Here is a 115,685-nt window from a genome sequence, read left to right as displayed (position 1 = left end):
TACACCCCTGGTCCCCCCCTTTAGCACACAGGCTGTACACCCCTGGTCCCCCCCTTTAGCACACAGGCTATACACCCCCTGAGCCCCCCCTTTAGCACACAGGCTGTACACCCCTGGTCCCCTCCTCATTCTCAGCCATCTCTAGACCCTCGCAGCATTCCCCTCTCCCTCCATAGAGTTCCATGAGAAGAGAGCCCCGCCCCTTCCTGTGCAGTCACGTGAGCAGCGTCCCCCGCCTGTGTGTGTTGAATGTGTTCCTGCATCCTGGTATCTCGGAGCCTCCATCCTGCTCGCTAAGTGCCCGGACTGAAAACAGGAAGTGAGTATGAGGCCCGGCCCTATGACAGCAGTGATCTGAGCGTGTCCGGGCACAGTGCGGGCAGTGTGCCGCCATGTGCAGGTAGTGGCGCAGCTCCGAGGAGCCCGCTGCCGGCTCACCTGTGCCGCACAGCTACCTGCCACTGTATATGCGGCCATGAGAAACGAAAGCTGCTACCTGCCACGGAGGGAAGGCGGCAGCTACGTGTAGTGTGTGTGTGTCCCAGATAGTAACACCCAGTTGTCAATTGGCTGTGGTAACAGGAAATACACAAGAGTTCTGTCGGGCAGCATCGGAAGTGTCAGGAGACGGTTGACCTGCCATGTAGCGGTCTCGTCTCCCTAACATTTGCTGTAGGGGGCCTCATCTCCCTAACATTTGCTGCAGGGTGCCTCGAATCCCTAACATTTGCTGTAGGGGGCCTAGTTTCCCTAACATTTGCTGTAGGGGGTCTCGTCTCCCTAACATTTGCTGCAGGGGGCCTCGTCTCCCTAACATTTGCTGTAGGGGGCCTCGTCTCCCTAACATTTGCTGTAGGGGGCCTCATCTCCCTAACATTTGCTGCAGGGTGCCTCGAATCCCTAACATTTGCTGTAGGGGGCCTAGTTTCCCTAACATTTGCTGTAGGGGGGTCTCGTCTCCCTAACATTTGCTGTAGGGGCCTCGTCTCCCTAACATTTGCTGCAGGGGGCCTCGTCTCCCTAACATTTGCTGCAGGGGGCCTCGTCTCCCTAACATTTGCTGCAGGGGGCCACGTCTCCCTAACATTTGCTGCAGGGGGCCTCGTCTCCCTAACATTTGCTGCAGGGGGCCTCGTCTCCCTAACATTTTCTGGAGGGGGCCTCGTCTCCCTAACATTTGCTGTAGGGGGCCTCGTCTCCCTAACATTTGCTGTAGGGGCCTCGTCTCCCTAACATTTGCTGCAGGGGGCCTCGTCTCCCTAACATTTGCTGCAGGGGGCCTCGTCTCCCTAACATTTGCTGCAGGGGGCCTCGTCTCCCTAACATTTGCTGCAGGGGGCCTCGTCTCCCTAACATTTGCTGCAGGGGGCCTCGTCTCCCTAACATTTGCTGTAGGGGGCCTCGTCTCCCTAACATTTGCTGTAGGGGGCCTCGTCTCCCTAACATTTGCTGTAGGGCAGAGGTGTCAAACTGCATTCCTCGAGGGCCGCCAACAGGTCATGTTTTCAGGATTTCCTTGTATTGCACAGGTGATAATTTAATCACCTGCACAGTGATTCCAGCACCTTGTGGAATGCTAAGGAAATCCTGAAAACATGACCTGTTGGCGGCCCTCGAGGAATGCAGTTTGACACCTCTGCTGTAGGGGCCTCGTCTCCCTAACATTTGCAGCAGGGGCACTCCCTTATACACGTATGGCTGGGTTCCCCCATTATGTGATGGTGCCCTGTCATCAGAGCTTGGTACTAGGGCTGTGGGGTTGGTGAGCCAAAGCGCCGACTCCTCAATTTCCCTGACTAGCTGTTTAAAGCCGGTTTCACAGTCCGTATATTTCCGGTATCTGAAAAAACAGTATCGGAGATATCGGTGTGTGTTACGTGTGCCACATCAGTAGTACATTATTATTATTATTATTTATTGTTATAGCGCCATTTATTCCATGGCGCTTTACAAGTGAGGAGGGGTATACATAATAAAAACAAGTACAATAATCTTGAACAATGCAAGTCATAACTGGTACAGTAGGAGAGAGGACCCTGCCCGCGAAGGCTCACAATCTACAAGGGATGGGTGAGAATACAGTAGGTGAGGGTAGAGCTGGTCATGCAGCGGTTTGGTCGATCAGTGGTTACTGCAGGTTGTAGGCTTGTCGGAAGAGGTGGGTCTTCAGATTCTTTTTGAAGGTTTCGATGGTGGGCGAGAGTCTGATGTGTTGTGGTAGAGGGTTCCAGAGTAGGGGTGATGCGCGAGAGAAATCTTGTATACGATTGTGGGAAGAGGAGATAAGAGGGGAGTAGAGAAGGAGATCTTGTGAGGATCGGAGGTTGCGTGTAGGAAAGTACCGGGAGATGAGGTCACAGATGTATGGAGGAGACAGGTTGTGGATGGCTTTGTACGTCATGGTTAGGGTTTTGTACTGGAGTCTCTGGGCAATGGGGAGCCAGTGAAGGGATTGACAGAGGGGAGAGGCCGGAGAATAGCGGGGGGACAGGTGGATTAGTCGGGCAGCAGAGTTTAGAATAGATTGGAGGGGTGCGAGAGTGTTTGAGGGGAGGCCACAGAGCAGGAGGTTGCAGTAGTCAAGGTGAGAGATGATGAGGGCATGGACTAGGGTTTTTGCAGATTCTTGGTTGAGGAATGAACGGATTCGGGCAGGAAGTGGAAAGGGCTTGGATATGTGGTTTGAAGGAGAGATCAGCGTCAAGGATAACCCCAAGGCAGTGAGCTTGTGGGACTGGGGAGAATGGGCAGCCATTTACTGTAATGGATAGGTTTGTTGGGGGGGTCACGTGAGATGGGGGAAAGATGATGAATTCTGTTTAGTACATGGACAGCCGTCGGAGAAGAAGTGCTATAGTAATCGCTGTTCCCCGGCGGCTGGTGCTGAAGTCGGCTCTCATCATTCTCCCCTGCTCTGCCGGGGAGCAGAGGAGAATGCTAAGTGGTATATTAACCCCCGAAGCTTTTTTCGTTTTCGTTTTTTGCTTCCCTCCTTCCCAGAGCCATAACTTTTTTATTTTTCCATCACTATGGCCATGTTAGGGCTTTTTTTTTTGTGAGACGAGTTGTACTTTTGTATGACATTGGTTTTACCATGTCGTGTAACAGAAAAAGGAAACAAAATTTCAAGTGCGGTGAAATTGCAGAAAAAAGAGCAATCCCACACTTGTTATTTGTTTGGCTTTATTACCATGTTCACTAAATGCTAAAACTGACCTGCCATTATGATTCTCCAGGTCATTACAAGTTCATAGACACCAAACATGTCTAGGTTCTCTTTTATCTTAGGCTACTTTCACACTAGCGTTGTTTGCTGTACGTCGCAATGCGTCGCTTAGGAGAAAAGACTTATCCTGCAAAGTTGTCCGCAGGATGCGTTTTTTCCCCATAGATTTACATTAGCGACGTATGGCCACACGTCGCAACCGTCGTTCGACGGATGCGTCATGTTTTGGCGGACCGTCGGCACAAAAAGTTACATGTAACTTTTTTTTGCGCGTCGTGTCTGCCATTCTCGACCGCGCGTGCGTGGCCGAAACTCCGCCCCCTCCTCCCCGGACCTTACAATGGGGCAGCGGAAGCGTTGTAAGACTGCTTCCTCTGCCCACGTCGGGCATCACTTTCACAACGCGCGTCGGCACGTTGGGCCGACGCATAGCGACGGCCACGTGCCGACGCTAGTGTGAAAAGCCTAAGTGGTAATAAAAATTCCACACTTTGCTAAAAAAAAATAAAAAATTGCGCAATTTTCCAATACCCGTAGCGTCTCCATTTTTCGTGATCTGGGGTCGGGTCAGGGCTTACTTTTTGTGTGCCGAGCTGACATTTTTAATTATACCACTTTTGAGCAGATACGTTCTTTTGATCACCCGTTATTGCATTTTAATGCATTGTCACGGCAACCAAAAAAAATGTACTTTTGGCGTTTTGATTTTTTTTCCTCGCTACGCCGTTTAATGATCAGGTTAATCCTTTTTTTTTTATAGATAGATCGGGCGATTCTGAATGCTGCGATACCAAATATGTGTAGGTTTGATTTTTTTTTTATTGTTTTATTTTGATTGGGGTGAAAGGGGGGTGATTTGAACTTTTATATTTTTTTTATATTTTTAAACACATTTTTTTTTTTAATTTGGGTATGCTTTAATAGCCTCCATGGGAGGCTAGAAGCATGCACTAATCGATCACCTCTGCTACATAGAGGTGATGCACAGATCACCTCTATGCAGCAGAATTACAGGCTTGCTATGAGCGCCGACCAAAGGGTGGCGCTCATAGCAATCTGCCATCAACAACCATAGAGGTCTCGAGGAGACCTCTGGTGATGGCAATGTACTGATGACCCCCGATCACGTGACGGGGGTCAGCGGTGCGAGTACTTCTGGCCGCGCGGTCGGCAGCGCTTGTTAAATGCCGCTGTCAGAGTTTGACAGCGGCATTTAACTAGTTAATGTGCGTGGGCGTATCGCGATTCTGCTCGCGCCCATTGTGGGCACATGTCAGTTGTTGAAAACAGCTGACATGTCGCAGCTTTGAGATGGGCTCACCGCCAGAGCCCACTTCAAAGCGGGGGATACTGCCAGCTGACGTACTATTCCATCAGCTGGCAGAAAGGGGTTAAAGTCCGAACAACAACAGGTGGGGTCTTTTGGAACTCTTACCCCCATCATCCGACAGCTGCTGCCGCTAATAACGGTGACAGTAGGTGCGGAGGATTGGGGTATTCCACAGCCGTGGGCTGCGATCGTTCGGAAATAAATAGATTCCCCCATGTCGCAACTTTGATGTGGGCTCACCGCCGGAGTCCACATCAAAGGGGGAGACACGACATGCGCTGTACTAGTATGGCGCATGTTGAAGGGGTTAAAGTCTGAACAACAGTAGGTGGAGGCTTTTGGGACTGTTACCCCCATCATCCCACACCTGCTGCCGCCGATAACAGTGGCAGTAGGAGCGGAGGATGGGGGTATTCCACAGCCTCCGGCTGCAATTGTTCGGAAATAAATGAAAAACCCTACGTGGGTTCCCCCCTATTTTATTAACCAACCAGACAAAACTCACAGCTGGGGGCTGCAACCTCCCGCTGTCAGCTTCTGCAAGGTTGCTTATCAAGGATAGGGAGTCCCCATGCTGTTTTTTTAATTAAATAATTGAAAAAAAAAAAACAGTGTGGGGTCCCCCCATTTTTGACAACCAGCCTTGCTAAAGCTCACAGCTGGGGGCTGCTATTGTGAGACTGGTAAGAGGCAATTTATATAGGCACCCCCAGCCTAAAAACAGCAGCCCGCAACTGCCCAGAAAAGGTGCATCTATTAGATGCGCCTTTTCTGGCGCTTTGCCTGGCTCTTCCCACTTGCCCTGTAGCGGTGGCAAGTGGGGTAATATTTGTGAGGTTGATGTCACCTTTAAGGTGACATCAAGCCCACGGCTTAGTAATGGAGAGGCGTCTATAAGAGATCCATCCATTACTAATCCTATAGTTGTAATGTTAAATAAAGACACGGCTAGAATAAAGTCTTTTATTTGAAAAAAATACACAGACACCTATAATGTTCTAAACTAAGCCATACTTACTGCAACACCTAATTTCCTGACGCCCTCGATCTCCTGTAATAAAAGTAAAATAATAAACCAACAATATACCATACCTGTCTGTCGTTGTGTCCCACGCTATAATCCATGTCTGGGGGCTAAATAGTTTTTAACCAGGCCGGTGCCAAGATGCAACCGTCCCGGCTGAAAACCACTGGAGAATGAGCTGCAGAGAGCGAAGCATCATTCACCAGCGGTGACATCATCACGGCCAGCCTGGTGAGGTGACCTCTGGACCGTGGGAAAAAGCCGGTGATGTCACCGCTGGTGAATGATGCTTCGCTCTCTGCAGCTCATTCTCCAGTGGTTTTCAGCCTGGATGGTCGCATCTTGGCATCGGCCTGGTTGAAAACTATTTTGCCCCCAGACATGGATTACAGCATAGGACACAACTATGGACTGGTATGGTATATTGTTGGTTTATTTTACTTTTATTACATGAGATAAAGGGCGTCGGGGAATTAGGTGTTGCAGTAAGTATGACTTAATTTAGAACATTAAAGGAGTCTGTGTAATTTTTTCAATTAAAGGACTGTGTTCTGGCCATGTCTTTATTTAACATTACAACTATAGGATAAGTATTAGATAGGTGTCTTAGATGCCTCCTTACTAAGCCGTGGTCTTGATGTCACCTGAAAGGTGACATCAACCCCACAAATATTACCCCACTTGCCACCACTACAGAGCAAGTGGGAAGAGCTGGGCAAAGCTCCAGAAAAGGCGCATCTAATAGATGTGCCTTTTCTGGGCAGCTGCGGGCTGCTGTTTTTAGGCTTGGGGGGGCTATATCAATGGCCTCTTACCAGTCTGAGAGTAGCAGCCCCCAGCTGTCAGCTTTAACAAGGCTGGTTGTCAAAAATGGGGGAGACCACAAGCCGTTTTTTAAAATTATTTTAATAATTAAAAAAACAGCATGGGGACCCCTCTATTCTTGATAACCAATCTTGCAGAAGCTGACAGCTGAGGGTTGCAGCCCCCAGCTGTGAGTTTTGTCTGGTTAATAAAATAGGGGGGAACCCACGTCAGGGTTTTTCATTTATTTCCGAACAATTGCAGCCGGCGGCTGTGGAATACCCCCATCCTCCGCACCTAATGTTATCGGCGGCAGCAAGGTGTCGGATGATGGGGGTAACAGTCCCAAAAGCCTCCACCTACTATTGTTCAGACTTTAACCCCTTCACGACATGCGCCGTACTAGTACGGCGCATGTCGTGTCTCCCCCTTTGATGTGGACTCCGGCGGTGAGCTCACATCAAAGTTGCGACATGTCAGCTGTTTTGTACAGCTGACATGTGTGCGCAATAGCAGCGGGTGAAATCGCGATTCACCCTCCGCTATTAAACTTTATTACAAGCCGCTTGGGTAGTTTACATGTCATGTCTATGACTTTTTAAATGTTTTTATTGGTATTTATCTGTTGTGAACGTAATAAAACCTTTTGTATTTCGTGGTGATCCCTGTTGTGGTCTTTAGCTTTTTCTATGTATTAATTATGAATGTTTCTTATTGACCTCGGGTGTATCCCGGTATGTATTTTGTGGTGCCCTCCAGAAAACGTGTTGTTGTCCTATATCATCATTCTTCTCTGCTCGCCGGCAGAGTAGGGGAGAATGAGAACCGTCTTCAGCACCTGCCACCGGGGAACAGTGCTTTCTGTAGCGCTTCTTCCCCAGCGGCCATTCATGTCCCACCGAGGACATCAAAGTGTGTTCTCTGTGTGCTTGACGTTTCACTGTCTCTGCTGACTGAAAAAGATGGGCATGTCAGTGTGTTTTGCCTACGGACACACGGTTCATGGAAACACACTGACGTGCATAGACCCATTCACTTGAATGGGTGTACGTGTCTCTGGTACGTGTGTGAAAACTGTCACCACTTGTACTGGAGACGCGGACATGTGAAAGGAGCCTTAGTGATACATTTACTATGGAACAATGGTAACATCGAGCTTTTTTTCATCACCATGTTGATATGATCCAGCTGTGTCCTGTTCACACTAGCAGTTGTGAGATGAATGCAGGCATTCCTTCCCAGTGCTTCTTCCTCCAAAATCCACCTTACAAACGCTCAATAAAATGAATATAATGTACAGCAATCTCAACACATTGCTGCACGTTTCATCTCTTGCACCTTCTTCTAACTTCCTCAGGGTTTGGAAATCCCAAAGCGGTTATAATGAAGTGTAAACCTCTACTACCCGTCCTGCATCGCCACAACAGACAACTTCATCTAGTTTATCAGATTGTTTCCACTGAAAAAAATACAATATGTAAACCTAGCGAATGTGTGGGTTATTTCCCTTCTTGTCATCTTATCACTGTTTTCGCTCTACTGACTAATAAAAAAATATTTTTCTTTTACAGAGGATCTGTTTCCCAGACAAAAGTGGGCAGTTTTTGCATTTATTTTACCCCCATCGCTCCCCTAAGTAATTATTTATTTTTTTCTTTAAATACGCCATATGGTTGAAGAGATCTGGGCCTTTTTATTTAGTGCTCATTATTATGGTCTTTCCAAAGGGGGCGTGGCTCACAGGGTAATCATGTGGAACTGCCCAAAGACACGCCCCCCGAGAGCCCTGTGAGCCACGCCCCCTTGCAAAGACCATAACATTTAGCAGTATATAAAAAAGCCCATATCTGTGGAACCGTATGGCGCATTTAAAAAACACAAAAAATTTAATAATCGGGGGAGAAACGGGAACAAAATAAAATGTTAAATGGCTACTTTTGACATGGTTTGCCAATGAGATTAGACTTTTGTCAAAGTTGCAGATGAGCATGAATCAAGTAGAGGGTTAATGTATGGGGATAAAGTGTCCAATCTTGGGATCTGGCTTCTGTTACATGGCCCTCTGGTTCACAGTGGTCGTTATATCGTGTACGGAGTTACGAGTGCATTGTTCCTCACCATCTGACCTGTATTTTCTGGCAGGTTGAGTATGAGCACAGCTGAAGACGAGGCCGGAACAGTGAAAGTACCAAGCACCAGAAACGCTCTAACACTCACCCAGGACCTTGATGGAAATTTAATCCTCCATTGTCCTCAAAATGGTACCAGGATTTCCCTATTACATTTATAATAGTTATTGCTGCTGGATAGAATGCAGAAACATAGTATATTTTAAGAAATGGCTTCAAAGATTAAAGGGAGTCAATTAGTGCCAAATTACATCAGAAATATATATGCATATGCATATATGCAGCGCCAAATAGCACCATCTGTGATGTAATATGCAAATCAGGTGCACTGTGCAACGTGGGCGGTCTGGATCACTGGCTCAGGTCATGTCAGTGCTGTCAGTCGGGAAGAGCTGTGCAAACATTGACTGAGGGTGGTTCTCGGGACCGCCCATGGTGCCCCCCACAGCTAATTTGTATGTAACTTTGCCCTGATGGATTGCCTGTAACTCCGTGCAGACAGAAAGCTCCTACATACCACTCCCACCAGATCACAGGCCGGTGATCACTGCCCGGCATATACTAGTGTGACATTGAGGATTACTGAAGTTCCAGTCCCACCACCGGTGTCAGCTATGTAAGGCTGTCATTTTCCTAACCAGAAGAACCTCTCATGCATTTCCATTCACGTTCCCCACAAACAAAACAATTGTTACAACCCTGAAATTAAACTGAGCATTAGATTTTTGAGCATGGCTAAACTAAAGCTGGTGCCCCTGATGCCTGGTACTCTGAGAACATTACACAAGTGGTTGTGATTAGTGCTGAGCGTACGGGCTCAGATAAGATGTTATCCAAGTGTCTGCAGCGCGCTCGAATAATATGTTCGCGGTCTCACGGCTGTTGGACACATGCAAGGATTTCCCGTTTGTTAGACAATCCTTGCATGTGTTGCGGCTGTTGAACAGCAGTGAGACCTGCAGCCTCGGGGACTCGAACATATTTTACAAGCACGCTGGAGACACTTGGTTAGCACCCGAGCATGCTTAGATAACACCTTATCCAAGCACATTCACTTATCACTAGTTATGATATATTAGAGGTTACTTCCGACACATCTTATGATTCTCAGCTGAGCTGGCATACTCCAGTCCTGCTGTATACGCTTAGGGTATGGCGGAACAATCTGTCTGTATTACATGTGGCTATTGGTTGTGGATTTGCTCATTCTATACATTATGACAGGTGACATCTGCTGTGAATATGCAGATCCACTGTGCTGTTACTGTAATAGACTGCGGCTCTTCTGCGCTGAAATACACAGCCTGTGTGCTAGGTGTGCACATACTACTGTGGTGGTACATGTAATGACTAGGCGAGGAATCACATGGCAATGGAGGTTTCCTTGCATGTGAATCAACTGTACACGTGTGAGCAGCCTATTGTCCTACTCCTCCCCGTATCTGTCATTTTATGTCTTATTCAGCACAGCGGTTTTTGGAATAGTAAATATCATTTTAGGAAAATGTGTTTCTATCTATCAGTCAGTCGATCTGTCCATGATATGTGTTGCTGTAGCGTCATCGTGATTTTACACTGTGTATATCTGTATCTATATTCTGTGCTTATGTCCATTCAGCATCAGAACAGGACCAGAGCTTCGAGGTGACCATGACTGCTACCACAGAGGTCACAGAAGATGACATCACTGAAGACTCCATAACCCAAATTCAGGTAATGCAAAATCCGGGATTATTGGTTCTTTGCAGAAATGTTTCAGTAGCAGCACCATTTTCTGTTCTCTTTTGCTTTTTGCTTAATCCCTTCTGTCCGTGACCAATTTTTATTTTGGTGCTTTATTTTTACTCCCCTTTTTCCATTATCTTTTTTTGTATTTTGTCATTGACATTTGAAGGGCTTATTTTTATGGGGGATGAATTGTTTTGAATTACGGTACATCATTTTACCCCTTCGCACCGAAGCCTATTTTCATCTTTCTGACCAGGCCAATTTATGAGGTCATAACTCTAAAGCACTTCAATGGATCCCATTGATTATGAGACTATTTTCTCGTGACATATTGTACTCCGTGATAGTGGTAACATTTCTGTGATATGACTTGCTGTTAATTGTGAAAAAACAGAAATTTGGAGAAAATGTAAAAATGTTAGCAATTTTCAAACTTTTAACTTTTATGCCCTTAAATCAGAGAGTCATATTGCACAAAATAGTTAATTAATAACATTTGCCACATGTCTACTTTACATCAGCGCAATTTTTGAAACATTATTATTTTTTGTTAGGAAGTTATAAGGGTTAAAATTTGACCAGCGATTTCTAATTTTTCCAACTAAATTTGCAAAACCATTTTTTTAGGGACTAAGGCTATGTGCACACGTTGCGGATTCTCTGCGGATCCGCAGCGTTTTTTGAGGTGCAGAAACGCTGCAGATCCGCAATTGATTTACAGTACAATGTAAATCAATGAGAAAAAAAAATGCTGTGCACACTTTGCGGAAAATCCGCTGCGGAAACGCTGCGGTTTAAAAGAAGTAGCATGTCACTTCTTTTTTGTGAATCTACAGCGTTTTTGTACCCATTCCATTATAGAAAACCGCAGGGGTAAAAAACGCAGCAAATCCGCAAGATAACTGCAGCAAAAATGCACAAAAAAACGCTGCGGAACCGCACAAAAAACCGCAGGTGCGTTTTCTGCCAGGAGAGACAGAATCCGCACCAGAAATTCCTAAGCCTAATCCGCAACGTGTGCACATAGCCTTACTCACATTTGAAGTGACTTTGAAGGGTCTGTATGACAGAAAATACCCAAAAGTGACACCATTCTAAAAACTGCAACCCTCATGGTGCTCAAAACCACATTCAAGAAGTTTATTAACCATTCAGGTGCTTCACAGGAATTTTTGCAATGTGGAAGGAAAAAATAAACATTTACTTTTGTTTCACAGAAAATTTCCTTTAGACCAAATTTTTTTAACATTCACAAGGGTAACAGGAGAAAATTGTGCAATTTCTCCTGAGTACGCCAATACCCCATATGTGTGGGAAAATAACTGTTTGGGTGCACGGCAGGGTGCGGAAGGGAAGGAGCGCCATTTGACTTTTTGAATGTAAAATTGACTGGAATACTAAGCGGTTTCCATGTCGCGTTTAAAGAGCCCCCGATGTGCCTAAACAGTGAAAAAACCCCATAAGTAACCCCATTTTGGAAACTAGACCCCCTAAGGAACTTATCTAGATGTGTATTGAGCACCTTGAACCCACAGGTGCTTCACAAAAGTTTATAACGTAGAGCTGTGAAAATAAAAATAAAAAAATCACATTTTTCCCAGATAAATCTTTTTTTAGCCACAAATTTAGCATTTTCATAAGGGTAACAGGAGAACATGGACCCCAAAATTTGTTGTGCAATTTCTCCTGAGTTCACCAGTAGCCCATATGTCGTAAAAAAACTACTTTTGAGGCACAGTGCAAAGCTCAGAAGGGAAGAAACGCCATGTTACAGTGCAGATTTTGCTGCACTTGTTTGAGGGTGTCATGTTACATTGGCAGATCTCCTGAGGTGCCAGAACAGCAGAATCTCCCATAAGTGACCCCAATTTTACAAACTAAACCTCTCAATGAATTCATCTAGGGGTGCAGTGCGTATATTGACATCACAGGTGTGTCACAGACTTTTATACCATTGAGCAGTGAAGGTAAAATAATTTACATTTTTACCACAAAGATTGTGTGTTAGCCCCAAGTTTTACATTTTCATACTGGAAAATGGGTAAGAATAGCACCAAAATTTGTCCCACAATTTCTACTGAACTTGGCAATTCCCTTATGTTGCTGTACAGTACTGCTTAGCCACATGGAGAGACTCGGGAGGGACGGAGCGCTATTTGCCTCCTGTAGCACAGATTTTCCTAGAATAGTTTGTGGACTCCATATACAGAGCCCCTAAATGCTAGAAGAGCAGAATCCCCCTTCAAGTGACCCCATTTTGAAAATTATAACCCTGTGGGAATTTATCTACAGATGTAGTGATGATTATGACTCCATGGGTGTTTTCCAGAAACAAGCAGCAGTGGATGTTGCTCAGTGAAAATTTCAAACTCCCGTTGTAGGGACCAGTACGTTATATCCAGCTCCTGCTTCTGGAGACATGCACCTGTAAGTTAGTTGGGCTCTCATCACTACAGAAATGCCAAACATGTGGGTGCTATAGGTGGTTTAGGCACACTGAGGCTCAGAAGGGAGGGGAGGGGGGGCATTTGGATTTGGGAGCGGAGAATTTCCTGAATTTCTTTTGGGGGGTTAGGAGCCATTTAGCTTTTCCAGAGCCTTTGTTCTACCAGTAACGAGCAAGCCCCCTATATTTCCGTTAATGGATCACAGACCTAAGTGAGGGCTTGCTTTTTTGTGGATTGAGTTGAAGCTTTTATTGGGAACATTTTACATAGCATTTATGATCACATTTATCCGGCACTCTATGCTGAGCACTTACTTTGTGGTTTCCATCTAAATCTCTGAGTGACATGATTCAAATGAAACCCCCGAGGAATCCATTCACTATAATGAGGCAGCAGAGTCACTCTGGACTCTGTCTGGCCTCTGTTCAGTGGTGTCCTTTTCAGAAGTGCACAAAATTGTGGCCGAAGGCCCTTTTATGCCATCCTAAAAAGACAGACACTGACGGATCACAAGTCAGAAGGCATCCACAGTGCACCCATCTGCCTCATTATAGGTAATTTTCCGCCAGGGGTTCTGTCTGAATCACATATTTCATAAATTTACACGGAAACCATGGTGTAAGCGCTCAGCGTAGGGCGCAGGATAAATGTGCACCAAGCCAAGCCTTACTGTGATCTTTGGGAGGCAGAATGAAAAAAATCAACAGCATATGAAGAATTGGTTTTATTTATTTTTTACGCTGTTCCTCGTATGGTATAAGTGATTTGGCGGCGTTATTCTTCGGGTCGGTGCGATTACAGAGATACCGGATTTATATTGGGTTTTTATGGTTGACAGCTGTCACACATGAAAAGACGCTTTTTATTGCAAAAAATAGTTTTTGCATCACCATTGTTTGAGAGCTATAATTTTTCCATATTTCGACCAACAGAGTCATGTGAGGTCTTGTTTTTTACAGGACGAGCTGACGTTTTTATTGGTACCATTTTCGCCTTCTATTCCGATTTTTCAGAGATAGAATGAACAAAAACCAATTCAGAAATTGCCTTTTGTGTTTTTTTTTTATAGTGTTCCGTGTAATAAAATTGCTAAGGCAGCTTTAATCTTCGTGTCAGTACAATTACAGAGATACACAATTTATATAGTTTTTTTATGTTTTCGCGCTTTTACGCAATAAAAAATATTTTATAGAAAAAATAATTACTTTTGCATCACTTTATTCTGAGAGCTATAACTATTTTCTTTTTCTGCTGATGGAGCTGTATGGTGGCTTATTTTTTGCGGGACAAGATGATGATTACAGCTGTACCATTTTTATTTACATCCGTCTTTTTGATCGTCTTGTATTGCACTTTTTGTTTGGCGGTATGATGATAAAGCATTGTTTTTTGCCTTTTTTTTACGTTGTTCACTGAAGGGGTTAACTAGTGGTACAGTTTTATTGAGTGAGTCGTTACATACCCAAATATGTGAATATGTGTACTTTTACTGTTTATCTTTTCATATATATAAATGTATTTTTTGTAAAAATATTTTTCTTTTTTTTTCTTTACATGGGGATTTAAAAAAAGCAAACAATATTTTTACACTTTCTATTTTTTTACTTTTTACATTGTCCTAGGAAGGGACATCACTGTATTACGTCAGCTAGCTGATCTCATGTTCTGCAATGCATCTGCACTGCCGAACGTGGGAGGAACAACTGACAGGCAGTGAAGGAGGCATCTCGGGTCCTGCTCTGAGCACGCGCTGAGAAGCCACCTTCCTTGAAGGACTCTGTGGCCATCTTGCATCCTGGTGTCTCCATGGAGACTATCAGGACAACACGATCGCATCTCATTGCCCACTCCCTGCACGATGCTCCTCAATGTCGCTGTCACTAGTGACTTAAGCATCAGAGGGGTTAAATGCCCACAATCTGTGCTAGGGAAGGGGGTAATTTACTATTTAAGAGAATAAAAATCATAGTGTGTTAAAATGGTGAATAAATTCAATTCCATCTTTGTTTTTTTGGGTTTTGTTTTTATATTTTTTATTTTGAGATAAAAATATCCTGTGAACTAGATTGTCCGTGTTAGTACGATTATAGTGATACTAAACTTACATAGTTACATAGTTATTAAGGTTGAAGGAAGACTGTAAGTCCATCTAGTTCAACCCATAGCCTAACCTAACATGCCCTAACATGTTGATCCAGGGGAAGGCAAAAAAACCCCATGTGGCAAAGAGTAACTCCACCATGGGGAAAAAATTCCTTCCCGACTCCACATACGGCAATCAGACCAGTTCCCTGGATCAACGCCTTATCAAGGAATCTAGTGTATATACCCTGTAACATTATACTTTTCCAGAAAGGTATCCAGTCCCCTCTTAAATTTAATTAATGAATCACTCATTACAACATCATACGGCAGAGAGTTCCACTTGTTTTTTTTATTTAATTTTTAGTGATGCAGCTGTGTGCGGCATTGTTCATTGGGGGATTAACTGCCATTTTTATTGATATTATTTTGGGACACATGTTTTGATCACCTTAGATTGCATTATTTTCATTATTTTAAGGAGGTGCAGCAACTTAAAAATGACACTGTCTGAACAGATCTTAATCTTTAACAGCGCCATAAAGGGGGAAGAGGTTTGCAAGCAGAGTTTACCATCTGCATCCAACTGAAAGGGGGAGTATTCAGATTGTTAACCTTTGGGGGATTCCAGACATAGATCTTATTGCAGACAGAACACAGAACAGGAAGGTGAGAAAATTCTGTTCACTGGATCCCAGGGGATAGCAGCAAGCAGAATGTGGGAATAAATAGACAGTACATTAAAAAAAGGCCTCTTTTTTAATGTACAGTCTATGTATTCCTGCAAGTTGTACCCTATCATTGTGTTTTGTCCTGATGAAGAGGCATGATCACCTCGAAATGCGTTGACAAGTAAAACCGCATCCATACCGCATTTGGTTTCCTATCGTATATTAGATTCTCAGCAGCACAGGTTTTATTTCCACTTTCATCTCCAAGTTTGCTTACTGAATGAGAATTATGTCAGTCATCGAGCTGTGGGTCTTGTCTGTGATTCCAGATCTACTGTTCCAAGGTCCAATTCTACATCCTGAAGTGTCCAGCCTGCATTTTCCAGCACAAAATTTGAACTTAAGCTTTCAAAAGATAATTCTTCGCCAAATTTGTTCACATTGCTGCTGAGGAGGAAAGCAGTAATGACAAAAATATATGGCAGGACATGTAGGGAATTTCTGGTCAGCTCAGGGGCAGGTGTAGAGGACTGAGTACTGGTCAAAACCATTTTTGAATTCCACCAGAAAGGCTAGAATAGGGACTATCCACTGGTACTCTTAAGGTTCATTTATCTGCGCTGAGTGTTTTATATAACTACTAACTATTGAACCCGTTTTACGCCCGGGTGGCGAGCATTTATATTGGTATATGGTCTCGATCCTGGTATGTGCTGCTTCCATCCTGCGCCCTAATCTTGTCTTGTTCTGCTACCATCTTGCGCCCCCATCCTGTCATGTGCAGCCCCCATCATGCGCCCTCATCCTGTTTTGTGCGCCTCCATCTTTTCATGTGCTACTCTCTTCCTGAGCCCTCATCCTGTCATGCGGTGCTCCCATCCTGCGCCCCCATCCTGCGCCCCCATGCTGTCATGTGCTGCCCCCATCCTGCGCCCCCATGCTGTCATGTGCTGCTCCCATCCTGCGCCCCCATGCTGTCATGTGCTGTTCCCGTCCTGCACCCCATGCTGTCGTGCTGTTCCCATCCTGCGCCCCCATGCTGTCATGTGCTGCTCCCATCCTGCCCCCCATGCTTTCATGTGCTGCTCCCATCTTGCGCCCCCATCCTGGCATGTGCTGCTCCCGTCCTGCACCCCCATCCTGTCATGTGGTGCTCTCATCCTGCTCCCCCATCCTGGTATGTCCTGCTCCCGTCCTGCGCCCCCATCCTGTCATGTGCTGCTCTCATACTGCGCCCCCATTCTGTCATTTGCTGCTCCCATCCTGTGCCCCCATTCTGTCATGTGGTGCTCCCATCCTGCGCCCCCATCCTGTCATGTGCTGCTCTCATACTGCGCCCCCATTCTGTCATTTGCTGCTCCCATCCTGTGCCCCCATTCTGTCATGTGGTGCTCCCATCCTGCGCCCCCATCCTGTCAGGTGCTGCCCCTTCCGGCTCCCCCATCCTGTCATGTGATGCACCCATCCTGTGCCCCAATCCTGTCATGTGCTGCTCTCATCCTACGCCCCCATTCTGTCATGTGCTGCTCCCATCCTGCGCCCCCATTCTGTCATGTGCTGCACCCATCCTGCGCCCCCATTCTGTAATGTGCTGCTCCCATCCTGCTCCCCCATTCTGTCATGTGCTGCACCCCAATCCTGTCATGTGGTGCTCCCATCCTGCGCCCTCGTTCTGTCATGTGGTGCTCCCATCCTGCGCCCCCATCCTGTATTGTGCTGCTCTCATCCTGCGCCCCCATGCTGTCATGTGCTCCCATCCTGCGCCCCGATCCTGTCATGTGCTGCTCCCATCCTGCGCCCCCATCCTGTCATGTGCTGCCCTCATCCGGCGCCCCCATCCTGTCATGTGCTGCACCCATCCTGCGCCCCAATCCTGTCATGTGCTGCTCCCATACTGTCATGTGCTGCTTCCATCCTGCGCCATTTTGTAATGTGCTGCTCACATCCTGCGCCCCCATTCTATAATGTGCTGCACCCATCCTGCGCCCAATTCTGTCATGTGGTGCTCCCATCCTGCGCCCCAATCCTGTCATGTGCTGCTCCCATCCTTCGCCCCCATCCTGTCATGTGCTGCTCCCATCCTGCGCCCCCATTCTGTCATGTGCTGCTCCCATCCTGCGCCCCCATTCTGTCATGTGCTGCCCTCATCCGGCGCCCCCATCCTGTCATGTGCTGCTCCCATCCTGTGCCCCAATCCTGTCATGTGCTGCTCCCATCCTGCGCTCCCATCCTGTCATGTGCTGCTCCCATCCTGCGCTCCCATCCTGTCATGTGCTGCTCCCATCCTGCGCTCCCATCCTGTCATGTGCTGCTCTCATCCTGCGCCCCCATTTTGTAATGTGCTGCTCCCATCCTGCGCCCCCATTCTATAATGTGCTGCACCCATCCTGCGCCCCAATTCTGTCATGTGGTGCTCTCATCCTGCGCCCCCATTCTGTCATGTGCTGCTCCCATCCTGCCCTCCCATCCTATCATGTGCTGCTCCCATCCTGCTCCCTCATTCTGTAATGTGCTGCACCCATCCTGCGTACCCATCCTGTCATGTGCTGCTCTCATCCATATGCCCCATACGCTGCTCCATAAAGGTTGATGGCCCCCATAAGATGCTTCATAGTATAATATGCCCAGTATGCTGCTGCGATAAGAAAAAAAAAATGACGCACTCACCTCTCGTCGCTGGGCGCCGAGTGCCGGGGGCTTGAGCATGCTGGGACACCGGCGCGCTATGGGGGTCAGGTGCCGGAGTCGCCGCTGGCTCAGACCCCTGGCACTTGCTATATTCACCTGTCCCCGTTCCACCGCTGCGCGCTGCTCTTTCTTCCAGGTCCTCTGGCTATGAGAGTTCAGTCAGAGGGCGGCGCGCACTAACACGTCATTGTGACCTCTGACCTGGACGTCACAGGCAGAGGACGCGGAAGACAGAGCGGCGCGCAGCGGTGGAACGGGGACAGGTGAATATCGCATACTCACCCTCCTGGCACGTCCCTGCTTCTCTGTCGGAGATCGCGGTATGCGTTCAGTGCTTACGCATTCCGCGATCTCCTGGGCTGCGTCACTCTGTGGGGTCCAGACTGCTCAGGCGTTTGCGCTTGCGCAGTCTATAAAGTGGACGGACAGAGTAACGCTCCCAGCATTATATTATAGATGATCTGGCCAACCGGTGGATTTCTAGGTTCATTAAGGCAAGCGTTGGATCCAAGCCTGCTTCCAATCAAAATATGGCATCCTGGGATCTGAATCTGGTGATTAAGGCTCTAACAAAGGCTTCAATTGAACCCATGGATTCAATGTCTTTAAAGGGAACCTGTCACCCCCCCCCCCCCCCAGGCGTTTTTAACTAAAAGAGCCACCTTGTGCAGCAGTAATGCTGCATTCTGACAAGGTGGCTATTTTAGTTCTGGTCGCTGTAACTGCCGAAATAATCCGTTTTGTAATTTGTCCTAAATACCTTTTCTTCAGTCAAGGAGGCAGGCCTTTCCCCCCTGCTGCAGACGCCACACAACCGTCACTCAAATCCTCTTGGCGCCGCCTCCTCAACGCTGTTTTGAAATGAGCCGGCGCCTGCGTTCTTTTCTCCTGCCTTGGGCAGGCGCAGTGAGCGCTGCCCATCCTCTGTGCTCATATGCAGTCTAGCTGACTGCGCCTGTGCGGCCACCCTGCCTGTGAATCCCAGCCCCGCAGTGAGAATAAATCAGAAGACACTGCGGGGCTGGGATTCCCAGGCAGGGCGGCCGCACAGGCACAGTCAGCTAGACTGCATATGAGGACAGACGGGCAGCGCTCACTGCGCCTGCCCAAGGCAGGAGAAAAGAGCGCAGGCGCCGGCTCATTTCAAAACAGCGGTGAGCGTCCGGCGCCAAGAAGACTTGAGTGACAGTTGTGTGGCGTCTGCAGCAGGGGGGAAAGACCTGCCTCCTTGACTGAAGAAAAGGTATTTAGGACAAATTACAAAACTGATTATTTCGGCAGTTACAGCACCAATAACTAAAAGAGCCACCTTGTCAGAATGCGGCATTACTGCTGCACAAGGTGGCTCTTTTAGTTAAAAACGCCTTGGGGGGGGGGGGGGTGACAGGTTCCCTTTAAGGTCCTTACAGTATATCATTCTGGTGGCTTTGACTATGGCATGGAGAGTTAAGGCCCCTGCTGGGAGATCGTTGGTCGTAGGGAATGATCAGGACCTTTTTTTGGTCGCTGATCACCCGCTGTCATCGCTGGATCGCTGATCACCCGCTGTGTGACGCCGATCCAGCGATGTGTTCACTTGTAACCAGGGTAAATATTGGGTTACTAAGCGCAGGGCCGCGCTTAGTAACCCGATATTTACCCTGGTTACCATTGTAAAAGTTAAAAAAAAAAAAAACCACTACATACTCACATTCCGATGTCTGTCACGTCCCCCGCCGTCAGCTTCCCGCACTGACTGTCAGTGCCGGCCGTAAAGAAGAGCACAGCGGTGACGTCACCAATGTGCTCTGCTTTACGGCCGGCGCTGACACAGTCAGTGTGGGAAGCTGACGGCGGGGGATGTGACAGACATCGGAATGTGAGTATGTAGTGTTTTTTTTTTTTTTTACTTTTACAATGGTAACCAGGGTAAATATCGGGTTACTAAGCGCGGCCCTGCACTTACTAACCCGATGGTTACCCGGGTGCTGCAGGGGGACTTCGGCATCGTTGAAGACAGTTTCAACGATGCCGAAGTCGTTCCCCTGATCGTTGGTCGCTGGAGAGAGCTGTCTGTGTGACAGCTCCCCAGCGACCACACAACGACTTACCAACGATCACGGCCAGGTCGTATCGCTGGTCGTGATCGTTGGTAAGTCGTTTAGTGTAACGGTACCTTTAGTTACATTCAAGCTTTGTCTGTTAATCCTCTATTTACACAGAACCTAGAAGATAGGGTAGTTCTGAAACCAGCATATCTTCTCAAGATAGCTTCCAAGTTCCATAGAAGTCAGGAGATTGCCTTCCCTTCTTTCTTTGCTAATCCTGAAAATCCAAAGGAAGAGATACCACACTTTAGATGTAAGGGTACTGTCTCACAGTGGCACTTTTGTCGCTACGACGTTCGATCCGTGACGTTCCAGCGCTATCCATACGATATCGCTGTGTCTGACACGCAGCAGCAATCAGGGACCCTGCTGAGAAACGTACGTCGTAGCAGATCATTTGGAACTTTCTTTCGTCGCTGGATCTCCCGCTGTCATCGTTGGATCGGTGTGTGTGACACCGATCCAACGATGCGTTCGCTTGTAACCAGGGTAACCATCGGGTTACTAAGCGCAGGGCCGCGCTTAGTAACCCGATGTTTACCCTGGTTACCATCGTAAAAGTAAAAAAAAAAAAACAGTACATACTCACATTCCGGTGTCCGTCAGGTCCCTCGCAGTCTGCTTCCCGCTCTGACTGCCGGCCGTAAAGTAAGAGCAGAGCACAGCGGTGACGTCACCGCTGTGCTCTGCTTTCACTTTACGGCGGCACTCAGTCAGAGCGGGAAGCAGACTGCAAGGGACCTGACGGACACCGGAATGTGAGTATGTACTGTTTGTTTTTTTTTACTTTTACGATGGTAACCAGGGTAAACATCGGGTTACTAAGCGCGGCCCTGCGCTTAGTAACCCGATGTTTACCCTGGTTACCCGGGGCCTTCGGCATCGTTGGTCGCTGGAGAGCGGTCTGTGTGACAGCTCTCCAGCGACCACACAACGACTTTCCAACGATCACGGCCAGGTCGTATCGCTGGTCGTGATCGTTGGAAAGTTGCAGAGTGTGACAGTACCCTAAGGAGAAGTCTCAGAGTATATCTCAGCTGCAACAACCTGGTAAAGATGTCATTTGCTTTTTATTTCCTTTCAGGGCCCTAAAAAGGTATTAAAGCCCCTAAAAGCACGCTAGCTAGATGGAATAAAGAAATTATAGGTAAGCTTATTCTGCAAATAATAGGGCAGTTCCAGGAGACGTGAAAGCTCATTCTATCAGGGTTATTTCAACCTCCTGGCCGGAGAAAGCGGTTGTCTCCATTGAGCAAATATGTAACACTGTGACATGGTCTTCACCTTGCAACTTCTATAGACCCTACAGACTTGATTTGAGATCTTCTGCTGATGTTTCCTTTAGGAGAAGGGCTCTACAGGCTGTGGTCATGCCCGAAGTTTAAAGTTTCCCTGTAAATCTCAGATAGTGCGGTCATAGGTGATCAGATAAGACTAAATTACTTGTCGGAAATGAGATTTTCCAGAACCCATGACAGCACCCTTATATTCCCTCCGGTCACTGGTAATAGGTGGTCACTTTGTTTCCTTCATGGTGTTGGATTGACACATTGTTTAGAAGAAAAAAGTTTACACTTTTAATGGTGTAAATAACTATTCCTGTCACTAGTAATAGCGCTGTGAACCTGCAGATATGGAGTTAATCTGCAAGGTAACAGCGTTATGATACTGTTCTGCGCCTGCTAGCAGCAGCATGCAGCGGGGATAAAATGATCTTTATTCTCCCCACCCCACCAGCATTAAGTATTCAGCCATAGGGATGGTTAACCACACCCCCAGCCCTGACTGACAGCCGGCCGCAATGTAGAGCCAGTGTCAGTCAGGGCCGGGGGCGCGGACACAGGGGCCGCTCTGTATACTCAGAACGTGGCGGAACCAACACCAACGCCACCCCCATGACTAAATACCGAATGCTGGCGGGGAGAATAAAGATCATTTTCTCTCCATTGCATTTGGGTGCTTGCAGGCGCCGGGCAGCAAAATAACGCTGTGAGCCTGCAGATTAACCCCATATCTGCAGGTTAACAGCGTTATTCCTGGTGACAGGTTACCTTTAAGTGGTGTCCTCTCATGCTTCGGTGGAGAAGCCTTGCCTTTTTATTCTGTAGGTTTCCTGTCCGAAAATAGTGAATCTCCTCTTTAAGGTGGTGCTGACATGGCTTCTGGAAAATTCCATTACCGGCAAGTAATTTAGTCTTTCTTCTCCATGTTTTCACTACCGGATTCTATTCTTGTAAAATACACGCATTAATATTTATTTTCACTACTCCAGATGTTTACATAAGATGTATAATTTCAAATTCATTATTCATTGTGTTACTAAATATCTGAAGTGATTAAAATGGGTTTGATAAATATTCAACTTTCTTTATTTTTTTTCTAGATACTTCAAAACGAGCAGCTTGCTGACATCTCTCCTTTAGGTAATGATGAGGTGTCAGAAGTCAGTCGTGCCTGGTTCACCAGCAAAGAAGACAAAGATTCTCTCACCAACAAAGGTAAATCTCTGGTCTTGGTGTTAAATCATCATGGCCTTGTATTTGTCACATGATGAACTTTAAGAAAGTGATCTGGAGGTAAAACATTTTTGTGTTGCCTGGTGAAGATAATACCATCCATAAGCAGGATTCACAGATGTAGTTTTATTTGCCTTTCATTTAAAGAGGTTGTCCACTCCCCTGAACCAGTTACAGTATTTGCCATAAATGCTTAAAGATTATTCTCCTAAATAAGCCTATATACCTTTTCTGCCAAGATTCATGTCTTCCTGCTTCTCTTCCTGTGCCCTAGTATCAGCATTGTTGTACTTCTTCTTCTGAATCCTCTGCTCCCTTTTTACTACATTTCCTCTCATTCCTTGTACTGGGCTGCAAGCCAGCAGTGAGCACAAACTTGTGTCTCCGCATAAACCCTCCCACTTTTCCCCCAGAGTCCAACACAGCATCAGCACAATCTCCTGTGTAGGACACTACCGGGAAAGACGTAATGCTTAAAGCACCATTACACCAGCCATGACAATGAGGATTATTCCCTGCTCTCCCTCACTGACATGGATGATGGGATGGATGGGGAGAGAAATCTCAATGTAAAGAATCTCTGCACTATTAGTATAATGATGGCAATTGCTTAATCCGCAGTGCCATACACCACAACAACTTCTTAACAGACAATGCCATACTCCAAAGACAACTGCTTGAAAACAACCTGATTAAATTGCTACCAATTTTGGAAATTTTTCAAAGCGTCTCATAGGAAAATGATGGCTGAATCACAGATTAAGAAATAAAAACAAGATTGCTAAATAGAACAGAATAAAAATAGCATACTAAGGTGAGAGATGGTAAGTAAATTGCCCTCACCATGTGTGTTAGAAAAGTTCAATGTGTGTCCGTATCATGAAAGACCTCTAGTAGTTGTCTGGTGGATATAGCAAGTTTCTTCAGAGCTTCAGACAAAGCCGGCTGTAGGAGGAGACATCACCGTGGTGCAGGAAACAGGAATCTAATGACAGGTTACTCATAAATAAATCTTTATTTCTACACCTTTCTCACCTACTTAAATTAGTGTTCCAAGATTAGGTTCCATAACTTAATTTTGTTTTCCTTCTTGTATATAAGCTTTAAGGGTTCCAGTATTTTTAGTTGTTATTGGGGAACTCTTGGCAAATAAAATCAGCCACCTTTTTGGTGCAAACTTTACCTGCCAGTCCAAGTTATCATTCTTCTCCCATGAAGAAGTAAAGCTACATCTTGGCCTTTCATCCACATCTCCAGGTTATTCCGGATCTTGCTTCGGGACAGTTTTATTGTCCAGGGCATAGCTGCTGTACACAGAATGGTTTGATGACAGATATTAATCTATCCTTTTTTAAGGTCACAGATGGAAGCAAGGCATGTGGTCTAAGGAGGAAATTTCACTTTTAATGAGCAACATTGAACGATACCTGAAGGTACTAGTAGTCGTTACTATGTATGTGTCACTGTATGAACACAAAACCAGCTAAAGCTATTCATGCGTAATAACCCTGAATGTTTAGCTAATCAGCAATGGGCGCAACTACAGCCAAGACATCTTCCTGCCATATTCTTGTCTTTTATACCTAAATGCGGTGTCTATCCCTGTTTAATTTATTAAGGTCCCCATGTGCACTAAAAGTAATAAAAAGCATACACTCGCCTAGTGATCTCGCACTCGTCTCCCCTCTTCCTCTCCCAGTGTTGTCAGCCTGTGACCCCTGCAGCCAATCAGTGGTGGCAGCGGTGAGCAGGAAGTTTTCACTGCCGGGGCACTAATTGGCTGCAGTGTTCACTTGCCGACCACACCTGAGGAGGAATAGAAGAGACTGTCGGGGGAACTCGGGCAGTTAGACAGATAATCAGCAGGTGAGTATGCCCTTTTTACTATTTTTACATCACATTTGAGCCCTTTGTAAAATAAAAACGTGTAGACAACCACCGCTATAACTTTTTACATGCATTTACCACAAAGATGTCATGTTTGTTTCACTGATCAGTCTCATCATTTATATAGGCTCATGGTATTAAAGATGCAACTGAAATAATTTTTGAGATGTCCAAGGATGAGAGGAAAGATTTCTACCGGACAATAGCCTGGGGCTTGAACCGACCTCTCTTTGCTGTGTACAGGAGAGTTCTTCGCATGTATGATGACAGGAACCATGTGGGAAAGTAAGGCAATTTTTGTATTGTAATTATTTTCTTAGTAATGGACATGGTATCATTATTTGTTACATTATCTTACTATACATATATGGCTTGTTGTTTCTTTGTGAAATGGGAAAAATAAGGATAAGTTCACGTGTTGTAAATCTGACGTAGATCTTGCTGCTGATCAGCCATAAATTCTGCATCTATATACACTGTGTGCAGAATTATTAGGCAAGTTGTATTTTGATCACATGATACTTTTTATACATGTTGTCCTACTCCAAGCTGTTCAGGTTTGAGAGCCAACTACCAATTAAGTAAATTAGGTGATGTGCATCTCTGTAATGAGGAGGGATGTTGTCTAATGACATCAACACCCTATATAAGGTGTGCTTAATTAATAGGCAACTTCCTTTCCTTTGGCAAAATGGGTCAGAAGTGAGATTTGACGGGCTCTGAAAAGTCCAAAATTGTGAAATGTCTTGCAGAGGGATGCAGCAGTCTTGAAATTGCCAAACTTTTGAAGCGTGATCACCGAACAATCAAGCGTTTCATGGCAAATAGCCAACAGGGTCGCAAGAAGCGTGTTGGGCAGAAAAGGCGCAAAATGACTGCCCATGAATTGCGGAAAATCAAGCGTGAAGCTGCCAAGATGCCATTTACCACCTGTTTTGCCATATTTCAGTGCTGCAGTGTTACTGGAGTAACAAAATGCACAAGGTGTGCAATACTCAGGGACATGGCCAAGGTAAGGAAGGCTGAAAAATGACCACCTTTGAACAAGAAACATAAGATAAAACGTCAAGATTGGGCCAAGACATATCTTAAGACTGACTTTTCAAAGGTTTTATGGACTGATGAAATGAGAGTGACTTTTGATGGGCCAGATGGATGGGCCAGAGGCTGGATCAGGAAAGAGCAGAGAGCTCTACTCCGACTCAGAAGCCAGCAAGGTGGAGGTGGGGTACTGGTATGGACTGGTATCATCAAAGATGAACTTGTGGGACCTTTCCGGGTTGAGGATAGAGTGAAGCTCAACTCCCAGACCTACTGCCAGTTTCTGGAAGACAACTTCTTCAAGCAGTGGTACAGGAAGAAGTTGGTATCGTTCAAGAAAAACATGATTTTCATGCAGGACAATGCTCCATCACATGCCTCCAACTACTCCACAGCGTGGCTGGCCAGAAAAGGTCTCAAAGAAGAAAAAATAATGACATGGCCCCCTTGTTCACCTGATCTGAACCCCATAGAGAACCTGTGGTCCCTCATAAAATGTGAGATCTACAGGGAGGGAAAACAGTCCACCTCTCGGAACAGTGTCTGGGAGGCTGTGGTGGCTGCTGCACGCAATGTTGATCGTAAACAGATCAAGCAACTGACAGAATCTATGGATGGAAGGCTGTTGAGTGTCATCATAAAGAAAGGTGGCTATATTGGTCACAAATTTTTTGGGGTTTTCTTTTTGCATGTCAGAAATGTTTATTTCTAAATTGTGTGCAGTTATATTGGCTTACCTGGTGAAAATAAACAAGTGAGATGGGAATATATTTGGTTTTTATTAAGCTGCCTAATAATTCTGCACAGTAATAGTTACCGGCACAAACAGATATCCTCCTAAGATAGCCAAATCTAAAAAAAAACCACTCCAACTTCCAAAAATATTAAGCTTTGATATTTATGAGTCTTTTGGGTTGAATGAGAACATAGCTTCCAAAAATATTAAGCTTTGATATTTATGAGTCTTTTGGGTTGAATGAGAACATAGTTGTTGATCAATAATAAAAATAATCCTCTAAAATACAACTTGCCTAATAATTCTGCACACAGTGTAGCTATGGATTTGGTTGCTGAATCACCACTGATTTCACACATACCACTCTGGAAGTGTAACAAATTCACAAAAGAATGAACATAACGTGGATTTGTAAAATCTCATCCATATACCTTACTATAATACACTGTGGATTTTACCTGAGATCATAAGGTTAAATCTGCAGTCTGAATGAGCCATCATGCTGTTTTTTTGACTAGGCAAATGTTTGATACTGTAGAGCAAAGTGTCCCTTGTAATTTCTGACACATAACCTCATCTCATGTCAGTGAGCTTTTACCTACAGTGTACTTTATGGCACTGAGTCACTATCGTATTGATGACCTATCCACGTTATTGGTCATCAATACATCAATACCAGATGTTACCAGCTCCAGCTGTGACCAGAGCGGAGCAGCACAGCTCTGTACGTTGTGTAGTGGCTGCTGACACTGATGAGCCAGAGCTGGTAACTTCTGATCAGTGGGGCCACTGGGTATGGCACCAGCACCAATCTGCTATCATAAGGATATCCAAGTTTTAGCATATAGGTTTATGTCATTATGCAACCATGTTCTAGCAGTATAGCATAGTGTATTATTAAACGTCTTTTATTTGGTAAATGGTATTCCCTGGAGTTTGATACTTTAGTTGTCATGCCGTCATCAGAATATGGGGTTATTTGGAGTGTTTCTTGTTTTGCAGATACACACATGCAGAAATTGAAAGACTGAGAGAGTAAGTAACCTAAGCTATATATTTTTAGATGTGAAGGGGTTGTCTGATTAAAAAAAACCTATCATGTCTCCATCAGATAGGTGATTACGTTTTGATCTGTGGAGGTTCAACCACTGGGACCCACACACCCACAAATTGACTTTTTTCGGCAGCCCCATAGATATTGGAATGCTGTTCGGGCATCCGACTCACCACACCTTTCTGAAACGGGTATAAAAATTCCCTGATCTGAATCTGAATTGTTTTAATTGGACAACTTTTTTAAGCTCAGCAATAAATTGTGCTGCTTTTTTGCCAATGAGCAGGTATTAGGATTTCAGTAAATAAATCATCTCATTTCCATTTCAATTTTCCAATGTACTATCAGTTTTGTTGCAAGCCACAGCTGTGATAGTGTGCTGTAGCTGGGAAACTGTGCTGTAGCTGTGATAGTGTGCTGTAGCTGTGATAGTGTGCTGTAGCTGTGATAGTGTGCTGTAGCTGTGAAAGTGTGCTGTAGCTGGGAAACTGTGCTGTAGCTGTGATAGTGTGCTGTAGCTGTGATAGTGTGCTGTAGCTGTGATAGTGTGCTGTAGCTGGGAAACTGTGCTGTAGCTGTGATAGTGTGCTGTAGCTGTGATAGTGTGCTGTAGCTGGGAAACTGTGCTGTAGCTGTGATAGTGTGCTGTAGCTGTGATAGTGTGCTGTAGCTGTGATAGTGTGCTGTAGCTGGGAAACTGTGCTGTAGCTGTGATAGTGTGCTGTAGCTGTGATAGTGTGCTGTAGCTGGGAAACTGTGCTGTAGCTGTGATAGTGTGCTGTAGCTGTGATAGTGTGCTGTAGCTGGGAAACTGTGCTGTAGCTGTGATAGTGTGCTGTAGCTGTGATCAGTCCTGTATCTGTGTGCCCGTTACATGTCCAGGACAGACCTCTATCCTCTGAAAGTGAATACATTTATTTACTAAATCCATCTTGCTCCTTTGAGTTCACTAAATGGAGTAACTATAGGGGTTGATGTTTTAACACTTATTCCTATTCTAAATTTAAGGACTCAACATTCAGCTTGTCCCCAGGCTGAGAAACGGGCAATGATCCTTTTCTTCTTTCTGCCTGCACAGCAATTATAGACTGGGTTGATCTTTTAGAGAAGGGGATGTGTGTGCACGGATAATTGGCCAGCTCTGTGACAAATGTAAATATGTGTGCAGTGATAATAACGGCTATAATAGCCATCCTTTGGTCACAGTATAGTAATAGATAACCAGCTGGTCACGGCTGTCTCAGTGCTGTAATCCTCAATGACCAGCTGTGTAGCAGCCAATGTTTCATCTCTGCAGTGCCACCAAAAGAAGAGTCTAATAATATGATTGCCTTTTATCTTATTCAGGCTTCGTGTGAAACATGGGAATGACTGGGCGACAATAGGAGCTGCTCTGGGTCGGAGTGCCTCATCTGTAAAGGATCGATGTCGACTAATGAAAGAAACCTGTAAAACAGGTGCAAGTCTTTGTCACTAAAAAGTTATCATTTCAGTTGGATTTGTACTGGTCTTGCTCTTGAGTTGCATAAGTATATTATGTATTTTTATCTAAGCAGGCTTTTACCAAAGTCCCTTTTTTCACAACCTGCTGCGTAGACTAATATTTAAAGCATTATTCCCAGTTATCGCCTATCCATAGAGGTCAAAACCCCACCTTGCACATCAATGGTGTTTTAACTTTTGGGACCCCCACCAATTCCAAGAATGGGGCTCAGAAATGTCCTGTCGGACATAAACGGACTGCCCTGCGTGCACGTCACCGCTTCATTCATCGTCTGTGAATGCCAAAGGAAACTGAGTTCATTTCAGAGCCATGTACTTGGGGTCCATTGGGGTACCAGCAGTTGCAATAATCAGTAAGTTATCACCTATTCCATGAATAAGCTAAAATTAGCAATTTTAGGAATTATCTTGTAAAAAAAAAATATCCTGCCTACCTGCTTCTGCCACTAGAGGAGGCTTGTGAATGTCCGGTGCTATTATTGAGGTTGGCGTACAGCGAGTGCAGTTGACTCCCTCTAGTGGCAGTTGCAGATGGCCTGGATGTCAAGCATATGTTTCCTGTGTGTAGTGCAGCGAATCTGTCCGCAGTGTGCTGTAAAAGCTGCTGTCACCTATTACACCATGTATTATATGTCTGATTCAGTCCATTCTAATGGAAAATCCTTAGTTAGTGTGCAGTCAGAGAGACTGCAGCTATTGCATTACTATCTACTGTAAAGCTATGACCAGTCAGTCTACCGTTGTCTGTCGTATCAGAACATATCAGAGAAAGGTTAGTAAAGTCTAGATGTGTCCTGCTGGAGATAAGTTGCAGCCTGTCAGCTCTTTGTGTCATGCCTATGTGCCTTACTGTCATATTGCCAGTCTGCAGACAACTTTGCCTTTGTCTCGTATGAGCCTTGATAACTTCCTGGTATTTGGCCGGTTGTCTCACAGACTTTCTTCGTGGGTTTATGTATTTGGCTTTTAGGAAAATGGACTGATGAAGAAGAGCGACGTTTAACAGATGTTGTACATGAACTTACTGGCACAGAAAGTGGGGATATAGTTACACAGGGGGTCTCCTGGGCATCAGTGGCGGAACGAGTGGGGACACGTTCCGAGAAGCAATGCCGCTCTAAGTGGTTGAACTATTTGAATTGGAAACAAAGTGGTGGAACACAATGGACCAAAGGAGATGAAATCAACCTTATTTTAAGGTATACTCGTATTGTGGAGAACTTTGGAAGAGTTGACACGTCATCTTCAAAGGACTTGCAGGGACTTTGCTTATTTTTACGTATGTGGACTTACTGGCAGATAGTTGCTAACTACATGCTTGTGCTTCCCTATGACGATCTCTGCCGGCTCAGAGTGGTCACGGACCACTCCTGCTGACAAATGTTCCTGCTTCATACAGGGCAGCTTCTTCTCTTCTGCTCTGTTATATCGATGAGGTGTCACTATAATAATAATAATAATTTTTATTTATTAGAGCGCCAACATATTCCGCAGCGCTTTACAAATTATAGAGGGGACTTGTACAGACAATAGACATTACAGCATAACAGAAATCACAGTTCAAAACAGATACCAGTAGGAATGAGGGCCCTGCTCGCAAGCTTACAATCTATGAGGAAAAGGGGAGACACTAGAGGTGCATGGTAACAATTGCTTTAGTTATTTGGACCAGCCATAGTGTAAGGCTCGGGTGTTCATGTAAAGCTGCATGAACCAGTTAACAGCCTAAGTATGTAGCAGTACAGACACAGAGGGATATTTACTGCATAAAGTGTATGAGAACATGATGTGAGGAACCTGATTATGTTTTTTTTATTTTTTTTTTATTTAATAGGCCACACAGGGATAGTTAGGTTAATGCGTTGAGGCGGTAGGCCAATCTGAACAAATGAGTTTTTAGGGCACGCTTAAAACTGTGGGGATTGGGGATTAATCGTATTAACCTAGGTAGTGCATTCCAAAGAATCGGCGCAGCACGTGTAAAGTCCTGGAGACGGGAGTGGGAGGTTCTGATTATTGAGGATGCTAACCTGAGGTCATTAGTGGAGCGGAGGGCACGGGTAGGGTGGTAGACTGAGACCAGAGAGATGTAGGGTGGTGCTGAGCCATGGAGTGCTTTGTGGATGAGGGTAGTAGTTTTGTACTGGATTCTGGAGTGGATGGGTAACCAGTGTAATGACTGGCACAGGGTAGAGGCATCGGTGTAACGATTGGTGAGGAATATGATCCTGGCAGCAGCATTCAGGACAGATTGGAGCTGGGAGAGTTTGGTAAGAGGGAGGCCGATTAGTAGAGAGTTACAATAGTCCAGACGAGAATGAATAAGTGAAACAGTAAGAGTTTTTGCAGAGTTGAAAGTAAGAAAAGGGCGAATTCTAGAAATGTTTTTGAGATGCAGATAAGAAGAGCGAGCCAGTGATCGGATGTGGGGGATGAATGAAAGCTCGGAGTCAAGGATGACTCCAAGGCAGTGGGCATGTTGCTTTGGAGTAATGGTGGAACCGCACACGGAGATGGCAATGTCAGGCAAAGGTAGGTTAATAAAGGGAGAGAACACGAGGAATTTAGTTTTTGACAGGTTCAGTTTCAGATAGAGGGAGGACATGATGTTAGAGACAGTGGTAAGACAATCACTGGTGTTTTCTAAAAAGGCAGGCGTAATAACAGGAGAAGAGGTGTATAATTGGGTGTCGTCAGCATAGAGATGGTACTGGAAACCAAATCTACTGATTGTTTGTCCAATAGGGGCAGTATACAAAGAGAAGAGGAGGGGGCCTAGGACTGATCCTTGAGGAACCCCAACAGTAAGGGGAAGGTGAGAGGAGGAGGAACCACCTCTCAGGAGGAGGAGGTAGAATCACTACCAATGTCATGCTGATTGACAACTGCTTTCTGTCAATCACCATGACGTCGACAGGGCAGACCGGAATATAAGAACTGTTGACATGAGGTCAAAGGAAGCAGAAGAGACAGCACCTAAACTGGCAGAGATCGTCACATGTAGACGCATGTAGCTAGCCACTACCTGCCGTTCTTGGCATCACATGAAAAAATAACCAAAGTCCAAGTTAACCCCTTTAATCTTCTCCCTTTCTTTACTCCTGTTTTGTCTCATATTACAATTATAACTGATAAATATATGAAGTATTTGGTTGTGTATGTCCTAGGAGATCACTTCTAATCCCTCTGAGCCCTTCCACTCCTCTGTTGTGTACATGGCAAAAACAGGGCCGAATAGCTGGAAGAGTCCCCTCGTGTTCTCTGCCGGATCTCTATAAGGCTACGTTCCTACAATCAGTTTTTGGTGTTGCATATTTTTGAAAAAATGCAAGTAACTTATTCTGCTTAATAGATGCAGAAGATCTGCAATATCAAAACCTCACCAAACAGCTCAATGTGGGAACGTTGCCCAAGACTGATTGTTTCAGAACACGCACTAAGTAAGTTTAGTGTTCCTTTCAGCACGAGGGGAATTTATTAATACCTACATATTTTTAGCACGCTAAAGTAAGATTCGCCTGTTATTAAGAGGTACACACCTAGTAAATTAGCCCTTCTTTCCGTATACATAAGTCAGAAAAGTATTATAGTAAATTTGTTGAGACACACATGGTTCCTTTCTGCTAAACATTGCTCACTTAGTAGCAGATTATGATAGAAGTGGGGCACACACTATCATTTGCGACCTTCAGTTCCGTCAGGAATTCTCTTACTGGGTTTCTCTATGTTCTCTACCTTTTCACTTTTCTCTGCTGGATTATCAAATGCTGAATTCAAAAAAAAAATTAATACAATATTGTAGATGGAGCTAAATTTGCAAATAGCAGTGGAGAATTCTCCTTCTCTAGTGTTTTGAGAAAACTAGCATTTTTATTGTTTTCATTATATTCCTTTCCTCTCAACTAGAATAGCAGAACTTGGCGTGTTGGACGAAAATGACATTAACTGGGATATATTGTCAGAAGGTTGGAGCAGTGTTCGATCTCCGCAGTGGCTCAGAAGTAAATGGTGGACTGTCAAACGGCAGATTGCAAACCACAAAGATGTGTCCTTTCCAGGTACAGCGATTTTATCAGTGATTTGCTTTCTGTTACCTGATGACAATGTTTTCGACACTTTTTTTTCCATAAAACCAGTAATATTGTGAATGCTGATTACTCTGATCCCATCCATTAAACCATGTAGATGCCACGGACAATGCTGACTGCGGTACCTACTTATAGGGCTCCTGATATGAAAGAGCCGGTATCTGCCTCGTTTAGGTTTCCATTAGGATATGTTATTATGACTGTAATTAAATTGCTCATTTGCCATAATATAGTACAGTGCAGAAATGTGTTTAGGGAAAAATGGAATCTAATTTTAAAGGGAACCTGTCACCCCCAAAATGGAAGATGAGCTAAGCCCACCAGCATCAGAGGTTTATCTACAGCATTCTGTAATGCTGTAGATAAGCCCCCGTTGTAACCTGAAAGGTAAGAAAAAGAGGTTAGATTATACTCACCCAGGGGCGGTCCCGGTCCGGTTCTGTTCGGGTCCGATGGGAGTTGCGGTCCGGTCCGGCGCCTCCCATCTTCATAGGATGACGTCCTCGTCTTGTCTTCACGCTGCGGCTCCGGCGCAGGCGTACTTTGTCTGCCCTGTTGCGCAGGCACCGGGCCGCTCTGACCTTTCCCGGCACCTGCGCACTGCAGTACTTTGCTCTGCCCTCAACAGGTCAGACAAAGTACGCCGGAGCCGGAGCCGCAGCGTGAAGACAAGAAGAGGACGCCATCTGATGAAGATGGGAGGCGCCGGACTGGACCGCGACACCCATCGGACCGGACCGCAGCGGGACCACCCCTGGGTGAGTATAATATAACCTCTTTTTCTCATCTTTCAGGATACATCGGGGGCTTATCTACAGCATTCCAGAATGCTGTAGATAAGCCCCTGATACCGGTGGCCTTAGCTCACCGTCGATTTTGGGGGCGACAGGTTCCCTTTAAAGGGTTTCTAGTGTTCCAGTTTTCAAGTGGTCTAGGTACTGAAAACCCCATTCTTTGACGCTGATTAACCATTAGTGTGAGTGAGCTGTTAGTGCTCCACAGCTCAGATGGACGATTCCGTAACCTCTATCTTAACACTTGCGGTCATTCAGGAACATTGCTATGGCATTTCTTTAAAGATTGATTTATAATAGTGGATTTATTTTTTTTCCAGTATTAATAAAAGGACTGAGGCAGTTGCATGAAAGCCAAACTACTCTCTTGGGTGCTCAGGAGCTGGAGAACAAAGCGGACATCCAGTCCCAGAGCGGATCCTCCAGCGTGCAGCATGTACAGATCCGGGTGGCTCACTTGGAGGAGAGCCCAAACCTGCCCCAGAGTTCAATGGCTTCGTTACAGATCCCTGTACAGATCACGCACCTTTGTAAGCACCAGAGAATGTATTGCTGATAACACAAACTGCATACACTGTATATTCTTATAAAGCCTATCGTAATGTTAATATAATTCTCCCACATTTATCGATATTAACCTCTTGGCACAACCAGCTGTACGTGGTCCGGGTGCGTGGAGTGGGGTCAGGAGCTGTGCCCACTCCATACAGCGCAGATGTTGATTGTAATACACTGGTAGCATCTGGCAACCCACCCCCATACAATATATAATTCATCTTTTTTCTCAAGATGCTGCTTTAACCACTTTATGTAAAAACTAGAGATTGCTTTTCTGGTGGCTCAGTGGTTAGCACTGCAGCCTTGCAGCACTGGGGTCCTGGGGTTCAAATCCCACCAAGGGCAACATCTGTGAGAAGTTTGTATATTCTCCCCGTGTTTGCGTGGGTTTCCTCTGGGATCTCCGGTTTCCTCCCACATTCCAAAGACATACTGATAGGAAATCTAGATTGTGAGCCCCATCGGGGACAGCGATGATTATGTCTGTAAGGCGATGTGGAATTAATGGCGCTATAGAAGTGAGTAAAATAAATAAATGAAATAGGTCTTCCCTAGTTTTCAGTCATTCTCAGCTGATAGTTACTTTCTCCTTTTATTCTAGCCTCGCCTGAATCCTCCTCTCCTAATGCTGACCCAGACACGCTATCAGCAGGAACGCTGCAGACATTTGAGATCTTACCAGTAAGTAGGTGACTATATTTTTCATAGCGCGATGTATGAGTTATTTCTCTCCAATATAATAATTACTAAAGAAAGCATAATATCAATCCTCTATTTTTAATTGCTAACTCTGTATCTTCCCCCAAGTCCTTTTATTTACAGCCAAGTGGCACCTCAGGCACCTTCATCCTTCAGACAAGTTCTACCCAAAGTCTTCCATTAACGCTGACATCCAACCAAGGTGTGACCCTGACCTCAAACACCTCGCCAGCATCACCAGAGCAGATTATTGTGCATGCCTTATCTGTGAGTACGGCCATACAGATTCACTGCTTGTGTCTGTTCTTGCCTTGCTTAAGTTGGTAGGGTATATCATAAGCATTAAGGCTACGTTCACATTTGCGTTGTTGGGCGCAGCGTCGTCGACATATACCGACGCATGTGTCATGCGCTCCTATCTTTAACATGGGGGGCACATGGACATGCGCCGGTATGCGTTGTACTGCGTTTTACGATGCATGCGTCATATAGACGCACAAGACAGGGCACAGGGGACGCTACTTGTAGCATTTTCCCTGCGCCGAAAGTCCCGTTCTGTAGGATCTTATGACAACGCATGCGTCGCAAAACGCTGCGTTGTGTACATGCGTTGTTGGTTGCGTCGCGTCGCCGACGCTGCGCCCAACAATGCAAATGTGAACGTAGCCTAATTGAGTTACTTTGGCAGGTTGTAACATTAGTTAGAAAATCTTCAGTATGTATTGTGAGGGGCTGGTGACACACTCAGCTGTTTTCCTAGGTAGACCCAGGAACCATTCTGGTAGGGAATCACCTGCTGGTTTATTGTGGATAGCATAAACCTTGGCAGGGTTCAGCAAAATAAACAGAGCCTTGCTGGCATAACGATAAAACAAACAAAACACAGTCCATTATGAGTCCATACCTGCAGAGTTCACCTGTAGCTAACCCTCACAGTCCTGAGATCTTCCTGGAGCTATGTGGGAGTTCCTGCTCTCCCAAAACAAACACCCAACTCTCACACACCCAGGTATTTAACATCCCATGTGATGGTCACATGACCTTGACCTCACACAGGTCCTGGCAGGACTCTGCGGGTGGAGAGATACTGTGGACCCACTCCTACCCGCTCCATGGAGGTCCACTACAACTAGCCCATAACATTGGTTCCTTTTAACCTTCCAAGCACTTATCATGCTGGAGGCAAAAACACTCTGGTTTCACATCACTGACTGCACTATGCGCAGTAATACGTATGTCCCTTCACATACTATGCTAGTGACTATGTCACAATATATTATTTAGGACATCATCAGATTGGACAGGGCAGTATGGAAGTAATTCATACCTACAGTACATTGCCATTATGGGAAGCCATAGATCAGGTTTGGTCCTGTACCACCTTGTTTAGGACCACAAATATGGCAGGAAAGGTAATTAATTGTGAAACATCCCTATAGATTATCATTGTGAAGAAAAATCACAGCACAGAACATCGTTACCTTGTTCTGCATAGGGACGCCAAGAAGACTGCTTCACTACACAATGAAAAAAGGATGCTGACTCCTAGTATTAACCCCCAGTGATCCCCATATAAGTTTGTCATGGTTTTCACCTTTCCTGCATACCATTTTCAACATCACTGCTTCCAGTTTGGTTACATCCCACGCTTTATCTGCACTTTCTCTCCAAGTGAACCACACAGTCTCCTGCACGCTGGTGATGTCCGCCAATCTGGGTACATCCTTAATAGCGCAGATCACTTAAAGCGCTCTAGAAACAGAAGTAGGGGGTCAAAAACCAGACAATGTGTAGAACTGCAGTGTGATCAGCACAGCGGCATCAGAGTTTGCAAGCACTGATCCGCTTGGAAGGAAAATGTTTTTTCATCATTACTTGAGCTATAATCACTAGAGACATGTTGGTGAAATATTCATATACATGAATGAAAACACACTCACAGACACCGCACATGGGATCTCCTGAGCGACAGGCTGCTCTGCCCCCTCTCCTGCAGTGCTGCTGCTTTATTCAGTTACTTCAGCGGAGGTGGTTGAATAAATTAGTGCTTCAGGAAGTCATGGGCTGCCTCCCGCCTGGTGTCCACCAACATTTTTACCAGAGTGTCGCGGCACCAGGAAGTTAGGAAACGCAGGTCTATGGAATTGAACCAGCCAATGTGGCATAAATTAAAGCAAGATAAATTGTATAATCTGCGTGCCACACACATTTTAATTATAAAGCAATGAACTAGAGTTTTGTCTCCCTGGTGCTGGACTTGTGTAATCTCTTATTAGCAGATGGATATGTAACCTACTTTTCTTGTATCTATGCACAGCCGGAAAACCTCCTAAATGCAAGTGAAAATGTTACAGTCCACTGTCATACACCAGGGATTATAATTCGGACGCTGGCCTCTGATAACATCTCTTCACCCCTTGCTCAGACCGAGCTTTCTGTTGATCCTCACTTACAGCAAAATGACTTACACAGTGCTCAGAGATCTCTAAAAGCCGACTGCCGTCCCCAAGAGATGCACAACACAGACCTGACGGTCAGCCGGGACTCCTTATACTGCCCTGAGCAGTCCATAAATCTGGGCATCAGGGGTAATGTGAAACTGCTCCATCATCCTGGAACACATGCGGCGGACATGCCAAGTGCTGACCGAAGGACAGATGACCCTCATATTGATGTGGCTGATAACTATGTCAAAGAAGTAAGGATGTTCTAAATGAAACCGGTTATTTCCAGTGGTTTGGGTTTTTATTCTGTCTGGAAAAGAAAAATGTCTTTAGTTGTAGGAAACTTTGAGAGTAACTTTGTGACAGCTAGAAGGAGAGTGATATCTTTGTTTGCTATATTGGTCAATGTACTTATAACTATAGCAAGCAATCTGAGCTATAACATACAAGACCAGTCAAGAGTTTGGATACACCTGGTCATGCAATGGTTTTCCTTGCTCTTATTAGAATGTGCACATTGTAGATTAGAATTGAAGGCAACAAAACCACAAAGAAACAAAACACGTATGGAACCTTGAGTGTGTGAAACCTTAGGTATCTCAATGTACTCCCCCATTTACTCTGCTAACACTCTTGACATTCTCTCAAGGAACTTCATCGGGTAGTCACCTAGAATGGCTTCCAATGAGCCGGTATGCCTTATCAAGAGATCATCTGAGATCTTCACTAGTCTTCAGGAAGTTTCTGCGGCTATCCGGATGGTTTTGCAGTGGCAGTGTTGGTACACAGTTCTATATACAACTGTTCTAAGCCAGAATATGGCAATAAACACTCAACTAACTAAAGAGAAACAACAGTCCATCTTTACTTTCAATAAATAAAGGTCAGTCAATCTGGAAAATTGCTAGACCGTTGAGGGTAGCCTGAATTTCAGTCATGAAACTATCAATCGCTCTGATGAACCTGGCTGTCATGAGGACTGCGCCAAGAAAATAGCACCAAAAATGACCACGGCTGCAGTGGATAAGTTCCTCAGAATTACTAGCCTCCGAAAACTCAAATTCGCAGCATTCAGAAATGATGCATAGACATCAAGTAGCAGGCACATCTCAACATCAACTGTCCAGAGGAGAAATAGGGCTTAATGATCAGTGATCAAATTACTGGAAATAAGCCCCTACTGAAGACTGCAAACAAGGAGATGCAACACCAAGGACTGAACATTAGAACAATGGAAGTGTATAGAGTGGTCTAATGAATCAAAATTTGAGATTACTCTGTCGCCTCATTGGGGGACACAGGACCATGGGTGTTATGCTGCTGTCCACTAGGAGGCGACACTATGCATAATCTGAAAAAGATTAACTGTGGCTCCTCCTCTGCAGTATACACCCCTGGACGGCATCAGCCTTCTCCAGTTTTTGCTTAGTGTCGCATAGGAGGCACACCTAAAAGATTTTTTCTCCGTTTTTTCCGACGGGATTACAGATGAAGAAAAGAGGGTCTCCTGTGAGACTCCCGGCATGGCTCCTTCCTCGGCCCCCTATTATGGGGTGCCCAGTTGGAGCAACATGGGGAATAGCCATCTCTACTTCTTCCCCAGTCCCTCGGGTGCTGGTTCGAAGTCGAGACCCCCCCTCCTTGCCCAATTCCTTTTGGTTTCTGGGTTGAGGCCGAGGCGAGGATAAAGGCCCTTGAAGGTGTGACAGCAGCACCCTCCCTAATCCCCCTCTGGGGGTATTAGGTTGAGACACCTCAGGTAGGGTCTGTACAGGCAGCACTCTGAAGCTCCCAGCAATGGGCCAGCACACTGCGTCTGCATCCAGGGACCCCAGCCCAGCTGCGGGCTCCTGTTGGGGCCGGGGGGAGTGCAGGCAGGCATGTCACATACAGAGACAGGGCTCCCTGCGCCCCTGTCTCTGCGGCAGCACCAGCTCTATACTGCCTCAGGGAGACCCCAACCGGGCTCCCCCTTCCGCTTATAGCCCCACCGCCATCCTGCCTTTAAATCCGGAGGGGTCCGGTTCAGATCCGACCCCCTCCCGGACTTTCGCGCCGGCCTGGAGCCCTTCTGGACCTCAGGCATCTAATTTAGGCCCCGGCTTCGGCCTAGCTGAAGCTGCCGCCTCCTCTCCGCCCCCCCGGCCCGCCCCCCGGATGACAAATATGACACTCTACAGTGTCATAAAGGGGGTGGATCGAGACAGAAAGGGCGCGCTTTTACACAGCTTTGCCGCCTTTTTCCAGCTCTCCGCCCCCTTCTCCTCCTTCCTCTTTTTCTCAACAGCCATTTTCTGCTGCAGATTAACCCTGCATCTCCCGGTCTGCAGGACCAGGACCAGGCAGCCAGTCTCTGGGGGGTACAAGACTGTGGATCTTCGGTGCTGGACCTAGGGGCACACTGGTGGGGTAAGATCACAGCTGGGTTTTTTACTCAGCTGTGAATCCATATTACCTATAAGGCTCCCCTATAGGTTTCTCTACCCCTGTAAGGTCCTCTGCCGGCATCGGGGCACTATGCCGGGCTCAAGGTCCAAGAGAACCAGGCAGAACTGCTATTATGCTTTCTGCACAGCCTGCGGGACCGCTCTCCCCAGTAGCAGCACGTACCCGCATTGTCAGAACTGTATACAAACTAATGTGTCAGAGCCCCAAGAAGCCCCTGCCAATGCCTCGGTGTCTAATGCCACGCCGGAATGGGCTACTCAGATATCGCAATCTATGACGCAGTCTATAGATAACCTAACATCCACATTGCTTCAGGCTCTGCAGGGTCATGCCCCGGCTATGACCGTTACCCAGCAAAGGGAGAAAGGGAGAGCTTGACTCAGGAACAAGATGACCCTGGCACATCCATGTCTAGGTCAGGACGCAAGCGGACCCATAGATCAAGTCCATCTGCGTCATCCCATAGCACACGGTCATCCCCCTCTAGGGAGAAACACCGTAGCTCCAGGTCCTCTAGACCGTCCCATTCCAGGGACAGACAATGCAGATCTCCGCAATCCCCGACCAGAGAAGGCCTCCTCCCCGGCCCACTCAGCAGGGGACGCCTCAGTGATACACAGGATTCGGAAGGCATCTGCGACTCTAACTCAGCCAGAGAAATGGAGGAGTCCCAGATCCCAATCCCTCCTAGCAATACAGCGCTAGTTGAGGACATAATTTCTTCCATCCATCGGGTGCTGGACATTTCTGATCCGCCACCAGAGGCCCCAGAACATAAGATTTCCTTTGAAGGACCTCTGAAGCTGCCTAAGGTTTTCTCTAACCACCCAGAGTTTAAGGCGATCCTTAAAAAGCAGCTCTCACAGCCTGAGAGAAAATTCGCTAATCGCAAATATCTGGAGGAGAGGTACCCCTTCCCACAGAAGGACACCAAGGAATGGACAGATCCACCTGAAGTGGACTCCCCAGTCTCTAGACTAGCAGCACAGACCCTCCTTTCACTGCCAGATAGCTCAACCCTCAGGGACGCAGCAGACCGGCAGGTAGAACGCATGGCTCGTTCAATTTTCGAGGCAGCAGGGGCGTCCCTGGCTCCCGCGTTCGCCTCAGTTTGGGCTGCCAAGGCCATTCTGGCCTGGGCAAAGAATTTACAAGCTCTCCAAGCATCCGCTCCTGAGCTGTCGGACCAAGCGGTTCAAATAGCAGTTGTAGCAGACTAGATGCTCCATGCAGCTCTGGATTCAGCAAGGGGAGTAGCGGTGATAGCATCAAACGCCATCACGATTCGGCGTATCCTCTGTCTGCGGGAATGGAAAGCAGACGCAGCCTCAAAGAAGTTCCTTACGCACCTCCCCTACCTCAGTGGGAGACTTTTCGGTGAACAGTTGGACACTATGATATCCAACGCCACCGGGGGTAAGAGTACTTCTCTTCCCCAACTGAAACCTAAACGCACTTACAAGAAGCGTAACCAAACTCGATTCCGATCCTTTCGGAATTCCTCCGGCTGGTCCGTCTCACGTCCAGCACAAAATCGTAACCGTTCCCCACGCAGGGACAACTCACGATCGACGCAAAGGTCGGACAAGACCTGGCAGTCAAAAGCAGGCCAGCCTAAGCCCAGAGGAGGAAAATCTCAGACTTTCTCATCATCATGACTCACGGACTCCGGAAGACACCACACCAGTAGGCGGCCAACTTTTGCTCTTTCATCAAGTCTGGCTGCCTATTACAGAAGACAGGTGGGTCAGGGAACTAGTGTCTTCCGGATACAAAATAGACTTCACCTCCAACCCACCGGACCAATTCATCCCCTCCCAAAACTGCCAGCCAAGGCTCGTGCCTACCACCAAGCGGTCTCCTCGCTTTTTCAAGCAGGAGTCATAGTACCGGTACCCATGACCGACCGCTTCCGAGGGTTCTACTCCAATCTGTTCGTAGTTCCCAAGAAAGGAGGCAGCGTACGGCCCATACTAGACCTAAAACAGCTCAACAAATATGTACGGGTCCGTCATTTCCGCATGGAGTCCTTTCGGTCCATCATTGCGTCCATGGAGAAGAGAGAATATCTCGCCTCCATAGACATACAAGACGCATACCTGCATATACCCATTGCACCTGCCCATCAGAGGTTTCTCAGGTTCGCAATAGGCCAGGACCACTACCAATTCGTGGCTCTCCCTTTCGGACTCGCCACGGCTCCCATAGTGTTCACCAAAGTCATGGCAGCCACCATGGATGTCCTGCACTCCAGAGGCATAGTAGTTGTTCCATACCTGGACGATCTACTCATCAAGGCTCCCACCTTCAAGGACTGGGTGCTCAGCGTCTCAATCACAACCGATACTCTGTCGCATGGGCTGGTTAATCAACCTACAAAAGTCATCACCAACCCCGAGTCAGTCCCTGACCTTCCTGGGAATGTTATTCAACGCCTCCAGGGGTCTAGTGCTCCTTCCTAAGGACAAGGCACTGGCTCTCCGACTAGCAGTTCGCACCCTCCTCCGCAAACCCCCTCGATCTCTCCGGTTTGCCATGAGAGTCCTCGGCAAGATGGCAGCAGCAATAGAAGCGGTCCCATTTGCCCAGTTTCACCTCAGACCTCTCCAACTAGCTATTCTCAAGTCCTGGGACAGGAATCCCTTTTCTCTCGACAGGGAGTTCCAGTTAACGTCGTCAACCAGGAGGTCCCTGCACTGGTGGCTCAAGCCAACCTCGCTAGCAAAGGGGAAATCCTTTCTCACAGGTCAATGGAAGGTTCTGACCACCGACGCGAGCCTGAGGGGTTGGGGTGCGGTGTACCTACACCACAGGGCACAGGGCAAGTGGTCCCCAGTGGAAGCGACCATGCCCATCAACATCCTGGAAATTCGTGCCATCCTTCTGGCATTGAGGGCCTTCCATCACTTACTGGCAGCCTCTCACATCAGAATACAGTCGGACAATGCCACGGCTGTGGCATATGTGAATCACCAAGGGGGACCCGCAGTACCTAGGCGATGGGAGAAGTGTCACACATCCTCCGCTGGGCGGAGGACACAGGGTCGGTTCTTTCGGCGGTCCACATTCCGGGTGTGGACAACTGGGAAGCCGACTTCTCAGCCGACAAGGAATAGACTCGGGAGAGTGGTCTCTCCATCCCGAAATTTTTCACCAGATCTGTCTCCGCTGGGAGACCCCGGATGTGGACCTAATGGAATCCCACTTCAATGCCAAGGTCTCCAACTTCATGGCCAGAACACTCGATCCGCGGTCGCTCGGAGCAGACGCTCTGGTTCAGGACTGGACCCAGTTCCAGCTTCTGTATATTTTTCCACCTCTCCCCCTGTTATCCAGAGTGGTGAGGAAGATCAAACAAGAGGGAGTTCCAACCATCCTAATTGCACCGGACTGGCCCAGACACACATGGTACGCCGACATCGTGCAACTCACAGCAGACGCCCCCTGGCGTCTCCCCGACCGCCACGATCTTCTATCACAAGGCCCGTTCTACCACCAGAACTCAGGTGCTCTCAATTTGACGGTGTGGCCCTTGAGACCTGGGTTCTAACCCAGGCAGGGCTCTCGACGGACGTAATTGGAACCATGATCAGGGCACGGAAGCCAGCCTCTGCCAAGATTTATTACCGTACCTGGAAAGCTTTCTTTACCTGGTGCGACTCTCGTGGCCAGACCCCACTCCCTTATTCCCTACCCAAAGTACTTGGTTTTCTCCAATCGGGTCTGGAGGCCAGGCTTTCATTGGGCTCGCTTAAGAGCCAGGTGTCAGCCCTCACAGTGCTTTTTCAAAGGCGCATTGCTACCAAGCCGCAAGTAAGGACTTTCCTTCAGGGGGGTTCCCGATTGGTTCCCCCCTACAGACGACCACTAGAAACGTGGGACCTCAACCTGGTCCTGACAGCATTGCAGGAACCACCCTTCGAACCCCTTAAGGAGGTCCCGCTCCGCCTTCTTTCCCAGAAGGTGGTTTTCCTGGTGGCAGTCGCCTCGCTACGCAGGGTGTCTGAACTGACAGCACTCTCCTGCAGACGGCCCTTCCTGGCTTTTCACCAGGACAAGGTAGTTCTTCGTACGGTCCCATCCTTCCTTCCGAAGGCTGTGTCCAACTTCCACCTCAATGAGGAAATTTCACTACCATCCCTTTGTCCGGTTCCGGTTCATAGAGTGGAGAAGGCTCTGCATACGCTTGACCTTCAGGGCATTGCGTATATACGTGTCTAGGACTGCGTCCTTCCGGAGGTCTGATTCTCTTTTCCTCCTTCCGGAAGGTGGCCACAAGGGTCTGCCAGCTTCCAAAGCTACCCTTGCCAGGTGGATCAAATCCACCATACAAGAGGCCTACCGCCTTAAGAATTCTCCTCTTCCAGCCGGTATTACGGCACACTCTACATGGGCGGTAGGGGCCTCCTGGGCCATTCGGCACCAGGCTTCGGCACAACAAGTGTGTAAGGCGGCCACTTGGACTAGCTTACACATGTTTACTAAACACTACAGGGTTCATACCCAGTCCTCAGCGGACGCGAGCCTGGGTAGATGTGTCCTGCAGGCGGCGGTGCCCTAAGTATAGGGGCCTGTCGGCACAATATTCGTCCATTGCTTCCCACCCAGGGACTGCTTTAGGACGTCCCATGGTCCTGTGTCCCCCAATGAGGCGACAGAGTAAAGGAGATTTTTGTGTACTCACCGTAAAATCTCTTTCTCTTAGCCTCTAATTGGGGGACACAGCTCCCACCCTGTTGCCCTTTCCGGGCCGTTGTAACTGTTGAGTTCTCATATTGTTTTCTTGAGCTCGTACATAGTTGCCTTCTTACAGGCATAATTATGTTATTCATGTTACATAGTTGCCTTCTTACAGGCATAATTATGTTATTCATGTTACGTTCCTCCTACTGCTTTTGCACAAAACTGGAGAAGGCTGATGCCGTCCAGGGGTGTATACTGCAGAGGAGGAGCCACAGTTAATCTTTTTCAGATTATGCATAGTGTCGCCTCCTAGTGGACAGCAGCATAACACCCATGGTCCTGTGTCCCCCAATTAGAGGCTAAGAGAAAGAGATTTTACGGTGAGTACACAAAAATCTCCTTTTTTGGTACCAACCACCATATATTTGTGAGAAACTGAAAAGATGGTTTCTATATGTGTGATATCCACCATGAAGCATGGAGGAGGAGATGTGAGGGTGTGTAGGGTTTGCAGGTGACGCTGTTGGTGATTTATTCCAGATTCAAGGCATATGTACCACAGCATTTTGCAACCAAATGCCATCCCATCTTGTACTTAGAACCATTTCTATTGCAACAGGACCCAAAACACATCTCCCAACAATGTAAGGGCTATGTGACCAAGATAAAGAGGGACAGAGTGTCGTGTGAAATGACATGGCCTCCACAATCACTTGACCTCAACCAAATTGAGATGGTTTGGGATAAGTTGGACCACAGAATGAAGGCAAAGGACAGCAGTGCTGACTGTTGGAAAGCCATTTCAGATGAATACCTGGTGAAGCTGCCTGAGAGAATGCCAATAGTGTGTAAAGCTATCATCAGAGTAAAAGGAAACCTATTCTGTTTCCGTTCTCCTTGTTTCCATGTGTTACTTCGTGGTTTTGCTGCCGTCAGTCTGAATCTATAATGTGCACATTCTAATAAGAACAAGGAAGCATGAACAGGTGTGTCCGACACAGACAATTCATTTTAAAACCATTTAAAATACACTTTATTAAATGCGTTTCTCTAGAGTCTAGAGTGATATGTGCAGTAAAGGGCCTCTTTTGTTAGGCAAAGCTATCTTTCATACAGGATACTATACATTTTGTTAACTGCTGCAGTCATTTAACCATTTGTTGTAAGATCATTGTTGTGTACAGCAGTAGTACTTGCAACAATTGAAAATAGATGTGATCTTTGGAGATCAGTTGCAATGCGTGCCACTTTGATTGGATTGTGCAGGATAATAGAAAAACTGGGTAAGAATTGGAAATGTGGTAATGGACTTTGTGATTTTATGGCACTTCCTAATGTAGGTACTACAGGTGCACTTTGTTAGAGCTCCTTCCTCACAGACTGTCGAAAAATTCCAATACCATACCTATTTCGTTCTTTCCACAGCCCCGTTCTGGTAGGTCTTCGGCTCATCTGCAACGGTGTTGGCACGTTGATCATTCAGATGACTGCAGCAGACAATCACTGGATTTATCAGTGCACCTAAAGGAAGTGGCGGGTGAGGTCAGTGATTGGCTGCAGCGGCCACATGAATGGTGGACAGGACAGAATTGCTGCAGGCCCCCCACCCCATCACCGCACACAATCACGCCCATCACCGCCCCCACCCCATCACCCCCCACCCCATCACCGCCCACAATGACGCCCCCCCACCCCATCACCGCCCACAATGACGCCCCCCCACCCCATCACCGCCCACAATGACGCCCCCCACCCCATCACCGCCCACAATCCCGCCCCATCACCTCCCACAATCACGCCCCCCACCCCATCACCGCCCACAATGACGCCCCCCACCCCATCACCGCCCACAATGACGCCCCCCACCCCATCACCGCCCACAATCCCGCCCAATCACCGCCCACAATCCCGCCCCCCATCACCGCCCACAATACCACACATAACCACATACCACACACAAAGCCGCCCCCCCACCCCATTACCACACATAATGCCGTCCCCCACCACATTACCACACATAATCCCGCCCCCACACCCCATTACCACACATAATGCCGTCCCCCCACCCCATTACCACACATAATGCCGTCCCCCACCACATTACCACACACAATCCGCACCACATCACCACACAATCCCGCCCCCCACCACATCACCACACATAATCCTGTCCCCCCACCACATTACCACACATAATCCCGCCCACCACCACATTACCAAAGATAATCCCGCCCCCACCACATTACCACACATAATCCCGCCCACCACCACATTACCACAAATAATCCCGCCCCCCACATTACCACACACAATCCCGCCCCCCACATTACCACACACAATCCCGCCCCACCACATCACCACACATAATCCCGCCCCCCATCCCATCACCACACATAATCCCGCCCCCCCACCTTATTACCACACATAATCCCGCCCCCCCACCCCATTACCACACACAATCCCGCCCCCCCACCCCATTACCACACACAATCCCGCCCCCCCACCCCATTACCACACACAATCCCGCCCCCCACCCCATTACCACACATAATCCCGCCCCCCCCACCCCCATTACCACACATAATCCCGCCCCCCCACCCCCATTACCACACATAATCCCGCCCCCCCACCCCATGACCACACATAATCCCGCCCCCCCACCCCATGACCACACACAATCCCCGCCCCCCCACCCCATCACCACACACAATCCCCGCCCCCCCACCCCATCACCACACACAATCCCCGCCCCCCCACCCCATCACCACACACAATCCCCGCCCCCCCACCCCATCACCACACACAATCCCCGCCCCCCCACCCCATCACCACACACAATCCCCACCCCCCCACCCCATCACCACACACAATCCCCGCCCCCCCACCCCATCACCACACACAATCCCCGCCCCCCCACCCCATCACCACACACAATCCCGCCCCCCATTACCACACACAATCCCGCCCCCAACATATCACCATACTATTGTTATTAACTTCATTTTAAGTTAATTTACCACCTGCGTAAGCGCTATTGAATGTTGTCATTATTTACTTTAGTTTTAATCACCAGCAGCGTTAATTTGATAGCAATGAGCGTGCCGAGCGTTAGCTGGCTGGAAACATCTAGTCTTTAATAAAGTTAGTTTTAATTACCAAAAACACTTCAAAAACTTTTGTGGCAATTTTTTACAGCACTTTTTCACTTTCCTTGCTTTCTCTGGGTCAAATGCTGAAAGATTTGACATGCTGTTGATTCCAAAACGCTGCAGTTCTCTAATTTAGTCAGGAATGGAAAAAAGCTGTGTGCATGAGATCTCTGAAATCTCAGAGCTTTGCTGGTACTATAACAAGCAATTTTTATTAATTTCCAGAAAAAAGCTGAATGTGAACATAGCCTTCATCTGGTTTTTAACCTCTTGGTGACCGGGCCAAATTTTTGAAATCTGACCAGTGTGACTTTATGTAGTAATAACTCTGGAATGCTTAATCAAATCCCAGTGATTTTGAGATATTTTTTTTTCGTGGCACATTATAATTTATGATGATGGTAAATTCAGGTTGATATGTTCTGTGTTTATTTATAAAAAAAAATGTGACAAAAATGTAAAAAATTTTTTGCAATTTTCAAACTTTGAATGGACCTATCAAGGCTTGAAGTGACTTTGAGGGTCCTGTTGTGAATTCTGCTCTTGGGCTCCCTCCGGTGGTTGTAAGTGGTAGCGCTGCTGTCTCTGAATCACAGCATTTATCAGGTGTTTTCACTTTGTGCAATTTGGACAGGGCTATTTAGTCTTGCTTCACCCTTTAGTCAGTGCCAGTTGTCCATTGTTCCTGGAGGATTCACATCCCTGCCTGGTCTCTTCTGCTTTGCAGTTCTTTTCAACAAAGATAAGTTCTGGCCTTGATTTTGCTGTCCACATGCTGTGGTCTTATTGTTCAGTTATTTTCCATGTTTTGTCTTGTCCAGCTTGGTCTGTATAAGGATTTGTTTAGCCAAGCTGGTATCTCTGGAGATGCAGATATACCCTCCATGTCTTTAGTTAGCTGTGGAGTTTTTGTATTTTCTGTGGTGGATATTTTCTAGTGTTTTAATACTGACCGCATAGTACTCTGTCCTGTCCTTTCTATTTAGCTAGAAGTGGCCTCCTTTGCTAAATTCTCATTTCAGTCTGTGTATGTTTTTTCCCTCTCCTCTCACAGTCAATATTTGTGGGGGGCTGCCTGTTCTTTGGGGATTTTATCTGAGGCAAGATAGTTTTCCCTTTTCTATCTCTAGGGGTAATTAGTCCTCCGGCTGTGTCGAGATGTCTAGGGATCGCTAGGTACATTCCACGGCTACTTCTAGTTGCGGTGTTAGGTTCAGGGTCTGCGGTCAGTACAGGTACCACCTTCTCCAGAGTACGTCCCATGCTGCTCTTAGGCCACCAGATCATAACAGTACAACTGGCCAACAATGAGTTAACCGCATCTCAGAAGAAGGGAAGGAAAGTGCTGAGCCATTTTTTTTTCTGTAGTCTGTTGTGGGTTTTTTTCTCTTCCCTCTTTGTCTCTGGGTGGCTCAGGAGTTCGGCGCTGGTATGGATGTTCAGGGATTGGCTTCTCGTGTGGATCAACTTGCTGCTAGAGTACAGGGTATTTCCGATTATATCGTTCAGACTCCAGTTTTAGAGCCTAGAATTCCAACTCCTGATTTGTTTTTTGGGGATAGGTCCAAATTTCTGAGCTTTAAAAATAACTGTAAACTGTTTTTTTCTCTGAAACCCCGTTTCTCTGGTGATCCCATCCAGCAGGTTAAAATTATTATATCTCTGCTGCGTGGTGACCCCCAGGATTGGGCATTTGCCCTGGAACCTGGGAATCCGGCGTTGCTTAATGTAGACACCTTTTTTCAGGCGCTTGGGTTATTGTATGACGAACCTAATTCAGTGGATCTTGCTGAGAAGACCTTGTTGGCCCTGTCTCAGGGTCAAGAAGCGGCAGAATCATATTGCCAGAAGTTTAGAAAATGGTCTGTACTGACTAAATGGAATGAGGATGCCTTGGCGGCAATCTTCAGAAAGGGTCTTTCTGAATCCGTTAAGGATGTTATGGTGGGGTTCCCCACGCCTGTTGGTCTGAGTGATTCTATGTCTCTGGCCATTCAGATTGATCGGCGCTTGCGCAAACGCAGTTGTGCACACTATGGCATTGTCTTCCGAGCGGAGTCCTGAGTCTAGGCAGTGTGATAGGATTGTGTCTAGAGCTGAACGACAAGGATTCAGACGTCAGAATAGGTTGTGTTTTTACTGCGGCGATTCGGCTCATGTTATTTCTGATTGCCCTAAGCGTACCAAGAGAATCGCTGGTTCTGTTACCATCAGTACTGTACAACCTAAATTTCTGTTATCTGTGACCCTGATCTGCTCATTATCATCATTTTCTGTCATGGCATTTGTGGATTCAGGCGCCGCTCTAAATTTAATGGACTTAGAATTTGCCAGACATTGTGGTTTCCCCTTGCAGCCTTTGCAGAGTCCTATTCCTTTGAGGGGCATTGATGCTACACCGTTGGCTAAAAATAAACCTCAGTTTTGGACACAGCTGACCATGTGCATGGCGCCAGCCCATCAGGAAGATTGTCGTTTTCTGGTGTTGCATAATTTGCATGATGCTATTGTGCTGGGTTTCCCATGGTTACAGGTGCATAATCCGGTATTAGATTGGAAATCTATGTCTGTGACTAGTTGGGGTTGTCAGGGGGTTCATGGTGACGTTCCTGTGATGTCAATTGCCTCCTCCCCCTCTTCTGAAATTCCTGAGTTTTTGTCAGATTTCCAGGATGTATTCAATGAGCCCAAGTCCAGTTCCCTTCCACCGCATAGGGACTGTGATTGTGCTATTGACTTGATTCCAGGCTGTAAGTTCCCTAAAGGCCGACTTTTCAACCTGTCTGTGCCAGAACATACCGCCATGCGGAGCTATGTGAAGGAGTCCTTGGAGAAGGGGCATATTCGGCCATCTTCTTCACCATTGGGAGCAGGTTTTTTCTTTGTTGCCAAAAAAGATGGCTCCTTGAGACCCTGTATTGATTATCGCCTCTTGAATAAGATCATGGTCAAATTCCAATACCCTTTGCCTTTGCTTTCTGATCTGTTTGCTAGGATTAAGGGGGCTAGTTGGTTTATTAAGATTGACCTTCGAGGGGCATATAATCTGGTTCGTATTAAGCAGGGGGACGAATGGAAAACTGCGTTTAATACGCCCGAAGGCCATTTTGAATACCTTGTGATGCCATTCGGACTCTCTAATGCTCCATCTGTGTTTCAGTCCTTCATGCATGATATATTTCGGAATTATCTTGATAAATTCATGATTGTATATTTGGATGATATTTTGATTTTTTCAGATGATTGGGAGTCTCATGTGAAACAAGTCAGGATGGTATTTCAGATCCTTCTTGATAATGCCTTGTTTGTGAAGGGGTCTAAGTGCCTCTTTGGAGTACAGAAGATTTCTTTTTTGGGCTTCATTTTTTCTCCCTCATCTATAGAAATGGATCCGGTTAAGGTTCAGGCCATTCATGATTGGATCCAGCCCACATCCGTGAAGAGCCTTCAGAAATTTTTGGGCTTTGCTAATTTTTATCGCCGTTTCATTGCCAACTTCTCTAGTGTGGTTAAACCTCTGACCGATTTGACGAAGAAAGGCGCTGATGTGACGAATTGGTCCTCTGCGGCTGTTTCTGCCTTTCAGGAGCTTAAACGCCGATTTACTTCTGCCCCTGTGTTGCGTCAGCCGGATGTTTCTCTTCCTTTTCAGGTTGAGGTTGACGCTTCTGAGATTGGGGCAGGGGCCGTTTTGTCTCAGAGGAATTCTGATGGTTCCTTGATGAAACCGTGTGCTTTCTTTTCTCGAAAGTTTTCGCCTGCGGAACGTAATTATGATGTCGGCAATCGTGAGTTGTTGGCTATGAAGTGGGCATTTGAGGAGTGGCGACATTGGCTTGAGGGGGCCAAGCACCGTATTGTGGTCTTGACCGATCATAAGAATCTGATTTATCTCGAGTCTGCCAAACGGCTGAATCCTAGACAGGCCCGATGGTCCCTGTTTTTCTCCCGTTTTGATTTTGTGGTTTCGTATCTTCCGGGTTCTAAGAATGTTAAGGCTGATGCCCTCTCTAGGAGCTTTTTGCCTGATTCTCCTGGAGTCCTTGAGCCGGTCGGTATTCTGAAGGAAGGGGTGATTCTTTCTGCCATCTCCCCTGATTTACGACGGGTTCTTCAGAAATTTCAGGCTGATAAACCTGACCGCTGTCCAGTGGGGAAATTGTTTGTTCCTGACAGATGGACTAGTAAAGTGATTTCGGAGGTTCATTGTTCTGTGTTGGCCAGTCATCCTGGGATTTTTGGTACCAGAGATTTGGTGGGTAGGTCCTTTTGGTGGCCTTGTCACGGGATGTGCGTTCTTTTGTGCAGTCCTGTGGGACTTGTGCGCGGGCCAAGCCTTGCTGTTCCCGCGCTAGTGGGTTGCTTTTGCCTTTGCCGGTCCCTGAGAGGCCTTGGATGCATATTTCTATGGATTTTATTTCGGATCTTCCGGTTTCCCAGAGGATGTCAGTTATCTGGGTGGTTTGTGACCGGTTTTCTAAGATGGTTCATTTGGTACGTTTGCCTAAGTTGCCTTCCTCTTCTGATTTGGTTCCGTTGTTTTTTCAGCATGTGGTTCGTTTGCATGGTATTCCGGAGAACATTGTGTCCGATAGAGGTTCCCAGTTTGTTTCTAGGTTTTGGCGGGCCTTTTATGCTAGGCTGGGCATTGATTTGTCTTTTTCTTCCGCATTTCATCCTCAGACAAATGGCCAAACCGAGCGAACTAATCAGACTTTGGAAACTTATTTGAGATGCTTTGTGTCTGCTGATGAGGATGATTGGGTGGCTTTCTTGCCATTGGCCGAGTTTGCCCTTAATAATCGGGCTAGTTCTGCTACCTTGGTTTCACCCTTCTTTTGTAACTCTGGTTTTCATCCTCGTTTTTGTTCAGGGCAGGTTGAGCCTTCTGATTGTCCTGGGGTGGACTCTGTGGTTGACAGGTTGCAGCAAATTTAAGCTCATGTTGTTGACAATTTGGTGTTGTCTCAGGAAGGGGCTCAGCGTTTTGCTAACCGTCGTCGCTGTGTTGGTTCCCGGCTTCGGGTTGGGGATTTGGTCTGGTTGTCTTCCCGTCATGTCCCTATGAAGGTTTCTTCCCCTAAGTTTAAGCCTCGGTTTATTGGCCCTTATAGGATTTCTGAGATTATCAATTCAGTGTCTTTTCGTTTGGCCCTTCCAGCCTCTTTTTCCATCCATAATGTTTTTCATAGATCTTTGTTGCGGAAATATGTGGTGCCCGTTGTTCCCTCTGTTGATCCTCCTGCCCAGGTGTTGATTGATGGGGAGTTGGAGTATGTGGTTGAGAAGATTTTGGATTCTCGTTTTTCGAGGCGGAGGCTTCAGTATCTTGTCAAATGGAAGGGTTATGGCCAGGAGGATAATTCTTGGGTTGTTGCCTCCGATGTTCATGCTGATGATTTGGTTCGTGCCTTTCATTTGGCTCATCCGGATCGGCCTGGGGGCTCTGGTGAGGGTTCGGTGACCCCTCCTCAAGGGGGGGTACTGTTGTGAATTCTGCTCTTGGGCTCCCTCCGGTGGTTGTAAGTGGTAGCGCTGCTGTCTCTGAATCACAGCATTTATCAGGTGTTTTCACTTTGTGCAATTTGGACAGGGCTATTTAGTCTTGCTTCACCCTTTAGTCAGTGCCAGTTGTCCATTGTTCCTGGAGGATTCACATCCCTGCCTGGTCTCTTCTGCTTTGCAGTTCTTTTTAACAAAGATAAGTTCTGGCCTTGATTTTGCTGTCCACATGCTGTGGTCTTATTGTTCAGTTATTTTCCATGTTTTGTCTTGTCCAGCTTGGTCTGTATAAGGATTTGTTTAGCCAAGCTGGTATCTCTGGAGATGCAGATATACCCTCCATGTCTTTAGTTAGCTGTGGAGTTTTTGTATTTTCTGTGGTGGATATTTTCTAGTGTTTTAATACTGACCGCATAGTACTCTGTCCTGTCCTTTCTATTTAGCTAGAAGTGGCCTCCTTTGCTAAATTCTCATTTCAGTCTGTGTATGTTTTTTCCCTCTCCTCTCAGTCAATATTTGTGGGGGGCTGCCTGTTCTTTGGGGATTTTATCTGAGGCAAGATAGTTTTCCCTTTTCTATCTCTAGGGGTAATTAGTCCTCCGGCTGTGTCGAGATGTCTAGGGAGCGCTAGGTACATTCCACGGCTACTTCTAGTTGAGGTGTTAGGTTCAGGGTCTGCGGTCAGTACAGGTACCACCTTCTCCAGAGTACGTCCCATGCTGCTCTTAGGCCTCCAGATCATAACAGGGTCCTATATATTGAAACACCCCCAAAAGTGATACCATTTTAAAAACTGCATCCCTCACAAAATTAAAACTGCTGTCAGGTAGTTTATTAACCCTTTAAGTGATATTCAGGAATTAATGCAAAGTGACATGACAGGAATGAAAAAGTTTATTTTTACCACCTAAATGTCGCTAACTTCTGAAAAGGCCGCTATAGCCAGGAGACTCTTAAGGCCAGGATCACACACAGGGAGATACATCCGAGTCTCGCCGGTTAAAACCAAGCTCTTTCATCGGCACTCCAGAGCAGAGCGTGCGGCCGGAGTGCCGGTGCCAGAGCTTGATTTAACCTGCGAGACTCGGCCGTATCTCGCTGTAGCGTGACTCCGGCCTAAGGCAGTTATTTGTCCGTGAATTGTCATGGCAAATATCAGGACCACACAATCATGATCTCTGGGTACTGATGGAGATAAATGGGAAGCCCCCACACTCTGTTAACCATTTGTATGGTGTAGTCACTTTTGACAGCAGCATCTAAGGGGTTAAACAGATGCGGACGGTGCAAACACTGATTGTGGCTGATGCAGCAAGTTGTCAGCTATAGCGTACAGCTGACAGCTGCTGGATTGTCATCTGTATAGGGATGCTATTCTCTTATATCTCAGGTCAGTAAAAAGACGTATTGGCTGTCATTAAGGGGTTAAAACCTCTTTAGCAATCAGTGTTTCAGTACTGAAATATTATGGAAACATTAGTCATACTAGGAAAAGATTACCAATGTGCATTATATGTTGCAAAAAAATAAAAATCTGACCAGCATCTTCTTCCAAAATGAAGGAAGTGTGAACAGGCTCAAACTGCTGTGACTGCAGTAAACCGAAATCAAGAAGAGCAGCAGCACACAGTAAGTAAGAAGATACAGGTGCTTCTCACAAAATTAGAATATCATCATAAAAATTAATTTATTTTAGTTCTTCAATACAAAAAGTCAAACTCATATATTAGATAGTCATTACAGAGTGATCTATTTCAAGTGTTTATTTCTGTTAATGTTGATGATTATGGCTTACAGCCAATGAAAACCCAAAAGTCATTATCTCAGTAAATTAGAATACTTTATAACACCAGCATGAAAAAATTATTTTAATATCCGAAATGATGGCTTACTGACATGTATGTTCAGTAAATGCACTCAATACATGGTCAGGGCTCCTTTTGCATCAATTACTGCATAAGTACAGCGTGGCATGGAGGCGATCATCCTGTGGCACTGCTGAGGTGTTATGGAAGCCCAGGATGGTCTGATAGCAGCCTTCAGCTCGTCTGCATTGTTGGGTCTGGTGTCTCTCATCTTCCTCTTGACAATACTGCATAGATATGTATGAGTTTAAGGTCAGGCGAGTTTTCTGGCCAAACAAGCACAGTGATACTGTTGTTTTTAAACCAGGTATTGGTACTTTGGCAGTGTGGACAGGTGCCAAGTCCTGCTGGAGAATTAAGTCTCCATCTGAAAAATGCTTGTCGGCAGAGGGAAGCATAAAGTGCTCTAAAATTTCCTGCGCTGACTTTGGTCTTGATAAAGCACAGTGGACCTACACCAGCAGATGACATGGCTCCCCAAACCATCACTGATTGTGGAAACGTCACACTAGTTCTCAAGCAGCTTGGATTGTGGCCTCTTCACTATTCCTCCAGACTCTGGGACCTTGATTTCCAAATAAAATGCAAAATTTACTTTCACCTGAAAACAACACCTTGGACCACTGAGCAACAGTCCAGTTCTTTTTCTCCTTGGTGCAGGTAAGACACTTCTGGCGTTGTCTATTGGTCATGAGTCGCTTGACAAAAGGAATGTGACACTTGTAGCCCATGTCCTGGATAAGTCTGTGTGTGGTTGCTCTTGAAGCAATGACTCTAGCAGCAGTCCACTCCTTGTGAATCTCCCCAAATTTTTGAATGGCCTTTTCTTAACAATCCTTTCAAGGCTGCGATTATCTTGGTTGCTCGGGAACCTTTTTCTACCACACTTTTTCTTTCCACTCAACTTTTCATCAATATGCTTGGATACAGCACTCTGTGAACAGCCAGGTTCTTTAGCAATGACCTTTTGTGGCTTACCCTCTTTGTGGAGTGTGTCAATGACTGCCTTCTGGACATCTGTCAAGGCAGCAGTCTTCCCCATGATTGTGGAGCCTACTGAAACAGACTAAGGGACCTTTTTAAACGCTTAGGAAGCCTTTGCATGTGTTTTTTGTTCATAATTCTAATTTACTGAGATAATAACTTTTTCATTGGCTGTAAGCCATAATCATCAACATTAACAGAAATAAACACTTGAAATAGATCACTCTGTTTGTAATGACTCCAAATAATATATGACTTTTTGATGATATTCTAATTTAGTGAGACGCACTTGAATATGCAAAGGTATATAGTAACCCCCAGATGATTTTTAGTTTTTTGGTTTTTGTTTATTCCTCCTCCAAGAGCCATAACTTTATTTTTCCTTCGACATAGCCGTATGAGGACTTGTTTTTGTGTAAAAAAGTTGTACTTTTGAATTACATCATTCATTTTATTCTGATGCTCTGAGAAGCAGGAAAAACATTCTAAGTGAATTAACATTGCCAAAAAATAGTGGGTGGTGGGCAGGGGGCTATTTACCATGTTCACTGTACAGTAAAACTGACCTTTCAATACAATTCTTCAGCTCAGTACGATTATGCAGATACCAAACGTGTATTTTTTTATTTAAAAGGTAAAAAAGATTGGCATTTGTAAAAAAGAAAAAAACTTGCGTGACCATTTTCCAAGAATTGTAACACCTTCAATTTCCGGGACACAGTGCTGTGTGAGGACTTATTTTTTGCCCACTGACCTGATGTGTTACTCATACCTTTTGAGGTTTGATGCAATGTATTGATCTCCTCTTATTGCATTTTATTGCAATATTGCAGCAAAAAAAAAAAAATCTTGCGTTTTGATTTTTTTCTCGTTTCTCGCCTTTTATCGATCGGATTAATTTATTTTGTATTTTTAATGGTGCAAAAGGGGGGGTGATTTGAACTTTTGTGTTTGTTTTTTTGTTCATTTTTGAAAGCTTTTTTTTTTTTTTTTTACAGTATTTAATAGTCCCATTATGTGACTTGAAGCTGCAATCGTCCGATACATAGCAGTGCATTAGCAATGCTATATATAGAAAAAAATTCCAATCTCCTATGAACGCCAGCTAAGAGCTGGCCTTCACAGGTGAATTGTCATAACAAGCACGGAGGTCTTCAGCAGTCATGGCATTCCATTGGCATCCCTCGATCAGGTCACTGGCGGGCTGATGCCAGCATGTGTGAAATTCCGATGTCAGAGATGTAACAGGTTAACAGTCACGGGCGGAACTGTGCTCCACCCTCGGCTGTTAGAGGCAGATGATGATGGTCGGGAAACATGGCAGCGATATGACGTATGTGAAGGGGTTAAGGACTGCGTTAGAAAGAATCCAACTGTAAAGGGAGTCAGTCATAACTGTTCAAACCAAGATAGATTAAGGTGCACTGAACCGAGTGGCTATCTAGGCCCTTCTCTGGCTCTTGTAAGAGCTGTCAAACAAGGTAAAGGGGGAGAGATACATGAATTACAATAAGGTGCTCTGATAACGCCAAGGGGGCACCAAGAGCCTCTTCGTGGTCTGTGCTGACCGATTGCCATTAGTTTGCTTTTGTTCTCCAGTTGCTGTATAAATCTGACTCTTGTGACATTATTCTACAGCGTTCTTCACATCTCCTTATCCCAGATTACAATACTCCACTTTCTTTTTTTAAATGCACTGGAGAAGGAAAAATGGAATAGTGCACATATATTTTAATATGCGCTTATCAACCATCCTGCTGAGAAAGGCTGAGAGTCGTAGGGATGATGATTTAATGGCATGGCAAATAATCTGCATTTCCTCTCTCTGTAGGATCTCAGGCCCTCCTCTGTCGAAGAACACGTTGATCAGCCTGCTATTGAAGGAACAGTGTTGATAGTCCCATCATGCCATGGTTATATACAAGCGGGTGATATTGATGGAGAATCTGTGCTTCCACTTACCACACGAGCAGGTAGTGTTTGGCAGAACTTCACCTTCAGGCCATGTGCACACGTTCAGTATTTGGTGAGTTTTTTACATGAGTATATGAAAGCCAAAACCAGAAGCGGTGACGTGTTTCTATTATACTTTTCCTCTGATTGTCCCGCTCCTGGTTTTGGCTTACAAATACTGATGTAAAAAACTGATCAAATACTGAATGTGTGAATATGGCCTTCGATAATAGAAACTATTAAAAACCACTTCTCTGAGATGTGAAGGAGCCGCCTTGTGCTCCTAAGTAACTCATGATTTATATTTGATGCTGGCTGTATGGGATTTAGCATCTGTTAGTAAACAGTGATAAAGTTTAATAGAAACACTCGCACTCATGCATTTGTGACCTACTGGTATGAAATACTGACAGTGTGATCGTGGCCAAACGTGAAGACATTTCTGTCCAATTTCTCTCCCTCTGATGCTGATTGATTAGGTCATAAAACTCGGACCAGAACATGATAAAGACAATAAACTGTAGCTGCATTATGGCCTTTTCGATGAAGCCTAAAGGTCCTTTTAAGTGGACCATCCAGCGGCAGGCTATGACCGCAGATCGGTAAACTTATCGATTGGCCCATTTGCAAAGGCAAAGTGATGTGCACTAGATCGCACAAAGGCTGCCATCGTTCTCAGTAGTGCAGGTCCTGTGCTGCCGAGAACGATCTTTTGTGATTCACAGTGGATTAGTTCACTCGATTGTCTTGCTGTGTAAATGCTTTAGTCTATCTGCACACAGGCCATATTCGGTGTATTCTGCTGTAAGATACAGTACCAGCAAAATTTCACCTAAAATCTTTAACATTTTTTTTTGAGATTTTCAAAGTAGAAATTGACATGGAGTGCATCCTAACTTTAGCTCAGAAAGTCAGTCATATGTGGCGTTGCCCCAAATATTGCACCTTTTCACAAATCTGAATGAGGTGAAAAAACCTGGAAACACTAAACGCTCAAAAAGTGGAAAACAACAAAACCAGGCGAGCTGATATAGACTTCAAAAAAGCGAAAATAGAATAATCAATTGGGAGCCAACACAAAAAAGGCACAAAGGTAGACATAAAACAGGCGAAAAGACAACGATACATCGGAGCCATGGTGCAGAATTTGCACTCTGAAATTGAGATTTAAAAAATCTCGCTGAGTAAATTTTCAGTTCATAGGTTGCCCTGCGGTGCAATCTTTCAGACTGGCAGCACTGTTAGTCTTTCTATAAATTTTCATATCCAATTTCACCATTTGTAATGCTCAGCTTGAACTCCACTACACAATCCTCATGTCACACCTAACCAGGTTTCACCTTTTTTTTTCCCTTTCCACTAGATCCGATTTTGCAGCACCACAGGGACAACATTCACCGAATCGACTCAATAGATGGACCAGATTCTGACGACTCAAAAGATATTGAGGATTTATAACCCCCATGCATTCCTAGTGTCTGCTTTGACTTGCTGCACCCATTCCAACCTCACGCCTACATGTTCTAGTTGTTACAGTGTGCTATGGCACCAAATCTGTTATTTTACCACAGCAAAGTTTGCACTATTATCACCAGCTTCTATTGTCGCGGTCATGAAGTCCAGATGATAAGTGACACCTTCTCTCACAGTTTTCGGTTCACTAGCGGGGGGAGAAGAAATCGCTCGGTTTCTGGTAAATGACATTCCAGTGTTCTCTACAATGTTTCTTAAGCTTTATAATGTATCAAGAAATTCTTCACCAGATCCAGAATCTTTTTCTAGACCACTAATGTAGGAGGTGAAGATAAGAGTGGAGCAAAGTCCAGGAAGCAATATTTCAAGAAGCACTTTCATGAGTTTTTAATCATCATATTATATAGCTCTGTGTACTCACAATTGCTCATTTTTACTTTCTACCCAGCTAATTCTTCTTTTTTCCTTTAGTTCTATGACATCATGTGATTACAAACGGACTAGCTGAATCCTTCTAAGCTCTGTGTAGAAACAGGAGGTCAATTTTCCCTGTAGGAGTCATAAGATACTGAAAATGTCCCTGACAGCAGGGAGGAGACAACATTTGGGTCAGGAGTTGAAGATGGGAATGATAAAGGCAGGGACAAGAGACTTCCTGTTTCTACATAGAACGGAGAAAAGAGAAGAACTAGCTGGGTAGAAAGGCAAAATGAGCAATTGCAAGTATACTGTGCTATATAATATAATTGCAATATATTAAGAGGATAAAAACTCTGATAGGAGTGCTTTAATCTCATCCTTACAATTTAGTTTTCGGTGTCATTGAACATGGTTTACAGGGGCTGGTTCTCTACAATACTGTTTACAAAGGTGATGACGAAGTACAATACATCTGAAGAAGGCACTAGGGACTGCCCTAGCTGATGGATGCCATTTTTAAACAAACAGGAAAGCTACAACTAATCCTGTCCACAAGCCTGTCGTTCTTCTGTGTTATATGGAACACAACCAGCAGGCTGACTGTAGGGCAAATGAAGTGTTAATGGCACCAGCGAGCCTGGAGGAAATGGCATTATGACCCAGAAGCGGGGTGTAACAATCGGTGCTAATGTACATATTATCTGCTATTTATAGGTGTCCTGATAGTATTTATACAGAAAGTAGACTTTTCATTATAGAATCTTTATCAAAAACGAGCCCTGCCGCCTTACACATTTTCATGGGGAGCATTTTGGTTTCCCAGCAGTCACTGTAAAAAGATGTATAGAAATCAATTTACCATTGCTGATCCAAATCTAACACAGAAGATAAACCAGTTACAAAAGATGCTAAAGTCTGTCTTATGTCTATTTTATGTGCAGCTTGTTGCCTTCACGTATTCCCTGTTGTCAGCTCTTTCAGGTGGAGTATAGTCTTTATTAGGGCTTTTTGGTCCGTGAGTGCAATGGATTGTTAGTCTGAGTGTGCACATGGGCGAATGTCCCCTCAACCCCAGTCTGCATGGATGAAAAAACCCAACAACTTACCGCATACTAGTGCATATGGATAGTAGGAAGCTCCTGCGTCCATCTGCGCTGCGGACGAGACTAGTCCAAGAACGCTCGGCGTTACGTCTGAACCTCACCGAAGGCTTCATTCTGATTGATTCATGTAGGAGTTTGGTCAGTAGTTTTTCATGGCTAGAACCCATACCCATTGCAATCTATGGAGATTATCACATGAGGTTGGTTTTTTTTTGTTTGTAACAGTGGCCAGAAAAAAAAACTGAGTCATGTCTGTTTTTGAATCAGAATTACCGATATACAAGTCTGGGTTTGTGAGAAATCACAGATCGCACACATTGCCATCCTTGTGTGGGGTTTTATTTTTTCACATGGTTAGGACTCATGCAGACGACCGTATTATTAGGACGAGTGCTATCCATTGTGGTGACAGATAGCACTCGACCCAATTTTACATGGTGGCTCAGTGGTTAGCTACCAAGGACGACATCTGCAAGGAGTTTGTATGTTCTCCCCGTGTTTGCGTGGGTTTCCTCAGAGTTCTCCGGTTTCCTCCCACACTTCAAAGATATACTGGTGGGGAATCTAGATTGTGAGCTCCAATGGGGGCAGAGATAACATTTGTAAAGCGCTGCAGAATATGATGGCGCTTTATAAGCAAAGCATAATAATAATTCTTTGGGGATGTCCACTTTTTTAATTTCTTTTTTTGTCCTCTGACATGGCCACCTGGAAAAAAGAAATAAATCACTGCCTTCCTGAGTTTGAGCCAATATGCAGATCGCACTTAGCTGTGCAAGTCAATGAGTCCTTGGAAACCATCGGACCGCACCTGGATAACATCTGAGTGCAGTCTGATTTGACTGACAGAATGGAGAACATTTTTTTTTTTCTCCATCTTCTCCTCATTGGAGAGAATGGGATCACAGTTTGTTCCGAGTGTGAGTCGCATAGCTGACCAGATTATCTCGCATGAGAGAATACACAATTGTCTGACCCTAGCCTTAGGGAAGAGTCGGGCGGTTATGATCAGGTAAGGGCAGCCGACGGCCTGTTCGAGCATTGTGTTCCCCATCCGAGTTATAAGGCCGGCTGACTCTTCCCTTAGAGGTTGGAAAAGCTGTGCAATTTGTCTTTTTTTGGCATATGAGAAAAAGTATTAATGGTAAAAACTGATACACTGATGATTGTTTTTTTTTTATGTGTGAGAAAGATCACTGTGCAAACCCAGCCTTAGGCTAAGTACACATTTGCGTTTGGCAGCCCTGCGTACTTTTTCCCTTCATATCCACACAGCTGTGCATGTGTCCTGTGTACCTATCTTTAACATTGGGTACGCAGGGACAAGCGTTGTATGCTGATGCGTCCGTGTGCGTCGTTTTGTTGTGCCCGCCGACCACACGGGAACGCAACATATTGCGTTCGGCGGCATGTCAAAACGACGCACGCGGACACATCTGCAAACTCATGTCCTGCATACCCAATTTTAAAGATAAGTAAGCAGGACGCATGCACAGCTGTGCGAATATGAAGGGAAAAAGTACACAGCCTTACGCAGGGCTGCCGAACGCAAATGTGAAACCAGCCTTAGACCTCACCCTTCAGACATCAGAGTTCACTGCAATGTATATTAAATTACATTTTATAATATCTTCAGAATGAAAGCCAAAATCTGTAACTTTCCCCTTTATATTGTGACAACTAAAATTTAAATGAATCCTCAGGCACATTTCATACCCACTTTGTCTTTTATGGGTGGTGCTATAGTACATTGGCTTATTTTTAACCCCTTAGTGACAGCCAATTTGGTACTTAATGACCAGGCCAATTTTTACAATTCTGACCACTTTCACTTTATGAGGTTATAACTCTGGAACGCTTCAACGGATCCTGCGGATTCTGAGATTGTTTTTTCGTGACATATTGTACTTCATGTTAGTGGTAACATTTCTTCGATATTACTTGCGATTATTTATGAAAAAAATGGAAATATGGCAAAAAAATTTAAAATTTAGCAATTTTCAAACTTTGGATTTTTATGCCCTTAAATCAGAGAGATATGTCACAAAAAATAGTTAATAAATAACATTTCCCACATGTCTACTTTACATCAGCACAATTTTGGAACCAAAATGTTTTTTTGTTAGGGAGTTATAAGGGTTAAAAGTTGACCAGCATTTTTACAACACCATTTTTTTTTTTAGGGACCACATCACATTTGAAGTCATTTTGAGGGGTCAATATGATAGAAAGTAACCAAGTGTGACACCATTCTAAAAACTGCACCCCTCAAGGTGCTCAAAACCACATTCAAGAAGTTTATTAACCCTTTACGTGCTTCACAGGAACTGAAACAATGTGGAAGGCAAAAATGAACATTTAACTTTTTTTTGCAAACATTTTGCTTCAGAACCATTTTTTTTTATTTTCACAAGTATAAAAACAGAAATTTAACCATAAATGTTGTTGTGCAATTTCTCCTGAATACGCCGATACCCCATATGTGGGGGTAAACCACTGTTTGGGCGCACCGCAGAGCTTGGAAGAGAAGGAGCGCCGTTTGACTTTTTCAATGCAGAATTGGCTGGAATTGAGATCGGATGCCATGTCACGTTTAGAGAGCCCCTGATGTGCCTAAACAGTGGAAACCCCCCACAAGTGACCCCATTTTGGAAACTAGACCCCTTAAGGAACTTATCTAGATGTGTGGTGAGCACTTTGAGCCCCCAAGTGCTTCACAGAAGTTTATAAAGTAGAGCCGTGAAAATAAAAAATCGCATTTGTTTACACAAAAATGATCTTTTCGCCCACAAATTCTTATTTTCACAAGGGTAACAGGAGAAATTAGACCACAAAAGTTGTTGTGCAATTTCTCCTGAGTATGTTGATACCCCATATGTGGGGGTAAACCACTGTTTGGGCGCACCGCAGAGCTTGGAAGAGAAGGAGTGCCGTTTTACTTTTTCAATGTAGAATTGGCTGGAATTGAGATTGGACGCCATGTCGCATTTGGAGAGCCCCTGATGTGCCTAAACAGTAGAAGCCCCCCACAAGTGACCCCATTTTGGAAACTAGACCCCTTAAGGAACTTAACTATGTGTGGTGAGCACTTTAAACCCCCAGGTGCTTCTCAGAAGTTTATAACGTAGAGCCGTGAAAATAAAAAATCACATTTTTTCTACAAAAATGATATTTTTGCCCCAAAATTTTTATTTTCACAAGGGTAACAGGAGAAATTAGACCACAAAAGTTGTTGTGCAATTTCTCCTGAGTACATCGATACCCCATATGTGGGGGTAAACCACTGTTTGGGCGCACTGCAGAGCTTGGAAGAGGAGTGCCGTTTTACTTTTTCAATGTAGAATTGGCTGGAATTGAGATCGGACGCCATGTCGCGTTTGGAGAGCCCCTGATGTGCCTAAACAGTGGAATCCCCCCACAAGTGACACCATTTTGGAAACTAGACCCCTTAAGGAACTTATCTAGATGTGTGGTGAGCACTTTAAACCCGCAGGTGCTTCACGGAAGGTTATAGCGTAGAGCCGTGAAAATAAAAAGTCGCATTTTTTTTTCAAAAATGATCTTTTTGCCCCCAAATTTTTATTTTGACAAGGGTAACAGGAGAAATTAGACCACAAAAGTTGTTGTGCAATTTCTCCTGAGTATGGCGATACCCCATATGTGGGGGTAAACCACTGTTTGGGCGCACCGCAGAGCTTGGAAGAGAAGGAGTGCCGTTTTACTTTTTCAATGTAGAATTGGCTGGAATTGAGATCGGACACCATGTCGCGTTTGGAGAGCCCTTGATGTGCCTAAACAGTAGAAACCCCCCACAAGTGACCCCATTTTGGAAACTAGACCCCCCAAGGAACTTATCTAGATGTGTGGTGAGAACTTTGAATGCCCAACTGCTTCACAGAAATTTATAATGCAGAGTCGTGAAAATAAAAAATATTTTTTTTTTCCACAAAAGATTTTTTTAGCCCCCAAGTTTTTATTTTCACAAGGGAACAAGAGAAATTAGACCCCAAGAGTTGTTGTCCAATTTGTCCTGAGCACACTGATACCCCATGTGTGGGGGGGACCACTGTTTGGGTGCACGGCAGAGCTCGGAAGGGAAGGAGCGCCGTTTTGGAATGCAGACTTTGATAGAATGGTCTGCGGGCGTTATGTTGCATTTGCAGAGCCCCTGATGTGCCTAAACAGTAGAAACCCCCCACAAGTGACCCCATTTTGGAAACTAGACCCTCCAGGGAACTTATCTAGATGTGTGGTGAGAACTTTGAATGCCCAAGTGCTTCACAGACGTTTATAATGCAGAGTTGTGAAAATAAAAAATATTTTTTTTTTCCACAAAAGATTTTTTTAGCCCCAAAGTTTTTATTTTCACAAGGGTAACAGGAGAAATTGGACCCCAAAATTTGTTGTCCAATTTATCCCGAGTACGCTGATGCCCCATATGTGGGGGTAAACCACTGTTTGGGTGCACGGCAGAGCTCGGAAGGGAGGGAGCACCATTTGACTTTTTGAGCGCAAAATTGGCTGTGGCGTTTAGAGACCCCCTGATGTACCTAAACAGTGGAAACCCCCCAAATCTAACTCCAACCCTAACCCCAACACACCCCTAAGGCTTCTTTCACACTTCAGTTTGGCGTCAGTGAGCTCCGACATAGTGACGGATCCGTCACAATTGTTGAGAAAACGGTTCTAACGGATCCGGTTTTTTGACGGATCCGTTACTTGGGGGTTGTCTGGGAAAAGTATCTACTTTTTGGAGCATGCGCAATTGAAAAAGCGGATTGGGGCGACGGATCTGCCGAAATGATGGTAACGACGGATCCGTCGCCCATAGGCAGCCATTCTATGGAATGACGAACGCGACGGATCCGTCGCGAACCGCCATTTCGGCGCAGACAAAAAACGTTACAATGGCCGTCAATGTCTAGATGACGTCCGCCAAATCTCGACGGATCCGTCACATGGCGGATGGAACGGACGACCATCCGCCACAATCCGTCGCTAATGCATGTCTATGGGAAAATAGCGGAACCGCCAAAAAAAATGGCGGATCCGCTATTTGATGAAAATGGCGGTTTCAGACTGACGCCAAAAGACTGAAGTGTGAAAGAGGCCTAACCCTAATGCTAACCCGATCCATAATCCTAATCACAACCCTAAGGATAATCGCAACCCTAACCTCAAAACAACCATAACCCTAATCAGAACCCTAAATCCAACACACCCCTAATCCTAATCTCAACCCTAACCTCAAACCTATCCCTAATCCCAATACACCCCTAATCCCAACCCTACCCTTAACCCTAATCCCAAACCTAACCGTAATCCCAAACGTAACCCTAATGCCAACCCTAATCCAAACCCTAATCCCAACCCTAACCCTAACTTTAGCCGCAACCCTAGTCCTAACTTTAGCCCCAACTCTAACTATAGCCCTAACTTTAGCCCCAACCCTAACCCTAAATTTAGCCCCAGCCCTAACCCTAAATTTAGCCCCAACCCTAAATTTAGCTCCAACCCTAACCCTAAATTTAGCCCCAACCCTAACCCTAACCCTAATTTTAGCCCCAACTCTTCTCTCCTGCCGGCCGGCAGATGGCAGCAGAGAGCGGGCGCACTGCGCATGCGCCCGTCATTTTCTTTTCATAGGAAGAAGCTGGCGGCCAGGAGAAGACACAGGAGGACCCAGGGACACCGGTAAGTATGATAGGGTCCCCGAATCCCCCTATTTCTCTGTCCTCTGATGTGCGATCACATCAGAGGACAGAGAATTACACATCACTTTTTTTTTTTTTTTTGCGGTCGCCGGTAAACAGTTAATTACCGGCGATCGCAAAACAGGGGTCGGTAAAAACCGACCCCGATCATGTTCTTTGGGGTCTCGGCTACCCCCAGCAGCCGAGACCCCAAAGATCTCCCAGGTGCCGGCCGGCGCACTGCGCGTGCGCCCGCCATTTTTAAGATGGCGGTGCCCATGGGGAGCCACGAGGAGCTCCGGGGGAGACAGGTGAGTATCGGGGGGGGGGCATCGGGGGCGACCGGGGACCCCATTTCTCTGTCCTCCGATGTGCGATCACATCGGAGGACAGAGAAATTAAATGGGAAATCGCGTTTTTTTTTTGTTTTTTTTTGCGATCGCCGGTAAACGGTTAATTACCGGCGATCGCAACTCGGGGGTCGGTAAAAAAACCCCGAATTATGTTCTCTGGGGTCTCGGCTACCCCCGGTAACCGAGACCCCAGAGAAAATCCGACTCTGGGGGGCGCTATTCACTTTTTCCACAGCGCCGTTAATTAACGGCGCTGTGGTTTAAGTACCCTTAGTGGCCGCCGTTAAAAGGCGTATCGGCGGTCGTTAAGGGGTTAAGCAGCTACAATGGTATGAAAAAGTGTTTGCTCCTTCCTGATTTCATATTCTTTTGCATGTTTGTCACACTTAAGGTCAGGACTTTGACTAGACCACTCAAATTCTTAACTTTGTTTTTCTTAAGTAAGTCAGAGGTGGACTTTCTGGTGCTTTTTGGATCATTGTCCTGCTGCATAACCTAAGTGCTCTTCAGCTTGAGAAAAACATAGAAAAACAACACACCCACAGAACTTTTTAAAAAGTCCTAAGGATAAGTTCAAACCGCTGTGTTGTACATTAGAAGCACAGTGGATGGGATATATAGAAATCCCGTGCCCACTGTGCGTCTATGTAATGCTGCGTAAACTCACCCGCGGTGCAAGATTACGAGCCGCAATATGTCAATGTCAAAATATGCTGCACCCAAAGTGCTGCTATTTCCTGATCACTCCGGAGCGTAGCGTGCAGCCGCACAGCAATACATGGAGCTGCACGCTCCGCTCTGGAGTGCCGGCGCCAGAGCAGGGTTTTCACCTGCGAGACTCGGCCATATCTCGCGTATGCGTGATCCCGGCCTAAAGAAAATATTCACAAGCTCTCTCCCATGATCCCTACCCCTGTCAAAGAAAAAAAGTTCTAAATGTTAGTGAAAGTTTGATATGGATTTTAAAGGAGACGGGCTAGTCTTTGTTCAGTGGATCCACATACACCGTCATTGATTGTCTCATATGCCAAAATAAGTTTGCAAGGTTTCTCCTACCCATTACAATTTTAAGGACAGACAGCACACAGATGACATGTGCTGTCTGAAACTTGTGTGGGTAATATTGATCTGTGACTCAGATCAGAAAAGGTACGTCTCTGATGAGTTTTTTTTCCTTTTACGTGGATGCAGTCTGCAAAATAATAATAAGAATAAAAAAGTGTGAACAGCCCCCCCAGAATATAATTGGTACATGTTACAGTGGGGGAAATAAGTATTTGATCCCTTGCTAATTTTGTAAGTTTGACCACTAACAAAGACATGAACAGTCTATAATTTTAAGGGTAGCTTAAGTTTATCATTGAGGGAGAGAATATCAAAAATAAAATCCAGAAAGTCACATTGTAGAAATTATATAAATTTATTTGCATTTTGCAATAAGAAATAAGTATCCCTCTGGCAAACAAGACTTAATACTTAGTGGCAAAACTCTTGTTGGCAAGCACAGCAGTCAGACTTTTTTTTTGTAGTTTATGATGAGATTTGCGCACATGTCGGGAGGAATTTTGGTTCACTCCTCTTTGCAGATCAAAGCTAAATCATTAAGATTTTGAGGCTGTCACTCCACTGCATAAGTTTTCTATGGGATTAAGGTCTGGAGACTGGCTAGCCCACTCCATGACCTTAAGTGATTCTTTTTGAGTCACTCCTTTGTTGCCTTGGCTGTATGTTTTGAGTCATTGTTTTGCTGGAAGACCCAGCCACGACCCATTTTTAATGTCCTGGCGGAGGAAAGGAGGTTGTCTCTCAGGATTTAACAGTACATGGCTCCATCTATTCTCCCATTGATGCGGTGAAGTAGCCCTTTTGCCCTTAGCAGAGAAACACCCCCCAAAACAATGTTTCCACCTCCATGCTTTACAGTGGGGATGGTGTTCTTTGGGTCATAGGCAGCATTTCTCATCCTCCAAACACATCGAGTTGAGTTAATGCCAAAGACCTCAATTTTTGTCTAATCTGACCACAGCACCTTCTCCCAATCACTCACAGAATCATCCAGGTGTTCACTGGCAAAGTTCAGACACATGTGCTTTGTTGAGCAGGGGGACATAGTGGGCACTGCAGGATTTAAAACCTTTACGGCATAATGTGTTACCAATGGTTTTCTTGGTGACTGTGCTCCCAGCTGCCTTGAGATCATTAACAAGTTCCCCCTGTGTAGTTTTAGGCTGATCGCTCACCTTCCTCATGATCAAGGATACCCCCATGAGGTGAGATTTTGCATGGTGCCTCTGATCGATGTCGATTGACAGTCATTTTGTATTTCTTCCTATTGCACCAACAGTTGTCTCCTCAACCAGCATCTTACTTATGATTTTGTAGCCTGTTGTGAATTAGACTTCTTTGGCTCCCTCTTGTGGTCACTAGTGGTATGACTCTGAGATTGTCTTTCCCTAGTTTGGCACCCACCTGGGTCGTTAGTCCAGGGGTGTTGCTATATGAACTTCCTGAATTCTTAGTCTGGTGCCTGGCATCGTTGTAATCAGTCCTTTCTGTTTGCTCCTATCTGCTGGTCCTGGTTCATGCAAAATTAAGCTAAGTCCTGCTTCCTTGTTTTTTGGTTATTTGTATTGCTCTTATTTTTTGTCCAGCTTGTACTAAATGTGATTCCTGATTTTGCTGGAAGCTCTAGGGGGCTGGTATTCTCCCCCCGGGCCGTTAGACGGTTCGGGGGTTCTTGAATATCCAGCGTGGATATTTTTGATAGGGTTTTTGCTGACCGTATAAGTCATCTTACTATATTCTGCTATTAGTCAGTGGGCCTCTCTTTGCTAAATACCTAGTTCATTCTTACGTTTGTCTTTTCTTCTTACCTCACCGTTATTATTTGTTGGGGGCTTGTATCCAACTTTTGGGGTCTTTTCTCTGGAGGCAAGAAAGGTCTATCTTTTCCCTTCTAGGGTTAGTTAGTTTTCCGGCTGGCGCGAGACGTCTAGAACCAACGTAGGCACGTTCCCCGGCTGCTGCTATTTGTGGTGCTAGGATTAGATATACGGTCAGCCCAGTTACCACTGCCCTATGAGCTGGTTTTTTGTGTTTGCAGACTTGGTATTTATTGCAGAGACCCTCTGCCATTGGGGTCATAACAGTATGCCAGGACAAAGTTGAATGTTTAATGCATTGCAGAAGTGGGATAATAAGAAAGGAAATTTTGAGGTTTTTTTTTTCCTCTTTCTTCCTCCCCTTTACCTCTGAGTGGCTTAAGCTTGCTGCAGACATGAATGTCCAGACTGATTACAAGTGTGGATCAGCTTGCTGCTCGTGTGCAGGGCATACAAGATTTTGTTACCAGTAGTCCTATGTCTGAACCTAAAATACCTATTCCTGAACTGTTCTCTGGAGATCGATTTAAGTTTAGGAATTTCAGGAATAATTGTAAATTGTTTCTTTCTCTGAGACCCCGTTCGTCTGGAGACTCAGCTCAGCAAGTTAAAATTGTTATCTCTTTCTTGCGGGGCGACCCTCAGGATTGGGCTTTCTCGCTAGCGCCAGGAGATCCGGCATTGGCGAATATTGATGCGTTTTTTCTGGCGCTCGGATTGCTTTACGAGGAACCCAATCTTGAAATTCAGGCAGAAAAAGCCTTGCTGGCTATTTCTCAGGGCCAGGATGAAGCTGAAGTGTATTGCCAAAAATTTCGGAAATGGTCCGTGCTTACTCAGTGGAATAAGTGTGCTCTGGCCGCAAATTTCAGAAATGGCCTTTCTGAAGCCATTAAGAATGTGAAGGCTGATGCTCTTTCAAGGAGCTTTGTGCCTGACTCTCCTGGAGTCGCAGAACCAGTTGGTATTCTTAAAGAGGGAGTAATCTTGTCAGCCATTTCTCCGGATTTGCGACGTGTGTTGCAGAGATTTCAGGCTGGTAGACCTGACTCTTGTCCACCTGACAGACTGTTTGTTCCTGTTAAATGGACCAGCAGAGTCATTTCCGAGGTTCATTCCTCGGTGTTGGCAGGGCATCCGGGAATTTTTGGCACCAGAGATTTGGTGGCTAGGTCCTTTTGGTGGCCTTCCTTGTCGCGGGATGTGCGGTCATTTGTGCAGTCCTGTGGGACTTGTGCTCGAGCTAAGCCTTGCTGTTCTCGTGCCAGCGGGTTGCTCTTGCCCTTGCCTGTCCCGAAGAGGCCTTGGACACACATTTCCATGGATTTCATTTCAGATCTTCCGGTGTCTCAGGGCATGTCTGTCATCTGGGTGGTATGTGATCGCTTTTCCAAGATGGTCCATTTGGTATCTTTGCCTAAGCTGCCTTCCTCTTCCGATCTGGTTCCTTTGTTCTTTCAGAATGTGGTTAGTTTACACGGCATTCCTGAGAATATTGTGTCTGACAGAGGATCCCAGTTTGTTTCCAGGTTCTGGCGATCCTTTTGTGCTAAGATGGGCATTGATTTGTCGTTTTCGTCTGCCTTTCATCCTCAGACTAATGGACAAACGGAGCGAACTAATCAAACTTTGGAGGCTTATTTGAGGTGTTTTGTTTCTGCGGATCAGGATGATTGGGTGACCTTCTTGCCGTTGGCTGAGTTTGCCCTTAATAATCGGGCTAGTTCCGCTACTTTGGTCTCGCCATTTTTCTGCAACTCTGGTTTCCATCCTTGTTTTTCCTCGGGACATGTGGAGCCTTCTGACTGTCCTGGGGTAGATTCTGTGGTGGATAGGTTGCAGCAGATTTGGAATCATGTGGTGGACAACTTGAAGTTGTCACAGGAGAAGGCTCAGCGTTTTGCCAACCGCCGCCGCGGTGTGGGTCCCCGACTTCGTGTTGGGGATTTGGTATGGCTGTCTTCTCGATTTGTTCCTATGAAGGTTTCCTCTCCTGAATTCAAGCCTCGCTTCATCGGTCCTTACAAGATATTGGAAATCCTTAATCCTGTGTCCTTTCGCTTGGATCTTCCGGTGTCGTTTGCCATTCACAACGTGTTCCATAGGTCTTTGTTGCGGCGGTACGTTGTACCTGTGGTTCCCTCTGTTGAGCCTCCTGCTCCGGTGTTGGTTGAGGGCGAGTTGGAGTACGTGGTGGAGAAAATCTTGGATTCTCGTCTCTCCAGACGGAGGCTTCAGTATCTGGTCAAGTGGAAGGGCTATGGTCAGGAGGATAATTCCTGGGTGGTTGCCTCTGATGTGCATGCGGCCGATTTAGTTCGTGCCTTTCACGCTGCTCATCCTGATCGCCCTGGTGGTCTTGGTGAGGGTTCGGTGACCCCTCCTTAAACCCCCTTTAAGGGGGTACTGTTGTGAATTAGACTTTTTTGGCTCCCTCTTGTGGTCACTAGTGGTATGACTCTGAGATTGTCTTTCCCTAGTTTGGCACCCACCTGGGTCGTTAGTCCAGGGGTGTTGCTATATGAACTTCCTGAATTCTTAGTCTGGTGCCTGGCATCGTTGTAATCAGTCCTTTCTGTTTGCTCCTGTCTGCTGGTCCTGGTTCATGCAAAATTAAGCTAAGTCCTGCTTCCTTGTTTTTTGGTTATTTGTATTGCTCTTATTTTTTGTCCAGCTTGTACTAAATGTGATTCCTGATTTTGCTGGAAGCTCTAGGGGGCTGGTATTCTCCCCCCGGGCCGTTAGACGGTTCGGGGGTTCTTGAATATCCAGCGTGGATATTTTTGATAGGGTTTTTGCTGACCGTATAAGTCATCTTACTATATTCTGCTATTAGTCAGTGGGCCTCTCTTTGCTAAATACCTAGTTCATTCTTACGTTTGTCTTTTCTTCTTACCTCACCATTATTATTTGTTGGGGGCTTGTATCCAACTTTTGGGGTCTTTTCTCTGGAGGCAAGAAAGGTCTATCTTTTCCCTTCTAGGGTTAGTTAGTTTTCCGGCTGGCGCGAGACGTCTAGAACCAACGTAGGCACGTTCCCCGGCTGCTGCTATTTGTGGTGCTAGGATTAGATATACGGTCAGCCCAGTTACCACTGCCCTATGAGCTGGTTTTTTGTGTTTGCAGACTTGGTATTTATTGCAGAGTCCCTCTGCCATTGGGGTCATAACAGTAGCCCATTCCAGCTTTGTGCAGGTCTATGATCTTGTCCCTGACACCCTTATAAAGCTCTTTGGTCTTGCCCACGTTGTAGAGGTTAGAGTCTGACTGATTGAGTCTGTGGACAGGAGTTTTTTATAAAGTTGATTATGTAAGACAGCTGTCTTTAATGCAGGTAACAAGTTGATTAGGCGCATCTAACTGGTCTGTAGGAGCCAGAACTCTTAATGGTTGGTAGGTGATCAAATACTTATTTATCACTGCAAAATGCAAATACATTTATATAAATTTATACAATGTGATTTTCTGGATTTTATTTTTTATATTCAATCTCTCAATGTTAAAATTAAGCTACCCTTAAAAAACTGTTCTTGTTTTTGTCAGTGGGCAAACTTACAAAATCAGCAAGGGATCAAATACTTATTTCCCCCACTGTATACAACCCCTGGCAAAAATTATGTAATCACCGGCCTTGGAGGATGTTTATTCAGTTGTTTAATTTTGTAGAAAAAAAAAAAAAAGCAGATCACAGACATGGCACAAAACTAAAGTCATTTCAAATGACAACTCTCTGGCTTTAAGAAACACTAAAAGAAATCAAAACATAAAATGTGGTAGTCAGTAATGGTTACTTTTTTAACCAAGCATAGGGTAAAAAAATTATGGAGTCACTCAATTATGAGGGAAAAAATAAATAAATATGGAATCACCCTGAAAATTTTCATTCCCAAAACTATCACCTGCATCAAATTAGATCTGCTTGTTAGTCTGCATCTAAAAAGGAGTGATCACACCTTGGAGAGCTGTTGCACCAAGTGGACTGACATGAATCATGGCTCCAACACGAGAGATGTCAATTGAAACAAAGGAGAGGATTATCACTCTTAAAAGAGGGTAAATCATCACGCAATGTTGCAAAAGATGTTGGTTGTTCACAGTCAGCTGTGTCTAAAAACATACTTGTAGACCACGGAAGACATCAAAGGGTCAAGACCGGAAACTCTAAGCAATATGTCTCCAAAACAGGAAATGCACAACAAAACAAATGGGTGGAAACTGGAGTCAACGTCTGTGACAAAACTAAGAAACCACCTAAAGAAAATGGAATTTACATACAGAAAAGCGAAACAAAAGTCATCATTAACATCTAAACAGAAAAAAAAACAAGGTTACAATGGGCTAAGGAAAAGCAATCGTGGACTGTGGATGACTGGATGAAAGTCATATTCAGTGATGAATCGCGAATCTGTATTGGGCAAGGTGATGATGCTGGAACTTTTGTTCGGTGCCGTTCCAATGACATTTATAAAGATGACTGCCTGAAGAGAACATGAAAATTTCCACAGTCATTGATGATATTGGGCTGCATGTCAGGTAAAGGCACTGGGGAGATGGCTGTCATTACATCTTCAATAAATGCACAAGTTTATGTTGATATTTTGGACACTTTTCTTATCCCATCAATTGAAAGGATGTCAGGGGATGATGAAATCATTTTTCAAGATGATAATGCATCCTGCCATAGAGCAAAAACTGTGAAAACATTCCTTGAAAAAGACACACAAGGTCAATGTCATGACCTACAAATAGTCCGGATCTGAATCCAATTGAAAATCTTTGGTGGAAGTTGAAGAAAATGGTCCATGACAAAGCTCCAACCTGCAAAGCTGATCTGGCAACAGCAATCAGAGAAAGTTGGAGCCAGATTGATGGAGAGTACTGTTTGACACTCATTAAGTCCATGCCTCAGAGACTGCAAGCTGTTAGAAAAGCCAGAGGTGGTGCAACAAAATACTAGTGATGTGTTGGAGTGTTTGTTTGTTTTTCATGATTCCAGAATTTTTTCCCTCATAATTGAGTGACTCCATAATTTTTTCTCCTATGCTCGGTTAAAAAAAAAAAAAGTAACCATTCCTGACTGCCACATTTTTTTGTTCTTGATTTCTTTTAGTGTTTCTTAACCCCTTAATCCCATTGGATGTACTATCCCGTCAAGGTGACCTGGGACTTAATTCCCAGTGACGGGATAGTACGTCCAGTGCGATCAGCCGCGCTCACGGGGGGAGCGCGGCCGAGTGTCAGCTGACTGTCGCAGCTGACATCCGGCACTATGTGCCAGGAGCGGTCACGAACCGCCCCCGGCACACTGCGATCAAACATGATCGCAGTGTTCCGGCGGTATAGGGAAGCATCGGGCAGGGAGGGGGCTCCCTGCGGGCTTCCCTGAGACCCTCGGAGCAATGCGATATGATCGCTTTGCTCCGAGGGTCTCTTACCTCCTCCTCCCTGCAGGCCTGGATCCAAAATGGCCGCTGGGCTGCATCCGGGTCCTGCAGGGAGGTGGCTTACCAGCGCCTATGTCAGATCTGCGATCTGTCAATATAATGTGATGCCCCCCTGCATTTATTGGAGCTATATATAATTTTTTTTTTTTTCCAATAAATACATTCCATAATCTAAATAAAAACAATAAAAGTACACATATTTAGTATCGCCGCGTCCGTAACGACCCAACCTATAAAACTATCCACTAGTTAACCCCTTCAGTGAACACCATATAAAAAATAAAAAAGAGGTAAAAAACGACCCTTTATTATCATACCGCCAAACAAAAAGTGGAATAGCACACGATCAAAAAGACAGATATAAATAACCATGGTACCGCTGAAAAAGTCATCTTGTCCCGCAAAAAACGAGCCGCCATACAGCGTCAGTGAAAAAATAAAAGTTATAGTCCTCAGAATAAAGCGATGCAAAAATAATTATTTTTTCTATAAAATGGTTTTTATCGTGTAAAAGCACCAAAACATAAAAAAAAAAAAAAACACGTCAACTCGTCCCGCAAAAAACAAGACCTCACATGACTCTGTGGACCAAAATATGGAAAAATTATAGCTCTCAAAATGTGGTAACACAAAAAAATATTTTTTGCAATAAAAAGCGTCTTTTAGTGTGTGACAGCTGCCAATCATAAAAATCCGCAAAAAAACCGGCTACAAAAGTAAATCAAACCCCCCTTCGTTAGGGAAACATTAAAAAAAAAATTAAATGTATTTATTTCCATTTTCCCATTAGGGCTAGGGTTAGGGGTGTGGTTAGGGTTGGGATTAGGGGTGTGTTTGGGTTAGGGTTTCATTTAGAATTGGTGGTTTCCTTTGTTTAGGCACATCAGGGGCTCTCCAAACGCGACATGGCGCCCGATCTCAATTCCAGCCAATTCTGCATTGAAAAAGTAAAACAGTGCTCCTTCCCTTCAGAGCTCTCTCGTGTGCCCAACATATGGGGTATCAGCTTGCTCAGGACAAATTGGACAACTTCTGGGGTCCAATTTCTCTTGTTACCCTTGGGAAAATAAAAATTTGGGGGGGCTAAAAAAACATTTTTGTGGGACAAAAATTATTTTTTATTTTCACGGCTCTGCGTTATAAACTGTAGTGAAATACTTGGGGGTTCAAAGTTCTCACAACACATCTAGATAAGTTCCTTGGGGGTCTAGGTTCCAATATGGGGTCACGTGTGGGGGGTTTCTACTGTTTAGGTACATCAGGGGCTCTGCAAATGCAACGTGACGCCTGCAGACCAATCCATCTAAGTTTGCATTCCAAATGGCGCTCCTTCCCTTCCGAGCTCTGCCATGTGCCCAAACGGTGGTTACCTCCCACATATGGGGTATCAGCGTACTTAGGCCAAATTGCACAACAACGTTTGGGGTCCAATTTCTCCTGTTACCCTTGGGAAAAATAAGATTTTTTTTTCCAGCTTTGCGTCAAACTGTAGTGAAACACTTGGGGGTTCAAAGCTCTCACAACACATCTAGATAAGATCCTTAGGGGGTCTACTTTCCAAAATGGTGTCCCTTGTGGGGGGTTTCAATGTTTAGGCACATCAGGGGCTCTCCAAATGCAGCATGGCGTCCCATCTTAATTCCAGCCAATTTTGCATTGAAAAGTCAAACAGCGCTCCTTCTCTTCCGAGCTCTGCCATGCACCCAAAGTGGTTTACCCCCACATATGGGACAAATTGCACAACTTTTGGGGTACAATTTCTTCTGGTACCCTTGGGAAAATAAAAAATTGGGGGTAAAGTACATTTTTTGTGAAAAAAAAAAATTAATGTTCATTTTTTTTTTAAACATTCCAAAAATTCCTGTGAAGCACCAGAAGGGTTAATAAACTTCTTGAATGTGGTTTTGAGCACCTTGAGGGGTGCAGTTTTTAGAATGGTGTCACACTTGGGTATTTTGTATTATATAGACTCCTCAAAATGACTTCAAATGTGATGTGGTCCCTAAAAAAAATGGTGTTGTAAAAATGAGAAGTTGCTGGTCAAATTTTAACCCTTTTTTAACTCCCTAACAAAAAAAAAAATTTGTTTCCAAAATTGTGCTTATGTAAAGTAGACATGTGGGAAATGTTACTTATTAAGTATTTTGTGTGACATATCTCTGATTTAAGGGCATAAAAATTTTAAGTTTTGAACCAGTTACAGAAGAAGAAGTAAGCAGGCTCCTTGCATCTTCTCGCCCGACCACTTGCACCAGCGACCCCATTCCGTCGCATCTCCTCCAGTCCCTTTCCCCGGCTGTCACCTCTCACCTAACAAAAATATTCAACCTTTCCCTCACTTCCGGTATTTTTCCCTCCTCATTTAAGCATGCCATCATACATCCACTACTTAAAAAGCCCTCCCTCGATCAAAATTGTGCCGCTAATTATAGACCTGTCTCTAATCTTCCCTTCATCTCTAAACTCCTGGAACGCCTGGTCCACTCCCGTCTTACCCGCTATCTCTCAGATAATTCTCTTCTCGACCCTCTTCAATCTGGTTTCCGCTCTTTACACTCTACTGAAACTGCCCTCACTAAAGTCTCTAATGACCTACTAACAGCTAAATCTAATGGTCACTATTCCATGCTAATTCTCTTGGATCTCTCCGCAGCATTCGACACTGTGGATCATCAGCTCCTCCTCACTATGCTCCGCTCCATCGGCCTCAAGGACACCGTTCTCTCTTGGTTCTCCTCCTATCTCTCTGGCCGATCCTTCACTGTTTGTTTTGCTGGTTCCTCCTCCTCTCACCTTCCACTTACTGTTGGGGTTCCTCAAGGATCAGTCCTAGGCCCCCTCCTCTTCTCTTTGTATACTGCCCCTATTGGACAAACAATCAGTAGATTTGGTTTCCAGTACCATCTCTATGCTGACGACACCCAATTATATACCTCTTCTCCTGTTATCACGCCGACCTTTTTAGAAAACACCAGTGATTGTCTTACCGCTGTCTCTAACATCATGTCCTCCCTCTATCTGAAACTGAACCTGTCAAAAACTGAACTCCTCGTGTTCTCTCCCTCTACAAACCTACCTTTGCCCGACATTGCCATCTCTGTGTGCGGTTCCACCATTACTCCAAAGCAACATGCCCGCTGCCTTGGAGTCATCCTTGATTCCGAGCTTTCATTCACCCCCCACATCCGATCACTGGCTCGCTCTTCTTATCTGCATCTCAAAAACATTTCCAGAATTCGCCCTTTTCTTACTTTCGACTCTGCAAAAACTCTTACTGTCTCACTTATTCATTCTCGTCTGGACTATTGTAACTCTCTACTAATTGGCCTACCTTTTACCAGACTCTCCCCGCTCCAATCTGTCCTGAATGCTGCTGCCAGGATCATATTCCTCGCCAACCGTTACACCGATGCCTCTACCTTGTGCCAGTCATTACACTGGCTACCCATCCAATCCAGAATCCAGTACAAAACTACTACCCTCATCCACAAAGCACTACATGGCTCAGCACCACCCTACATCTCCTCTCTGGTCTCAGTCTACCAACCTACCCGTGCCCTCCGCTCTGCTAATGACCTCAGGTTAGCATCCTCAATAATCAGAACCTCCCACTCCCGTCTCCAAGACTTTACACGTGCGGCGCCGATTCTTTGGAATGCACTACCTAGGTTAATACGATTAATCCCCAATCCCCACAGTTTTAAGCGTGCACTAAAAACTCATTTGTTCAGATTGGCCTACCGCCTCAACGCATTAACCTAATTATCCCTGTGTGGCCTATTAATAAAAAACAACAACATAATCACGTTCCTCCATCATGTTCTCATACACTTTATGCAGTTAATAGCCTCTGTGTCTGTACTGTTACATACTTAGGCAGTTAACTGGTTCATGCAGCTTTACATGAACACCCGAGCCTTACACTATGGCTGGTCCAAATAACTAAAGCAATTGTTACCATCCACCTCTTGTGTCTCCCCTTTTCCTCATAGATTGTAAGCTTGCGAGCAGCAGGGCCCTCATTCCTCCTGGTATCTGTTTTGAACTGTGATTTCTGTTATGCTGTAATGTCTGTTGTCTGTATAAGTCCCCTCTATAAGTTGTAAAGCGCTGCGGAATATGTTGGCGCTATATAAATAAAATTATTATTATTATTATTATTAAGTTGGAAAATCGTGAAATTTTCAAAATTTTCACCAAATTTCCGTTTTTTTCACAAATAAACGCAGGTAATATCAAAGAAGTTTTGCCACTATCATGAAGTACAATATGTCTCGAGAAAATGTCAGAATCACCAGGATCCGTTGAAGCGTTCCAGATTTATAAACTCAAAGGGACAGTGGTCAGAATTGTAAAAATTGGCCCGGTCATTAATGTGCAAACCACCCTCGGGGCTTAAGGGGTTAAAGCCAGAAAGTTGTCATTTGAAATTACTTTTGTTTTGTGCCATGTCAGAGATCTGCTTTTTTTTCCTACAAAATGAAATAACTGAAAGAACATCCTCCACGGCCAGTGATTCCATAATTTTTGCCAGGGGTTGTAACTGTGAAAACCATGCATAGAACACATACATAATGAAGGTCTTAATGGGTTCTAAGAGTTACTATGGCTAAAATGGGTTGTCCAGACTTGGGACAAAGTTTGCAGTTACTCTCTCTGCACACAGGGTCACAATTCCCTGGTACTCCCAGAGCCAGCGGGTTGTCAGATGACAGTATGCTTTAGATTTTCTGCAGAAAATTGAATAGACTATAAGCCAAATTCATGAAAAGGTTTTACGCCAGAAATCTGGCATAATAGCTTTGAAAAGTCACAACATTTTAGGTCGAACTCAGTTTTGCAACTTTTCACATTTTCCAAAATGGGCAGAGCTGGAGCATGACACCATAGGTTGCCTAATTTGAGAAGCTGTAATGTACTCTATGCCAGAAATCTCACTGACTCCAGTCCTTGACCGCAGTGGCATAGTGGATGAGAGCGCATGCCCCTCATTAAATATCATAAAAACTGACTAGCACCTCCATACAGAATAAAAACAAGTGTCAACAGGGGCAAGCCGTCACAACTACACTCTGAAATGCTATAGTATGCAAATATTGAATATACGAGATTGAAAACGCGCTACAAAAAAGGAATGTACGTGGTGCACAGATTGGCCATTTCATAACAGCTCAACCGCAGCAAGGTGTACCCCTTAGGTTTGGGTGGGCTCTCATGAATTGGCCAAAGGAGTACACCTTGCTGCAGTTGATGAGCTGTCATGAAATGGCCATTCATTTTTTAGCGCATTTTCCATAGCAGTAATGCAGTTCCCAGCTCTTATATTCAATATTTGCACATTATAGCATTTCCTAGTGCAGCTCTATTTTCACGCCACTTGTTAGACGCTCTAGATTAGTGAAGAACCAGAAGGATCGGACTCCAGCACGCCCCTTCATTTAGACCAGAATAGACAACGGTGGTCTTAATATTTTTTCACTCGTGTTTAAAGAAATCCATTTGCCTTGAAGTCACCCAACCCTTATCTGTTACCATTTGTATTTTATGTATTGACGTCCAATAAGCTACATGGTAGGTGCATGGACCAGTGATGAGCTCGCTGCATCTAGTAATCAATATTGCTCCGAAGACTAATCCTGTAGTGATACAGGTAACAGATATCTTACGCCCTTCCCATATAGGCCCGGCTTTATGGCTATAGTTTTGTTTTACAGTGTTCAGCATCACTCAGAACTCATCCATCCAAGGCAAAGTGTACAGAAAGCAGGATTGACGTGGTCTTTGTCCAAACCCATGGTCACTTGATGCCTATACTGGTTGTAGCCCAGAATCATCATGTTGCCCGAGTTGTGGTCTAGCTTCAGCCTTGAGCACAATTCTTACTCTAGTAGATGCCTTTAACTGTATACTTGTTTTTTTTTTTTTAAATAGATATATGTCAAGAGACTGGCATGACAATTTATTTATTTAAATTCTCATATTCAAAATGTCCTTCAGCTTCTAATATTACAATTTTGGTCATGTGACAGTACTTACTGACATCTGTTGCATAGTAAAAAGGAACCATAATATATTTAAGGAAAATAAAGGCTATTTAACATTCTGCGTTCTCTCAATTTGTGCTAACCTAAACATAGAACAGAAAAGTGCCAGCCAGTGACTTGCCCCGAGTGCATCGATGGTAAAAAAAAAAAAAAAAAGTTATGGCAGTAGCTCTCTCCCCTTCCTAAAAGGGATACGAAATGTCTATTTGTCCCACATGTCTCTTCTCCGTGGCACTGCAGTAAACCATGCGTCCTACGAGTTGGCTGCTTCTTCCCCATGCTTCATTTCCCCACATCATGAAAGTATAGGTTGGCACATATACATAACATGACTATAGAAAATAATATATAATAGATCAGATTCCTGAACTTGGGTTCCAGGTCTCCTTGTCGATACCAAAAAATCTGTAACAGAGGACATTCAGTATTACAAATCAAGTCTGTGGTTGATCTTGAAAAAGAACGTTAAATTATTTTTAAACAGACATTACAGTAAACCAATCATTAAGGCATGTCCACATGTGGCCACACATCTGACTTGCACAGGTTCTGTCCGCATGTCCTAAAGATGGGTTTCGTACTTACCCCTGACTGAGCCAAAGTCAATTATTAACGGGAGCCTGTCAGCAGGTGTTTGAGAGCAGCACGATTTAGGGGCGATGTGTCGCCTAGTGGGCTGCCTGTTGGTCATTAGCAGAAGATTATAACAAGGACTACTAGTCTCATACTTGCTCTGTGCAACCCTGATCCCACCACTGATTGCCCATGCAGTATACCCAGAAAGCTGCAGTGGTGTGGACGGGGTTATACAGAGCTCAACATTCAGAGAACTGCTAGATCAGCAGGAGATGGAACTAAAGATTTTATCAAAACTGCCATAAGCAACCCAGTAAGTAACATTGCTAGAATCAGGGTATACATCATGCTCCTCTCGGATTACACAGACCGATGACAGATTCCCTTTTAACCGAGTTGACCACATGCAGCTTTGGACTCAGTTGTTTTTTTTGCCCATATCAGTCCTTGAAGTTGGAACAGTAGCTCAGTCTCCTGCGTTATCGTTCCACTTCAAAACAGATATAGGCACACAAAACAAAAAATAAATAAACCCATCAGACTAAAGTCCAATGTCACACGTTTTGGACTGTAATGAAAGTCTATGGCTTTGTCAGGGGCACATCTAAATTCTGTTTTTCCAGGTTGAGGTGGAGCTCGAACACTTCACTGAAACGTGATGCAAGATCGGCTTTATATGGGGTCTAAAAGTTTCTGTAGAACTTGGGCAGGTGTTGTGTGTGTGTGTTTTATGAATGAAGTGAATAAGCAGCTTGTTGTGGCAGGCATTTTGTATGCAAACAGATTTCTAGGACTTAATAGAGGTACAGATCGCCTACATACAGCCAAAAGAAGCTTGTAGAGGTCAATAGTGATGAGCGAGCATGCTCGTGTGCTAACAGAGTGTCTTCAGCATGCTCGAAAAATGTTGTTGGGGTATGTGCAGATGATCCAGAACTGACAGCACTTTGGCCGCAGAGCATGCTCTCAGCATCCAAAGCGCTGCAGTCTATTGAACACAGGTGAATCCGCGTGTGATCACTGAACCGTGCAGAATCACCGTGTCCAACACATTCTATGGGTGACATTTCTCTCGCAGAGATTAGAGTCTGGAAAGACGTGCTGCATGTCCATCTCCGTGGGTGAGCCGTAGGCGTCTATTGGGCATGGGAGTTCTTAAAATGCCATGCACTATGCTGTAACATCTGGACATACCTTTAGAGTCCCCACTGCTGCATGTCTCGCGGCTCTTAGACAGCCACGAGACGTGGGGATTATTAGGCAATCCCTGCATGTGTTGCGGCTGTCAAAGAGCCGCAGGGACTCAAACATATTATTGGAGCACGCCGAAGCCACTCGGATAGCACCTTATCAGAGCACGGTCGCTCATCACTAGTCAACAGTCCCCATCAGTGGAAACAGAAGTTAAAGCAATATTTTTAATTAGAGAGCAAAAAAAATAGCCACTGTTCATGCAAAACATTATACACAATGTGGAACTCACCAGTACAAGACCAGTAATGGAACACAAGAATATGCAGACCGCAAAGAAGACATTCACTGGTTTTGGAGGTGGTTGAGGAAAAACAAAAGCACTGATGAAGGTTACCTGTATGGTAGTAAGAGAAGAAGTATTAGATCCTGAACAGGTGCCACTAGTTCCTCCAGTCATTAGGAGCACACAACACATGCAAGTACGGCAGGCTCACAAGACAGTCCGCTCTAGCCAAGAAAAATGGGCAGAGGAGTTGGAGCAGAGTTTAATCAGCTTTTTTTCAGATGTGGGAATAAAAAAAAAACAAAACAAAAAAAAATGTGCACGGCCCCATAGAACTCGTACCCATGATATTCTATCACGGGTAGCACTCGTCCGAGAATCTGTTGTGTGCACAAGAGAAAGGAAAGGGGAAAAAAAAAACCAAACAAACACTGGATTGGCATATTCCATGTCAACGCGAACGGTAATCCCATCAGAATATGACCACATAAGAGCCAATGTCACGTGCACCAAGCCTGTATAATGGCTCAGAAGACCCCCTGACTGCAGTATGTTACCAGACCCAGCACCCCATGTGCCACTGTAAGAGGCCTTTGTACTGCACCATCTGCTCTTTGAAGCCACACAATACAGAACTATATGGCCACATTTATCAGCAGTTTTCAACAGAGAAGTGACATTAAATGTAGCAAATCTACTAAGGAACTGTTTAAAATAAAGGGTTTTTTTTCCTTTAAACACAGATGTATGCCAGTCCCTGACCGGTGTCCATTTCTGTATTGGCGTTCCTGCGACATCATTGCAAGGTCCCGATCATTGCCATGGTCACACGAGTTAGTCATGACAACAGCAGAGTCACCAGGCTACACAGAGCATGGTCTAAGGGGCACGTCAGTGCAGCAGTGACATGTAGAAATCATTGCACTGCTTTATAACAGTGATCAGACTGCTGAAAGTCCTATTAAGGGAATACATAAAAAAAATTTTTATATATTATATATATAAAATTTTTTAATATTTTTCTAACTATGCGGCAAAAAACGATGCTTTTCAGTAAAAAATAAAATGATAAAAAACATTTTTATAAGAAACTTGTGTAAAAGCATCAAAAACATAAAATAACCAGTATAAATGTGAATGATAATGCAGCAAAAAAAAAAAAAAAAAAAAGTGTGCCTGAAAACGATATCAATAAAAACGGTAACTCGTCCGGAAAAAAAAAAAACTACAAGATTGTCAGCAGAAATAAGGAAAATTAGAGCTCTCAAATACGGCAATGCAAAATTTATTTATTTATTTCCCCCCCCCCAAAAAAAAAACACATCTTTTTAGTGCGTGATAGCAGCAAAACAGATATAAACTCAGGTCTGTCATCTGTTAATGGAAATATAGGGGCTTCCACGTTACTGGTAGCACAAACGCTCTGGAAAAGCACTATGGCTCCTTACCCCTCAAAAGAAATTAAGCAAATTCCGCTCTCCCAAATCCAAATGCCCCCTCCCTTCTGAGCCCCTCAGTGTCTAAACCACATTTAGTGTCCACGTTTGGCATTTCTGTAGCGATGAGAGCCTGCCTAATTTATAGGTGCATGTCTCCAGAAGAACAAGCTAAGCACTAAAACATTCTGGGCACTAGAATAGCAGATTGGCATTTTTTCAGTCTTCTTCCTTCTCCATCGCTGCATCTTCTAACTGTGAAAGAGGACATCAGGGGGCAAAAATAGAGGCAGTGAGTGACATTAGCGCCACCCCACAGCTTCTACTACTGTCCTCAAAACGGACATAAGGGGGCGGAGCTGGTGTCACCCACTGTTTCTATCACCGCCCCCTGATATCTTCTTTCACAGTTAGAAGCTTCGATGATGGAGATCAAAGCAGAGTGCCGGCGCTGCACTCACATCTCCCACAGATTCTATCGCCATGACCATGGATCCAGGACATCTTCAGAGGGCGTCGATGCAAAGAAACTTTAGTAAGTAACTGCAGCACTGTAGTCTGATGATGTCCTGTTACAGAAGGAGGGGGGGGCGATAGATGCTGCAGGGAAGGGACTGCAGCCCCAGCCTCCTGTGACATTCTGTTTGAGACACTCAAATGAAAACATTCTAGAAATAAATAAAAAACAAAAAACACACATTTAGGAATTAGAAGCGTAGTAGGGTATTGTGTACTAGAGCCAATTACAAGAGTGGTTATAGTGTAAAGACATAAGTAGAGAGAACATTTTAGGACGCTGTTAAACGAAAGCCAGGACATGGAGGAAGGCTGTAATAGGCCTATCAAAAGTTCAGAGCCCAGCTAAGGGCTCATTCAGATGTCAGTGATTTTTTAGCAGTATTTGTATGCCAAAACCAGGAGTGTCTCCAAAACACATAATAGGTGTTAACCTTTCAATTATAGTTTCTCTCCATAGGTTTCACTCCTGGTTCTGGCATACAAACACTGATCAAAAATAGCTGACGCCTAAAATGGGCCTAACAGGAAGAAGCCAGGCTCCCGCAGAAAGACAAAGACACACACACACCACTTCATTGGACCCATTATACTATATTCACAGCCCAGGAACCTGTGACATTTTCCAATTCCATTTAGTTGTATAAAGGAATACATCTTCTAGGCATTTGCAGAAATTTTGGTTTTTAATCATTATGGCTTGCTGGGGAAATCACATATTACATTACTTACACATTTTATATACAGACACTTACCAGGACCAGCACTGACGTTAACCCACCAACAATGAGGTTGATGATTCTATCCTGAAAGTAGAGGACATGTCAATGAGTTACCTCCTGATGGGATGTATGTGACCAGACTTACAGTATGAGAACTACCCATTTGGCAGAAGCTGCCGATCACCGTACAGACTGGCAATACGACGATGAGGCTGTGCTGCATCGGAAGGCCAGAAGTGAGCGCAGAGCCACACATGATCCACTACCTCTCCATTCCTAGTGGCAGAAGACGAGCCCCATACTCCACATAGGTGCAGGTCTAAAGAGGTGGAACCACATTTACCAGACATTTAAAGCATATTGTGGATATAACACAAGTTTCTGAGACAAGAATAACCATGTAGGGGGACCAAGCACTAAGCTTGTGTTGCCGGCCCTCCAGCCATAAGCCATGTTCACATGTTCAGTATTTGGCCAGTTTTTTACCTCAGTATTTGTAAGCCAAAACCAGGAGGGGAACAATCAGAGGAAAAAGTATAATAGAAACACGTAACCACTTCTGAATTTAACACTCACTGCCGATTTTGGCTTCTAAATACTGAGGTAAAATACTGAATGTGTGCACGTGGCCTTAAAATCAGTGTGGTCTCACCAAGACTAGACTTATGCCATCAGTTACACCTTATTCAGTTTTCCATTTTTTTCCTCAGTTTCACGTCTTTTTTGTAGGCTGACGATCCAAACCAAAAGTGTGGAGACAGTTTGGCCGGAGTCACAGACCCCACTCATGAATGTGTCCGTGATGTGACCAGGCCCAGTACTGCAGCAGTGCTAGTGGGTTGTCCGTTACAAACACGGCGGTGTAAATTCGGTAATTTTTTTTCTTCCTTTAGAGAGGTGTGGTGACTGAAAAATCATAGTTCTGTTTTAATTTCTTTTCATGCCGTTTACAGTATGAAATTAATTTTATATTTTTTTCCCCTTCTCCTTTAAAAATGTACTTTATTTCTTTTTGTTCCCTTAGGGGACCTGCGTTCATCTGATCACTTGCTATACACTGCAATGCAATTATATTACAGTATATTGTGCAAATCACCGAGCAATACAAAGCTTGGCCTGTGGTTGAGCACCAAAGGAGTGATAAGATGGCAGCAACAGTGGCCTCAAGTGGTGCCGGTGGATCATATAGTGGGGGCTCATGGGGACAGTGTGTGGTACCACTGCAATTGCTCCATACAAAGAACTGCTGTCAGACTCACAATGGCATTGAAATGTTTGCCAGCAGCGATAGAGCCCAGAACTGCCGTTAGTCACAAGTACCGGCAATGTAGAAGCTTCTCGGCCCCATTTATACGTCTGGTTGCTGCTGGTTTTAATAACCGCTGACTAGTGGCACAGTTGGATCCCACTAATCTGATATTGCTGACCGGTAATCAATATTAAGGGAGTGGAAAAGCCCATGCAGCCAGTTGGGAACACAAATGAATAAATGGCATAAAAAGCGAGAAAACCTTCAGCTTCGATTTACTGTTGCGTCTGATTTTGGATGGAAATTACCCAATTTTCAGGATTGTGTATCTCCATTTAGGGTTAAGTCAGGGCACATGATGCAAGGTTTGCAGGAACCATGATCAAATTAATTTCATGATTATTGTGTAAGTTGCAGAGAGGTCTCTCTCCACTTCTATGTTACCCTACATGGAAAATTAATTTTACTGAGGATTTCAAGAGGACACAAGGGCTCTTCTAATGAGACCCTGCCTAACCAACCAAGAATGCTTCAATTAAGCCACTCCTAGCCCGGAAAGATGAATTTGCTTTATTTTTCTCGGTTCATAGTAATTATGAAAAACATTTTGCCTGTTGACTGTTGATTGTTCAAGCTCCTCATTCTACAGAATAAACCAACGCTTAGAATGGAGCAGCATGTGCGACCAGAACCTCCGTTTATAGCTTCCTGGCTGCAGCAATTTAGCCATTATCTATATAATATATATAAATATTGCTCCTCAATATTTGGATTATTCCTGGTTTGTGTTTAAAAATCCTGCAAGTGAATCTAACCAGCTGTAATATATCTCAGAACACAACACATATAGAAAACCACTGACACCACGGCTGAAATTGCCTTACATGTAGGTGGCATCCAGTAAATACTTTCAGTGGTCTCAAAAACAACAATACTCACGATGAAGTACCTACCCTCGCAGAGGTTTCCCCGAACAAAGGTCTGTTGTCCAGACCACCGGTGCCATAGGTCCTAGTGGTATAGTCGTCCATCACAAACGGAGTGTCTTCTTCAGTCATTAACTTAGTGTATTAAAGCATACACCCGGCACCTTCAGAACATGGTAGAGGCTCGCTCATGAAGTGTGCCAACGGGAAGCTCCAGAGTTTCACTACTGGTTTAAGAATAATGCCTGGAATGTTCACTTCATGGCGATTGGTCTGAAAACAGAGAAGAGCAGTGAAAAGTCAAGTGCCGAAGTGAAGAGCTGTGTAATGAAAGGTGTGGAAGAGCAAACTAATGTGTCATCAGGAGCGCCACCATCGAACAAGGGGGACGCTACAGATTACTCCAAAGAAAAGTGAGAAGATGAATTTCTAAGACCTTTGTGTTACTATATCTCCCCACAGCAGCGCACAGTATTTCTGTGAGTGACACCAGACTTATAGCGCAAGACTGGACAACACCTTTAAAAACGGTGATTCAAAACTAACATGGATTAAATCCTAAATGTCCAATTGACAATGAGCGAGGTCCGGAATGGACTAGGCTGCGCTAGTCCCTGCTCTAATGAGCATGCATGGATTGCAAGTTTCAAAGTATGCTTGGTATGATCTGGTCACTGTGCAATATTGAAAAAATTGGAGTCCGGCTCAACAGGACTGGATTTTCCTTTTCTTTTTCATTTTCAAAAGAAATTATAGTGCATACAAAGGAAAAATGTACATGGTCGACATGACCCAGTCGACGCGTTTTGACTGCACTAGGCAGCCTTACTCAAGGGTAAGTTTGTTAATCGTATCTGTCTTTTTCTGAGCTCTTCACAGCTTCTTTATGACCACAAAGTTAAGAGCAACATAAAGGGAACCTGTCAGTAGAAAAACCGCCACTAACCTTCAGCTATGCAATTAATCTGCAGGTTAATAGCGTTAGGTGGCCTTGAGCCCGCACATAGCCGAATGTAGCGGGGAGAAAACTAACTTTATTCTCCCGGGCAGCATTCTGGCTTCAGTCATAGAAGCGGAGATGGTGCCGGTTCATTCACTAGAGTTTCATCAGTATTTCATGCTGTGTTTGTGGTTTAGCTAGTTTAGATTTTTACAACTTGACTTTTTCAGATGTTTTACAGATTTATGAAATACAACTGTTTAAAAAGTTTCAAAATTTGTATGCAACTACTCCAATCACCCCCCTCCAAAGTGGCTTCACATATATCAGGTTTTTTCTTTTTTTAGAACCGTTTTTGTAACATTTTGTGAAACGTTTTTTTGCTTTTTTAACTTTGCCCAAAATGTATGAATTGCATGCGCCATTTTGATTATTATTTTAGCACAAAAATCATTGAAGAAAGCCACAAGTGAAAAAACATGAAAGGTCCAAAAAACAAACAAACAAAAAAAACAATCAGGCCCATAGTCTTTTCAGAAACGTTCACAGTTCTGTCTTTTTGTTTGTTTTTTTTTCTCGTAAGTGAAAAAAATAAAAAAAATAAAAAGGAATGATATCCGGGGAAAAAGTAACAAGTCACAGCATTGAATCATAAAACATGTTAGAGAACAACAAGTATGAGAATAGTAATAGTTCTAAACACAATACACATGGATTATGGAGGTCGCAGAAAAGTAAGGTTAGGGAGTCCCACCTTACAAAAAAATTATTATATACAGTATATACATACATACACACAATGATAGTTTTCTGAATTATGCACAGTGAATCATTCGGCTGATTAAAGGGGGTTTTCCCACAAACAAAAGTTCATTTTAAAAATGGTCTGTGTCTGACCGTGCACGGAACATACCACATCTCCTGGGCAGGAGAGGAAGCAAAAGACAATACTGACATTACAGCAGGAGATCACAGAAAATACATTTTTTGAGGTAAAATATTGTTTAAAAACAGTCAGTGAAATATTTTACCTGACAAAGGTGTGTGTGTGTGTGTGTGTGTGTGTGTGTGTGTGTGTGTGTGTGTGTGTAAAAGACAATACTGACATTACAGCAGGAGATCACAGAAAATACATTTTTTGAGGTAAAATATTGTTTAAAAACAGTCAGTGAAATATTTTACCTGACAAAGGTGTGTGTGTGTGTGTGTGTGTGTGTCGGTCGGAAATCCAGCGTCGCTGATTGGGCGTGACCAATCAGCAATATTGGGGCGGGAGTTAAACACCGCTTCACTTTTTACTATTGATGCTGCCTATGCACTTCAGATCACAGAGTGGGCTAGAATGGAGGCGCAGAGGAACGGCACACAGAAAGTCACCTTTACTGGGAACGACGCCCAAGATAGTCTACATCAGTGGTCCCCAACCTTTCTTACCTTGAAAGCCACATTCAGCTTGGAGACAAGGCTGCAAGCCATATCTAGAGACCCCACACAAGTAGAGCCGTCTATAGCCCCGCATTATCGTTATAATGATAGGCAAAGCTTCCCCACAGACATCATACCTAGACCTAGGGGCCACCTTACCCTCATTTGGTATTCCCGCACAACACTATCAAGCAACCGTCTATCTGGCACTATCATCTTATATCCAGCTTAGGCTACTTTCACACTACGTTTTTTGCAATCCGTCGCAATGCGTCGTTTGGCCGAAAAAACGCATCCTGCAAAAGTGCTTGCAGGATGCGTTTTTTCCCCATAGACTAACATTAAGCGATGTATTGCGACAGATTGACACACGTCGCAACCGTCGTGTTGTGGCAGACCGTCGGCACAAAAAAAATGCTACATGTTTTTTGTGGCCGGAACTCCGCCCCCACCTCCCCGCACCTCACAATGGGGCAGCGGATGCGCTGGAAAAATGCATCCGCTGCCCCCGTTGTGCGGCGTATACAACGCTAGCGTCGGTAACCTCGGCCCGACGCACTGTGACGGGCCGAGCCCGACGCTAGTGTGAAAGTAGCCTTAGCAGTTAAAGGGGTTGTCCAGCCTTAGGCTACAAGTCTGCAGTCAGTACAGACTTGTGAATCCTTGGCCATTGCGCACACTGTGGCTTTCACAGGTGCCGGGCACGTGACTTCAAGTTTGTGATTTGCATATGTGTGGTCACATGCCAACTAGATGGGCACAGCCTCGCTCAGTGCCTGTGGAGCGCCCCCAGACGCAGGGCCGCGGGGTACTCGAAACCGGGCTTCTCTGTCTCAGTTCTGGGGTTGTCACGGTGGCTAGACCCGGTCCGTGACCCTGCTTAGGGGCGTCCAATGAAAGTTGTAAGTGGTGGTGCAGGTCGCAATGAATAACGAGGACACAGGGTTGCAGTCTCTTTACCTCTTTACTGAAGGCTTCAAGGTCCTCAATCCAGAGCACTGCTAACAGGGCTGTATGAGACCGGCCGGTCCGATGGCACCTCCAGAGTTCCCTTTGCAGGTGGAAATCTGTGCCTACCTTCTAGCGCCTGTGTGTTGTAGTACTTCCCTGCTGAGCACCACGGGATAGTCCTCACAACTGTTGTGTCTGTTTCTGATGTTATTTCCCACAACTTATGTCTATTCTGATGTTCTTCTCCGTCCCCCAGATGATATGGATAGGACGCACCCGTATGACGGGAAGGCCTGGAGTTCTTCCGGGACCCTAGTGACGCCCCTCTCCCACAGTTGCCCCCTATGTCTTCTTAGGTGATTTTGGCGAGACAGCCAACCTAAAATTAACTGTCCTGCCTCTGTTTGAAGTATTGCTTGGAGCCTAATACTTCCTCGGCGTTCTGGCCACCGGCTACGCGCCTCAATAGGATGTTGCCTCGATCTTACAGCACGACTTCTATTGGTGTTATCTCCTTTCTGCTTTGATCTCGTTTCTCACTCTCCACAATAAACCTCGCTTCTTGTCCTTTCTTGAGATACCGCCGCGATGCAGTGCAGGCGCGGTTCCTTAACGTTCTTTCCTGTTCGCTAGGCCTCTGTCAGGATCCCACCCCTGACAGGGACCTCCCTGAATCTTCCCCTGCAACACCCTCTGCCACAGGATGTTGCCTGGTTCCAACCCAGTCAGCTTCTGACTAACTTTCTATCTAACCCCCAGTTTTACCAGATTGTGAGGAGTGGCCTAATACATAGCACCCTTTGCTCCCCCTGGAGGCCAGACTATGAAGTGTATTGGTGTCTGTGATACCTGGTCAGGTGAACTCCTTCAGTGCCATCAGACGTACCATCACTCCCCTTAGCGGCGGAGCATCAGTACTGCAACGACCAGGACTCTGGGGCGCTGCACCTGTGTATTGGCAGAGGCCGGATATAATCTAGAACTCTAGTTAGAATGTGGCTGGAAATAGGCAAATCACATGATCACCCTCTCCTGGCGCCGCAGAATCCTCACAGCGCACGATGCAAGGATTCACAAGTCTGCAGTCACATAGAGGTTCTGTAACCCAAGGCCGGACAAGCCCTGAGATTTCTCACCACCCCCAGACGTGTGTATGTGCATCTTCTGCTCGGTGTGGGGTATAACTCACTAATGTCCCCATCTGGAGAGCTGCTCCTCATAGCAGGTGCTACACCTGATGCACCAAGCTGGTGACAGCCCACATCATGAGCCTGAGCCACAGGTCGGGGACCCCCTAGACTGTGAGAACTGTGAACACAAGATCCTAGTCCTTGGTTTCTGCGTTTTATCTGATGGGGTGACAAGTGACCACATTGCAGAACGGTCTCCGGTCATGTGTGGGGCCTGTTGTGATTTTGCTTTTTGCTCCCTCTAGTGGTCATTAGTGATTTGACTCTGGAGCGTCTGTCTTTTCCTATATCCTCACCTGGGCCGTTAGTTCAGGGGCGTTGCTATATAAGCTCCCTGGACCTTCAGTTCAATGCCTGGCATCGTTGAAATCAGAGCTAATCTGTTGTGCTCTTGTCCTCTGATCCTGGTTCCTGTTTTTCAAGCCAAGTCTGCTTCTTTGCTTTTTGCTTTTGTTTTGTTTGGTATTTTTGTCCAGCTTGTTCCTATCTGTATCCTGACCTTTGCTGGAAGCTCTAGGGGGCTGGTGTTCTCCCCCCGGACCGTTAGACGGTTCGGGGGTTCTTGAATCTCCAGCGTGGATTTTTATAGGGTTTTTGTTGACCAGATAAGTTATCTTGCTATATTCTGCTATTAGTAAGCTGGCCTCTCTTTGCTGAACCTGGTTCATTTCTGTGTTTGTCATTTCCTCTTACCTCACCGTTATTATTTGTGGGGGGCTTGTATCTTGCTTTGGGGTCCCTTTCTCTGGAGGCAAGAGAGGTCTTTGTTTTCTTCTCCTAGGGGTAGTTAGATTCTCCGGCTGGCGCGAGTCATCTAGCGATCACCGTAGGCATGATCCCCGGCTACTTCTAGTGTTGGCGTTAGGAGTAGCTATTTGGTCAACCCAGTTACCACAGCCCTATGAGCTGGATTTTTGTATCTTGCAGACTTACACGTTCCTCTGAGACCCTGTCCACTGGGGTCATAACAGGGGCCCATCAGTTTGGCCCCATGTACCCACCAGCGGTGTCATTAGCATAGACCGTATGGAGCTTCCTCAAGGTCGGATTGGCACATTTGCCCAATGCCATGAAAGGGCTTTTACCAGATGTTGCCCTGGGCAATGTACAGTAGGAGAGGTCTCCGGAGCCCCCCAGTAAGCCGCCACCACAGCCTAATTCCACCCTTCTGTATGAAGGTGGCTGCCATATAACTACTAATGGATGGAGATGACGAGGCTGAAGTTGGTTTCTTATTCGTTCAGTTTCTTATTCGGAGCTGAAGTTGTTTTCTTATTCGTCAGTTTCTTATTCGGCAATTTTTTCTTTTCTGTTTTTTACAGGTTTAACAACAAAAAATAATCATCACAATAATAAAACACAATGCAGCGAGGAGCCCTGATGTGAATACGCTTAAAAACGGCTACAAAAACAATAAAACTGGCACAAAAATGGGCATCAAAGTGGGCACCAAAGAGCGCTGAAGAAAGGGTTAAATGCCTTTTGGGCCACTGATCTCACACTGCTGACATACAGAACAAGGCGCCCCACATCCAAACCAGTTATTTCCAGACTGGCCCAAATGGGTTCTGGGCATCAGAACTGGCATCAAAGTGGGCAGACAGTCAATTTTGGCCATTTGAATAAGTAACTGATGTTTTTAAGGGGTTAAATGCCTTTGGGCCACTGATCTGACACATAAAATACACAGAAAGTAATGCCCTGCATCAAACCCAGGTCTCTCCAGCCTGGCCCAAATGGGTTCTGGGCACCAGAACTGGCATCAAAGTGGGCAAACAGCCCATTTTCACAGATTTGAATAAGTAACTGATGTTTTTAAGGGGTTAAATGCCTTTGGGCCACTGAACTGACACTTAAAATACACAAACAGTGATGCCCTGCATCAAACCCAGGTCCCTTCAGCCTGGCTCAAATGGGTTCTGGGCACCAGAACTGGCATCAAAGTGGGCAAACAGCCCATTTTCACAGATTTGAATAAGTAACTGATGTTTTTAAGGGCTAAATGACTTTGGGCCACTGATGTCACTCCACCCTTACATCCCAATGGCTTTGTGGTTCATCGCCATTGGCATTATGCCACTTTTATTAGTGTTAAAATGTAGCAGCAATTTTTCATAATTAAGGAAATTTGCAAAACCTACTTTTTACAGACTTATACCCTTTTTAACGGTCTTTGAAGGGTTGAGATATTTGGAAACCGGTAGAATTATACCTTTTTAACTGCACCACCTGTCAGGAAATAGGAAGAAGTTCTGATTACTTCAATTACATATACAGAGCTCTCAGCTGCAGTTTCCTCTGCCTGCCTGCACAAGGATGGAATTCAAAGCCTCTCTTCCTCCCTTCCCCCTGCTATATGGCTGTAATGTAAGACCAGCATGCAAGCTCCACTGAGAAATTTTTATGGCTTTGTGCTGTGAAAGCCAGTCCTCTCCCTAAACCCCTCATCCCGCCTCCCGCCTGATACTAGCTATAACTGGTACAGTTGCTTTCAAACCGCAAGGGACTCTTGTTCTTGAAAATTTTTGTACAAGGACACAGATCAGGGATAGGGATTATATAAGGGTTACATATTTCGAATGTCCACCCGAGAAATTTATAACTCACTGAAATCGCTATTATCTACACCCAAAAAAATGCAAGGCACTGATTTGTCATTAAGCGGGTCAAATATCTACGCCGTGTTTATACTTAAAAAGAACCCCTATGACATGGTGAGCATCATGATCATTGTCGTTCGTCTCCGAGGTTCAGACAGCGAGTTATGTATAGAAATGGCTTGTCATAACTCGAAGAAAGGGGAGTATTCAGCCTCTGAGTGAGGTCACCACAGAGGGAGTGCCTTGGTTTTGGGCGCGGAGATAAGTGAGTTAGACATCAGTCTTCACTAGTCTCTTGTCTACGGTCCAACTGCGAGACCCATCTGTAATGCATCTTGATATATGCCCATCCCCCACAGCACATGGTCTGCCATGAGATGAAATGACATAATGAACTGTAAGTTTTTTCTCAACTTTAATCCCATTTTAGATGTAATTGTACTGTACATACGATACTTGTCTACTTTCATAATATCTTTTTATAATTCTGTTAACACAGCCTACCTTTTTGGAGTTAAATATATAAAATTACTAGCTTTGTTCCTCCTTGCTCTACAACGTACTGTCCTGTCCTCTGAAGTGAATTACTCTACTAATTTGGGTTGCCTCCTGACACATTATGAGTTAAAAAATTGGAGCTGGTGGCAGCGGATATGTCCTGTGCGTTTAGGAGACTTTGTGTCAGGACTCTGAACATTTTTTACCTTTGTGCATTACTGCCCTTTTCCAAGATGGCGTCTTTGGTCTCATGTGCACTGTGTCTTCCTGCTATAAAACTCCACCCCAGCCTTCAGCCTGTGCTACAGTATTCTGCCTTGCATCCAGCTCCTGACCTCTGATTACTCCCTGGCTATACACCTGCACCTGTGAACCTGTGTGGTGATCCTGCTACTCTGCTCTGAGTTCCTGCTGCATACACAAGTTTCCAGTAATCTTCCTTCATCTGCTGCTCGTGTTTACTTCCATCTGCATTTGCTGGACATGTAAGCTGTTTCTGCTTTGCAATAACCTGAGACTCCCTGGTTGAGCTAAGATATGATTTGAACTGCCTAATAAGCATATCTATCTGTGCCTGGACTAAGACAAGGAGATTTGTGTCAAGTATCCTCAAGAATAACTGTGCTTCATAGACTTTCTGCTTTATTGCATTTTCCTCTGAAGATTCCTATAGACTGCTGAGCTGCATTTATTATTTGCACCAAGTGTTGTGGACTTGAGATTCTCTCTGCACCTGTTTGAATCACCGTGTGATAATATAGACTTTACCACTTATAAAACTGTGTCCTGTTGTCTTGTTCCACGCAAAGAGTCTCCTGAATTATCCCCTATCATTATTACAGCCAGACCTCATGTGGCTGGAGTGTGTCAGCAGTTCCTGAAAGATGAAGGCATTGAAGCTATGGACTGGCCCACCCTTTTCCCGAGACCTGAATCCGATTGATCACATCTGGGACATCATGTCTCTCACCATCCACCAATGTCACGTTGCACCAGAGTGTCCAGGAGTTGGCGGATGATTTAGTCCAGGTCTGGGAGGAGATCCCTCAGGAGACCATCCACCACCTCATCGGGAGCATGCCCAGGTGTTGTAGGGAGTTCATACAGGCACATGGAGGCCACACACACTACTGAGCATCATTTCCTTGTCATGAGGCATTTCCACAGAAGTTGGATCAGCCTTTAATTTGATTTTCGAGTTTGATTTAGAGCATCATTCCAAATCCAGACCTCCGTGGGACATTAGTTGTGATTTACGTAGATCATTTTTAGGTTTTATTGTTCTGAACACATTCCACTATGAAATGAATAAAGATTTACAACTGGAATATTTCATTCAGTGATATCTTGGATGTGGGGTTTTAGAGATCCCTTTATTCTCTATTCTATCTATTGTAATCTAATCTGTCACTCTGTGATTAAAATGTACGCGGCTGATCATTTGCCGGCTTTTACTCTATCTCTCTATCTAGAATACATATATGTTTTAAAGAATATTTTGTTTTAAAACTATGTATAAATGATTTAGAACATTTCTCTATGTAAATTCTCATGTTAAAATCGCATTGCAGTCTGAAACCAATCGCAATGCATTTGGATGTAAATCGGATGATAGGTGTGAAAACTGGGATTGTACTCACACAAAAAATGCATGACACTCACATGACAATGGTATTACACTCGACCGACTCTCCAAAATCAAAATGAGACCGATTTTTAATTCACTAGTGTGTGTATAGCCTTACTGTTTATGTAAAAGTGGTGTGAGATCAGTGGCCCAAAGTCATTTAACTCCTTAAAAACATCAGTTACTTATTCAAATCTGTGAAAATGGGCTGTTTGCCCACTTTGATGCCAGTTCTGGTGCCTAGAACCCATTTGGGCCAGGCTGGAGAGACCTGGGTTTGATGCAGGGCATCACTGTCTGTGTATTTTAAGTGTCGTATCAGTGGCCCAAAGGCATTTAACCCCTTAAAAACATCAGTTACTTATTGAAATCTGTGAAAATGGGCTGTTTGCCCACTTTGATTCCAGTTCTGGTGCCCAGAACCCATTTGGGCCAGGCTGGAGAGACCTGGGTTTGATGCAGGGCATCACTGTCTGTGTATGGAGAGACCTGGGTTTGATGCAGGGCATCACTGTCTGTGTATTTTAAGTGTCAGATCAGTGGCCCAAAGGCATTTAACCCCTTAAAAACATCAGTTACTTATTCAAATGGCCAAAATTGACTGCCCACTTTGATGCCAGTTCTGATGCCCAGAACCCATTTGGGCCAGTCTAGAAATAACTGGTTTGGATGTGGGGCGCCTTGTTCTATATGTCAGCAGTGTGAGATCAGTGGCCCAAAGGCATTTAACCCTTTCTTCAGCGCTCTTTGGTGCCCACTTTGATGCCCATTTTTGTGCCAGTTTTATTGTTTTTGTAGCCGTTTTTAAGCGTATTCACATCAGGGCTCCTCGCTGCATTGTTTTATTATTGTGATGATTATTTTTTGTTGTTAAACCTATAAAAAACAGAAAAGAAAAAATTGCCGAATAAGAAACTGACGAATAAGAAACCAACTTCAGCCTCGTATGGAGATGCTGGCAGGACGTTGCACCGCGGCAGCCAATCAATATGTCCTGGAGGAGAGCCTATGGGGATCGCAGCTCACAGAGAGAGGTGGCCAATCAGGGTCATTCCGGGGTCCCACATCGAACCTGGCGCTTCCAGGGGAGACCCTCAGTGTACACAGCGTCTGGTGGAGTCTGCTGGGAACCCCTGATCCATGGGACACCCACCCCAAATCCGCACCTTCACTGTGGGCCCCAATGGGGACAGCGATGTCTGCGGAATATGAAGGTCCTATACAGGCAGAACATACATATACATATATATAATCTTTTAACCACTGCATTGCCACACAGAATAGAGATCAGACAGCTGTTAACCATGACAGTGCCCCGCAGGCCTACACCTGCAGACCCCAGAGTCCTCACTGCATGCCTCGTCATCAGGCCGGAGGTTGGAAGCCATCGCCCAGCACCTGTTCACTGCCAGTAGAAGCCCCTCACCCTCCAGCACACCGGAGCTCCCAGGTCCGTCCACACGTTACCTCTCGCATCCCGACAGCCAGGAACGTGCCTCCAGGAGCCGTCAGCCCCAACTTCAGCACATAGTTACCCGGACAACCGTGACCGGCACAATGTTGTAAATGCAGACCGGTGCCGAGGGTTTGCGCATGCGTATTTGAACGTCGCTCCTCCTATTGGTGCTAAATTTCTGTCTGCTGGGAGCACAGACACGCCCCCAGGTACGTCACGTGCCCGGCAGTGCCCTGCTAGACGTGCTGTTTGTTTATGTTTAGCAGAGCTGACACGTTATTGGTTCCTGCTGGGGGCGCGCCTCTGATACGTGATCCATCATTGGCTGCTCCGTCCATTATTTAAAGTGAAATGTTTCATCCTAATAACCCGTGTTCAGTAGTGATGGGTAAAATGCGATTTTTGGGTGAGCCGACTCTTTTGGATCGGCTCACCAAAAAGAACCGGTTCTTTTGGCTCCCAAAATGGCTCTTCATTTTTTACCTTTGCATTTTAATTTACAGCCAAATTCTGGAATGTTTTAATCCATCATTTTAGCAAAAATCTTCACACATGGCCATTTATGACATAAAAGAGTATAATTTCCAGAATAACCAGATTTTATATTATTTGCTGTAAAAAGTAACAAACACAAAATCAACCTGCAAATCAGCAACAGAATACGACTTTGCACGTAGCCTTACAGTGACACATTTTAGGCCATGTTCACACTGGGCGGAATTGATGGTCTCAAGATGTGATAGCAACTTTAAGAATTGACACATACACTAATTCCAACAGTCTGTCACATAGAGTACAGTTTGTTTTTGTGAACTTTAATGTGAATGGGCAGGCAGGCTTGAGGGCAATGGGGGAGGCTAGGCTGTGAGTACTGCATGCATGCAGCAGGTGGCCGCAACGGGCAGGAGGATGCATTGTCAGTCTCCGCTTTGGGGTTGTGGCTAAATAGGATCAGTGACTGTCTGTGGAACTGGCAAGGAGCCGTTTAAAATTTATATGGCTCCTTGCCAGGAGCCGACTCATATGGTTCACTATAAAGAGCCGGCTCTTTGAGCCGGCTCATTCAGGAGCTACCCATCACTAGTGTTCAGTATTCTGATGAGCGGAGCGCCGGATTTACTACTGCGGCCATGTGTCGTGTCAGTACGGACGGTACTGCTGCCATGTAGCCGAGCGAGGGGAGTGTGGAGCTCAGGAGGTGTGTGTGTGTCATACCGACCGGTACAGGGTCAGCAGGGCTGCCACTAGAAATTTCAGGGCCCTATACTGACAAAATTTTCGGGGTCCCCTTAAGACTCCGCCCAGGCTCCACCCCAGCCCCGCCTCCAACTGTCCACAGCACCAGTCCAGAGCCTCTCACCTAGCCAAATCAGTTCTCATGCTTCGCACTGACGAGGGCCAACAGCCCGAAACACTGTGTCTGCGAATTGAGATACTGATTTCAACAAATACCACCACACCATGACCAGACCACATATTACCACCACATAGTGACCATATAATAGCACATACAAGGAACAAATACCGCGACACCATGACCGGACAACATATTACCACCACATTGTGACTGAATAGTACAATACTGATCATTAATAAAAAAAAAAATACTATCACCATAAGTGCCATTATACATAGGAGATCTGTACTTAGTATGCAGCGTCTGTGTACAGGTAATACAGTGGTCACCAGTGCCATTATACACAGGAGCTCTATATATAGTGTCAGTGTACATGTAATACAGTGATCACTAGTGACATTATTATTAGTGACGGTGTCAGTACGGTACTGCTGCCATATAACCGAGCGAGGGGAGTGTGGCAGCTCAGGGTGTGTGTGTGTCATACTCACCTGGACCTTGTCAGTACAGAATACGGAGATCAGACTTGGACTGGCCCCAAGGCCGGACTGGCAATTCTGGCAAATGCCAGAAGGGCCTGTCTGGTTGTGGGCTGCCTTCACTGCTACATTGTTAACAGAATAGGTGTTCTCAAGGCACCCATACTGTTAAGAGTTGTGACTGAGCACAAAGTCGCTGACTCCGTCACTTACCCCAGCAGGCCACGGGAATCATTAGAAATATTGGTCTTGTAGTAAATCTTCCTTTCCTCCATCCAGGGTAATATTAACATATCCCATCTGGTTCTTGGGGACGGGGATAACATGGGCCTGTGTGATTTCAAATGCCAGGGCTGAATTTCATCCCCAGTCCGTACCTGACTGGCCCACAGGGAGCTGGTGAATTCCCCGGTGGGCGCTGTGTAGGAGTAAAGGTACCTTCACACTAAGCGACACTGCAGCGATACAGACAACGATGCCGATCGCTGCAGCGTCGCTGTTTAGCCGTTGTGTGGTCGCTGGAGAGCTGTCACACAGATGGCTCTCCAGCGACCAACGATGCCGAAGTCCCCGGGTAACCAGGGTAAACATCGGGTTACTAAGCGCAGGGCCGCGCTTAGTAACCCGATGTTTTCCCTGGTTACCAGTGTAAATGTAAAAAAAAACAAACACATTCCGGTGCCCGGCGTCCGCTTCCCTGCACTCCTCCTGCATCCTGTGTCAGTGCCGAACATCTCCGGCATCTCCCACCGTCACCGCTCTGCTTTACGGCCGGCACTTACACAGGATGCAGGAGGAGTGCAGGGAAGCGGACGCCGGGCACCGGAATGTGAGTATGTGTTTTTTTTTTACATTTACAATGGTAACCAGGGTAAACATCGGGTTACTAAGCGTGGCCCTGCGCTTAGTAACCCGATGTTTACCCTGGTTACCAGTGAAGACATCGCTGGATTGGTGTCACACACACCGATTCAGCGATGTCAGCGGGAGATCCAGCGACGAAATAAAGTTCTGGACTTTCAGCAACGACCAGCGATCTCACAGCGGGATCCAGATCGCTGCTGAGTGTCAAACACAACGATATCGCTATCCAGGACGCTGCAACGTCACGGATCGCTATCGTTATCATTGTAAAGTCGCTTAGTGTGAAGGTACCTTAAGCCACCTATCCCCCAACATGAGCAGCAGTTGGTCCAACACACCTCATTCACTAGGTACAGACAAAGGCATCTATTGTAACAAACTACCCATTGAATTCTGGGCCAGTGTTAGCCCCCCTCCACATCGCGCATTCAACTGCATCATAGATGACACCGATACAGGTGAAATTAATCATGGAGGCACGAGCATCAGGTGACAATCCCTCGCCCATCATTCCCCTGTTTCTAATGCAGTGGGCACAATTATGTCACTTCATCACGTGCCACGCTGTGCCGGGCCGTTGAGCTGCTGAGTAAACACTGCAGAGACCGGAGCAGCGGGGAACAGGGACTGGTGAGTGATTTTTACTTTTTAAGTCAGTGCGTATGTGGTGGCCATAATACTGGAGGACTATGGGCCTGCAATGCAATATACGCTATGTACTCCATGAGGGCTGCATTATACTGCATGGAGTGGCTGCATTATACTCTATCAAGGACTATGGGGGGTGCATTTATACTATATGAAGGACTCTGGAGTGCATTAAACTATATGGAGGACTATGGAGAGTGCATTATACTATATGGAGGACTATGGGAAGTGCAATATACTGTATGGATGACTATGGAGTAAATTATACTAGATGGAGGACTATGGGGAGTGCATTATACTATATAGAGGACTATGCGGAGTGCATTATACTATATGGAAGACTATGGGGAGTGTATTATACTGTATGGAGGACTATGGGGAGTGTATTATACTGTATGGAGGACTGAGGGGCATTATACTATATGGGGACTATGGGGAGCATTATACTATATGGGGACTATGGGAAGTGTATTATACTGTATGGACAGTGGCATATCTAGGGGGGGCAGCCGGGGCATGTGCCCCGGGCGCAGCCGGCAGGGGGGCACAGTCGGGACGCCTAATTCGGCCATTCACTTTAGGCCACTATGGCTTTGCCTCTATTGATGGTCCCCTGATGAGCCCCTATATCAGGAAGGGGTGAAACGCGTAGGGACATGGACTATGAAACACTTTACGTGACTCAGATAAGTAACTTGTTTTAGTTTCTATAGCTTGCTGGCCACAAACATTTATGGCAATAGATTTGATACTATATGTGGCACAGCGGTACCAGGAGAATTTGGTGAATGCATATATCTATTGGATTGTACCAGAGCTTGCTATAAAACTATTTCTATTCCTTTGGCTCGCAATTTACTAAAGAGTAGATCTGGATGTTAGTTTGAAAATAGAGGACAATATATACATAGTCATTTTGGATTTGCTCTTTTTTTTAGTCATGCTAATGACAGTTACAGCATGAGCCTTTAATATGAGGGTAGTCATTTGAATGGACACTGGCAACTCCCAATAAACTCTAGTAAACACTAGAGGGTTTATTTCTATCTTGGGAGACGCTATTTTATAAATTTTTATAGCCAAAGGAATTAGCTATTTGTGTGCATGGTAATGGGTTTTGGGTTGGGTAGCTGACAGGGCCTTCAGGGATAGAAGGGACAACCGTCGCGGAGTGGGGGTGCCGTGTCGAACTTAGGGTGCCAACCTCCACTGTCAGGAAGGTACAGCGTGTGTAGGACTTTATTAGGGCCACATTAGGTTTGTGTACCATTATCTTTAATCTGGCACTTTCCAGATTAGTACCCTTGTACCAATACCCAATTTCAGTTTGGTGATGGTAATTTATGTATTTGTCTAGTGTTGATCATTTGGTCTTTTTAAATATTTATGAATAAAAAATGCTTTTAAGGTTTTGTTTTTCTGTGGTTTAGTTTAATTCGGCGGTCCGCAATGTCTACCCCGGCGCCTGCATTCTGCCTTCCCCCGGATTGAGTCGGCTGTTCTCTGTGCCGACTGTCAAGCTGACAGCCGGCACAGAGCAGCGCAGCGTGCCAGCTCCCAACATGTGCGGACATACCGCATGTGCAGCCTGTGCGGCTGCATCGGGGTCCGGCGGAGATGGAGGGGGGCTCCTGCAGCGTGGCTTCGGCAGGCAGGGAGAAATCCCTGCAGCTCCGCTGCCTACAAGAGAAACTAGCAGCGGATCTGTCTTCCTGCTTCCTGCCCACGCTTCCTCTCACACAGGCAGCGCCGCTGGATGACGTCATCATTCAGCGGCCGGCTGTGTCAGAGGAAGGCGATGAGATGCTGCGGCAGAGCGTGTGGAGAAGTGAGAGGTTGTGTGTATATGTATATATATAGGTGCTGTGTAGTGTGTCTATATAGAGAGGTGCTGTGTGTGTGTGTATATAGAGAGGTGCTGTATGTGTGTGTGTGTGTGTGTGTATATATAGAGAGAAAGAGAGAGAGAGAGGTGAGAGGTGCTGTGTGTGTGTGTGTATATATATATATAGAGAGAGAGAGAGAGGTGAGAGGTGCTGTGTGTGTGTGTATATATATATATATAGAGGTGAGAGGTGGTGTGTGTGTATATACAGTATATAAAGGTGAGAGGTGTTGTGTGTGTGTGTGTGTGTGTGTGTGTGTATATATATATATATAAAGGTGAGAGGTGCTGTGTGTTGTGTGTATAGGTGAGAGGTGCTGTGTGTGTGTGTGTGTGTGTGTTGTAGCATGGCTAAAGGGTGTGTAGTCGACGGGAGATATGTGTCGCATAGGTGGCTTGTTGCTGTAATGTAGCCCGGAGTATTTCTTTGTTGCACATAACCATGTATATATATGTGTTCCAGGACCTGTGGTGATGTCAGACCACATGGCTAATCATGTGATGGGTTACTGGGTGTGGTTAGCTCTATATAAGACAGGCTAATGCTTAACACAGTAGATATGTGTGGAGGTGAACCCCTCCTGAGTGTGTTAAGGCTCCAGGACTGAGCCTGGTGGACTGGACACTTTGTTTTTCTTTTCCTGAACTAAAGGCTATTTGCGTGCTGTTATTTTGCCATGTGGTTTATGAAGTAATAAACCCTATGAACTTTTAAAGGAACGTGCCTCCTGAGTGTCAGCCGTCGCACCTGAGTGAGTGAAATCCCTACAATTGGTGGTAGACTTGCGGGCAGCGTTCCCAGTGGAGACGTAAGTTTATTTTTGAATGTCCTGGGTCAAGTCGGCTGTAAGCCAGCAAGCATTGCCGGGGAAAATGGAGGACCTGCTGAAACACTTGGTCCAGTTGTAGTCACAGCAGCAAGAGAGCAACAGACTGTTGATGCAGCAGATACAACAGAGCCAGCAGGAGCAACGGCAGCAGATGCAACAGAACCAGCAGAAGCAACGGCAGCAGATGCAGCTTCTGGCAACCGCCATCCAGGGCAAGACGAGCGCCCCAACCCCAGGTTTGGCTGATGACACCCACGTCTGGAAGACGGTAAGACGCGCATTACAGAAAATGACTCCCGGGGATGATGTTGAGGCCTTCCTGACGGTGTTTGAGAGGGTCGCTGAGAGGGAAAAACTTCCGCCAGAGCAGTGGGCAGAAGTGTTGGCGCCTTACCTGACGGGGGAACCTCAGAAGGCATACTATGATTTGACCTTGCAGGATGCCAAGGAGTATCACAAATTGAAAGCCGAGGTTCTCGCATGTTTGGGGGTGACACTGACTGTTAGGGCACAGCGAGTTCACTGCTGGGCCTATCACCGGGACAAACCGCCTCGCTCCCAAATGTTTGACCTGTTGCACCTGGTCCAGAAATGGCTGCAGCCAGAGTCCTCTATGCCTGCACAGATGGTAGAACGGGTGATGATGGATCGGTTTGTGCATTCCCTCCCGAGGTCCATACAGACTTGGGTTGCCCAGGGTGATCCCCAGAATGCCGACGAACTGATCGGACTGGTCGAGAGATACCAAGGGATGGAAGGCTCCTTTGGGAGGCAGCCCATGCCGTACTGGGGGTCCTAGAAAGCTGCTGAGTCCCAAAAAGGGCTGGCGCGTCGAAGGTCACAAAGGGCGGGGGAGGTGGTGTCCAAGGTCCCTACGGGTGATATTATTTGTTGGAGGTGCTACGGGTCAGGACATATAGCTGCCCGTTGTTCTCAGACCACTGAGCAGATGGACTGCAGCATGGGACGCCGTTGTTCATACTATGCGTATCCAGCCTGCAGTGTGAACTCTCCGCCCAACGAGGGACCTCAAGCGTGTCCCGTAAAGGTGAACGGTCGAGCAGTCACGGCATTGTTAGACTTGGGGAGCCTAGTGACCCTGGTGAGGGCCACTTTTCCTCTCCACCTGCTCCCGGGAAAGAAGGTCGGAGTGCGGTGCATACATGGTGATTCAAAGGACTACCCATTGGCCATGGTGGACATTGAAACGGCATGTGGCACTGAGTCCCACATAGTCGGCGTCATGCAGAACTTGTTGCACCCTATAATTATTGGCCGGGATTTCTGTTTGTTTTGGGATTTGTGGGGAAAAGGTTCTGAGCTCCCTAGCAAGAGTAGGGAACCAATGAACCCTGGAAGGGTGTCGCCACACCCAGAGACAGACAGGTTTCCTTTTGGTGTTCTGGTTGGGGATGAGGAGGAAGTGTCCCCTGCATCTGACATTATAGAGTTAGAGGTAACCGGTGAAAATTTTGGGACTGCCCAACATAGGGACCCCACTCTGAGGGAAGCCTTTAATAATTTCACAGTTATTGACGGGGTGGTACAGGAGCCGGGGGCAGACACAAGATTTCCCCATTTTCTGATGAGTGGGGAGTTGTTGTACCGGGTCATGAAAATAAGGGAGGAGTTGGTAGAGCAGTTGGTAGTGCCGGGTCCATATAGACGGAAGGTGTTGGACATGGCCCATTCACACATCTTGGGTGGACACCTAGGGGTGGAAAAAACGCAGGAACGGGTTGTGCAGAGGTTCTATTGGCCTGGGTGTCACCGGGAAATAGTGAACTATAGCAGGTCCTGCCCTATATGTCAGCTAACTGCTCCCACTCCTCATTTCCGGAACCCCCTTGTGCCACTACCCATTATTGAGGTGCCGTTCGAGAGAATTGCCATGGACTTGGTTGGTCCCTTAGTTAAATCAGCCCGGGGCCATCAGTATATATTAGTCATCCTGGACTATGCCACACGCTATCCTGAGGCAATTCCCTTGAGAAATTCTTCCTCGAAAAGTATAGCCCGCGAGTTGGTCCATGTCTTTTCCCAGACAGGTCTGCCGAAGGAGATCCTGACTGACCAGGGGACACCTTTCATGAGCAAGGTGATGAGGGAGTTATGCAAAGCCCTGAAAATCTCCCAGTTGAGGACCTCGGTGTACCATCCCCAGTCAAATGGCCTTGTTGAGAGATTTAACAAGACACTGAAGAGCATGCTGAGAAAAGCTATGCGTACCTAGATGATATCGTCATCTTTAGCCTGGACTGGGAGAGTCATCTGGAGAAAGTCCAAGTGGTGTTTGATGCTCTAAGAGAGGCGGGGTTTACAATATACCCGAAGAAGTGTGCCTTGGGTAAGGAAGAAGCTAAATACCTAGGCTATATAGTGGGTTGTGGAGAAATAAAGCCCCAAATCAGGAAAGTGGAGGCAATCCAAACATGGCCGAAACCACTCTCCAAAAAGCAAGTTAAAACCTTTCTGGGAATCATGGGATATTACAGGAGGGTCATCCCGAACTTCGCCACAGTGGCTGCGCCTCTGACTGATCTGCTAAAGGGGACAAAATCGGTGATGGTTAAATGGTCCGAAGAGACAGAGTCAGCCTTCCAAGAGTTGAAAGGGGCTGTATGTAAGCAGCCCGTTCTGATGGCCCCGGACTTCAAGAAAGAATTTATCCTTCAGACAGATGCCTCAGATGTTGGGGTAGGAGCAGTCCTTTCCCAAGAGCTACATGGAGAGGAGCATCCTGTTCTCTATCTGAGTAGAAAGCTGTCCTCATCTGAGAAGAACTACTCAGTCGTAGAAAAAGAGTGTTTGGCCATAAAGTGGGCGGTGGACACGTTACGGTACTATCTGCTGGGTCGTAAATTCAGACTAATATCTGACCATGCCCCACTTAGATGGATGAGGGAAACAAAAGGTAGAAATGCTAGGGTCACCCGTTGGTTCTTAGCCTTGCAGGACTTCAGTTTCCATGTGGAACATAGGGCATCCGCATTACCGTGCAGCTTTCCAGCCCTATCAAGAATCCCTTGTTTACTGAGGGAAAGTGCCAAGCCCCACGGCTTTAGGTAGAGGGGGGAGGTATGTAGCATGGCTAAAGGGTGTGTAGTCGACGGGAGATATGTGTCGCATAGGTGGCTTGTTGCTGTAATGTAGCCCGGAGTATTTCTTTGTTGCACATAACCATGTATATATATGTGTTTCAGGACCTGTGGTGATGTCAGACCACATGGCTAATCATGTGATGGGTTACTGGGTGTGGTTAGCTCTATATAAGACAGGCTAATGCTTAACACAGTAGATATGTGTGGAGGTGAAACCTTCCTGAGTGTGTTAAGGCTCCAGGACTGAGCCTGGTGGACTGGACACTTTGTTTTTCTTTTCCTGAACTAAAGGCTATTTGCTTGCTGTTATTTTGCCATGTGGTTTATGAAGTAATAAACCCTATGAACTTTTAAAGGAACGTGCCTCCTGAGTGTCAGCCGTCGCACCTGAGTGAGTGAAATCCCTACAGTGTGTATATATAGAGGTGAGAGGTGCTGTGTGTGTATATAAAGAGGTGAGAGGTGCTGTATGTGTGTTGTGCATGTGTGTATATAGGTGATGGGCATGGTGGGGGAAGAGAAAATGATGGATGTGGTGGAAAAAGCAAAGGAGGAAATGATGGAGGTGGTGGAATGGGCAATGATGGGAGTGCTGGGGAAGGAGGAAATGATGGAGGTTGTGGAATGGCAAATTATGGGGTGGTGGGGAGAAAGCAATGATAGTGGTGGTGGAGAAGGCAAAGATGGAGGTGGTAAAGAGAGCAATGATGGGGTGGGGTAGAGGAAAATAATGGGCATATATGAGGAAACAGTACAGGAGAATGGGGGGCATGTATGAGGAAACAGTACTGGGGAATAGGGGGCATGTATGAGGAAACAGTACTGGGGAATTTGGGGCATATCTGAGAAAACAGTATGGGAGAATGGGGGGCATATCTGAGGAAACAGTATGGGGGATGGGTGCAGACAGTATGAGGAACGAACGGGGGAATGTATGTGGACACAGTATGAGTAGGGATGTGAAATGTATGTGGACAGAGTATGTGGAGTGAGGGTGATGGGATATGTGCAGACACAGTATGGGGAGTCAGGTGAGCAGGCAGTGTAGAAAGTGAGGGGATAAATATATGATGAGACAGTATGGTGAACAGGGGGATATGAGAGGAGACAGTATGAGGAGGGAGGGGAATAGTGTGAGGAGACCGTATGGGGGTGAAAAGTGATTGGGCACAGAATAGAAACTGAGTAGTGGGGGCTTAGGCTACTTTCACACTAGCGTTGTTTTGCATACGTCGCAATGCGTCGTTTTGGAGAAAAAAACGCATCCTGCAAAGTTGTCCGCAGGATGCGTTTTTTTCCCCATTGATTTACATTAGCGACGTATGCCCGTATGCGTCGTGTTTTGGCGGACCGTCGGCACAAAAAAACGCTACATGTAACTTTTTTTGCGCGTCGTGTCCGCCATTTTCGACCACGCATGCGCGGCCGAAACTCCGCCCCCTCCTCCCCGGACCTTAAAATGGGGCAGCGGAAGCGTCGTAAGAATGCCACGTCAGGCATTATTTTCACAACGCGCGTCGGCACGTAGGGCCGACGCTAGTGTGAAAGCAGCCTTAGCGTGGAGGGACAGTGTAAGGACACAGCCAGGAGGGGACAGTATACCAAGGAGGGGGGGGGGGGGTGTGATGAGAGTACAGTATAAATACTGAGCCCTATAGGGGGGACACAATATGAGAGGACAGTGTGAAGAGGGGGCCGGTATGGAAAGGAGAGGTCAGTGTGAAGAGCATGTACCATAAGAGGGACAGTGTGGGGGTCATATTTTGTGCAGACAATATAGTGAGGGGTAATTTTTTATTCAGGAGCATTATAATGACACTTCTATCTTTAAGGGCATCATGTGGAGATTTTACCCTTCGCCACCACAGCACCACACATGACAGAGGGATCCGCCCATAGGAACAGGAAACCTACAGAATAAAAGGAGGCGGTCCCCTCTCCTCCTCAGTTTTAGGTTTCCTGTTCCTATAGGAATCCCTGCTTACCTACAGATGAAGAGGATTCCTGGGCCATGCACCCGCCTGCGTCGGTATCTGTGGGAACGGTGGGGGCTGCGGTTCCAGAAGCAAAAGCTCACAGACGCACAAAGAGGACTTAAAAATCCTCCAGAAAATTGACAAAAAAATCACAGAGAAAAAAGCAGAGATGGTACCTGCTGAAGCCTCCAAACAAATGCACCAGCAGGGCGCATCGGACCCGATTAATGATGGCAACAATACAGGTGCAAAAAATACCGATGAAACAACCACTTTCAATCCAGTATTGGTTGATTGGCATTAGTGCACAAAAAGATAAGCGATAATAGTCTGTATGTGGCATTGTTCACACAAGCAATGCAGAGCATCTGGTCTACAGCCTATTACTATTATCTTTTTGTGCACTAATGCCAAACAACCAATACTGGATTGAAAGTGGTTGTTTCATCGGTATTTTTTGCACCTGTGTTTTTGCCATCATTAATCGGGTCCGATGCGCCCTGCTGGTGCATTTGTTTGGAGGCTTCAGCAGGTAACCATCTCTGCTTTTTTCACTGTGATTTTTTTGTCAATTTTCTGGAGGATCTTTAAGTCCTCTTTGTGCGTCTGTGAGCTTTTACTCAATGTTTAGCGTTAGGACCGGCAAAAATGTAAGGACCCTTGACGTGGGTTGCCGGCTTACGTATTGAGGCCCCAATATAAACTAATACCTTACATACATTGATATGTGGTTTTTTTGCACTTTATCTTGCAGGGCGCAGTCGGACCAAGATTGCTCTGTAAACTGTAGGCCTCTATTCACACAACATGCATTTTGTAGCACTGGGTGGCCCGCCTGTATGTGCGTTAGTAATAGGCTGTAGACCAGATGCTCTGCATTGCTTGTGTGAACAATGCCACATACAGACTATTATCGCTTATCTTTTTGTGCACTAATGCCAAACAACCAATACTGGATTGAAAGTGGTTGTTTCATTGGTATTTTTTGCACCTGTGTTTTTGCCATCATTAATCGGGTCCGATGCGCCCTGCTGGTTCCAGAAGCAGCGGCGGGGGAGCCCTTGCTTGCAGCCTCCCCCCTCGTCTGTCAGCCACCGCTGGTCCGCCCGGCTCCATGAGGACGCGCGCGTTGCAGCGGCCGGCTTAATAACTCTGGCCGCCGCATGGTGAGAGAGAGCGGCGCGTCTAACCCGGAAGTCGCCGGAGCACTTCTGGGTTAGGTCCGGGGAGGCAGGAGATTCGGCGCCAGATTTAAAAATCGGCGCTGGCGTCGGATTGGTGTGTGTGAGTATGGCTTCACCGGCCGACGAAGCACACCTGCCTGCAGCAGAGCAGCGTTCTCCCAGTAAGGAGAGAAGCGCTTGGAGCAGCACTAAGAGTGGTGGTCGGCCTCCGGAGAAACGATCTACCACCAAACAGAAAGATCACTTGCCAAAAAATCCACTTCCAGAACCGGTACCTGTCAGCTTCACTGGGTGAGTTTTTAAAAAAGCCTCTTCCTATATGCTGATATATGTTCCTCCTGTATCCCCTTCCTCTAGACTAAGAAAAGGACACACAAGTCCAAGCACAAGGAATGTGCCTTATGTACGCAGCCCCTTCCGGATTCTTATACCAAAAGGTTATGCTCAGAATGTATCATGCTAACCTTACGGCAGGAGAATATAATGACTCCGTCTGATATTAGAGCCATAATCCGGGAAGAAATGCAGGGTTTGGCGCATACAAGTAGCACCAGTACCCGCCAACCAAGCAGGTCCCAATCTCCAGCAAGCTCAGAATCAGAGGATGTACATAGATCCTCTGACGAATCTGGATCCCAGCCGAGTTCATCCGAGAATGAAGGGGGGCTTTGTCTACCTAACAGCAGTATAGACAACTTAGTAAAATCTGTCAGGAGCACAATGGGGTGCCCAGATGAGAAAGGGAAAAAATCGGCTCAAGACATCATGTTTGCGGGGTTAGGACAGAAAAAAAGTAGATCCTTCCCCGTCATACCCACTATTAAGGACCTAAGTAAAAAAGAATGGGATAAGCAAAGTACAAGAGGTTTCCTACCATCATCCTCTAAGAGACGCTATCCCTTCAGCGATGAGGAACTAAATTCCTGGTCAAAGGTGCCAAAGGTTGATGCCGCAGTCGCTTCCACGTCTAAACAATCGGTCTTACCGGTTGAGGATTCTGGGGTCCTGACAGACCCGTTAGACCGTAAAGCAGAAGCCTTACTAAAAAGATCGTGGGAAGCTAACACAGGGGCATTCAGGCCAGCTATCTCTAGTACCTGCACTGCAAGGTCACTACTAGTGTGGATGGAACAGCTGGAGGAACAAATTAGAGGTAGAACTTCGAGAGAATCAATCTTGCCGAAAATCCCTCTAATTAAAGAAGCGATAGCATTCCTGGCAGATGTCTCTGTGGATTCGCTACGTCTAGCAGCCAGATCAGCCGGCCTAGTGAACACAGCCCGGCGAGCACTCTGGTTAAAAAACTGGAAAGGGGACGCACAGGCAAAAGCAAAACTTTGTGCGATCCCCTGCCAGGGTGAGTTCCTTTTTGGGAAAACGTTGGATGAACTCCTGAATAAAGCGGGAGAGAGAAAGAAAGGCTTCCCTAATCAATCTCTTCCATCTTACAGGAGAGCCTTCAGAAGACGCCCCTTCACCAGAAACAAACCGTTTGAGCAAAGGGAGCGATGGGAGACGAAAGATCCAAAACAAAAAGGTGCTTTGTTTAGCGGATCCTATATTCTAAAGCGTAACAAATACCGCTGACCATGAAGAGGGTGGCAGATTAAAATTTTTCTTTCCCAAATGGGAACAAATAACATCTAGCCAATGGATTCTGGACATTATACAATACGGTTTAAAATTGGCGTTTGATCGAATCCCTTGGGATTCTTTTGTAGTAACATCACCAAAAGGACGGGAGCAACAAAGGGCTCTGGAATCAGAGATCCTATCTCTTCTATCTAAAAGAGTCCTAATAGAGGTTCCCCAGGATCAAGAAGGGAGAGGGTTCTATTCCCCTTTATTCTTGATCAATAAACCAGATGGTTCATTCAGAACCATCATAAATCTAAAAAAATTAAATTCTTTTTTGTGTAATCATACTTTTAAAATGGAATCCATTAGTTCTACCATCAAACTTTTGTTCCCTAGATGTGTCATGGCTGGGATAGACCTAAAAGATGCCTACTATCATCTTCCCATACATGCCGAACACCAGCAGTACCTAAGGGTAGCAGTCATCCTGGCAGGACAGGTTCGTCACTTTCAATACGTAGCAATGCCCTTTGGGCTTTCTATGGCTCCCCGCATCTTCACAAAAGTGATATTAGAAGTGATGGCTCATCTACGCCAACGGGACACTTTGATAATACCCTACCTAGATGATTTTCTAGTAGTAGGAAATTCTATACCTCAATGTAAGATTCGATTATCTAATACGATCTCATCCCTACAGGAGTTAGGTTGGATCGTCAACTTCGAAAAGTCCAGGCTGAATCCAGAAACCGTTCAAACATTTCTAGGAATCCAGCTAGACTCCGTAAGTCAGAAATGCTTCCTCCCACAGTCAAAAAGTGACTATACAATCAAAAGTGTCAGAGGCAATGGAAAACCTACACATGACACTAAGGAAAGCTATGTCCTTACTGGGATCATTATCCTCGTGTATCCCAGCTGTGCCGTGGGCTCAATTTCATACTCGTCAGTTACAGTATGAAGTATTGTCGGCTCAGGGAAAAGAAGGACATCTGGAAACTAAACTAACTCTTTCCAGAGATGTCATAGAATCCCTATCCTGGTGGCTAGATATGGAGCACCTTTCAAAGGGTGTACCATGGATAATAGACCCTTCTAAGATAATTACCACCGACGCCAGCCCTATGGGGTGGGGTGCACATATGGAGGATAGTCTGGCCCAAGATACTTGGGATTAGGCAGAATTAACATGTTCTTCCAATTGGAAAGAATTAAGAGCGGTAGAATATGCCTTAAATCATTTTCTTTCACAGATTCAAGGAGCACATGTAAGGGTTTTCTCGGACAATTCCACCACAGTGACATATGTGAACCGTCAAGGTGGTACACGGTCAGGAAGTCTGATGACCATAGCAGCAGACATCTTCCGGCTAGCAGAGACTCATCTCGCATCCCTATCAGCCCTACACATCAGAGGTGTAGAAAACATCAAAGCAGACTACCTCAGTCGAAACATGTTATGCCAAGGGGAATGGACCTTAAACATAACCATATTCAGAATGATAACAAGAACATGGGGTATACCACAAATAGATCTGTTTGCCACAAGAGACAACAGACAAGTAAAAAGGTTCGCTTCCCTGAACTTCATGGATCATCCAGACATGTTGGACTCTCTTCACCACCCTTGGAAGTTCAAACTGGCATACGCCTTTCCTCCGATGTCTCTGATTCCACTAGTGATCAGAAAAATCAGGAGGGAAAGAGCAAGAGTAATCCTAATTGCACCCTTTTGGCCAAGAAGACCATGGTTCTCTTGTCTCCAGACCATGTGTCTATGCGACCCATGGATTCTTCCATCAGACAAGGAGCTGCTGTTCCAGGGCCCCTTTTTCCACCCGCAAGTGAAAGGTCTTCACTTGACGGCGTGGAATTTGAGAGGCAACTATTAAATTCAAGGGGGTTTTCAGTGGAACTAGTAAACACCCTTTTACTAAGTAGAAAAAGATCTGCCACCCTAATATATAGTAGGGTATGGAATAAATTCTTAAACTTTTATACAGTACCGTTCACTAAGCAAGTCCCGGTGACACCTATTCTAGAGTTCTTACAAAAAGACCGAGAATTAGGGTTATTGGTAAACACCTTAAGAGTTCAGGTCTCAGCATTAGGAGCCCTATATGGATGCAATATAGCAGCTAATAGGTGGATCTCCAGATTTATAAAGTCTTGTGAACGTAGTAACCCGGTCCATATTCCCCATCTACCTCCGTGGGATTTAAATCTAGTACTGGAGGCCTTAACTAGCTCCACATTTGAGCCACTAGATTCCATACCTCTAAATGTCCTAACATATAAAGTAGCCCTATTGGTAGCCCTAACCTCAGCTAGAAGGGTTAGCGACATCCAGGCCCTATCAGTAGACCCACCTTTCTTACTGATATTTCAAGATCGGGTAGTCCTAAAACCAGACCCCTCATACCTCCCTAAGGTGGCATCCACCTACCACAGATCACAAGAAATTTTTCTCCCTTCCTTTTTTGATTCCCCTGTAACTCCAGAACAACACAAGTTCCACACCTTAGATGTCAGAAGAGCCATCCTGACCTATATAGAAAGGTCTCAGACATGGAGGCAGAGTAGGGCTCTGTTTGTCTCCTTTCAGGGCCACAAGAAAGGACGTGGGGTCACAAAAGCTACCATATCTCGGTGGATCAGAGAA

The 115,685-nt window shown here is 45.5% G+C and overlaps 2 protein-coding genes across 4 annotated transcripts; one reads left to right on the top strand and one right to left on the bottom strand.

The window, feature by feature from the left end:
* Nucleotides 1-215: 215 nt before the first annotated feature.
* On the top strand, nucleotides 216-62,080 carry DMTF1 (cyclin D binding myb like transcription factor 1). 2 transcript variants are annotated; one of them, XM_077264642.1, is made up of 16 exons: nucleotides 216-319; nucleotides 8,527-8,645; nucleotides 10,132-10,226; nucleotides 22,600-22,714; nucleotides 24,089-24,165; nucleotides 24,747-24,904; nucleotides 27,399-27,431; nucleotides 28,798-28,907; nucleotides 29,924-30,152; nucleotides 32,860-33,011; nucleotides 34,156-34,365; nucleotides 34,995-35,074; nucleotides 35,201-35,359; nucleotides 37,410-37,790; nucleotides 57,999-58,140; nucleotides 59,484-62,080. In XM_077264642.1, the coding sequence occupies exons 2-16, from the start codon at nucleotides 8,534-8,536 to the stop codon at nucleotides 59,576-59,578; spliced, it is 2,148 nt and encodes a 715-aa protein (XP_077120757.1). In that variant the 5' UTR covers nucleotides 216-319; nucleotides 8,527-8,533; the 3' UTR covers nucleotides 59,579-62,080. The 2 variants fall into 2 exon arrangements, with proteins under 2 accessions (XP_077120757.1, XP_077120756.1); XM_077264641.1 differs by lacking the exon at nucleotides 216-319 and adding an exon at nucleotides 443-532.
* Nucleotides 62,081-81,434: 19,354 nt separating this feature from the next.
* TMEM243 (transmembrane protein 243) lies at nucleotides 81,435-99,351 on the bottom strand. 2 transcript variants are annotated; one of them, XM_077264640.1, is made up of 5 exons: nucleotides 99,092-99,351; nucleotides 88,462-88,707; nucleotides 86,293-86,343; nucleotides 83,592-83,696; nucleotides 81,435-81,937 (listed from the first exon to the last, which is right to left on the bottom strand). In XM_077264640.1, the coding sequence occupies exons 2-5, from the start codon at nucleotides 88,564-88,566 to the stop codon at nucleotides 81,815-81,817; spliced, it is 384 nt and encodes a 127-aa protein (XP_077120755.1). In that variant the 5' UTR covers nucleotides 88,567-88,707; nucleotides 99,092-99,351; the 3' UTR covers nucleotides 81,435-81,814. The 2 variants fall into 2 exon arrangements, with proteins under 2 accessions (XP_077120755.1, XP_077120754.1); XM_077264639.1 differs by having other exon boundaries at nucleotides 99,133-99,351.
* Nucleotides 99,352-115,685: the final 16,334 nt, after the last annotated feature.

This window comes from Ranitomeya variabilis, chromosome 5 (assembly GCF_051348905.1).
Source record: "Ranitomeya variabilis isolate aRanVar5 chromosome 5, aRanVar5.hap1, whole genome shotgun sequence".
NCBI lineage: Eukaryota > Metazoa > Chordata > Amphibia > Anura > Dendrobatidae > Ranitomeya > Ranitomeya variabilis.
The sequence above is the reverse complement of the archived record's forward strand: the minus strand, read 5'-3'. Positions and strand labels throughout refer to the sequence as shown.

Excerpts from the sequence above, each read along its gene's own strand:
- DMTF1 (XM_077264642.1), top strand. The coding sequence starts at position 8,534 with ATGAGCACAGCTGAAGACGAGGCCGGAACAGTGAAAGTACCAAGCACC. Across the intron at positions 24,166-24,746 it reads ACATTGAACGATACCTGAAG|GCTCATGGTATTAAAGATGC; the intron begins GTACTAGTAGTC and ends TCATTTATATAG. Across the intron at positions 28,908-29,923 it reads GAAAGAAACCTGTAAAACAG|GAAAATGGACTGATGAAGAA; the intron begins GTGCAAGTCTTT and ends TTTGGCTTTTAG.
- TMEM243 (XM_077264640.1), bottom strand. The coding sequence starts at position 88,566 with ATGACTGAAGAAGACACTCCGTTTGTGATGGACGACTATACCACTAGG. Across the intron at positions 86,344-88,461 it reads TCGGGGAAACCTCTGCGAGG|GATAGAATCATCAACCTCAT; the intron begins GTAGGTACTTCA and ends CTCTACTTTCAG. Across the intron at positions 83,697-86,292 it reads TAACGTCAGTGCTGGTCCTG|GTAACCTTCATCAGTGCTTT; the intron begins GTAAGTGTCTGT and ends ACTACCATACAG.